The 144,179-nt window shown below is 42.0% G+C and overlaps 2 protein-coding genes across 3 annotated transcripts; one reads left to right on the forward strand and one right to left on the reverse strand.

Moving 5' to 3' along the window:
* Positions 1-2,779: 2,779 nt before the first annotated feature.
* On the reverse strand, positions 2,780-73,992 carry KIFAP3 (kinesin associated protein 3). 2 transcript variants are annotated; one of them, XM_055724884.1, is made up of 20 exons: positions 73,841-73,992; positions 68,929-69,060; positions 67,507-67,661; positions 66,320-66,375; positions 65,663-65,804; positions 64,040-64,139; positions 63,165-63,289; positions 62,694-62,792; positions 61,851-62,029; positions 59,376-59,538; positions 45,282-45,382; positions 40,758-40,866; positions 39,371-39,483; positions 38,304-38,469; positions 37,970-38,095; positions 37,465-37,563; positions 35,942-36,027; positions 26,951-27,140; positions 22,516-22,615; positions 2,780-3,228 (listed from the first exon to the last, which is right to left on the reverse strand). In XM_055724884.1, the coding sequence occupies exons 1-20, from the start codon at positions 73,870-73,872 to the stop codon at positions 3,120-3,122; spliced, it is 2,382 nt and encodes a 793-aa protein (XP_055580859.1). In that variant the 5' UTR covers positions 73,873-73,992; the 3' UTR covers positions 2,780-3,119. The 2 variants fall into 2 exon arrangements, with proteins under 2 accessions (XP_055580859.1, XP_055580860.1); XM_055724885.1 differs by lacking the exon at positions 2,780-3,228 and adding an exon at positions 16,311-18,762.
* A 16,768-nt stretch (positions 73,993-90,760) lies between these two features.
* Positions 90,761-107,427, forward strand: NTMT2 (N-terminal Xaa-Pro-Lys N-methyltransferase 2). Its single transcript, XM_005435854.3, has 4 exons — positions 90,761-91,016; positions 98,281-98,456; positions 103,934-104,183; positions 106,798-107,427. The coding sequence occupies exons 1-4, from the start codon at positions 90,773-90,775 to the stop codon at positions 107,070-107,072; spliced, it is 945 nt and encodes a 314-aa protein (XP_005435911.1). The 5' UTR covers positions 90,761-90,772; the 3' UTR covers positions 107,073-107,427.
* Positions 107,428-144,179: the final 36,752 nt, after the last annotated feature.

Genomic DNA, 144,179 nt, shown 5'->3' on the forward strand with positions numbered 1-144,179 from the left:
TAAAAAGCCTGCCAGAGGGGCTTGAAACCTCTTGTATCTAAACAGAGCTTGTCCAGCTTATTCCAGAAGAAGATACATCTTGTTCCTGTTTCATTTAATCCAGAGTGGATTGAATTAAACAGAATCATGGCAGTCTTACTTCAGAATGAAATGCACATGTTGAATTGTTACCAGACAGCTCCACGCACACACTGGTATTTGAAAGACTTCGAATTGGGTCCTTCATAAGCTCTCTAGGTCAAGGACATTTGTTTACTTTTCCATTTCCCCACCCTCTGTTGTCCTAGTAAGCTCCTAAGTACTAGCGTGGTACAAATAATAATTTAGAACACGATCTTAGGCTGCTGCATTAAGTCGATCGCTCACTGAAATTATACTGTACATCTGCAGAAAGCCCGAGTAATAGCTAACAGACGTATGAACTTCTCAGCCCATGCTTATTTCATTGTGCTATTAACTTTACAGCCTAATTATATCTAAAACACCTGCCTAACCAAACTCATTAATTAATTAGCAGCAGACTGGGAAGGAGGATTACTCCTGCGATGGATAGGGATTGCTGCTGTAGGGAAAGAAAAGAGGAGCTATACAAAGTCAGGGAGAGAAAGCAGGAAAAGGAGGAAAGGACATAAGCTGTGTAAGTTGCTAAAAGAAAGCAGATCCCTCCTCGCCCTGTTTAATGCAGGATACAGTACTCGGGGACTGAAACCATAAATGCAGATAATTAAAAAGTTACCCTATGGGTCAGACTCCTCAGTGTCCCTCCAGTAATGTGATATAGATTGAAAAGTGTCCAGTGACACCCACCAGTAATGTGATATAGATTGAAAAGTCTATGTGCTCCTATCTTTTTTCCCTCTTTCTGGCTCAGGAACTGTAATTAAAGGGAAAATCAGCCTCTCTCCTGCCTCAGAGAGTATAGTGGCACAGCTGGTTTTCATCTTGGCTAGCAGGCTCTGTCCTCAGGCTACTAAGTGCTGAGTAATTTTTACCAAGCTCTGCTTGCAGATAAATGATGTTCTTCTCTTAGCTGCTGCCAGGCAAAGCTACAAATACTTGATCTTTTATTCTTTTCTCATAAACTCCTAACATTGAATACTAAAAATGCAGCCAGAGATTTTTCCACTGCCATTTATTCTCAGCATGGTCACAACTGTATTACAATTACAGACACCCACCCATTTGCTGAAGCTCAACTGTAGTTCCTTGTTAACCTGAAGCTTCCAATTAAAGGCTCCTTCAGTTTCATTGATAGTTTGCATATACTCCAAGGACCCACTTCATTTTTTTCTTTCCCCCAAAACACATTCCATGAGAAGGGCAACTGCTTTAAATAACTTCACACTAATTTTTCTGGAAAAGCCTGACGAGCGAGTGCCAGTCTCAAAAGAAAAGCCTGTGTCTGAATATGCAGTTTGGGTAATTTCTCTCGCAGCTATAACTATAAAAATATCTGGAAGCTTTTGACTAAATGTGGCACAACTGCTGGGCTGATAAAGTGTGGGCTCGGACCAACGGAAAGAATCTAGAAAGGTACGACACTGGAAACCCAGCAGTTTAATTCACGTTTTCTGCAGCATTTCTAAGAAACGGCATTAAAAATTGTATAGAAAATTATTTTTAAAAATACTAGTTAATCTCGGCAATGCTGTTCTTCCACCTACCTCCAGTGAGCAAAGCCATGAACACAAAGCCAGCACAGGGAGGAGGCTGAAATCTGGTAAGAAACACCATGCCCTCATTTTAGAATCGCTTCCAGTTATGCAGTATGAAACACAGTGAGTAACAGTGCACATAAAAGTACCTGTGTACTTTTAAAAGACAAAGCAAGGCTTCAAAACAATCCTGATTTCAAAGATATTTTTGAAGTGTAAGAGTAACGGTCTGTCAACCCTCTAAACAACGCCATGCCTTTGAAGATCACTTTCCTAGCATGTGCATCAGTCTTAACGGGATTACTGGCTACTGCTCTGGCAGCATCAGCCCCTGGTGCAAGTCTGCTTTCTGCTTAAGCCAGAAATGAGGGGTGGTGAGGGGAGAGGAACAATTCTGCAAATCAATAGCCGTTAAAAACCAAAACGAGGTGGAGGCAGCTTTTCTTTTAAAAAGTTCAAATTTGAACTGCTCTCTTGATGGCTGTGGCAGCCACGGGATTTCTGTACGCTTTGGCTGTTACGGGTGGGGTAACAACTTCAGAACAGCTTTAGCCTAAACTCCACTGGCGTGCAGCGTGTTCCAAAACATGGCTTAATGCAGTCACTGTCCAGCGTGAAGGTGGCTCGGCCTGTCTCTGCTGCTCAGTCAATGATCCAGCTTAAACCCTGTGAACAAGCAGGACAGGATGCATTTGTGTTTTAGGATGGGGAAGCTGGGGGAAAGGCTCTGCATCCGCACTCTGACCTGAGTTACAGTGCTTTTTTCTCTTGCTAGTCCTCAGGATGTGGCTGTCTTCTCTCAGCCCTCAGAACTCTATTTATGGCAAAGGTATTCTGTCGTAGTGCAGTTTCTAATTTTAAGTGTTTTCAAGCATATAAACTAGACTGTAAACGTCTGAAGCTCCAGGGGAGTGAATCTGTGCCATCTTTCCATTATTAAAGTCTTCATACCCAGGACCGGACTTTGGTAACTACGTGTCAGGGCAGTGCCAGGAGATGCTGGGGCTTAACTGTGTTCCCGTTACTTAGGTGTTAGAGGGAAGCAGTCCATGTTAAACACGCTTCACATGAAGCATTCTTCTTAAATGTCTTGTAAAACAAACGAAACATTGGTTAGAAACACGTTCACCACTGCTGACCACACAGGTTTTTATATTTAATAGAAATTAAATTAGTAGCTTAATATACATAATGTGACACTTTCCAGTCCAGTCACTTTCCAATTCTCGCTTTCAAGTCACAGAGCAAACACTGTACAAAAATGATAACAAAGAACAACCAAAGAGTAAACACTGTCACTGAAACACTGGACCCAGAAAGGCTAAGTTTATCGGGAGCTACACACGCCAAAGGATACATAATAATGGACCCATTGTGGTACGATCATGCATTACCGAGGGAGAGATCTATGGCCAGGTTCCTCCAGGGCAGGTGACAGCGTCCTGGACTGCGCAGTGGGCTGCTTTATCGCGCTCCGTAGCTGTAGTAGTAAGGTTCATCCGGGCGGTACCCATATGCAGTTGTGGGGCGGCCAGGAACCCCTGGGGACTGACCAAATCCATCGACTCCGATGCTACAAAAAAAATAAAAGGAGGAGAAAGAAACTGTAGGTTTTTGTACAGTAGGGACGGCGCGCTGGTGCTGGTGTCTGCAGCTCCTCCTGCCACAGAGACAATTTTGCGAGGCAACACTGCAAGCCATCTTGCCCCTTCAGAGCAGCCAGCACTGCTCGGTCTCCTCTTCCCTTGGTGGGAAAAGAAACACTGCAGAGAAATCAACACAACTCCTATCAGGAAAGGCTTTCAGGTCAAACAGAAATCCCAGGGGAGACAGAAGTCTTCTCGTCTATCCTTCTATGGCTTTACTGGCAAAGCACTTCTGTGAGTCAACTCCTCTCTCTGCGTTAGAGGTAACGAGTCTTTCTGGAAAGGCTTCAAGCATGCTTCTTGCAAAGCCTGCTGGTGACCCTGCCCTACACAGCCCATCTGAACAGCCTGAGTTCCTTCCTTCAGTACATTTCTCAAGCCCCTGGTAAAATACCAGCCAGAAACGAGAAGTGCAAATATCTGGCACAGCAACACCGTTCAGTAAAGGACGCTGTTTCCGGTGGGATACAAGATTGACAGCCAAATGGCAAAAAGAATCATTATATACTGAAATGAGACAGAATAATTAATTTTTCACCTAGAACAGCATCTTTTACACCTGAAAAGTCCTACAGCAATGGATTAGATACTAAAGCACGAGGACTGCGTAGGGAAAAGTGGCACATACCTTGTGCTCAACAATAACTCTCATGCAGGAGGTAGAGGAAAAATGAACATTGCCTAAGATACTGGATGACTGCCTATTCATAGTTATGTCACTTCTTAACTTCCACTTCAGTAGAAGGACAAATGGAAAAGGATTCTGATTTATTGCCTGACTAAAGATGCATTGAAAGGAGTTGAACTTCCTCTCTGAAGACTGTCAAAACACAAAGAACCAAAGTGCTTTTTGAGTGGGGAAAAGCTGAACCTCATTACTGCCAATTATACATATGGAACATGGGTTATGCAACAGTCAAGGCTGGGAAAGAATGACCCATCCAGAAGATGTACAATGGGTGGGCCCCAGGCCCTGGCTCAGCAAAAAACTGGCACTGCTGAATCGCTTGGACTGAAAGGGCTCAGCTGAAGTGGTGGGGGACCATGTCCATCACTCTGTCCTTATAAAGACACTTTCCTCAGATTGTGCCTCTGTGAGGTCCTAGCAAAGGATCCTTGGCGCCGGGTTTCTCTGGAAAATAGTTCACTCATGGGATATTCTGGTCATCGGGTGAAGGTGGAAGGTCTGAGGCCGAGATTTGTCTTTGGAGCGGGAGGACACAGTCAATAGGCCAAACTGCAGAGAAAATCATTCTGTTTCACCTGAACACGTATTGCGAAACTCGGCACCCTGAAAGCACTGTGCTATTTCCACGTCTGCCCATCTGTATTTGACCTGGCAATGGCCCTGTCTTGTAACTCGTGTGCAGGGCTATCGGGCTGAGCCTAGAGGCTGACCAGTCCCTTCCGCACAGAGAAGAGAAGCAGAGTAGCTGTGGTGTGCCCTGTAGCGGTGCAAAGCTACGTGAACACATGCCTCTGGCTCCACACCTTCCTCTGGCCATCCATTCCATCCTGCATCCACTCCAAAGTCCTATTACTCTTTTCCAAGCCCATTATAAAATGAACTGGTGACCTCCGAGGCACCTTCTCCCGGTCCCTCCTTTGTACCTGGCAGACAACAGCTTTCTCATTAGCAGGCTTGAAGCTTTAAAAGATTCCTGAAAAGAGGGTTTAAGAGAAATCCTGTCACTTTGAATCTAACTCTTGCCTCCAGAAACATCAGACCCTGCACTCGCCTTAGTCAAAGGATGGTCCCTGCTCCTACTGCCGTTACTGGCACGCAGCATGCAGAGGGGCTGGACAGACGGACCCGGCCGGGGCTGCTGTTAGATATGGGTTTCTGAATACAGGCCACAAAGCTCTTCCAAACGTGCCAACAAGGACCTAGCATGAAGCTGACCATTTTGTTTGGCAGTTCAGAAAACAAGCTGAATAACTACCGTAAAACAGTTACAATTCTTTTAAAGAGATCTTTCAGTACTGTTAGTACTCGGAGTTAGTAATGTACTAAAAGAACGCGTAGTGCGATCTGGAAGGGAGTTCAGTTGTGTTGTGCTACTGCAGGTTCCCAGGTGCCACTGATACCACACACATGTAACACCGCAGAGAAGCGGGACACTTTAAGGCTTCCTTTACACTCAGGAATTCCATTGTTTTCTTCCAAAGATCCTTAAAGTATCTACAGTTGATTTAAAATAAAAAGATATTTTAGCAAAAAATGCTTTTCTGGGTTTATCTTTCAAAGTTATTTTTTTCTATGACTATAACATTTAGTAGTAAAAACAACTTATCTACAACTAATTACAAAAGGGGCTCTTGGCATTTCTGCTAACTACTGAAAACTTCATTCTGGAAAGACGTCGTAGGTGAACGAGGAGGCTGCGGGCGCCGCAGGCTGCCAGCCCTGCACGCAGGCCGGCTGCTGACTGCAAGTCAGGCTAGTAGGGGGCGCGGCTTGGCTTACAGGGGACACACCAGTAGCCACCCTCAGGTTCACCGTGGCAGAGGTACAGCAGACACAGCAGCCCGGGCTTTCCTTCTTCAGCCTAAGCGGGGCTTCCCTTGATGGAGCACTCGTTAGATACTACCGAACGGCACTGGGGCTGGGGGCTGGGGGGGGGAAGCGAGGTGCAATGACGGCACCGACCCACCAGGGGGCAATAGGTCTCTATCACTGCAGGCCGCGCTGTTCGGCTACTGCCAGTTCAGTAATCTTTATTCATAGAACTTTTAAATGTATTTAAATTGATAACGAGAGCAGGGAAAAATATGGTTTCAATCACATTCTCAGCAAATCATTTTTTTCATATTTTTTTTATAAATGTGTAAGTAATTAGGTAAAGATCCCTAGAGTTTAAACTTTGAGGAGTATCAGTTATTTCCAAATGGTTCAGACATATGTTAGTGTCCTGAAGAAAACTGGAAGAGATGGATCAGCTGATAACTGCTTTGGACAGTTAAAAAAAAAAAATAAAAGAGGAAAAGAAAATCATATTAAAACACCTTGATCAAATCACCACTCTCCTATCTAAATATTTCTCTTAAGTAAATGAAGGCTTGTCCATGCTTCAAAAAAAGCCAACAACTTGGCTTCATTTTTATGTGTTAGTGCTCTTGAAACATACCAGCTTTGCCTTATTTGATTGTTTGCACTGGCGCAGCCTGTAGCAAAAAGCCTGTCCTCTTAGCTGAAGGAAAGGCTATTGAAGCCAGGAGGTAACTGAGGGGTAGGGCAACAAAACAGCAAACACACATCTGGAGACTGAAGTCTGGCTTACTCATGAGGCTGGCAGGCCAAGGGCAATGACTCTGCAAGCATAACCGACAGAGGTGGAGACAGGGGTTTAAAAACCAAGTCCTGATGAATCCTTGCCACTTCTGCCAAGAACAGCAGAAGGGTAGAGCCAGGAAAGATGGTAGCTTTTCGGCTGTAAGCATTTGTTCGGTAACTATTGGCCCGAGATCACGATTTGTGCCATGTGTTCTTAGATTTATACCAGCAACCAACTTCAAAACTTGCTCCTAGGAAAAACGCGTTGTTGGTCTTATTTATACAGCATCTACAGGGAAACTCTGTACTCAGCAGAGCCAGCATCAGCCTGTCTTCCCAAAAAGTCAGGGACACATAATTATGCTACTGAGGCAACAATACTCATCTACAAATTGATGTTTTTTCTTCCTGTTGGTCAGCCCTGTTCAGCTAGGTACCCAGCAGAAGGGCGTGCAATCCCTGTAGTTGCGTGACTGATACGGATCACGCAACACCACAAAACAAACCCCTCAGATAAATGACTTACGCTCTTGCCTTAATCTGCAAGTTATTTAGGGCAGCTCTGTCTCACAAAACTGCACGTGTGCGCACAGGGAGAGCGGTGCCTGCTAACCACGCCGTCAAAGCACAACTGTTTTCTTGTGGAGTTTACCACACGCCTGGAGCTGATGGAGTTAAACAGTGAACAGCACAGCTAATTACTATGTACTGCTAACCTCAGTTGCTGGTTCATTTTGAGACCCTTTAAAATATGAACTGTGTATTTTACCCCTATGCACTCTCTTAATGATTTGTTTTTTTTAGACTGAAATCACTTCCAGCCATCAGTTATACTCGCGGGCTCTACACATGCACTTCTCCAAGCACAAATATTTCTTTTTCCTATTGGTCTGCCAGCCCCTGTCAGAGCAAATTTCACTTTAAACTAAATGCTATGATACTTAAAACCTCTTGGATTACTCAGGCTGCTAGTGTGATCTATGACCTTCACCGAATGACAGCTGAACTTTCCAATTTGCTTGTACTGCTGGGGAACTGAAGAACACATGCCGAAGAGGAAAATGTTCCTGATGTGCATGAGTGAGGAGAGATTTCTTAACAGCTCTGCTTATTGATACTTACTCTGATTCATAACATCCAAATTAATGTGCCCATCTAGGATCCGAGGTGCCCTGACATAATTTAAGATGTAAAGACCGATCCTGTCCCCCCTTTCAGCAGGAAATACCAGCCAGCATCCCGCTGTGACCACAAAGTACTTGACTCTCCTTAACTCCCTCCTGCACCCAGAGCCTCAGAGACGAGGCAGGCTTTGCGGTACGTCTGCAAGACTTGGCAGGCTCCGACAGGCAGCACACTGCCAGCAACCCTCTGCTGGGGTTCCCGTCCGGGTACCTTTGCTGCTCGCGAGCGCGTGGTACAGGAAGAGAGGCTCTTGAGCTTCGTCTGAACTAGGGTGATTAGCGCCTGAGTGCAGACGGACCACGGAGCAAGGCTGCTTTCGGTAAGTTTTTCTGATGCGATAGACACCTGAGCCTGTCCACGCTAGCGTTCACACTGTTACTAGTGCTGGTGCTGACAAGTCGCTCTAAAACAGTACTTACTAATTCCTCCAGCATAAGCCGGGCCCCAGAAAGGCAAATCCCAGGTCACTGGGGAAAATTCTTGGTCAAAACCTGAAGTCTAACTGGAAACCCCTTGATAGGGTGCATGGATCTTGGAGCCATCCCAGCAAGAAACAGTGTTTGGGAAACAGGTCTGCACCCTCACAGGAGAGGCATGAAGCAGCACAGCAAGAATCACACCAGACTGTACCGTAAGAGACTGTGACTGTCTGCAGGCAGCAGCGGCCCAGGAAAAACCTTCACCTTAGAGCGTGAAGTAGCAGTTTAGCAGCTTACACTTCAGGGTCAAAATTCCATCCTTTTCCACCTATCAGTTTCATGGTTCGTAACCCAAAATTAAAGCACCCTGAAAATCACTGCCCACTGAAAATGAAATCCAAGCTAAACACATGTGGTGCTTCCACCAAAGCCACGATTTCAGCTACGTTTCTTTTCATCCTCAACCTGTTCTTAAACCCCGTCAATCTTGCATCCTTACTCTGCATCAACAAGGTTTTTACCAGCCTCATGTCCAAGAAGCTCTCAGCTGCTCACTGGGGATACAATTTTATTAAAAATAAAATCTATTAAAAAACCCTATAAATTTATAATTCACTAGGTCCTCTGACCTTGGTAAGACCAAGCAAACACTACTTACAGCTCTCACCAACCTTACACCAAGTCCCAGTGAAGGAATCAACCCAAGGCTCTCCATGTGCTCGACTGAGCTACTGAGGGAGGTTTATTTGCCGGCATAAATACGCAGCCTCTGTTTACACACGTGGCACCTCTTCTTGCTGCCACTGATCACACCCGCAGCTTTACAAAACTCCCCGTGAGCGTGAGAATGACTAGAAGGTTTCTGAGCATCCTTCAGAAGCCTGACATAGTACAGCTTGTAGTCCTCTGTACTGTCTCCCTTTATATACTTTATATTATCGTTTCTAAAAACCACCATCTTCACTCTCAAAACATCCCCCCCCCTCACCCCTGGCAGGCATTCAGAATTTCATGCAGTGCATCCTTGAAGTCCTAATGTTTCCCTTCTGTGAATCCACTTGTGTGTGACAGCACCGCTGATAACATATGGTACAGCTACCTTCCTATATTGCCTTATAAAGTCTCATGCCATAAACCCCTGTATTCTATAGTGCTGTATCAGGTTCCTGTGTATAACAGACAAAACAAGTTCTGTTCAAATGAACACTGACGGCTGTATTTTTCCCTCAGGAGGTACCTAAGCCATCGAAGTGGCACACCAGTCTGATCTCGAGACAAGCACAGCATTATAACCTGTACAACCGAGATGCAGTTATTGTTTATAATATTTGCCAACAAGAGACACAGGAGTTTGCCAGCGGCGAAGTATGTATTTTTTTTCTCTCCCATCTTTTTCGTTTGGGGTTTTGTTTGTTTTTAAGCATTGACGAAAGATGCTAGACTGTAGGTCTGAGACAATGATTGCAGGGCACTATACTCATATACGGGATGTGGCAGAGGCTGCAGTCCTGCTAGCCCAGCTACGTGGCCGGTGAGTGAACGCTGTGGCTCCCTCCCTTCCTCCCTCCCTCCACAGGTTTCCTCTGCACAGAGACCAGGGTACAGAAAGGCTGAGGCAGCTGGGGGCATCCAGGCCTTGGCCCATCAAATAGTGAGGATTCAGGCAGGGTGTGCATCCAAGCCCAGGAGGTGGGAAATGTTTTTGAATTCCACAGAACAGAGACCTCCAGCTTCTAAAGTTAGCTTCAGGCAAGAAATATTTAGCTAATCCTTTGCAGGTACCAGCTAACTGCCACACTTTAACCGAAGCTCAAAGCCTGTGAAACTCATGGCCTTTCTCCTGACACCCACTGCCAGCTAAGCACTGGATGGGATACCATCTTCATAAACCAGTCACGAAAGAGTGGAGGGCATCAGAAAGGGGCGTAGGGCTGGTCACTTTTTCCTTTGCTTCGGAGTCTAGCAATCGAGAAGATGATCCTGTTCACTTCTACGTGCCAGCTACCTCTGGTTTTGCTTCACTGACCATAAATTTTCCGTCCTTCAGAGTAAGAGCACAAACCATGGGTTATGGGGAAACAGCATACAACTGAGAAGCCATAGAAAAAAAACAATGTTTCTTTATATAATGTCCTGTAACTGTAGATTCTCCCACTACTGGTAATGACGTTAAACTATAAACCACAAGTCTCTTAAATTCTGCCTCTCATGGTCCCAACTTTTTCTCCCCTATCTGTGAAGCTTTTTTCCCCATGCTTTCTATGCCTCAAACTCAAGTAGGAAGGCAGTTTTGTGGCAGGGACTGCAACTGTGCGCACTGCATCAAATACCAAGTCCATCTCTACATTAGCACTGAATATTAATGTTCCTTAAAAAGTCAAACTGTATCTGCTCAAAATACAGAAAATATCGGCATGAACCTGTGCAGTAATACTTCAGCTCCCTTGTGCATCATGATACAGCTTTTATGGATGTGATCATGTCTCTCCTTCCATGTGATCTAGCTTTCTTCAGTGCACTTAATGACTTAAAGTTTCCAGTTGCTGCTGGACTTGGTGCCCAGTTCCATCTCAGCACAATACTCCTGTTTCTGCCATTTAATTATAAACAAATGCAAATCTGACAATTGTGGAGAAATGAGCACTGAGCCCTCTGTGTCAGGCTCCAGCTATGCACCAAGCAATACACATGCCAAGATTCACTGGTGGGGAGGCAACATTAAAAAAAAAAAGTTTCCCAGCTGAATAGTAAGAAAGCACTGAACTAAAAGCAAATGCCCTTGCTTAGCCAAATTCAGTAAAAGCCTTGCTTGAAAGCTGTAGAGTTTGCCATCCCAGCTCTGTGAAAGCAGCCTGGGACTTGGGCTCAGTTTCCTGCTCTGTCAGTTACCTGCTGTGTGATCCCGGACAAGTTGCTCCTTTTCTCCATGACCTCAGTCTCCCATTGGAGTTTTGAAAGAAAAAACCACCCCAGACATTAAAGACAGCCAAGTGACAAGCTACAGTAATGAGAAGACTCAAATTAGACTGACATAGATAGAAAAGATTTTCGCTTATTCTGTAACATCCCTCAAAGACGGGGAAAAAACCACAGTATTTCTAATCTGCTAGAAAAGCAACCAGTCCAGAATACAGCCTGGGGCAAAACAGCAACCCATGCTGTTTCACACAGGGATATTGTTTTTTGAAGGGCACTGGGATAACTTCACTCGCATTCCCTCACCCAGGCTCACAGCTCCGCCAAACGGACGGGGAGTTTCGCAGCTATTCTGCACAGGATCTGTTAAAAGGTCAAGTGCACAGTCAGAGCTGGAACAGAAACCACGGGTTCCGATTTTCCATTATAAGCCTGACAGAAACATCTCCTGTGCTGTTGGCTCAACAACTAGCCAAGTCTACTGATTAGATACATCCATTTCTTAAAAATTAATTAAGAAATAAAGCAAATAAAAAAGCCCTGAGGAGCAGGCAGTAAAAAGTAAGACGTCCTTTCCTCCTCCTCTCTCCTTGCACAGCCCGAAGTATTTCTGTCAACTCCATAAACTGAAGAGTACATTAGTAAGCCTTAATCTTTAACTAGCAATACGTCTGGCTTGGGGAGGTTTCAAGCATCTCTCTCACTGAGCTCCAGCAATGTCAGTGCTATGTTGCATACAGAAGGTTCAGGCAACAGCCTGAGCAGAATAAGATCCTGAAGTGGTAACTTCAGAGAGGTGATGAGTGTCACTGACTAGATCAGCTCAGGATCTGGTCCACATCTTCCGCTACCCTTCCTGTTTCCAGCCAGGAAGTGTTTCTTGCTTCCTGTTAGGAAGCTTGCCAGGCTACAGAGCAGGGTTACTGTGCAAGTGTACCCTAAGATAAGCAGCTGAAGCAGAAATGCAAGTTTTCAGTGTCATGCATGGAAAGGCTCTTAGCTGGAGAATCGTGCCTTTAAATATTTATACAAGGCTCCTCGAGCCCAAGCACTGCCACTCAGCTCTATTCTTCAATACAACCAGGGAACAGAGTTCCCTCTCGTGCACAAATACCCAGAAAGAGCCATGCTAAAAGATTACTGGCCGATAGTCGTGCTGTCTCCAGGGCTCAGCACCAAGAACCAGGCAATCCAATGTGGATGATAATCCAGATGCTGGAGGGAAGGAAGGAGGGAGAGTCAAAACCCAAAAATCTGTTCTGCTTTGACTTACAGCTGCAGCCAATAAAAGCTTTCAAAGTCTTTTCTGAAAGTTAACATTACTAGGGGATTTGCAGTGCTCACTAGAGCGCACATAGCAAATGCAGTTTGAGCATTACTACTGATGAATAAACTTCAAATATTTTTTACCACCACAGATGATTGTTCAGATTTCAGCCACTTTTACATATCAGCACAGGGCCCTAGTGAAATCTTGTCAAAAACTATCCCAATCAGTGATGATTTTAGTGTAAACCAAGAAGGAAATAAATTTCTTCCTACTTGCGTTCTTAGCGCTAGCACTGGTAAGGAACAAGCCAGATACAAACACAGACGTGGAACATTTCCTTGGAGATCCATACCTTGGAGTGGCATTATTACACAAAAATTTCAACTTTTAATTTAATTAAAGAAAAATGAAATGCTTCAGGCCAAAGGTTGGGCAGGGACTCTTGGAAAAAATAAAACTTAAAAAGCTTAAAACCCAGCAGGCAAATAAACTCTCTAAACTTATTATTTTTAAAAATCTCATGGTTCAAGAAAAAAAAAAAAGTCTTCTGATTTTCCAGAGGGAAAAGGGTAGTTCAGTCATCATAGCTCAATGGCTGAAGCTGACAAACACAGATTCAAAGAGTCAAATTTTAGAACCAAAACAATTTTAACTGTTTGGCAGAGAAATTAATTTTATATGTTACACTAATTTTTATGCTAGAGACTTGTTCACTGTACATGTTCACTTCAGATAATAACCGTAAGAAATATCCCACTGATATACGGGACTTGTTTTAAAACTCCTCATTGTAGGTTTAATTTTGAATCCTGTGAGCATGCTTATACGTAGCATACAAAACACCCTTCATTTTATTACGGTTTTAAATCTTTCTTCCAGGTCTGGCCTTGCAACCACTTGTCTTGATAAAATAGGTCACTTGAAAAAGGAAAGCTCAATAAAATGAATTACAAAACCAACAAGATTAAACTGATTGTGCTGTTTTTGTACAGTGCAGCTGAATTCTGCAAATATGCTGCTGGCTGTGGTTTGGCATTTAACAGCATGTGATCAGTGAGAAGGAGGAAATTTTATTCTCATTAACTGTTGCAGATTTACTGCAGTGAAAAAGGGCTATGTAACCTGAGAAGTGACAGAATGGAAAGATCAAAGCAGCAGTCTGGAAACTAAATAAACCTTCTGGCTACTTCCTGCAAGGAAAATTCACTCTGGCAATGTAAAACAGAGTCCAGTTAAAAACTACTCTCAGTTTTATGAGCTGTCACAGCAGCTTGAGTGGTTTGGACCAGTCAAGTTTAGAACATTATATTTCCTTGTTTTTGTCTCAGATACTTCTGTAAGCAGTTTTATAGTTTCTTTTTCTTTTTTTTTTTTTAAAGAGAAAAATAAAATTCTTTTCTTTTGGTTGAAATCGAGAAGGTCACAGCTAAACTCATTAAAAACAAGCAGGTCTTCATTTGCACATTCCATTCCCGTTTACTACATTTTAATATTTTGCTTTGAGATTTATAAGCAATGTACATTTGCTTTAATAACTCTTCCGCATTCTGTTCACTTATTGTTTAATATAAGTGCAAATCAGTTTACAGAGCCCAGATGGCTTGTAACCAGGGAGCCAGCCTATTCCTAGTAGCACATCTGGAGGGACCAAGAGCAGCAGACAGAATGTGGGAATTAATTAATGTTACATTTCAGAAGAGACAGACCCAGGTTTGGGGGCTTTTTTGGTAAGACATTCCAAAGGACTTGAGCTAAATACTACGGCATTTTGGTATTCTTTTAAAATTCTTAATAGCCACCTAAACCATGCCGGTTAAACGAGGCCAACTGCAGGTGGAATACAGTAAAATAAAAAGCAACTAAAAAATGTAAAAGAAGTGACGGCAAGTGAAAGAGGCCCAAGTATCCTATATTCCAAAAGAGCTGAAGTGCATTAAAACCTCAATGCTGACTCTCTTCCCAAGCAGCATCTGCAACTTGCTGAAAAAATGGCACCTTTAAAATATTCCCAAGCAAGCTATTTCATCTCCTAGCATACTAGTGTAATTGTTCAGAGCAATTAAACAGCTCTTACAGTAAACGAAACAAGTGCAACATGATCCTTCACCATCACGGACCACACACCTTGGAGAGGTGGTGTGGTCCGGTCACTGGGGCATGGCTGAGCAGTACCGCTCTACTCCAGGCTCCGGCACCTGACTTTGGATGAGTAACTTCTCCTTGCCTTTGGTTCCCTGCCCGTCTTGCCTATCAGCTCCCTGGTGCAAGGGATGTGCACTGCACTGTGGGCATGGCCTGCTTGGTGGGCGACACAACGAGAGTTGCTTGGAATTGTCTCCTGATACGGTCAAGAGTGCAGAATAATTAAGAAGAGAGTAATAATAAGCCAGCACCCAAGCACACACAAAAAAGTTGCTGTATGTAGAATACTGGATACGGAGAATGTTGTTCTCATCTGGATATTCCCAAATTACAGGCATCCTTTAAAGGTGCGGTACGCACGGCTCTCCAAACCCTGGGGAAGTCTCATTGATGAATAAGGGTCAGAGAAAAATCTTGCCCTTGAATAATCAGGCTCTTGGTCTTCAAAAACACTACAGTAACTGCCCACATCATAGCAGCATAATTTGGTCAAAAATCGTATTAGTGACACCCAGACTGGGTTATAACATGATCGGGTTGCAGTATTTAATTTCTATACACATGGCTTTGAGAAAACAGCATGAAAAAACTACTGAAGTGACAACTAACGGGGAATATAACCACTACCGAAAACAAATGGAAAAAGGAAAGAGGTAACTGATTTAGTATTGGTGCAGAAACAAATTATTATGAAGTAGACGTGAAGAAATTCAAGCTTGCATTCAAAAGCTTTTGGTGATGAAGCACTCAGGTTCTGGAAGCATCACTCCCACATTTAAGTACCGAAGGAAAACAACTACACAGTGAATTCCGATTCAGGCCATGACCCAGGATCTACAGAAATCAAGTGAAGTCTTTCAATAAGCTTGTCCCAGACTGTGATGAAAACCCTCCAGAAGACAGCAGTTCCTACTTCCTTATCACTATGTTTTAGATATAAGATCTTAATTCCAAGCATATGTACCACCTGAACAGGCACTGATGAACAAAACCAAACTTACCTGCCTCTGGCACGTGACTAGTCAGTAAATGCTGCAGTGTCCAAATGAGAAGTGTGCTTTATCTCTGTTATGTCAAGCCATATAGAGCATTATCAGAAGTTTAGCGAAATCCTCCTGATCATTTCCAGTTCAACTTCTTTAAAACTAAACGTCTAGACAGTTAGGACAACAGAATATGATTTTTTTTTAAAAAAAAGATTCTAAAACTAACAACATTTTTGTGGGATAAAAAAACCAACCACCCAAACAAACACCAAAATAAACCCCCTTATTTGTCTCCAGAAACTTCATTGGTTCTGAGCTTTGCTTTAAGGCCTTTTCAAATTCCTTTCAGTGGGATTTACAATTTGCTAATACTGATGTGTGATAAACTAATAAAACCTGCCTACAAGGTTATAGGCCCGATTTACTAATAAAACCTAATTTGATTCTCTTGGGAAATGCAAATTAAATAGTGTCCAAATGGTAGAAGCTGCATACAGCTCTGCTGAACATACTGCAAAGGCAAAAGAGGGTTTTTTTGTTTTTAAAATAAAATGTTAAGTATGGAAAACAAAAAGTAACGCACAGAACTGCAAGAGATACCACTATGGTAAAATGTTTGAAAGTAGAATCACATTGTGATAATTATTTACACTCTATTAGCTTTTATTTCCATTAAGAGACGTTACACTCACCATATGTCCACCTCTAAGACAGGAAAGCATTACTGCGTCTATTCAAATGATGAGGAAAGAGACGGATACTGTAGCACAGACCCCACATGATAACATGTTTTTACATGATAACATGTTTTTATCTACAGTAATCTTTCCAAGAACCATGAAACAAAGTTTCTTCTGCCACTGATGGCTGTAAGGGGTTGCCTGAGGCAGCTCGCTTTTACTGTCTGCTAACGGAGCAGTTCGTCACCTTCAGAGACAGCCTGCAAGATCGCACTTAGCTGCTGAAAGGCTGGGAGGGGAACCTTCAAACTTGTAAATATACTGTGCGAATTAATGAAAATACAACGTGGATGAGAAATACTCCATAGCAAGGTCACCAGCTCCTTCAGCCCTTCCCTTTGGAAGCAGGTTCCTTATATCAGCAATATATCCTGTAGGCTTTAGAGACTAAAGCAAGGAAGAGACGAAACCCTAACTTCAATGCTTGAGAAGTACAACACGTCACTGCTTCTAATTGAAGATGAGGATCTACATGGAAGACAGCTATAAAAGTCGACGTAGGCTATAAGTTACAGGTACAACCATTTGAAAACGTTTTGACAAACATTCACAACGTAGGCATTTGCCAGCACCTAAAGCAGCTCCTGTACCAGCCCTGAACAGGAGCTATTCAGCTGTGACTCAGCTGGGAGTTCACACCACACTCAGGAGTCAGAAGGAATGGAAGGCTACGGACCCAGGTCTTTCCCCTCCACCATGAAATTCACATCTGATCTCCATCAGGGTACCCAAGCAAAAAAGGCCTGTGGTTATGACTATTCTTGCCTTTCAATGTGGGCTTTTAGCACAAGCAGACATGGCATGTGGGTAGCGTAGCTAGAGATAAGCTAAGTCACAGCAACAATCTTCCCCATGCTCCCACCAGGACCTATGGCCACGTATTAAGTTACTGAAGCCCACACCAGCGCAGTTCCCGTCAGCTCGAGACAACAGCTAATGGTTACTTGCCAACACCAGACACAGCCTAACTGAAGGCAATGCAGAGCAGCCTGCAAGGTCCTGGCTCCATAAACTCAGCTCACAAAATATCACAATGACCTGCCATGGCAAAAAGAAGAAACGCAGCTACAGTGTGAGGCTGTAAATCCAGGCAAGAGGCAAGATGTCCCACCAAGGACAGAGACAGACAGTCACCCCATAAAACTGGGTTGGTTTGACATGCCAAACCGCACTGCTTCCTGGGAAGACGCTTCAACCGCTCTGTTGAGTGGAGATGTGAGTGCACACGCTGGGAACAGCGCACACACAGAAACGCCTTGTCTCACTGAAAACGAAGATTGTGCAATGGCAGCTCTGCTACGTTTTATAATGAGGTTAAAGGATTCTGTACTGAAGAAAACTTCCTCAGGAAGAAAAAAAAAAGTTCTGGCTAGCTCCAGCATTCCTGACTATTCATCTTTCCAAAGCTACAGAGAGGATTTGCGAACTCTGATGAAGATATTAACAGAGAATTGACTTTCGCACTTAGCTTTTACCGTTATCTAGTTATAGCTGGGAAAGGTTAAAACGTGGTTGCTTCTCCAAAGGGTAAGGAAAATACTGTGGATCTCTCCATTATAAAATATTTAGCCATCATCATTATGATTGTGTCTTAAGAAAGTAATTAGTCTCTAGAAGATGATTAAAATTTTATAAATGACCCTATATTCTTGAAGATGTCTTTCAGCTGGTCTTTATCCCTTGCAGCTCAGACACTAAACTGTCATCACATCAGCCAAAAGGTGAGGGATTTTTTGTTTGCTAGAATCATAAAACTTTCACTCTATATTAACAGTTATCAGAACCAGGAGCCTTGAATACAGATTTTAATAACAGATGAAAATTTCAAATCTTTGCCTAATGCCCATCTGCTTCTGAAAGACAGTAAGATGATTCAAAGCTGGTAATCTAATCACAAAAGTCTTTTCCTAGCCAATGAAAAAAACCTGGATACAAGCTGTCAAAACAACCTCCTCAGCCATGTCTTTTCTGCTGAATAGAAAACATACCTTACAATCTGTTTGCATTCAGCTCCAAACCTTTGAGGAAAACAAGAGATGCTGTTTATGTATTTTATCACCACTTCTGTGTACATTGTATTCTGAAATAATTCTATTTATAGACTTCATACACACAACAGTTCAACTCCACTAAGAATATAGTTCAGAAATAAGAGTTGTAAACTAAAGCTGCACAGACACACAAGCTAGATTACCAGACACAAAGCATTTCCATTTCTAACAATGCCTTGGGTCCCTATAGTGAGGGTGGCAGTATTAGAAAAATGGCAGCTTTCCAGGTCGTCACTTACATGCTGCTTTTTCTTTATGCTGACATGTACCAGAAACAATTATCCCTCCTTGCTTCAGGAGATGTCCAGAATAGCAAGCACGCAAGCAAATCTACAGGCTGAATTTAGGACTAGATACTTCTACAATTCCCCTCAAAGTTGTTCTGTACTTCATGATGCAGGACTTGATCATGCAACGTAGCATCCTCAACTCTTGACAGTAGTCAGTCTCTGGGTTTCAAAGGAAAGTCCAAGAAACTCTGTGAAGGGAAGGCAACGTCTTTGAAGAACACAGCGCCTAAGATATTCCACCTAATTCACCAGATCTATAGCTGTTCTTACTGCTAACGCTATTACTTCATGCTTCCCTCTTAAAAAATTATAGGGGAAAAAAACCTGCTATGCACTAACTCTGTGAGTGCAGGTGCCTATAAATACCTTAGCTTTTTTAAACTCCCGTTTTACTCTTGACTTCAAAAAAAAAAAAAAAAAAAAGACTTCCCTAACCATCCAAGACTGTGCAGTAGGTCCAGGTATGTAGGTCCAGTGTCTCCTGGGACAGGGACTCCACAGGAGGCGGCTGTGTTATCCCTGCTGGGCTACAGGAACATCAGCCACCACACTGATTGCACATCTGGATATAGCTGCTGTTCCAATTCCCCTAAATCTTCCTGGATGTAACGTGGTGGAACTGCAACAGCAGAGGCTGCCCTGAACCTCTGCTGGAATTAGCATCCTACAACCAAGGAAGCACCTGGTTTCCACTATCTGCTCAATGCAGTATAACTGGAGTAACAATCTGATATATGCCAGCTGGTGTAGGCTGAGCTCCCTTGCACAGGTATTATCTAATATTTGTTTAGAGTGAAAATCTTCAAGGCAACTTTGAGTTCAGTTGCAGTCCTTGAAAACCTCTCACAGATCCATTTCTTTGACTCCAAAAAATGAAGTTGGTGACCAGAACACACTTAAGCCCTGGTAACGCACTGGGGGCGCCAACACTAGATCAGCTTCTCAGTGACAGGCAGGCACTAAAAATATAAGTCTTTCTGGCTGACTTGTCAGGCTTTCCTGGAGGCAAGGGGAAGTCCTGATCCAGCCCGAGCAAGTTGCAAGGATAGGAAATAACCTCAGAGAAATTAAAGAGGTAATACATCCTACGTCTTCATCTCATAGGAAAGCAGAAAGGTGAAGAAAGGATTAAATTATTCAAAGCTGAGTAGCAAGAAGTCAGCTCATGGTTGTCACCTACCTCAAATTTCACAGGGTGGTCTTAAATGACAGAAGAGACTCCTTCAGAATTTACCCTGTTACTTAGCAAACAACTGTTTCCATTACAGAATAAAAAAGCCTAATACAAGAGGCCATGGCCAGACAACACAAGCACAACAAATAAATGTATAACAAATAAAAAAAAGCATAAATAAACCCCACAAAAATATGCATCTACTCATTGTTAGGTCATCTCTCTTTGACCTGACAAAAAAATGTTCCAATGGACTGACTTGCTAGTTGTCTAAGCAAATCGTAACTCAGCTTTCCTTAAAAACAGTTTCTGAAAACATATTCAAATATTAATAATAGAAAAATGAACCATTTTTATAACAAAAATCTTGATTTATTAAAAGCTGGATCTGGTTAAAAATAAATCCTTGACATAAGGTTCTTGTTAGCTTTAAACTGTAAGCATAAAAATACCCTAGAATTATGTTTTGGTATGGATGAAATGTACACTATATAACACATAAAAAGTGCCCTGACTTGCTGCTATTATTTTTAATTAGGCTCTCTAGCACGTATGGCTTTACCTTCCAACACCAATTCAAATTTGGGAAAAGGGAGGGTCTGACTTCTCCAAACTCATGGGACTGGCAATTCTACAGCTCATGCCTTGGAGCACTAATGCATTTTACATTAGCTCTAAGCATCAGGAAATCCTGGCTGCTGGCGCCAAGAAGTTCAAAACGATAATGACACCCATCTGAAAATGAGGATTCGCCATTCGACTGCCAGTATCTATTCTATCAAACAATTCAGTCCTGTTCTGTTACAAATAGGACAGAACATTTGCAGCAGTCCACACTGTTTCCAATTAGACTGTGTGTCTGGACTGCAGATAAATCCGTGGAGCAATCATATCGAAAAAAGTCTTCCTAGAAAACAGAATTCTAATGAGAAATTGGAATATTTACAGAAGCTATCGTCAACAGGTAATTACCAAGTTTGTCATTAGCCAAACTGCAGTTTTTCTGTTTTCTTTCTTGAGGTGAGCCTCCAAAAAGCCTTAAGACATTACAAGAAAATTCTACAAATACTTATTTTAACTAGGTATACACCAGATGTATTTTGCTACTCATTTTAGTTAGAATACAATCAGATTAAAAAGCAGTTTACCAATGTAGCCCTCTGATACGGGACTGAAATTTGAGGTCGAGTGATCTACTTTACCTTTAACCCAAAGACACTCAAGACTATTTTTTTTTTCCCCCCAGCCAAAAGCTTCCTGGCAAAATAAGAGCATCCTGACTGAAACAATATCTACATTTATTGGAAACAAAGAAGTCTGCAAGCTTCACCCTATACCCTTCACCCCACCTCCCAAGGACTGTTGCAACCATATACCCACACACTATTCTGGTTAATACAGAAATCTGCCATCTCCTGGGCTGTGCGTCTATTTTAAAGTTGCAAATGGTCAAGTCACATAGAGAAACTGAGGGAAGTCTGAGCTGTGTGCTACTCTTGGAGTCTTACTATCACCTGCACGCTCTGAAATGAAAATTGTGCATTTGGAAACAATCAGCACCAGTATTCCCTTCCCAAACACAGGCTCCATGCAAAGGGTTAATACGCTAGTCTGAACTTGATCCTTATGGAGTATAAACACTTCCTTTTTTCAAGGGAATCCATCCCGTAAGTCCTACTTTTTTTTTTTCTCCCCCTGATCTAAGCATTTGAATTTGTTCTTAAAAATGTTACCAACATTCCACTCCTGCTGAATGTTCAGCTTTATGGTGCATCACAGGTAGATTAAACAGACAAGTGTAACCATCTACTGCCCTTTAACAACTACATGAAGTCAAAGTAAGGGAGAAAAAATCTTTTTTTACTTCAGCCATACATGCTGTGAATTACTCATACTTTACAAATGGTGACTAAAGTCAGTGCAGTGGTGAAAACAACATCCTTCCTTTGGAAAGAAGCAACTTCAACCACAGGGCTGGGCATGTCCAGCTAGCATCCTGTTAAAGTGAATTCTGTACCTTGACTGTAAAGTGTTTGAAGTATTTCCTCTAATGAGCGTACATAATTCATGCTTTCTAAAAGGCATTTCCTAAATGCTACAGGATCTACAAAGATTTCATTCTTTGAAAAGCGTCTTTCTATTCTGACTCATGGGAGAAGTCTGCTCAGAAATTCAAACTGGAAGAGCTTGCTGACTTTCAGAGAAGGAGCGGTCACTGACCAGAGGGTGAATTCAGAGAAACATCTCCCAAAAGTCAAGCTGACATATTTTGCTTGTCTAGCAAATTTTCAAAGTGCCCTCAGTAATCTAACTGAGAATACCTTCGCAAGGCTAAGGTTAAGGGGAAAAAACACACCAAACAAAAACCCCCAAGCACACAGAAATAGTTTTGGCAGCTGATTTTTAACAATTTTAAACCACTGGAGACAAAAGGCTTCCAGGTAATCAGCATCTCAAGCCTCTCTTCTCTTAGGTATTTCCCAACAAAATCTAAATAGCATTCGAGTCATAACATGTAGTTAGTTGTGTGTTCTAGTTTTACTTTTCTATCCTCCAGCTTTTGGAAAGCTATAATGTATTATAACAGATATGTTAATATATTAAAAGAAACATGTAATTCAGCAGACAGACTAGACCTACTTCTTCGACGTAAACCATTCCCGCTGCTATGAGGGTGACAATTCTTGAACTCCACAAACATAGCCCTATAAAGAAACCTGAATAGCTATCGCTGGATAATATGCATTCCTCACAAAGAGGAACCTACCTGCTAGAGAAGGGATGCTGCCCAACGAGGTCTCCATTCTGAAGATGGTAATCGCTGAAGAAATCCGGACTCACTGCTCCATCAGGGGCTATTAGGCCATCTATGACAGATACAGTGACTGTTATGAAGGAACATGACTTCAGGGTAAGCAGGCAATGCAACCTGTCCTGGTTTGCCTAAGGATTTCATTAGCAACTTGCAGTATTTCTGGGAGAAATGTCAAGCAACAGTAATAATGAAAACCAGCAACTTCTATTACAAGGAAAAAACCTTACTGGGACACCAAGTAGCTCAGCCTAATACCCTGAAAAAAGCCATAGCTAGGAAATATTATCTTACCCCTTATTCCTCAGACCTGTAAAGGTTTTATCAAGACTCATCTTGTCTGCCCCATCATGAAAGCGAGCCCAGAGGAAAGGTAATGAGAGGGGCCAAACATCAATCTGGGCCAGCAGCACAGAAGTAGAAAAGCAGCAAAGGTCTAAATTGACCAGACTCCACCCTTCACCACTGTATCTCTTAAAACTGGTTGAGAAAAACAGGAAAGCAACTTCAAACCTACTTCTTTCATCTCCCCCATATTTTCATGTCTTCTAGCTATTTCCTGAAAGGTGGTCTTTCCACATGATATCCTCTGAAGAACATGGGCTACAGTTTTCTTTTGCTTCCTTTGTATTAAAACATTAGCATATGGAGACATCTGTAAAGCCAGTAGTATTCCTTAAAGGCTTCACAGTCTCCACTTGCTTTGCAAGGAAGAGAAGAAAACTGGGGGCTAACATTTCCCTCTGTTACATCAGTTTTAAGTCCAGAGTGTCTTTGAAGTGAAATCACTGAACCGACCCCAGCTGAATGAGAGCACAGCTTAACTCTTTCCTGTTCCCATTCACAAAACACATTTCTTGTGAATACTAAAAGGGCACGGTTCTTACTTGGTAATTAGTATTAGGTCTAGTCAGATAAAATGAGTTATTTCATTAAAACAGACCCTACATTGGTTTGTCTCCATTACTGTATGAAAATGATCCCAGGCTTGTAGCGCAGAAAGCATCCCAATAAAAACAGGGCAGCAACAGGTACATTCAGACTGATACTTTAATAGTTTAGCAGAAAGGAGAGAGAGATTCCCAATGACCAGGAAGTTACAAATGCCATCCCACTTTAAAGAAATAGAGATAAGATCCAGGGAGTCACAGGCCACATAGCTTAACCTCTGTGGTTTCAAAACTACTAAAGCTGCCTGTGCAGGAAGCAGTGGAAAGTTACTTACAGACACAAGGGCTTAGAGATGACTACTCAGGCATTTAAACAAATCTCCCTGTGCTTTATGAATTTACCTGACGTTTTTTGAAGATAATATAGTGACAAATGATAAAAGGAACAGAATTGACACATCTACATTTCTAACAGACATTTGATGAGGTGCCACAGATTCATTTAGAAGGTAGAACCTCACAGAAAAGTGACTGAATACAACGCAAGACTGTAAATGAAAAATGCTAGCCATGATCAGACTACATTTTAGCAGCATATGATAGCTGTACATGCCTACATTCTAATTGTATACATGTGTATACAGTATGTGAAAAAGTACTCCTTGACAAGCAAGTAATCTGGTGCAGATCTGTATTACTGTCTTTCAGCATGTTCAGCGAGACGCAAGGGCCCTGTGATACCATACGGATGTAAAACGACCAAAGAAGAGGAAGGCAAGTTGAAATGGCTATTAACAACACTTGTGCCTGGTTTTCTTATCTCACCACCTATTCCGTATTTTTCACAGAAAAGTAGTGAGGGAAAACATTAGCACTTTCATACCTGCAAGCACTTCAGATCAATCAATTTAGGGGCCTGTATTTTAAACAGTCAGGTTTGGTTAAAACTTATTTGAAAGCAGAGGGACTTAAACCCAACATCTATCTTTACACTAATAAAGGAAGCACTACCTTTTAACTCTGAGGCTAGAGCTACCACTACTTAAAGTGTCTTCAATCAAGAGTGTTAACATTCAAGCCATAACACTCAGAGTTATGGCTCACATGAATTATGGGAAAATGAATAATGCACATGGATAGCATCAGCTGCATATAATATCATTACACAGTTGAAGGACATCTGTTGTTATGTACATTTCAACATAAATTAGGGTTATGTACTTCCAGAACAAGAGAGACACCGAGCTCACAAAGGTAACTTCAGAGATTCTACCCAGTTTCTCATGTAGGTTTAAATTAATATGCAAGAGAGATGCTGGTGTATCATTGCAATAACGAATTCATCTTGCCATCGGTGAACTTAAGAACTATTACTGCTGAGGAGGCACTTGTACTGAGCAGCTGCCATCAGTGCAGGTCAGTTCTAAAATGATCAAATTGAAATATAGGATAATTTCGACTGCACAAAGACTTGTATTTTTGTTATTTCTTTGACTAAGTAATTCTTTGTCTTTCAGAAACCCAAACGCCTACTCCGATTGGTACAATAATCCATAGCCTTTTCAAAGGAATATTATGTCCCCTCTGGCCACATCTCAAAAGTATAAATCCAGCACACCTTACTGGCACTTGTCAGAAGGAACCCGAGAAGTGAACCTGTATTTTGAATATAATCACCTACTCTTATGCCTTTGAAAACAAAAGCACTTTTCAAACATCTGCAGAACATATCATTGGAAATCTGCCTCTCCTTCCTGGTCAAATATCAATTCCAACACAAAAATCTTTGTTCAAATAACATTAAGCCTGTAACATAAATGATTAAAAGCCAGGAAATTCAGCATTACTGGTGCCACTCCATCTCTAGCTCACACAATTGGGGAAAAAAAAAAAAGTGGCCCTATGAAATAAGCAAAGGTTTATAATTAAGGCCTGTAATGGGGAGACTACAACAGGCACGCTGGCACATCTTTAATTTAGGTAGCCTAAAGGAGACTTGATGTAATAAAGGACCCTGGTACCATACCACACATGGCTCATACTGCTAACCTTGTAGGTCTAGAAGAGCAAGATAAAGCTACAGGAATCAAAAGTGAAAAAACATACCACTAAAAAAGCAAGTTGCTATGGCTGACATATGCAATTAAAAGTAGAAGAAAAAGAATGCCTAAGTTCTTATATCCTTTGAGAATAATTTCTGAAATGCTACCGAGATCTCGCACAACTATTTTCTCACTGCAACTACAAGTAAAGCTTATGGGTTTCAGTGGGTTTGTTTTTCTTATTACTATTCCTGCAAATGCATCCAGAGTCGCAGAGTTTTGTGACTCATGCTTCATAGCAAAGGACTGGACACTTCTGTGGAAAATAAAAAACACATACTCAAACCCAGCAATTAGAAAAAATATATCCATGCACACACAGTCATCCAGGAGTTTGAAAAGCATATAAAACCACAAGTTTGAGAGCATAAGCCAACTCCTAGTTATGAAAAGTTATGAAGACATTTATCCGGTGGGCAAATTATTTCATGATTGTCTCCTGCAGAGATTTTTAACCTTCCTCTGAAACAGCTGGGAATACTGGACTAGATACATCAGTGTCTTAATCCAGTATGGTAACTTCTATTTTCTTAGGAACTACAAAATCTTTATGAAAGGAGACAGACAGCAGATGCCACCCGAGATCCCCCAGAACTGTGCCATTATGCACTACTAATAGGACTAAGCAAAATGATGAGAAGCCTTTTTTATTTAGAAAATTTCTTAGCACTAATCTCAAACAAGAACATTACTACTCTTAAGAATAATTCTGGGGTGGTTTTTTTTGTTTTTGTTTTTAAGCTAACTTCAAATTGTCAAGTAATCAAGCTCTGTCATATGAGGAACTGAAAAAAAAATTATTTACAAAGGAGATTCACACACCTCCCTAGATAGATGATAGCAAAACCCATACAAACAGATTAGATTAAAACCATGGAATGATTGCCTTTGCTAAGAAACCTACAAGTTTGATGTGGCTCAACTAAAGTCCTTCATCAAGATCTGCAATAAAAATTCATTACAGAACTAACACATGAGACAGAACGAAATTCAACATCAAATCACATATCTGTGAATTTAACAGGGATGAGAAAGGGCTTGTGTTTGCAAAGCAAAGAAGCTTTGACACAAGAAATAAGTGTGAAGAACAAGGCTGGGCCATCTTTATTCAAATCTGTTGTCACGGTCCATTAGCTCTCTGATAGGTCTACTCATCTTTCTGAAGACGTGCGACACTTTTTAAGATCACTGACAAACAGTACTCAACCCATCATTAATATCCTGACAAGGACAAGCCCATCCTGGCTGGCACATGTCAGTGCTGCTCCCAGTGACACAAAAGGGTAGCTGTCCCACTGCTCCGAGTCAGGGGATTCTCCCTACAGCCCCAGGTCAAGCTCCCGTTCCAAACACAGAGGTAACAATCCCAGTCCTGAACACTAATACATGCTGCCTTACCTGCGTTGTAGAAGAGGTCAGGTCTTTCCAGAATATCCCCTTCATGGATGTAGGGCTCAATACGATCATCGCCATACAGATACTGCTCACTGTCATCCATCTGCCGACTCTCTACCATCTCCAGCCACTGAGAGTTGTGCCATCGAAACTTCTCGCTCTGGATTTTTTTAGCCCATTCCTCATCATATTCCTGTTAAAAATCACCCCACAGAATTTTAGAATGAGGTATAGACAAAGCTGCTTGGTTGAACAGGAAATGGCAGACGATCTGCATGTCAGCAAAATAGGCAAGTTTCAGGGCTCAGTGACTTAAATCCTCTATTCAGTTTGCAGAGTACTTGGAGCAAACCAGGGAATTATTTTGCAAGCACTAGGCATTATTCTGGTTTTGTACATGCAGCAGTACAATCGTTCTCTCATGGTTTGTAACCTTATGTCATCCAGAAAAAACTCCTGCTTTGAGCAGGGAAGTTCTGTCATCATAGTCTCCTCATTTGGTTTAACAGGAAGAGCCAATTACTGCCAATTTTCAGGGTGATTTCAGTAATTAATTACTAACACTGGCCAAGTACCTTCTACACCCTCATTAGATGAGCATTCAATAGGACAACTAGTTACTAGAAAATACAACAAAAGAAGGTTGTGATAAAACAAAAAGTCTTGATTTTGTTTCACGAGTTCCAATAAGACAGGATTTAATTTTCAACTTGTCAAATTTTATAATGGCTTTTTATGTTTAATATCAAGTACCCACAAAAATGGTACACAACATTTGTAATAAAGAGGATATGGGAATCCAAGATACAAAACTAAAAATCTCAGAGGAACTTCTCCAGAAAGCTGAGGAAAACAGGATATAGGTTCCAGCCACTACGGAAATAAAATGTAGGCATGAAATTTCAGTTGGATTACAGCCTAATTGCACTCAAGTGATCTGATATTCAATATAAAGGAGCATCAAAAGGAAGCAACAGCCTACGATCGCTGCAATCAGCTATTTAGAAGGCTCTTCTAAACACAGCAGCCTATGTGGGCTGTTGATTACCACTGAGGGAGCACAGACCTGCGGATAATAGTCAGTTTCTCAATATTACTGGAAAGATAGGGCACAGCTAACTACAGCAAACTCCTCAACATCAGAAATCTCCAGATGTTATCAATTTGGGAAGATTCACAAATAATGCACCATGGTTAGTACTTTTTTAATCAGAGGATTATGAACAAGAGTAACATTCATAACCAAAGTGTTTCTACTTCTGGGAAGAAATACCCTCGCAGAACAGGTCCCACTTTGTTGTCTTCTAAGCTAACCGCAAAGGTGAGGAAAATTGAACTTCAACTCTCACATTGGTTAACACATGATCTGGACAGACTTCCCTTGGAGATCTAGCTGGAGTAGTTTAAGGTTTTAAAAATCTGTTTAACTTGGCCCTGAAGGGGATGAAGAGTGTTCACACAATTAGTGACAATGCCTTGGCTGCAGAAGTGGTAATTTCTCAAACTGCTCCAGCAAGACGTGCAAGAGTAGATCTGCCCATAATCAGAGGTCAAGAAAGATCAGTGAAGACAGAGTAAGTGGGCTGAGTAGTTCAGGTTAAGCTTCAGAAACCCCTACAGACGGAACTGCAGCATTTAAACTGACTTTAATATTCAACCTGCCTTGTCTTCACTGCTATTAACCTGACACAGGTAACACACTCTCTGCCCTGTGCATTTTCCACCCTTCTGACTGGTCGGTAACACAAAAACCAGCTGGCCCCGTCATTCTGGCAGAGGCTTCTCTGACATGGCTAATGAGCATCTAGAGCATCCAAGACTTCATGGGGGAATCATCTCGTATTGTGCAACCACAAACCCTTATCCTGTGGCAGTGGGGTTTTAAACTTTGTTTTACTTGGAGAAATGGCAAGTTTGTTTCTCTTAGCTTAAAACAGAATGTAAACTCCCTTTTGATGTGACACTCATGCAAGTACCTGCAAGTCCAGGGTTCTGATCAGTCTGTGTCATTATTCTACATTTCTCCAATTCCACCTCTGTTCAACTAGACCTTTCTAATTCACCACCATACCATCCTGGCACACAAGCAATCCTGCTCAAAACCTGGTCTCCTGCATAACTTCCATACACAGAGCAGGTATCATCTGTGGGACCTATAGATATTCTCAGTGCCTAGTGGCCTCAAGCAAAATTCCAGGTTTTTGTCAGCCACATAGTAATGCAGCAACCTTAGGGAGGGAGGAAGAAAAAACAAGACACCCCAAACCAACGAACACATACCTATGCCACACACTGTTTGGAAATGTTTGGGAAAAGAACATCTCATGCTATTTCTTAGCCTCTTGATCTTTTCCCTCGCTTCCACTCAATTAAAAGGAAAGGCTAGAAATAACAGTGCAAAACAAGAGCTTCCCTGGAAAAAGCAAGCTCATCACTAAGATTTACAAAATGACTAATAAAAAAAAGGCATGACCTTCAATGATGACATTTGACCAGCATCTTGGAAACATCTTCTTTACTGCATCTGCCAGCGCTAAACGGTGGGCTATCTATTATGTCAGCCTCCAGCAGTTGCGACCAACTTACAAGATTTACAGAAACACCTTGTAACTGCCAAAAATTGTACTACAGTCTCAAGAAAACTACTCCAGAAATCACGATTGCAAAGAAGTGGGGGAAAATAAACAGTTTTAACACAGAGCAAACTAAACTAATCTGTGGGAAAGCTGAATCCCTTTCACATTACCTTGTTTATCTTTAAAAGTTCTCAAAAGCAGAAAGGCCAGCAGCTAAATTACCTAATTCACGTTTACCATAAACACAGATTGAAAACAATCTTCCCAAAGTTACAACCCTAAACGAACCCCACTTGCCCGACATGGCTGTTTCATTCCACACCACTGTCTGAACATGCTGAATGTCTGTCACAAGTAGACATGAACTTTTTCTATCCTTCTACAAAAACAAATAATCAGTTAACATTCTCTGAGCCCAATGGACTTTTTCTTCAGAGTATGACAACAGGGCAGAATATTCCTGTGTATTCTACTTTTCCCATCCCATTAAGAGGCTTAATACCCCCAGGTATTTCACCTCGATCATTCAATTTTGGAAAACAGGATTAGCAACAGAATGGCAAATTAACAGCTGCTAAGACTGAACATAACTGCACGTTCCTTAAAGAAAAAATAACCACAAGTTACCTCTTCAGGAGGTTTGGCTATTTTGTTATATTTGTACCTTGCATTTCACTGTGAATGACCAACAAGGACAAAGAAGTGACTGCACCAGAGTTAAATAGATGATCAGTTTTGTCAAGAGTTTCATTCTGGCAGCAATCCTAGAAAAGGATGATTTGCACTAATCTAGAATAATTTATATAACCTCAGCACAAAAAAGTTCATTTAAGTACTCCTAGATCAGAAATATCTCTCTAGATTTTCCACAGAAATGTGCAGAAACACCACTGGGTAAGTGATTAATGGAATAACACCAGAATGGAAGAAGAGCTGTAAATGTAGGACTAGAGCCAAAAGGCACAAAGAAACCAAATTAAAGAAGTTTAGAGCAAAACAATTCCCTAAAACACAGCATGTCTTCCAGCAATTATATTTTGAGCTATTAAAAACTTTTTTTTATTATTTTGTGTGGGTCTGTTAGTTTTGGTTGGGTTATTTTATTTTTTGAACGCAATGAAAAACACCTTCCTTACTAAGGAATTCCTGCAAAAATGAAACCAGAAAACTAAACATCATGGAGATGCAAATATAGTTTTGTGCCCTCCAGTCCTTTTACATGTCAGGCTACTAGAAAAGTGGTAGGTGGGAGAACAAGAAGGTGGACAGAATGTGCCTATTCTCCAACCCCCTGCCTGCCCCCCCCCCCCAATACTGCATGTTCAGAAACATAAAAGGAGGAATCCTGAAGGTTGACTTTATTCTCTCCGGAGCTCCCTGACATCACTGTTTTTAACATTCGGTTTCCATAAATCCAAAAGTGTCATAGAAGATGTATGGTTCGACTCTGCAAGGAATGTGCCATCCTTTTTGAAGTTCTACTTCCAACTTTGTTTACTACTGAACCATTGAAATATTATGAAGCGTTAACTGGCCTATTATCAGAGCATGTCTGTTCCCTATCAGGGGTCCCCTTTGTCACTGGCTTCCGTCACACCTTGTATCTGATTAACACACTATAGGATAACATAGAGCTACACAGATCTGCTTTGTGTTCTCTCACAGCTGATGAAAAACAGATTTTCCTTTTCACTTTAATGTGGTTGCCCTTTAATTGGGTCTGTAATAGGGTTCATTTGATGTGATTCCTCATACTAAACTAGAACTGCTATACAGTAAGTAGAATGCTCATTATGTTCAAGGCTGTACTTGGTAATATGTTACATTCTTCGTTATTTAACCATCCCTAAAACATACAGTTTATAGGAAAGGTTAAATTAACCATTTTTTAAGAAAGAAAAGATTTATCTTGTCTAGCTATCCAAAAGTTAGGCTTGTCATTTGAACTATGTGCCTCTATAAACCAAGAGGAGAAACAGATGTTATGGATCACCTTTTGCAGGTGTCTACGACACCTACCTTAGACCTTAGAGTAAGTACCACCCAAGGGCTCATTCACAGACAAAAAAAAAAAAAAAAATCCCCTCTACCACTTACACCTGTGCAACCCACAGCCACTTCTTCACAATCAGGTTCATCACTAAATATATTCTGATGGGAAGCCAACAGGAACCTGTGATATGGAACTAATGACAAGGCAGAGCAAAGAGTAAACACTCACGCCCCCTAAATTCAGGTGCTAAAATGCATACCATCCACAGAATTCCTATATTGTCCGTAGCTGAAGAAAGAAACTTCCCCCCCTCCCTTTGGAGAACTGGCAAGCTGTTATCAAAGTAACACGGATCAGTGGTTTGGCTCACCTTCCTAGTCTTACAACTGCAAAGAGCAAGCACCAATGCTAGAAGGAAATCTGTCCAAGATGGGTTTATGTGAAGACAAAAAACAATCAGGACATGCCTGCTCTATCTAATGCTGCCTGCAGCAAGGTTACTCTTCTAGTCCTGGTGAAGCCTTTCCTGCTGGGCACATGCTGTAAGCTACCAGCACCAAAGCTGACTGATTGCTAATTTAACAATGCAGAAGTTGATCAGTGAAAACATATGTCAGCAGTTGAGCCTGCAGCCCCACATTTCTTCTCTGCCCACTTCGCTGTATTCATGATTGTTAAGAGGATAACAGGGGAACAAGAGACACCACAGAAAGGGGAAGTCTTGACAAGTGAAGGGAGAACCTTATTTCCTGGAGTGACTACAGCACTCCTTCACGGAAAGAGGACACCAAGCTGGAGTCAAAGGTTATCTATTTTCAGAGTACACTGCCTATTCAAATAAAGCCCACACCAAATCCCTATGGTCTGCTCTTCCTTGATTCTAACAGAGCTGGCCAACATCTTGCACAGCTGGCCCCAAACCCCAGAGCACTGAGGGTTCACAGCACATTCCTGCTTCTTACGTGAAATTCCAGCATTCCCAACACTGAGGATGTGTGTCACGGCACTTAGCTAACATGCAAAGATGCAAGCCCGTTCATTACCACAGCCTTCCACACAAGGCAAGTATTTGGCATTCATTACAAATACTTGGGGCAAAGAAGGAGAGCTGAAAAAACACCTTAGGCATGAGGCCCTTCCTAAAACAAGTGGACAACGCCGTAGCTATCTAGATGATGTTTTACTTCTGCAGGAAACAATCTGTTCTTGAACATAAGAGAAACAAGATGGTACAGCAAGCCTGAATTCAGAACTGTAAAAATATTGAATAGGAAAATGGGGGGAAATGGGGGAGGGGGAAGACTCAGACTACACAGCCCAAGGATCTGGTTATGGTTAATTATATATCCTTTGAATAAATAAGGAAGATCATTTAACTGCAATAAGACTGACCTAGGAGCAGAAAAAGAATGAGAAACCCAAGAAATTAAAACCCCATCAGCTCTTGATAATATTGTCTGTGGTGAACGGAGTAAAGCCATTTTGATCAAGCTGACATTTCTTTCCACAAGTTGAGTGGCAGGTGTCCAGGCTTCTGAGGCAGAAGAAAAGGGAACTTTATTTGCTTGAGATTCCTACACCAGCTGCTGATTCCAGGCGGGACCTGTCCCGCTTTAGGTGTACATGTACACTAAATGAGCTGCTTGGTGTCAAGACTCTGCACATGACAGGAGACTGAAGCATTCCTGAATTATCAACGCAGACTTTCTTTTTGACAAAAGGGATATGTTGCTTCTAGCAGTGCAAAGCTGAGACTCCCCAGTACATACTATGCTAAAGCAGCACATCTGTTTCAGTTCATCAATGGCAGAGTACAGCCAAGCTATATTAAACAAATCATCACTAGTGTAACATTTCCATAATTTCTGTGACAATTACTTTACTACAGAAAGCATATCTCCCCTAAGGCTTATAAGGCATCTGATTTTCTTCAGTGTTATTTCAATCACACTATATAGAGCTTATTGATGAGTGAAAGAAGCATTTGTTTCCCTGAGAAGAAATTACTTTCAAATCTCTATTCTCCAACATTTAGTTTCTGATTTCCATCATCAGAGGAACTAATCCTGTCAGCATGTACGGAACAATAAGACTGAAAACTTAAGTTTTTCTTTGTGTGGATTTAGCACAGATAAGAAGTTTCAACCTTAGACACTATGTCTGTTCAGACACCTCAGAAGGCACCAGTTGGGTAGAATTGCCACACGACCAAACACCTCGGTGTTTGCAGGCTGCTTTACCATATCCTCTGAGCTGAATGGCAAAACACCTACCGAGATCTGAGGTCCTAATAACTTACTGTTCCATATTTTCTGCCACCACCGTCCAGAATTTGTTGCCTTTTTTGCCTGTGATTTTTTGGTACTGGGAGACAAAGCATAACCAGCTCACAACATTGCCAAGAAAGGAATCAGTTAGTGATTAGCCTTCCAGAAAAGAGGGCATATAGTGCTCCCCCACAGGGTCATGGTGTTGGTCATGGTTTATGCAATTTATAATTCAGCAGCAAGATAATGGGTTTTCTCAGAAAGGGAACTCTCCTAATTTACCAGTGAACACCATTCTAAGTATGGCGCTGCTCCACAACCAAAGAAAAAAGTAATTTACCACCACACAAACTACTCTCAGTATGTGCTTGATATCTTCTCCCCCACCACCAGTAAGAACAGTACCACATCATTTTCTCCCTTCATTCTTCCTCAAGGTCATAGAAGTCCTGCTCGGTGCTTTTTGCAAGACATCAAGAAGCCCTTCTCATCCATTATCATAGCACTCCTCATTTACTCACAGCTAGCATAAAGAATACCTCTTCTTAGGAGGGAAAAAAAAAAAAGCCAAATGCGTTTTACTTCAGATGTTAATATTGAATATAAAGGTATGACTTAATGTGTTTATTCTTCTTGATTCTTAAAATATATGTTGCTTAATATCACTAACAAAATTTTTCAGTACCTAGATGCTATTGCGTATCATGCTGCAAAGCTCCCCCATATGAAGAAATCAACACCTGAGACACTTGGAAACTGTACTGGCCCCAAGGTAAAAGAACACTTGGATTGCCTGGCCTCACCCAGAAGACAAGAATCTACTGTTTTCACTGGAGATGTCCCTGGAAATAGCTGATCTTGGTAAGCTGAACATGACGTCCATCATAAATAGTAAGTACAAACTCATCTTGGTTGAAATCTTGCCCTTAACGGACGTCAACACCAACTCTGCCACTAACTAGTGGAGCGTAATTGTCATTCCATACCTTCATGAAGCAAAACCAGAGCCAGATAAAATTAATTCCAACACAGAAAGTGTTACGTCATTTTACTTTTTCTTAGATGAATTTCAAGTTAGAAGACATTACTAATGAGTATAACAGAAAAAGCCAAAACAGACTATAGTATTGTGCAGCATAGATTAGGTCAACTGTATCAAATCTTTCAGAGTGCAAGCTGCAATATGCTTAATTCAACTACAGAAGAAACTAAGCAGATGATACAAAAAGCATTAAGGGAGTCAACTATGAGTCTAGAGCAGTGCCTTTAAGTTCTCTTTGGCTGTAAGACTGGATTTCATTATAGCTACTCTACATCCAAAAGGACGCACAGTCTGTACATTCCCAAGACACTACAAAATGGTGACATTTCTTTTTGTCAACAGAAGGCCAGAAGCAACTTTTAGGTGGAATTAGTTTCACAATGTCTTTACTTCAATGAAGAACATGCTAGAAAATACTAATGCTGCTGCAGTCAAGGATCCCCAGAAGCAGATTATACATGTTATAAGAACCGATAACACAACAGCACTTCATAATTTAGTATTCTTTCTTTTTTCCAAGTTAGTAGTTTAATACAAAACAACTGTCCCAAGAAGTTTATTGTGATCAATGTATAGTTGGACAAACTAAGCCATGTAGCTAAAGGAAACCTATCCAAGAGCTGAAGACAATATTAAAAAGTTCAGTGCTACACTGAATGTTCCCCCAGCAGAAAACAACCAGCTTCAGGATCACTGCCCACATTTTCGTTTTGAAACAAATATTGGCATCAGGCAATGTACAAAAGCTGAATAAAAAGCTGCTGGGTAACAAGAGCCATTTGTTTGGAGAACTAAGAAATAATGAAAGCTTGACATACTTATGTAATATGATTAATTTATTTAAGTATAAAAGCACTCTTTAAAAGTGTCTGTAGCGTAAAACTAACGGGTATGAATTTGCCAAGCATATATGCATTTTCTGGAAGTTTGCTACATAGCCTAGATTAATGATTGTCATTGTCCCATGAAAACTTACCTTTTACCTATGTGATTAGGAAGTTGCACACGAACAATATTCTTGATTTCCAAGTTATTGCTTACTTAGTTATTTTAGAATCATCTCATGTAAAGATGTTCTTTAAGGACAGATGAACAAACAAAAAACATCAGACCTACCGCTATAATATCCAGAGTGTTATCACAAACTTTGCGAATCTCTGCATTTTTATCATGCATCAGGTCTATAAGATATGCTGGAGCCTCTGGAAAGAAACTGTTAAGGACAAAAACTGTTGGGGTTTTTTTTGGTTTGTTTTTTTTTTTTTTTTTCACATCCCTGTGTTCTTCCAACTACAAATTTCATTACGAACCATAGTCAGGAATTTTTCATCACATACTAAGTTCAGCAGCCTTCCTTCAAATATTTTTCAAAATTGCTGAAATATTACATGTCCCTTACAAAGAGAAAAACATTCTGATCTGTTACAGGAAATCCATGCACCCAACGTGTTAGCCCAAAAGGCACATATTTTGTGAAATGGTTTAATCTTTTGAGACTGTTAAAAAAAAAGTTTCCAATGCATCTGCCTCAAAAATATTGAGGATAATCTATTCCGAAAATGATAGCATTAATACTACTATTGTTCATTTTGAGTCAGAAAAGCATTATTCACATGTTGGTGCTTTATCATTACATATATAAAATGACATGCAAATTATTTTTGGTTTTCAAAGCTAGCCACCTAGGAGTCTCAATGGGAGGCAGAGAACAACATCCCAAATGGCTTCTCAGATATTCCACAGAGGTTAAATGAAAGAGGACATTAAGAAGTAATCTTTGTATTATTAGCAAAGCAATCATTAATCTGCTATCTCTACAAGGGCTCCATTCAACCTATTCTTTATGTTTCAATAAAATTTAACATTCAGTTAAGGCCTATAAAGACAGCTAGTGACACTATCTGTAGTTTTTGTATCACCTGAATGACCTCGACATCAGCAGTGACTGAAAAAATAAGTAGTAAAGACTGAATAGGAGTTACAAGTACCCTTAAAAATATTCGAATTTAACAAATCCATGACATGGGGAAAGCAAAGAACAGATTCAGGCATCAACAGACAGGCAGAAAAAGGAGAAAGAGGAAAGGCAGGAACAGAAATCGAAGTGTCCACAGTGGGAAGAAGATGGGATACTTATGCAAAACATAAAATTCAAAGAACAAATTTGCAAATTTGTGTGTGCAAAAAATACAGAGCAGGCATTATTTATGTTGTCCAGACTGAAAGAAGAAAAACGCTATTAAAGTATTTTAATGCATATAACTTCAGACTACGCAATACATATATAAAGGTGCAGCGCAATGGCTATGCTCTATGTAAGTTTTACTTATGGACTATGATTTGCAAAACAAATTCATGCAGTAAATCAGACTGGATAGGAACTAATGGGTCATCTGGTCCAGTGATCCCCCTCCTATGCCCCTCCCTGTTTCAAAGCAAACCTAACTCTTAACCTTAACTACTAATCTTGCAGTCCATCTACAAGCCTAGGCTGCTTGGATTTTTTTCTTCAGGTGAAATAAACCATTTACAAAGAAACCTCTGAGATCAGAAGGTTTATGCAAGAGAAATATAGGCCAAACATAAGTGATGGCAAATTAAGTGCTGCAATTCTAGATATTTAATCTTTCAAAAGATACGGGTTTCCTTGATAATGACATCTCTGGTGGCTTGATGGAAGACCATCTGATAAAATACATAGATGATCTGGCAGACAAACTCATCATCCTCCTGCTGAGCTGCAAGGAAAAAAAAAAGAAGAAACCACACACCACAATTTCAGATCTCACAACTAGAAGCTCTTGATGCTTAGAGCAAGTGCAGCTTTTACATGTCAGCTAGACGGTTCAGTGTTACGCATGAGATTTCACCTGATAACACAAAACTAGTGTTTTCTTCCCTGCTCCAGTCAAGTAGAAAGACTACAGATTGCAGCAAGAGCTGTTGATATGTGGGAAAAATTGAATTTATTAAGACCACTAGTCAGTATCTCTCTATCAATAACCGAGTAATTGCTCCTCCTTTCATATACAAAACATCTACCCCTGGCTTGCAAGAGAAAATGAATGCTGCATTCACTTACAGCACAGATGTCAACTAAATTCCTCTGAAAAATAAGACCTAGAGCCAAACATGGCAGTATACCATTTAGAAGCTCAATGAGTGCAGGGATGATTCCAGATTTAGCCAGCAGAGCTGCGCATGAGTCATCCATAGAAACTGTTCCAATCATTATCACCACTTCCAAAACAAGGTCGTCTTCTGCAGAACCTGGTAAGTCAGAAGGCAGAAAGTATTACCTCTTAGAAATTCCTAATCTCGTTCTGTATTTATCCATAGATATGATTCTGTTCTTCAGTGTTCTGTTTCCCCAAACAATCACAAATTACAAAGGTAAACAGACTCTCCTCTAAAAGAGCACTCTTAATTGTTTTTCAAGAGACTCTACTTTGAAAGACTAACCAAACTTTGGACAGACCTGGTTTAAGTTTATCTTTGAGGTATGGAACCAGTTTGTACTCTTTCAGCACAAGTTCCCAGTCCAGATCTGGTAAGGTCAAATTTGCAAGTGTTCCCAGGCATTCAATCACAAATTCTTCCTCTTCATCATTTGATATTTGAGCTGCTAAATCACCAACGTAATCCTAAAGAAAATACAGCAACACACACTACAGGTGAATAATCTGCGATTCTGAAGAACTCACAACTCTCAGATCAAAACTAGTTCTCAGAAGGACATCTAATAACAGTTTCAATTTCAGTTGAAGAACAACCCAAGAAAACATTTCAGCATTCTTCCTCTCCTTCCTTTCACTTTCAAGAGGTGTGGATCATTTGTTCAGATGTTCCAAAAGTACCTACTGAACATACAGTTTGAGAAAGCTGTTAGAAAATAAGGGAAAGAAGATAGAGAACACCATACTGTGTTAGTAAGAGTAATGGAGTCCTCTTCCTAAAAATTTTAAGAAATAACTATAAGATTTTCTAGCAACATGAACAGGGAAATCATGGATTCTACTTACTAATTCCATACTGCTTTAAGACAATTTTGATATTCAATCCTCATTTTAACAGCATGTTTAAAATTTCCACAATTAGGACATTGTATTGCTCCCCCTTCTTTGGAAAAGGCAGCTAACTGAATATTGAGTATTCAAAATTTTTAAATATCCACTTATATAAAACATTTGGCACAGTGGAAAAAAAGCCCCACTTTATTTTGCCCTCTAGCTCTAAAAGCAGACATTTAGGATAACTGTTAATTGTTATGATGTTCACCCCAGCAGCTGGGGGTTTTTTTTGTGTGTTTATTTTAGAACAGGGACTTACTGGATGCAGCTTAAGATCTGTTTTCCCTGTACTGAGGGATCCAAACCCTGATCTACCAGCCAAGATAGCCTTATACAACCAAACATAAATCAAACCATGACAGCCAAGAAAACCTAAACTGGACACCTTGTAAAGACAAAACACAGCAGCTCTCCAAAGCCAGTCTTCTCCAGTAGGAAGAATCAGAGGTCACATTAGATAATAGATAGTACTTACAATAAACAGGCTTTTAGTTGGCCCATCATGTTGTGAAATATTCCTGATCATCTTCATTAACAATGGGTCCTTAAATTTCAAAGCCCGCTTCATTAGCATTTTCAAACCGTTTCCTGAAAAGAAACAAACACTTAGGAAATCCTCCAAATAAACAAAACTCGGAAGAGAACAGGCACACACAGAAAGACAGCTTTAACTTTAAAGGTTTAAAAGGAAAAGTGAGGAATATAGACAGGAACTATTTCTTCTTCCAAGTTTAAGTTGAAAAGAAAAGACCTGCTCTGTATAAATTCCACGGCTTATCTAAAAAAACCACTTTGTCCATATGTACCAGTGGGACACTTAAAAAGTCAAATAAATAACTAAATGCTAAAGGTGTACTTAGTTGTTTATTCTTAGACAAAAAAAAAGTTCTAGATCCAAACCACTATCCTATCATCAAGTGCAGTTAGCAGAGATGCAGCACAGCCGCTGGTATTAACTCTGAGATTTCTCTCCCCAGTCCATGGAATAAATATATTGTTATGGTTTTAAAACATTATTTACCAGCCATATAGATCATTACATGGGAATACACATAACAGACATACACAGAGCTGAAGTACTTGATGGTAAAAGGCAAGTCCCACTGTTACATTTCTAAAAGGTCACCTTGCCGACCTAGTAAGTGCTACTAGCTTGAATTTCATTTGTACATTTAATATAAAACTGGATCTCCCTGCTCTCCCTTCTACAGAGCTATGCAGAATTTTAAAGTGGAATTGCTGGTCACAGAATCCATTGATTGCAGTTGTCCTTTTTAAAGTCCAGTAATATACCACAACAGTTCATAATGAAAATTTTTAGCACAAGTGAAAATTAGAGCTACTGAATAATCACATTCTGCTTAAAACTTAGTATGAAAATCATGAAACTTTAAAAGCAACCTAGAGAGCTACTGAATGAAGTAAAGAACCCATCTATGCCACGTAACAAAACACTAGAACCCAACATGCTCATTTAAAAAAAAGAATTGGAAAGATGCAACTAAACACCACCACTGTGTTTCTAATTTGGTACTGAGAGGTTAAACACCGATAAGCTGAAGATGGATTTTAGGCATCAGATAGAACAAAACCTTGATCTCTCTGTACAGCCATAGTTTCCCACAATAATGTCATCAGTGCACTTTACAGAACTACAAGCACATGTGAAAGATGTGGGCATGTGAGGCTACTCAATGTCACTCCTGCCACCAAGACAAGTTTTGGTGAGGATACGGCCATTTGTTTGTATTCGTTACCCAAACACGGTGCATTTTATTTTTTAAAAATACATACGCATTGATAATAAGTGTGTATAAAGCGTTGTCATCTCCAAGAAAACAGTAAAATCTCAGTACACTTACCTTCACAGATAAGTTGTACATTTCTTTTGTTAGCAGCAAGGTTAATACAGAAAGAAATAAGTTCCAGGTCAACTCGCTCATCAGGACATTCAAAAAGCATCTTCATTAACTGCCGAGAAACACAAGCACACTTAAGTCACCAATCTTTCCAAAGCGTTAGAAAAGCAATGTTATGATGTCAACTACAGTAGTTTGTTGGTTTTTTTAATTAATATTCAGCATTTCCACAGTAAAGTTATAAAGGTCAAGGGCACAAGATATACAGTTCCATTATTTGGGGATAACAATGCTTATAAAGTGCCAAAAATGGCAGTAACTCATCACCTTAAATTAACTTGGGTTAGTCACATTTTATTGCTACCACTGTATTTTTTATTTTTATTGGGTTTTTTTAAAGTTACAAATAGATAAATTTGCTGCAAAAGCTTTGGTAGACTCAACATAGGAAAAAAACTCCACAACTTAGTTCCACAGAAAGTCAGATTAATACCTGGTCATTTAATAAAATTAGACTCTAAACAGATACTTAATTGCAGAATAATTCTGCTACTATTTTGCTTCGCAATTACTCCATTCATAGGTAAACTAGCTGTATCTGCAGCAATGTGCTTTATCTTTGCAGCTTCCCCTGCTAGATCTGAACACTGCCATATACCAAGATTTTTCAATAGTAGCCCGATTCTTTGGTAATTGGACAGAACCACCTGGGTTAACATAAGTAGACAATTGCCTATAATCCTGTTCCAACTGTTCAGTAAGTGTCAGTGAGTTGCCAGATGATTCCTTATGCAGACAGTCTATGGACTGACATCATTTTATACACCTGGCACCTATATGGTCCATTACATCACAGGCTATCTATCTAGCCTCTTTTTGCTCAGTATGAACATGTTTTGAAATGGCATATTGAATATAGGAAGATGACAAATACATGTGTTTCTTTTTCTGTTTCCAACCATGGCAGACAAGTTGCATGACTACCTCATTGAGGGGCTGCAGGACATCGCCCTATTTGCTCCTAAAACCTGCTCAGTTCACAAGACACGTCAAGATTATAATGCAAAGCAGCATGATGACAAGACTCAGATTACTGGAAGCAGAAACAACTGAACTTAAAGATAAGCAGGACATAAGGTACAAAAAAAAAAAAAAAAAAGTGTAGCTCAGTTTGTGTCAAAGGCATGGGGGGAAAAGCAAGCAACAACTGATAGTTAAATATTTGTGTGCTTGCCCCCTGGTGGAAAGACAGTTTTTAATGCACTAAAAACTAGAGCAAGTAGTGAACAACCCTAGAGAGGGGGAAAAAAAGGAACAATAAGATTGCAGGAATTTCACTCCAAGGCCTTTTACTATAGCAACTTTATGAGTTTATCTATTATAAGATAGCAGTTGTTTCAAATGGACTGAAATAAAATAATAATAAAAAAGTAACAACACAGTTATCTCTTTCTGGGACTTTAATGTACTCATTTAAAAGCTATCATTGATTTCTTCCTCCCTTTTTTAAAAAGGCAGAATCAGATTTCTGTAGGTTGTTTTAAGAACTTATAAAATCCCTAGTTTATTAAATCCGTAAGCCTGACAGTCACGTAAGAGTGAATTAACCAGAGAAGAAAGTTGCCACTTAACAAGTAAACCCAAGCATTCAAAAATCACCCCCTGCAACTCTTCTGTTACAAAAGCTTTAAAAACAGATTTTTAAAACCCTTCGAATAATTTGAAGGGAAACATTCTCATTACTTACACAATACAAAATCTGTGGAAATTAGATGTTTAACAAGATGGGATTACACTGTTAATTACTGAACTACTTCTCTATAAAAAGAAAAAATATATCCAGTTTCAATTAAAGCCGTTCAAATTTTAAAGTAATAGTTTCGTACGAGCTCCATGTTTCCCATTATGTCTTCATTTAATTTGATTGCTTCTTGTGCCACTTCAAAAGGAAGAGTAATTGCTGCCAAATAGGAAATATTAAAATTAAATTTGTTCTGCTTTTACTATGTCCATTGTCATCTTTTACTGATTTAACAGGAAGGCAGTAAAAAGACTGCAGCATGTGCAATGAAGAGGCAGTAGTGTTCAATCAGACAAGTCCCATATTGAGTATCAGATACCACAGACCAGGACTGAAATCACTGTGTCTAGACTCTCTGGCACCTGCCTTCACTTATTTACCAGTGACCAGAGGCCAACCCCCACAGCTCTCTGTTCACATACACCTCTGTCCAACCCCCTCCCCAAGCCCAGCTCAAACATCTTTGAATGATTATGCCAGAACTGCATGCCTCAGGAATCTCTCCTGACCGGCTACTCCCTAACTCTGCTGTTTGAAGTGATGCTCTGGTTTCTGAACTTCAGCAGATAATGGCGGACAGGAGCAAAGGGTGCTGTCAAGAGAGGACGTTTACCAGCATTAAGCTGAAAAGAAGCTTATAGATCAAAGAGGGGCCAAACAGGACAACTGTGGTGGAAAACATGTGGGTAGCTGCAGAGAACCTTGCACACTGCTCTGCGGTAAAATATTAAATATCACCATGACATCACTGCCTAACCATGCCCTTTGATTGGCCAGGTTATTACCAATAAAGGCTTTTATAAGCATCTGGATGGCATTTGCACCTATTTAAACAAAACACGCATTGCTGAGGTCTAAACAAGAATGAACTGTTAATACTCACTTTTAACTGTTACTAGAATAGCACCCACTAACTCCTGCAATCCACAAGGATGTTTACCTGGGACAGCACGCGCAAGCCCTTGTCACTTTGTACAGGCAAAGTGTTTGAAAACAGGGGACTGATTTTTCCAATCACTTTCTACGACAGCTAGACATTCATTATTGAGTATTTGCCAGTTTGGATGCGGACCACAGAAGGGCGCCTACTGCCATTGCAAAGAGAATTTGGCTATCCAAGGTAAAATCAGATGGCAGCGAGTGCTTTTAAAAAAGGTCATTTTCTTCTCCTGCAGCCTCATCAATTTCCCCATGTTTTCTGCCGTCTCTGTCTTCCTTGATTGTCCTGATTTTGAACGCTCATTAATAAAATTTAAGCTCCGGTCATCCAGCTTGTCCTTTTTGACCAGTCAGCAGATGTGATCTGTGAGTAATTCCATTGACTACTGAAGCATCAATAGCCATAGGTATCCTTCAAAATTTGTAGTTTTGGCCAAAGTCCAATCAAGGCAGTGGACTTATTTCCTGCTCCACTAGTTTTTGGATACAGCTCTGTAAGCACTGGGAAGAGCAGTCACTGCCTATCAGAACAGTGACATTTACCAAAGCTCAGATTATATCACTGAAGTTTCCACAGCTCTTTACATTTGGCACTGGGGATCTAAAAAAAACCAAACATGCCAAGATTCTCCGAAAGCACGTTATACGCAAGCCCTGAAACACAGTGCATGAATTCTGGTCTGGCTGGTAACTTCTCAGAACAAAGCAGGTCCCTTATATCATGCAAATGCCTTAACATATAGTTGCTTCTTGCAGAAAAAGCAGTAAGCAGGGTGTTTATAAGACCATTTTGTAACATATACTAGTTATTCCCACCAGTTCTCCCATCTCCTTTCTCCAAAATCTTCCTGTATTTGGAAAAACATCACCATTTCTGTCATGAGATAATGACATTCTGAAAACTTTCCATGGCAACTTCCCATTCTGGATGCATTTGATGCTAAAAACATTTTTGGCAGGAAAGAAAATACCATGGTGCAATTCTGAAAAAGCTACCGGCGAGCTTTTACACTTATGCAACACAGGCTTTCTCAACTCCAGCCTCATCAGGACTGAGAAAGAGATCAGCAAGAGAGGATTTGGTACTAGTTAAAAAAAGAAAACCCAACCAAAAACAAAACAAAAAAAAACCCAAACCACCTCCAACAAAACACACAAACAACATACACACAAAACCTAAAACTGCATGATAATTGTCTCTGTGCTTGGATCAAAGACCATGATTGGAGACACACTGGTATGCAACAAACTGTAGCCTGAAAGATCGGTGAAGAGCCTTCCCCAGTCTCCCCTGTTGTACATGCCTGCAGTTGGAAAAAGAATTGTCATGTAGCAACAGAACACTGCTTGGCTGGTTTCCAGTTCATATCCTGTAATACTGGAGACGTTGAAATTTTGATACCCAATGGGATCAGCAAAGAATGCCTTCTAAAACTGTAAAGGAAATACTTTCCACAAGGTTCCCCAAGGACTTGCTGTGCACAAGCTTTAGTCTCTTTCAAGCATTCCCGATCTTCTGCAGAAATTCATCAGGTCACCTGTATTTTTACCAATTCACTGATGCAGCTCCAGTGTTAGTAGCACTGACAGAGAATAAGTCACTTATCCTCTTTCTGGGGACAGCAAGAACAGTCCGACTGCGGCAGCGGTTCGCCACCGACTCAGCAGCATCGTGGCTGTTCCCATTGTCACCTGTGGGTGTCAGTGCGAGCTCTGCTATGCGTGAGGATAAGCCCTGCACAGGGAAACACGCATCTTGCCACCTCATCATATACAAAAGCACATACCTGTGGGATGCAGTCTGTGTATGCAAACATTGATTTAAAGCGATCGTCCATGCTTATGTGATACAGAATACACATCGCTACTTGTTTGTAGTTTTCATTTGCTACGAGAAAAAAACCCCACAATCCATATTAGTAGAAGCCTGGTTTTTTTAGGTGTTGCGAACACTTAAAAGGGGAAAACAAAAAGCACAAAAATTCTGGCTAAGCAGAGGAAAAATTTAAATCAGAAATACAACGTTAACAAAAGGGTTATGCCTCGTGTATCCAAATGAACCATGTATTTGTGCAAAGAGGGAGCAAAGGCAATGCTAACTACTGTCCCTCTGCCCAGCACCTCAAAACACTTCCTTAACCTCACATCGCAAGGAATGTATTTTGTGAAAGGAACACTTAATAACGACAGACCATCCAGAAAAAGCCCTCATCAGTTTCCAGCTAGGAAATTAAACATCAAATGTAATGCTGATTTAGCTGTGGATATTCCTGTTGAAACAACAAGTTTGTCTCAAAGTGAAATGATAAAAGAATATAACAATGCCAGAGAGAAAAATCAGAATTACCACTAAAAGTGTTACAGAAGGAATCCAGTGCTTTTCAAGTCAGTCACATACTGACTGTTTTATTATCCTAAACGATAAGATTATCTTGTGGGTGCCTTTTGCATTTCACACATTTCAAAGACAACATTAGTATATTTTCACATTAATACTTACCAAAGAGAAAAAGATTTTCAAGAAAAATTGAAACAGTTAATGCAAGTAGGTTGTGAAGTATTTAACGCAAAGATTCTATAAAACCAACTTAGATAAATGTACGAATGTTTAAGAACAGACAAATCTGACCCTGACTCACTGCCGAAATCTGGACTGAACTTTCTCCTGAGCTCTCCTCTAGCCCTCCATTAGCAGGATACTGGTTATAAAACATTCATCTGAACATTTATATTACTTAGATCAGGATTTAATAAGGTCACTAACTCAAAATTTAGCCACAGTTCTTATACAAATGATCAGAAATACCCTACCTCCCATTTCTATTTAAGCTAAGTTAGAAAATACCTGTTTAACACTTTGGCAAGGCATCAAGACCTCAAACAGCAATCAACACAGTTAGGATTTTTCTTCTGCATACATCATTGGGCACAGGAATTTCCTTTAAGCAGCAAGGACATGATGCCTTTATCCTGACAATGAACATTTGTGCCTTTTTTCAAAGCTGAATTACTAAAGACCCATGAAACCCTTCTGGCAGTTGCCATACAACAGTGAAGTACTCTTTCCCGTGCCAATCTCAAACACATAGTTGATCTTTCAGATCCTTCTGGATTCTTACCTGTTTGAAAAAATCAGGACTTGTATCACAATGTTCCATGCACTTAACAGCGGGAGAAAGGATAATGCCCAAATCTGAAGGCTACTCTGGCTATTCTTTTAATTAAAGTACAGACAGTACTATAGTTGCTAGCACATATACACTCTGTTTTAAGCGAACACAAATGAAGCGTTTGTTATCTTTTCCGCTTCTCTTGTGACTGGTCATTTTACCTACCTATTCACCTGCAGTGACATTGTAAATCCAATGACTGCATGAGAAAACCTTCCCATAAATGTACCCGAAGGCTTCTCCCAAGTAAATATAAAAATGTAAAGAGAAAATTATGCCTTCAAATTTCATGGGGTTAGGAAAAAAAGCACTGTTTACACTGCTCTTAACACTTCTTTCCATGCCTCTATTTAAAACTCAAAACATCAAGACTCAAATTACAGTCACACTTTGCTGGATGATGCAGGAAACACTGTAAGGTAAAAGAGAAACAAGTATAAAATGGAGGAAAGTTGGCTTCCCAAAACAGCAATAGGTAGGGTGAAGTTGGACCAGACTTTCAGCAGGTATGCACTGGCAGGCAGTCAACAAGAACGATGCTCCTTTGTATCTGTTTAACCTCTGTCCTTCATGGAGTTTTTTCCTCTGCATTTTTGCAAGCTACATTTGCGCTAAGATAAAGCGCCAGCTAAGATACAGTCTTAACACTTGGTAGCAACAGCAGTTTCCTGGTATTTGGCAATACTGGTAGCTTATTTTCAAGTAAAATAGCCTATTATAGCAGCACAGGCCTTCTGGTTTTTTTGAAAACAAACTCCTTGCATAATATTCTCATCCTTTTTCTCAAAGGTCCAGACTGTCACAATAACCTTTCTGATGCCTGAACACCACATTGGGTTATCAATGCTGAATGACAGCACTGGCTTGGTTTCTAAACTACCAAAATTAATCAAGAATACCCAGATACTTAAGCTAAAGTGTGAAGAAAATACATAGAAATCAAAACAATTTATTTTATCCGAATTAACTCTTAATTTAAGAGTTGAGTTTTAATGACTGGCAAATCATTCTCCTGAGGTATGTTCCATAAGGCAGGTTTCATGACACACAAAACAAGAAGATAGTTATAGTTTCAAAAAGAAGAGTTGAATTTAAATTCCTTCTGTGCAGTCAACTGGCCCATCTTCCCTGAATTCCCCTGTCCTACTGCCAACAGAGAGAAGGAACAGAGAAGGGTTTAGAGCATGGAGGTCACAGGCACCTCTTGCACAGGCTTAGCAAGGAAGCATTTTTCAACTGTGAGTAAACAGAAAAAACCTCCGAATTCTAACTTGAAGATGAAAATAACTAAAGAATTAAAGCCAATAGAAAACAGTGTGCAAATAAACCCGCTTTTTAGTATTTAATGGTGTATGCATTTTAAGTTTAATTTCATTTTAATTTCCCAGAAAGGAACAAATTTCAGGCTGATGTCTGGAAGTTTCACTGTCCCACTTTCCCTGGGGAAGCAAGCACTTTGGCAGAGAAAAAGCAGAACCTCCTGATTTGTTTGTTCTTATACAAACCAGTGGCAACCATGATCCAGAAAATCAAAAACTTCAGGAAAATGAAGAGGACGTGATTGTTTCTAAGCACAACTAACATGATTTAATGTGATTGTTAATCTCGTGCTCAATTAGGAAGCATACAGCCTATTGAAAGCGCACTGGAAACCATGCATAACTAGTTTATTGAGGATTAGGAAGAGAACAGATTCAACATCTACAGCATTTTAAACACTAAGCATCATCTTGCAGGATGAAGATTGTATAAAAGGGCAAGAAGCAACAGACTTTTTGAAAAACCCACCAAGCCAAGTGCCATCCTTTTACATAGAGCCTTCACTTCCAAAAATATGAACTGCCAGCTAACGACTATTACTTCAATATGCCAGTACCAAGCTTACTGCCTACTTTTAAAAAAAAAATTATTTTATATTCATCTGAATGCTAATGAATAAAGCCCTAAGTCTATCACAGTTTAAAGACTTGGCTGTACAAATTCAAAACCCTGCCTAGTATCTGGCTTGAGAACAGCTTTCCAAAGCATGGAAGTGATACCTTTTCTGCTATTTTTGACCACTACTGAAGGCCACACACAAAAAAGCAGACACTGCAAGGAAGACTTCCTTTTGACTTGGTACAGTAGGCATCAATTCATTCCCCTAACTAGAAAAGCAAGAGAAAGAAGAAAAACCCAAACCCCCAGATCTCTGGCAAACGTGTTCATAAAAATCACCAAAGTTTTGGTGGTGTGCCAGAAAGTTGTGGCCTACAAATGCTGGTAGTTTTGAGCATCAAGCTTTTTATGACTGAAGGTGGAATAGCCAAATGGCCTAAAGCAGTAAGGGCAGCCCTGGAAAATAATGGCCTAGTCATTATGGATTCTTCTGGTATTTATGGCACTAAAACATGAATCATAATGAACTCATTGGATATTAAATGTGGGGGTCATGAGTACTTTGATAGGATTTCCACAAGAATTTACCATTAATTAACCAAATAATTATTTGAAAGTGTTACTGAATTATTCTTAGTTCTTATACAGCCATTCCAGAGAAATTGGTCATTCCCAGCTGAGTGCAGTTAATGCCTTAACAAACCAGTCATTAACTGCAGTTACTGATTTTGTGGGAATTATTGTGTTATAAAATACACTCAACAGTTTATAGAAACAATACTTAGATTTTTTTTGCAGCTGTAGTTCAGCTGGAGCAGCTGGGATGGAAAAATATCAGGTCCCTCGGGCTGTTTTCACAACTAGTTTTCTGCAAATTAGAGAGGGAAATAAATACATGATGGGTTCTGAGTTCAAAATGGCTTCAGATTTTTAGCCTTTGAACATTAATAAGAAACCATGTGCCAGTTCTGTGGACCAAAACCTGAATTCCACATTTAGTTCTTACTAAGGTTAAAGATCTAAATGATACTAGTAGCAGAAGCTAAAGAAAAAAAAATACAATTTCTTGATCACAAGATCAGGTCTTACATTTTGGTTGAGTGTGTGAGCTTAAAATGAAAAAAAAAAAAAAACAAAACAAAAACAAAACCCCCACTAACCCCATTAGCTCCATGATAACAAAAGACAAACCCTAAAGCTGTAAAACTAAAATGCCAGTCTGCATTGCAGCATCATCATTCAGCTTTCAAATGCTAAAGTAAAAATGAAAATATAAATTATGGACTAAATTATTCAAATGTAGCCTTACGAGTAATTCAAGTAGCCATCATTTCTAATGGAATCATCAATGTCTTCATATATATGAAATATATCCATTCCAACTCACGTGCAAAACAGTAACTACACTAAATCAAAACCAGAACACAAAGGTAAATACTCATTAAAATGGCAGAGTGAATCTTTATTTCAGTTTCAAACTCTGATACTCTCAAGTCAAATCTCCTGCAGAATTAGGGAAGTAAGAAAACTAGATGAATAAGAAGGTCACACACTCACTATCAGATCTATACACACTCACACTGCTGTCAGAAAATACCTGAAATCAAGAATGTATTCACATGTATCATCAGCAGTCTTAGGAAAAAAACTAATACAAAAGTATCTCTGCTTACCTCTATCCCATATTATTCCTTGCAATCAGCTCTGAAACAGTTGGACTAAATTACTCCATGTGCAGTTCAGACACATATTGGTTTGATTTACATTTGTAAATATAAATCATATTGGATATATCAGATTGTTTTATCAAGAGAACCTGAAAGAATTTTCAGATCTGCTCATACTCAAGGAGACTAGGTATTGTAAATAATACATTATGATATTAATTACATGCTAATAATCCCTCTTGTGCCACCTTTATGCTATTTGAAACTGGCTTCATACCATAAGCCTAACTTAAACCCCTGATTTTGCCATGGCTGGAGTGGTGGGGGTTTTTTTGGGTTGTTTAGTACATGCCGTATCTGAAACATGGATACAATTATATTTTTTTTAGGAAACAAAGAAGGAATTAGTGATGAATCGAAAGGATTAATAAATCACTAATTTAGGTTATTTAATGTTACAGCTATAGACAAAAATGAAGTTGCACATCTGGAGCCCCAGGCTCAACTTCTTTGCCTGGAACTCTATGCAATACTGACTGAAAAATATACAGTAAACACCTCACTGCAGTACTGCTACTCATAAAAGACAACAAAGCATAGCCACTGGGTAGAAACATACTACTAAATTTAGGTATGTCCTTCTTTTGAGGTTTGATCTTCCTACAGAAAAAAAAAAGCCACCCACCATTTTTGTTATTTAGGATGTCCTACAACCAATCACACTTGAACTCATGTGAATTCACACAGAAATTGGCAGCAGATTGGTTGTAATAACCCATATACTGCACAAACCAGAGATAAATCAATTAGAAGTTCAGAGAGAAAACAGGAGCCAACAGGATTAACTCTGAAGGAAGAAGATAAAACTACTTCTATTTTCTCCACAAAAGAAACACATTTTGGGTCAAGCTATGACCAAGGAAGAAAGCAAGAAACAGAAAAAGAATTAACTACCGTTATTAAAAGAAACTGGAAATTAAGAGGTGGTTCTTAGTTTGAATCAAACTAAGAAAACACACACTTCCAAAGTAGGTGGAAAAAATTCCATGCAAAGCTGTTCCTTTAGAAGTCTCCACCAAGCTACATAGATTAAATGCTGTACAGTTAAATGGAAATTTATAGGGCATCCATAATTTTTGCCACATCTGCACTATATTTCATTAAACTACATGAACTGCTCCGATTACAATTACTAGAAAATACTCAGACTTCTCTGCTCTAAAAAAACTCTCCCAATTTTCTTGTTTGGAATTCAGTGGGAATGGAAATAGGTGGAGGTCTTCCATGCTCCTGGCTCTGCAGATGCACAACTCCACAGCAGAGCAGCCTCAGTTCTGAATAGATGGTGCAGCTGTATTTCAAAATGCTCCTCCTCAAAGGTGTTAAAAAAACCCCAAACCAACAAACAAGCAGGGTTCTATCTTTCACTCTGAGAAAGGCATGATCCACCACATTGAAATGGAAACTGGTTTTACTCGTGTTTCAAAGTTGCTGAAGTATAAAGCTGAGGTTCAAATCTACCAAGTCCAAAAAGTGGAGTTAAATACTGGTTGAGCTTTTGAGTCTTCCAGATAACAGGAGTTAAGCTCCACATTATTCAGCAGATACTGTTCCTGCGCAAGCACCAGCATACTCTTACAGGCAAAGTCTTGAAAAAAAGGTAATCAACTCAATTGTTTTGTTCTCATCGTGAAAACACTACAATTTTGTCATTTCAAAGGCCATTTGCTGATGATCTACAAGTTTCTCACAGATCTGACAGCTTTTCCAAAAAGAATAAAAATAACATTTAAGGCCCCTGCCTCACAATGGAAGTCGTGCTTTACACAATGAGACCACTCAAATATGTAAAATTAAAATTCATCCTGCAAAGCATTTGTATGTCAGAGACCAAAGAAACTGAAATGGATTGTATAGAGAATTACCAACACTATAGTCACTATGGCACTTTAAGTTAGCACATCTCTTCCCCCGTCAGCTCTAAGAGTCTGAAGATAAAACTATCAGCTGACAAAGGATTCTCACCTCAGCAACCGCAGACATGGGGAATGTGCAGTCGGTCTCCTACACTGGAGAAGATCATCTGAGAAACTCTTAGATAAACAGCAGAAACTTTTGAGTTCAGAAGTTTCCACATTTCCAAAAGAGAAAGCGGACTGTAACCTCCTCCCTTACATCCAAACTTGTAAAAGCCTCAGGATCTATGGGACTACCACATCTGCGAAATTGTTCCACATGATTCTTTGAGACCATCCCTCTGCCTGCAGGCTTCACAAAGGCTCTGGAAAAGGTGCTCCTCTCTCTTCTACCTCGGCCCTCACGCAGGCTTCCTGAAGATTTTACCATAGATTAGGAAGACTAGCAGAAGTGCCCCACCCCTTCTTTATGGAGGTTTTCCAAGGAACTAGAGCTGGTTGTTTCTGTTCTGTCATGCTTTAGGCATTCAAATTATGCCCAGTAAAGCTTTCAGATGTCAACAGTTCATGCGGAAGACTAGATTTACTTTTTACTGTTAAGTATTAATTTGCTCTTGCAATATGCAAAGAAACAATTAGAATAATTCAATTAATTATGCAGTCACATATTGTAAGCTTCACAGTAGAAATACTGGCTCAGGGTATCATTCCCATTCATTGTTTCAGTGAATTTCCAACAACTCCACTCCCTTGTCTTTAGATTACTACCATCTCTCCACGCCCGTCCTTGCTGCTGCCGTAAGCATTACTATTTTCAGTCAACACTCATGAAGTTAGTTTCTTGTGTTACACCAGAGTTATGCTCTTCATTAAAAAAAGCGCTACTAACACAGCTAAATACACATGTGCACTTGTGAGCAGCACACCACAGCAATGAGCTTTCACTCACCTGAACAGTCAAAGGCTGAGTGTTCAGATTAGCAAGGATCCACCTGTAACAGCTACAAAATGGGAAAACACCATTTCCAACCCTGGACAGTGTTAGAGGAGTCAGAAAAATCTTAGAAGACAGACTTCAAAAACTTGCAAGCTTATACAGAAATGACGTTACGAATTTCAGTTATACTTTCCTGATAATTCAATACAATTCGCCAACAGCACAAAGCAGGAATATGGTGAAGGCTTTTAACTTAAAGTTAGGTGGGATTCCGTTTCTGCTTCAAACACAGTATTAGCGACACTGACCTCTCTATACTTAGGAGTTCTGTATTTCTCAACTTCAAAAATCCATTTTACTCTAAAGTCTGCTGTCTAATCCATAATTAAGGTATCTAAATAAGGTGCTGGGTTCTAAGACATTGTGCACCCAACACTCTCCTCAGGTGAGTTAGACATGCTAGGTTTATTTGCACTTCTAACAAGGATTTAGACATTCAATGTTAAGAGATGGTTTTGTTTTGCATTTCTTTTGGTAGGGGTTTTTCATTTGTTTGTTTGTTGTGGGTTGTTGGGGTTTTTTAAGCCTTGGCCATACTCACCACAAATGATAAAAAAACTACCATTAAAATAAATCCCTTAATAATTACTGCTTTCCAACAGACTGGTCCCTGTAGTTGAACTGTTACTTAATGTGCTTCAGCCAGCCTCTACTATAAAGGAATGGAGACACCCCAGGCAATATTCACACAACAAGTATTGGAACCAGCTGCTGCAGAGCCACCTTAGGAAAAAAAGGTTTCTCAATTTAATTGGGAAAACAGGAGGAAGCATAAATTTTACTGCCATTAATAACTTCAAGCAATCCCGATATGACTTTACCTCACCCTGATGGCTGGACATGTGCTTTTTGTTAGGGTCTCTGCCACATCTGACCCCTATTGTTTGCTCACTTGATCAGGTAAGAAAATGTATGTTGCTTTATAGGATAAACGAGGCCTATTAAAGTCAGAAAAAACACTGCAGTAGCCTATAAGAAGCTCCATTTTTCAACAGATGTGTGAAGCTCCATAATAAGTTCATTACAAAAAGGCCAAGCGAACTCATAAAGAGAACACATCTACTTTAAGCCTTCTTAAAAGAAACTTTCATAAAAGGAATAGAACATTAAAAACCCACAGCACTCCGTTAATTAGAGAGCAAAGTACTTCTTGGGTTTTTAAACAGCAGTCAACACATAATCCAGCTTGGCTGCATACCGTATCAAGACTCGATTGTTAAAGAAACCCAGCATACAACTGTTTGGCAATTCTTTGATTGCTCATTAAACCTAGCTTGTAAAGAACGGAAAAATTTCAGAGGAATTTCAGCAGTTTCCAGAAAAGATTTTACATAATAAAACTCTCTAAAATTCTATCAATGAACCTAGTGAAGATGGACTCTCCAGCGAGGACCAAATCAGACTGTCAAAGTCGCCCTCTGCTCTATCTCCAGCTTAAATAAAGAACTCGGAGTTTGGAATTTGCAAACTATGGCACAGCCCTTAGACTTTTGCATAAGATCAGGTGCCTACTACTTCTCAGTGTACTGACATTTAGTCTTGGAACACTGAGAAATTGAGAACATCAGGCCAGGATACTCATATCAATAAGGCATATAGGCTCAATAAGTACTGTGACTGCCAAAACTGTACCACTGCAACTTGGGACTGATCGCATTGTATCTCAGCATGCGGTATAACACACACTCATTTACTTGCCTGAATACAAATCCACAAAGCCAATTCTCTTTCAGTCACTAATATGTATTGGAAAACGTAACCCAAGATATTTACCACCACCCAAAATCTTTTTGAGGTTGAACACCTTGGCACTGTGCAACACTTTCACAGCCACATGCACAATCCTTCTGCACTCCATGTCCCATTTGGGCCCAATTTGCAATTGGTACTGGTTTGTGACCTGCCCACTTTTCAGCTCACCAATACCCGTGTTCAGTCAGCCCTCGATTTTCAAGAGCAGCTAGCAACTTCAAGCAACCAAGGAGACACACTTCAGTCTGACTTGCGAGCGTAACAGGTTTACATTCTTTAAGCATGGCTTGCTCTGGGAAGTGCATGAAAAGAAAATGGCATTTCAAGACAATATGCATTCAGTACACCTAAGAACAATCCAGCAGCTCAAAGGGATGAATGCACACATCATAGAAAAAAAAAGTTTGCTCCCTGCATGCAGCCAGACAGACTCCTTTTACCCTTTGAGCTGCAACACAGTTCCCACTGCAACAGCTTTTGCACCATTCCCTATCATTCATAACCTTGTGAGAGGAATAACTAACTCAAAGGTGGACCCAGGAACTGAAGTACTGCCTGCCACACCTGCATACTGCCAGGAGCTCCTTCTGAAAAAAGGTCCACCAAGAAGTCTGCAGCCTGCCATAACACACACAGCAGCACTCAGCTGGTTCTGCTGTACAAACTTCCTGCTGTTCTCATGGAGAATGGAGAACTATTTGTCTCGCTTCACAAAGGCTAAGAAACCACTCAGAACCAGCACAAAATAGCACCCTTATTAGAATAATATGAATCACAAGCTGTGCGTGTATTTAAGAGAGCTGTACTAAAAATTTTGTATTTGGTTTGGCCAGTTAACTGAAAAACAAAGTGGATTTGGTCCAAACAAGGAGTGAGTTTTTTTCATTCTTCCTTATAGACAATGTTTTCTTCCGTTTGTTGCCAGGGCATTTACTTTAGGAACCAATCACACATCCAGGGGAAGAATTATGAAAAAGGGTAACGTTTCCCTTCTGTCCAGTGGATAAGCATTCCTAGGGATAAAGGATGTGAATGTGTTTATTCTTGAAGTTAAGCTCTACTTTTCTCCCTTTCAGTGAGAATACTTTTCCACGAGCTAATATGCTAACCACCACAGTACTGTCTGTATTCAGAGCAAAACATTCCTCCACTCCACTTCACTTAAATATATGATGTAAAGCAAATGAGAGCACTGCAAGAGTGAAGCAAGCCTCCACAGAAGAGTCTATAGCGTGCTGCTTTGGTCTCTACTTCTGAGGTGATGATTAGAAGGCACTGAATCTGTGTTTTCCACATTTCAGGCAAATGTCTAGCTTAAACCACTTGGTGAATTCACATGAATTCTCACCTTAGTCCACTGAAGCCATACTTCACTGACACATAAAGCATTCACAGAGAGAATGTATAAAAAAGAAAGATCAGTCCAAATACAATTTCTAAGTATTAAAGCAAAGCCACCAGCACCAAAAAAAAAGTTCTCCACAAAGCCCTGGTGACTCAACAATTACAAGGGTTTTCTTAAAGAACTGAAGGCGCACAAAACAAAATCTCTTCTCATACCCTCTAAGCAGCATGCGTATGGAGAAACATAAATACAGCAGGCCACAGCTCATAGGCCTCCACAGCTTTGTTCCAGCTTCTGATCTCAAGTCTGAAGCCAAATTTCCCTCAACTGCACCCAGTTCTTTGAGATCCAGAACACAACAAAGGCCAGCTGTAGTTGATTAACTTGGGTGCCCAGAGAGCGCAAGAGGAGTCTTATATACAATACTTCAGACTTGTGAAGAGAAGCCGCAAAAACTAGCAAGTGGTGTTGACTGGCAAAGCTACATGGGGAAGCAGGCACTGGCACTATTAAAAAGGAAACCAAGACTAAGCAGAATTTCTCATGCCCATGCTTTCAACAACAGCCTCAACACTCTGGAGTAAAAGAAAGAAGATGGTCCTTCTCCAACATATCCATGCCATACTGAGTCCGTTCCCAATAGCTCAGTTGAAGCTGGTCCAACTCCTCTGCTTCCAGCCTCCACCTACATTTAGAGCCTTCCTGCACCCAAGCCACTAAATGTCCCTTGGAAAAACAGCATATCTTCCAGAACTGCAGACTGCAACCACCTCACTGCTCAGCCCTAAACCGCTGTCTGACAAATCCTGTCCTTTAATTCTTTGCAATCTCAACTCTCCCTTTAAACACCTACTACACTCATCTCAAACCCAATGCTAAAGACTCAAACACACAGCATGCACAAATGTTAAATTTCAGTAGGCTGAGTCAACAAACTTGACCTCTTGGCATTAGGAGCTGTATGGTAACTTGTCAACAGCTGTTGAGGTGTGTTAGCACTTTAAGGTGACCTGCAAATGTAAGCCGAAGGGTACTGACTTGAATAATGTGTGTTTAATACCCAAGTAACCCATATAAAAGGGGCATCTGGCACACGATTATTTTATTATCAAGGTTGCAGGCTTCCCTGAGACAGGATACACAAAGTGATGTATTTGAGAATTATCTGAATAACCATATGAAGAAAAAAAGTTTCACAAATCACAGAGCTGGCTTAAGAAACAAGTAATACACAGTATTTCTACGTACATTTTCTAACCAGCACACTGTAAAACAAGTATCAAGAATTTCTACAGGGAGGAGCTAGGGCAAACAGCACATGCCTCCATGCCAAAAAAAAAAAAAAAAGGATCTGACTTCCAAGTCAAGCAAGGAAAGAAGAATCATCCATGGACCCACATGGACAGTGAAGCTTCTGGAAGTACTAGCAGAAGTACTAGCAGAACTTGCCGTAGATTACCCTAACAGCCACTTCAGGAACAGACTGCAATTTTAGCAGCCGGTTCTTCTGAGCTAAACAGCCTTCTGCACAAGCCTACTTACAAGTCCAAGAGAATGGTGTTTGAAGAGAAATTGTCCTCTCCACGTTAGAATTGGACACTGGAAAGCAGATTTTTAACTGGTGAGTTTAGTCTGACTAATATTAAATGGAGAACAACTGGAAGCAGGGACTTCTCTCAGTAATTTGTATTGTGCCATTGCTTGGCGTGACAAGCACCCAGAGGCCCTAGCCTTCAACCACAGTGCTAGAACGAAAGAAACAAGTTCCTGCTTCAAAAAGCTTACAATGCAAGCTGAACCAGACTACCTAGCTCCTCTCTCAAACAAGAAGAAAATATTATTTCCTGACCAGCTCCACTTCTCAGTTTACTGCCAAATAACATTGTCGTGAGGGGAAGAAAAAAAAAAAAAAGTATAATGAAGAGAGAGATTCCAAATGCCATTTTTCTTCTCCCTCCTAGCTCAGCCCAGAGGAGGACATCAAGTGCAAACATGGATGTGGGGCAGAAAGCATAAAAAAAAAAAAAAAGTCTGAGGCATTTCAGGATATATCAGGTAGCTGTTATATTAATCAGCAACAGGATTAAGGCTTCCAAACCAGTGTAAGTTTTCATGGTATTAACTTGTATAGTAAACAGCAATAAGGTCATGTTGAGGCTGAATATAAAACTGAGAAGGCGAACAACCCTATGAGACTATACAAAGCTAGAGGAGAAAGCTCACAGACTCACCATTGCATTTCACTTGTTCCAACCACATCTGCATACACTGGCTGCACTGGACTTAGGCACATCCCAAACCCAACATATCTCAGAAAGCTTTAATGACATCTTGCACCAGTGTTTCACACAAGATCCTCAAACTCCCACTTCAAAATGAGCGCTCAACAATTCTGATGGCCAAATCCTGCTAAACTTTTAGTGTATCTACTGGAGTGGCCTCTAGATAGCATCAGCCAAAAAGCACACAAGGAGCAATAAAATATCCCTCCTGAGAACTCTAGCTTATAACAATGATCAAATTAGACAATCCTCTGCTTTTCCCAAACTCATTATGTTCTCCATGGCTGTCCCTCACAGCCAACAAGAAGTTTCACTTGTATCTGAAGTACTCGCATGATTTTACGCGACTTACAGACTGTCAAGCTGAATGTCTAAAAAGTAGTACTGCCTAGAGTTGAAGCTGACAAAGCTGGGAAATTTTTAATCTATCTGGACCATTAAGGTAACAAGAGACAGCAAATATATCAAGCTTCACAATATTTTTTTAATTTTTTAAAAAGGTAGTTGGTATCCCATCAGCAAAGCTCTGTGAAGTTGCTGGCTGTTTTTCCTGGGTGCTCCCCCAGTACTACCAGCATCACCCACGTGTCAGTTCACATGGTTTTCAGGTAGCTATCAGAGTTATTTTTAAAGACCAGAAGACTCATTCAACAGTTTAACAGAACCCAACAATAAATCTGCTGGGAACCATGTAATTAAATTTCCACTTAAACCTGCATCTGAAAAGATGGTTTGAATGATAAAAAGTTAGTAGTGAGAAAGTTCTTTAGCAAAGAGAAAAGTGATGTAGCAACTTCTACGCACACTCTATCATGACGCACACAGTTTCACTATCCCTGCTGAAACATCTATATTAGAACAAAAGAAAACATACCTAGAAGTGCAGTGAGTTTGGGAAGCAGACCGACTTGTACCATTTTATTTCTTAGGCCTGTGTCAAAGGAGAGATTTAATAAGAGTCGAAGAGTGATGTTCAGCAGGTCTTCATGTTCACAGGGTACCATTTTCACAAGTTTTTCAACAATATCCATTTCAACCTGCATATCAATAAAAACAAAAATCTGTAAGCCATCCAAACGTAGGTTTCTCTTCAATGTAAAAGCCCTCTCTGTGTTATATGTTCACACCCATGTGTATGCAAATACATATCCAATTTGTACCCACAATAGTGACTGTCAACACGTTTTCATCTGAAGCAACTTTGGTTATGTCTTTGTGGTTGAAGTCTTCTAGATCGGTTCAAAACCTTTTTTGAATCCAAAGAGTTCAGATATCTTAGAAATATTCCTCACAGTTGGAATACTGCAAGAATCTGGTCGAGACATCACTTGCAAGACAAAATTTTGGGAGGGCTGAGAACTCATTTAAACTCAAACACAAGCAGCCCTGGAGCAACTAACATTACAGCCGAAGAGATACCCAACCAAGAAAGGCAGAAAATTGGCATCCAGAAAGAATTTGAGACCTCTCATTATGAATTTCAAATGAACCCCTAGACAGAACTTTGCATGTGCTCTCAGAAGAGGCATACCATCCTGTACATTAATTTAATAAAAGCATGAAAATAATCCTGAAACATGTATCACTTTCAAATTAAGAAGTGGAATCCAGGAACTGAGAAGTGGTATCAGTTCCTGAGATCGTGTTCCCTTTACCAGCCAGAAAAGACATTTGAGCATTGACTGGCAAGACTTCAGAAAGTTTTTTATCATCTTTTAAGCATTAAGCAACATTTTTCTGCTTTTATTTGACATAACCTTTTAAATGCATTCATTTTCTGTTTCCCAGAACCTTCTTTGGCCAGAAGGAGCACATAAAATTACTTTGCATTCATCAAACTTTTGCATGTATGTAACTAGCCTTCCAGTTATACACACAACAGAATGAATACTAAGAAAAGAAACTACAGCTCTCCCCACACGGCATCAAACAACTGACTGGATACCTTTGATCAAAAATAATCAGATAGCACGAATTCCTACTTCACTGTTTTGAATTTAATACGGCACTTGAATACCAAAGGAAAGAATGTGCTATAAATATACATAGATTATTCAGTTTTACTTGAAATCGGATGTTGCACAACTAATCTTGCTTCATTTTGCCTTTGACATTTTTGTGTTATTGCTTAATATAAATATTAGAACACCTTCTCCATTGGTAGGTTCTGTGGAGAAAAACGTATTGTGTCTATTGTCAGTAAGAAATGCTCAAACAGACAGCTGACCTGAAGCATACAAACCTTTTCAAAAGTCTTTTCAAAACTGTTAAAACACTGCAATAAAATAAATCTAACAATTTTGTTTCATTTGTCTTTCTACTAAATCAAGTGGAATGCAAAAGTGTGCCAGCAAATCAGTGGGCTGGAGAGCTAATTCTTGTTTTCCTAAAGTCCTTCAGGGCATTACACAAGTATAAACTAAACCAATGCCCAATCATCTAATAAACAGTCTACATTCCCCCCCAAAAATGCATGCTTGGTGTCTGACTTTTGTTAAGAAATCGGATACCCATATATAAATAAGGGAAGATACCTCTTGCCTGCAGTGTTTAGTGCATAGACATTCAAATGACAGTTCCAGTAACAAAGATACAATTAATTTCCTATTGCATTTACACAGATATTTTCATCTCACAATCTAAGTGTAACATTAATCTCCGATTACCTCTTTGATAAAAAAAAAATTATTTTCATTTATCAAACTGGCATAAAGGCACAGAAATGAAAACATGTATCTACTAAAAGCCATCAAGAAATCAGTAAAGAAGATACTGGGCTAGAGGCTAAAGAGAAAAAATAGCTACAATTTCAGAAGTTTGAGACTTCATCTAAAAAAGTTTATGATGAGCAACACTGCCTCCAGTTCTTACGAGCCACTGGCAGCACGAAGGAACAGTTGTGAGGTGCCTTTGAAGACCAAGCTGACCTATGAAATATGAAAAATAATCTAGCAAACTGCAAAAGGATAACTGCCTCTCCCTCCCAGACAATACAGGGCAGAGGCAGTATGTTGTCAAAAGAGTCTAGTTTGAGGGCAGGGTCATGGGCATCTCCAGCAGTGGGGCTATGACAAGACTTTGGGGCGCTGGCTTCAAAATTTGGAATTTCCTATATCGTATTTTGAGGTAGCTTCACTGTATGGCATGACAGTTCTTCAAAAATTATTGCAGTATGTTACACTGGATGTTGTACTTCTTTTCTTTTACTCATTTTACTAGTAACAAAGTAGGATAATCTGTGCTACAGATATTTAGCATGGGGACAGAGATGTCTCCCGCTTCCCTCCAACCGCACAGTTTTCAGAGTCCATACCTTTCTGATATTGCAGTAGAGTGCTATGAGCCTTACCATATCATTTTTGTTCTCCATAAAAATGCTGAGTTTCTTCAAGAAAGATACAACCAGGATAAGCAGCTCAAAATTATCACGGTCCAGTGCTTTCACTAACATATGGACAATGTTCTTGTTTCTCATCTTCAGCTCAGTGCGAGTATCCTCAGCAAGATTTAGGAGCAGGTAAAGTGCAACTAACAAAGTCAAAGACAAATTACAACAACAGATCAAAGACAACAGAACTAACAAGCCTCTATATACACATTAAGTGCTTAAGACTTTCAAAAGTATTCAGCTCCCTGCCCAGTGCCTTTCGAAGGAAACTGACCATGAATGCTTTTTATTCTCATTTAGAAAGCATTTAAATGATTAATTCTAATAGTGGCTTTGAAAGTAATATAAAATCATGTTCACTAGAATCTGTTTATATTCCAATGGGAACTATTGAAAAGCTATGCCACTCGGATAATTTCAACCTAACATTAAGCTTATTTTAGTACAAAAACTTAAATAAGCAGAAGCTATTCAATGTGAGTCAGATACAGGCCAAGTTAAAAAAAAAAAAAATCAAATGTACACAAATACTCAGCGCCGCCCAAACCAACATATCATGAGCAAAGAAAAGTGGATCACTTTTGCTATTTTTCCCCTACGACTGTCTGACAGTATGCTAATGATTTTTAAAGTGATCTATCAATCTGATTAAATACTCATCTTTTCCCTATTCTTTGGCAATGCTCTTCCATATTCATCCACGCATTTAGTATGTTTAAGACATCCTGGTTATGAAAAGCGTCTGATAGAACCCTCTATACACATTCACTAACAAGGAAATAATTTCCTGTTTGGATTTGGTACCTCTGAGCAGCTGTTCCTGCTTGACAACCAGTCCTTGATATTTCTTGTACGTTTTCTCATAGTCCTTTTTCAAGGTTTGATTTTCAGGATCTTCATCAAGTAAATCACAAAAGTTAAGGAGTTCAGATAAATGTTACAGAGCCTAGATGACTGTGTATTGTCCTCAAAGGTGTTATTCATTCACTAGTAAAAAGCAAGAGATCTATGGAACAGCAACTATAAAGACACTACCTTAGCAACAACTTGCTACATCTGTAATATACAGCATTATTTTTTTTCTTCGCCTAGTCCTGGATGTATTACATCCTAATAGGCAGCACAAACATTCTTAAGACATACTGCTGATAAAACTTTTTTTTCTTGTGTTGTTTTAGTAACTACAGCTTAGTTGCTGTACGCTCATCTCATATAAGCCAACAACAGCTATCAAGTCAGAAGCCATCAAGCTGCCCCAGCATATCAAAAGGATATCAGCTTTCTTCTTTTTAGCAAGTTCTTCCTGCCAAAGCTCATGTCTCTTCAGTTCATGGTCTATGATATTCATACACAAGGCTCCAATTTTGTAGTGTGTTATTATTCCATGAAATTGAGAAAAACTACATTGAAGAAAACACATCTGTGAGAAAAAAAATAAATACAAACCACCCCAAATCTGTTTTGACATCTATGGTAGCAGTGCCCCAACTCTGCATCACTTGTATTAAAAAAAGGTATTTACTCTGTGCCCCATTATAACACTTCTTTATTGGAAAATTATTACAAAACAAGAACAATTCCTGAAAACATGAATATTTTTTCCAAACTTGTGGAAAAACAAGCAACAGTTTTCTGTTCCAAGTCAAAATAAAAGCACATTCCAATTTTCATGCATAAAGGAAAATCCAATCAGCCCCACTTTTCATAATATAAGTGTTTCAGAGGACCGTCCACTCACCGTTAATATCATAGAGGTCTAAAATCAAGTTGCAATGCAAATTCTGTTTGAATTTTTTCTAGGCAGGGTATGCTGAAACACTGGTATATCTAAATAAGAGCAAGCACCCATTTCAGTTTTTAATACTGTTTCTTCCTTGTAGGAATGCTGAAGAAATTAAAAGCTGGCAGCTCAGCCTGTAAGCTATGGGTCAGAATCCTTACTGGTTTCTTTCTGGCTCTGCTACACACTGCCTCACCACGGGGTTCTTTTTTGTGCCTCCATTTTGTCACTTGTAACAAGCATGTTTCTCTCTCAACAAATTTTTTGCCCGTTTCAGCGAGGTTTTACACTGCCATGCAGAAAGCAAATGAAAAGCCACTAAGCAGAGAGAAGTTTCTTATGTTCCTATACGCAGAGGCTCTGCACTCACCTTGAAAAGCAGAAGAAAATATAAATTATATTGGTAGCAAGTTCCACGCTTTGTTTCCAGTCCTCCCTCAACACTCTAGCCAATGCACCCAAGGCAGTTTCTGAAGTGAAACAACATTTAGATAAGCATCAGCATTTCACTTCCCTGTTTTTGTATTGTGAGACTTAGAATTTGAATACACCTTATTCCACATATATCAAGTTTTCCAATGGAAGATTTTCAGAGGTACCTCATTTTAACAGGTAACACTGCTCACAAGTTCTGTTTGGAGATGTTACTAAAATAGAGTACCCTGGGTGGTCATCCACTTGCAAACCATAAGAGGTGACATGCAAGGGAACTGCAACCTAACACCAAGGTCAACTTAAAACTACTACTAAACTGAAGATCTTGTGGTCTCTGCCAGCTGCATGTTGCATACTACACTGTGGCTGCCTACTACACTACTACCCCTACCTAAAACCATTACTTTTACTTCCAAATCCCCTTAAAATTCTACCTTGACAACTATCGTTTTTCATGCACTTCTATTTATTTCCCTCCCCATAGCAACTGTATTATTTAATGATTTTATTTATATTTCCTCTTGTCATGCTTCAGGTTACTTTTCCTCTCTGAATCACTTATCTTTTCTGTTCACTTTCCCCTATCTAGTCCCTCTTCATGTACACCATGTTACACGATCAGAATGAGAAAAGCAGCAGCTGGCAATTTCAAGCACTGGAATATTCACAACAACTCATGGGGACACGCCATTATTTGATGGCTTACTATTCCCCTTCATTTCCAATTCTTACAATAATCTTGCTTACTGACATCACAGGATGGGTTGAGTACATACTGGAGTAACCATTTACTTGAGGAATGTGGGAGTACAAGAGCTCAGTAAAGGAGACAAAGGGAACAAGTTAAAAAATTAACTGAATTAAGGCACTAACCTACCATCATTTCAGAAGTCTGGTTTAGATTGCCCTTATCTTTTGTTTGTCTGACACCTTTACAGAGTGTAAGGTCCTTTTTTGCCTCAGAAGAAAGGGACAATGGGAAATAATAATGCATATACATGTACACATATGTATTTACCAACACACACTATTCCACACTGATGTAGCTCTCAAAATGCACATGGGACAGCACATACGTATGCAGACACAAAATGACAGCAATGTGAATGTGCTATCATGCATTCCAGTAAGATTTTAAAATGGATCCATAAGCAAAAAGAGTATGGTGTGCTAGTGAAATACTTGGGTGATACACCCATATACAATTTATTAATTCTCTTGGAAACTAGACACCTAAACTTATGTCAGCCTGCAAACCCCAGTTTCAAAGCAAGCTTCCTGATCTTCAGGATATAACACTACATTCTCTTGTTCCAGCAGCAATGCCAAATGAAGTTAATTTAGCATCAAAGTAACTAGGTTCAGAAAAAACAGATGAAGCCTGTTGAGGGCAGGACAATTTCTCTTAGGCCCACCTAAGAACAATCTAAATGGCATCCATTTGTAGACAGATCCAACTGGGCTTTGACAGCCAGCTTATTACATACTGAGAAGCACAGCCTAGCAAGTTAGAGAAAATCCCAAATTAAGAGAAGTTACCATTTGTTTTTAAAATTACCATTGATAAGCAGTTCTTCCAAATTATCAGGATTCCTAGCCAGCTGCAGGATGAGGGCAGAGCCACGCACCTTGTCAGGGATGTCCTCATACAGTAACTCAATGTACTCATCCATGTCATTGATGTTGGCAACTTCGTCAATCTGAGAGTAGTCGTAAACAAGGGTTTCACAGAGAAGGACAGATGTCAATTCAACGCAATCAATCACAACATTATTCAATCACAAGACAAAAGAGTGCACACCTTTGAGTTAAGATCTTAGGAAAAAATAAAATACAAGGAAAAAAATTCAACATATCCAGAATCACTGCCAATGAACACCAGGAAATCTGAGAAGATTTAATTACAAAAAACAAAGGATGCTCAGACACAACTCCCTGTGTCCTGTCCGATGTTCCAGACCTCACTTGCTGTCCTGCTGCGTGTTATAGCTGGAGGGGGGGGGGGGGGGGGGGGGGCGGAAGTATGCAAGTCAAATATTTTACCCTTTATGGAGATAATTTTTATTCCATTGTGCAGTATTTCCAAACCAAGTTCTTTGTTTAAAAAACAAGCAGCAAAAAAACCTGAGAATTCAGCATTTCCTCTCCCCCCCCTCCCTTATATAACCACTTAAGTAAATGGGGTTTACATTTCTTTTCTAACACCAATATTTACCTCCATTCCTTCAAATGGGGGTGGATCTTTTGGCTTACTAGATTTCTCTTTTTTTTCTGTAAAGAAAAAGACATGGTTGCAGTTAAGTCACACATATTCACAGATGAAAAAAATACCCAGTATTCTCATAGTAAACATACTGGTTAAATCAAGGTCAAAGTCCTTTTGTGTTCAGCTGACCAGCCAAACTAACACAGCTAAGGTATGTCAGGTTCCTGAAGCGGAACAGCCCACAGGGAGCAAAATAAACCCTCAGATCCCTTTCAGCTATTCAGTATAAACAATCAGCTACAGCCCAGTCAGCTGGGGAGACAGAGGGTAACACACCTTAGTGCAAGCCAAGTGACAAAACTCACTTCCACAGTGACATACCTTAGCAGCTTTGATTCTGCCTGTACACTGTGGCAAAGCAGCCCTGTGATACACCAAGACATATATACAGAATAAAAGAGGGTAAACATCCAAAGCAGTTACAATTAGGGCATGTAAATAACATTAATCTTAGTTTTAAACTCATCCCATTAAGGTAAGAATCCAATTGAGAACAAAATTTACCGTTTTATGATTGCAAGGAGCCTTGCTAACCACAAAGTAATGCAGGGTCAGGTGTTAAATATGAAACTGTCCCCTGAGCAGAAAGTTTAAGACAAACTTAAGACATAAATAGGACCACCAGGATGCCAGGAACTTAAGAAGATGAGAGAACTACCCCAGGCAGTCTGCTACACTGTACCCAAGTCTGTTACACTCCGAAACTCCTCACTCCAGTTTTACAGACAGCGCAAATTCAGCCTAGCAACACTACCCTTGCAACAGGTGATGACAGATCTTTCTAGGGAGATACTAGTACAATCCCTTAATGTCACGGGCAAGTGCAGATGCAACATGAAGAGGCCGCACCAAACAGTGGAATCTCTACCTCTCAAGTCCTGCTATAGCACAGGGCAGCCAGTAAGAAGCATCCATACTAAGTTTAACTAACAAAAATATACACTTTGGTTGTTAGAAAGATAAGTCCCGCCCTCCAGTTTTCCAAGTGTGATTTAACTATACATCTTCCCCACTCTCATTACCCCTGGAGAAGTCATACATCAAGCAGGTTCGGATCTCAGCTAGAAAAACCTCACACAGTAGTTATTCGATGCTGAAGCAGCCGTCCCAAGCTACTTTGTTCCTGTATTATTTACCTTTTCCCACCGAGGCATCTCTGCGATTCTGCAGATAGTACAACAGCTGTTCTACCTCTGCAAGTTTGGAGGGGTGAATGAGCTTGCATTCTTCAACCACCTTTCGAGCCAGGGAAGCAATGTCTGTATTTGCATTAAGACTCTTCAGCCGAATGCTGCAACACAGATAGGTCTCTTCTCAGTTGTTAAATTTGTATATCTTCAGTCCTTCGATTTATGTTTACACAGTCATTAATTTCTTGAAGCAGAAATGTGATCCCGATACCCCCAAAGTCCATCCTATGGCTTACAAAGGAAATGCGAAAGCAGTGGCTCTCTACAACTCCAAATGGCAAGTAACTGTCAAACAGATTTGACAGAGCATAACCGTCCATCAGCTGACAAGCAGCAACACTAAATGCAGCTGTACAAACAGATCCCTTGTAACTGCTGTAAGACACAGCAGCCAGTAATTTATTTGCAATACACCCCCAAAAAAAGCACACAGGACTGCAAAGTAGTACTGCATACACAAAAAAACCAAAATGAGAAATGGCTATGGGTGTTGACTACACAGGAAGGTTCCGTTGTGGTGCCTGCAGATGCAGTGTCAGCAGTCTCCCATAGATCTGTCAGACCTGCAGTCAGGTCCACAAGCAATGAGCAGTAAGAAATCTCTGTGGGCACTAACAATAGGATGGATCAAAGGAATTCCACCATATTGCAGATGCAAGTTATGTTGATTCATCTGAAAAAAGATGAACATTTCTGATATCTGATATTTAAGACAATTTAAGGATTCTCTTCACCCCCCCCTCAATTATTCTTCTTACATTGCATTCAGACAGGTAGCTACTTCAGCTCAAATTTTCAAGAAGAATTCAGTATAGAGACAAAACCCAGGAAATGTCCAAACTTGCAGCTTGGAAACTAAATTTATGATAATTCTGTGGGCTTTTCCAATGGGGAATATTTTAATGCTCTTAAAAGAGAAATACTAGGCAAAACTAAAACACAGGTATTATAGTGAAATCACTAGCAGGGGTGACAGATCAAAACAACAGGAGAGCCAACAGCTAAAGCATAAGGCTGTCAGAAGGTTCAATAGTATTGCTTGCTCCAACATTAACCATCATTTGAGTAGGAACCAATCACTTCTCTCTACTTCAAGTTCTCACCACATAAAATGGGAGTAATCACTTTTCTTTACAAAACACCTTAAAGTACACAGATGAAAAAGTTTACAACATGTGTTTTAGTTGTTAACTTTCCTAGGCACACATTGTTTCCTGGCTTCTAAACCCTCTGCTAATCTAGCACTGAGTTTTATAAAGATTAGAACATATTATTTCTTACAGGCTGTTGATGCTTTGAGTTATTGAATTTATGACTCTACAAAAAACAGAAAAAAACCCCTATCAGAACATGCTAAAATGACCTTACATTTTCTGACACTCCTTGCGCTCCCCCAGCATGGGGTCTCCCAGCTCTCCCAGAATCGTTGCTTCCACTTCATAGTGGACAATGAGGGCTTTCTCAGATGGATGAACATCTATGTTGCCTCCTTTTACCTTCCTGCCACAAATAATAAAAAAATGAGTTACTGATTAAATGAAAAGCTCAGAAAACATATCAGAACATAGATCAGTAATAGCCACCTGTCTCCTGTTCTATTCAGACCCTAAACCCAAGCACTGCCCTCCTTGCACACCATATTTCATTTCACACAGCTGTAGCAAAGCTTAGTGAGAGTGGCTTATCCTTAACTATTACCTCTAGTACGTACAGAAAGACCCAAGCCATTGGTGAAGCCTTAGTCACAGATGTAAGGAAGAAACAGGATAAATCTTTGATTTCTGAGTCTCCCAGCTCTCTTAAGGAACTACAATCAGGAAGAAGATGCATTTCACAGAGGTGGTGAATTTCCCAGTTGATTCCCAATTACATTGTCAGTATTGAGAAATCTTCTGCTAATGACATTGATCTAGTACAGTCATTTACAAATGGAAATTTTTCCTCAAGGACTCACCTGGCTAAATCTTAACAGTTAAAAAACCTACCAAGAATGAATTCAAAGTAATTTGTATTTCAAATTAACTATTCTCTCCTGAAGCACTAACATCTTTGCTATGTTCTTTACCTCACTGTGTATGTTGCCAGGCTCAGGGGATTACCAGATCAACAGCTGCCATCAACAGGTATAAATTAAGCATGTTTACCTGCTTTTCTACAGCTACAGATATTTTGGAAAAGCATTCTCCAGGAAAGCACTCTGGGTACATCACTGCCAAAAGGGCCTATCCTGCTCTCTCCTCCTTTGTGCCAGCAACCCCATGTCCACATAGATACAAGGCCATAAGGAGAGGCCATGGATCAAAGGCCATAAAAGATATATTTCATTTCTGTTTTCAAGCAATGGGAGAACCACATCCAGAGATTTTAGTTACACATTTCTGACTTTGGTGGTAAAGCTGACACTTGCCCATTTTCGCCTTGGTACTGCCAACAGAGTATGTACAGCCACACCACAAATCAGGCTGCTAAAACACCACAGACGAAAAACAACTCCCTAATGTGGGTTTGGGTTTTGGTGTGTGGGTGGGGTTTTTGGTTTGTTTTGGGGTTTTGTTTGGGAGTTGGGTTTTTTCAGACAGATCATGTCAATAAACAGATTTACAGGTGGCTTCACCAGTAGTTTTATCAGCATAAATGAGACAGCAGCTAGCTATGGCATTGGGACAAATAGACCAGGGAAATCTACTTCAGCCTCACAGTGCCGGAAACATTACCAAATCCGGATGCAGCCTTCAGTGTAATCACTCTCTTCAGAGAATATTTGCAATGTGTGTCTCCATCTACCCCACTAGTATGGTGGCAGCTTTTCCTTCTGCAGAACAAAACTGCAAAAAATTTCTTTTTCTTGAGATAGAGCTGCCCAAAAAAACCCACAAACCACAGAAAGGTCTGCTGTGGGAAACAAAAAGTCTAGTTCAAGTACCAGCCTTACAAGGGCATAAAGCTACCGGGCAAACAAATACAGCTCACTGCTAAAGAGCAGCATCTTCCTTGATGAGATTGTAGCAGAACTCCATTTAACACTTAATATTTTTTTGAAGATACTGGTGGTTTTTTCCCTTTAGTGGTACTTTGAGGCGAATGCTTCACTACAGACTGTTCTCACAGAGTCCAGCCTTGCAGGGCTGAAAGCTTACAGCATATCTATTTCAGAAAAAACTGGCTCTTGCTCCTTACCCCCAAAAATATTTCCCCCATATTTAGACCTACCAGGAGATCCCAACCACAAATGCTCCTCCTGACAGTCAATCCTCCATTAAGTGACAGCTTGGTAATATTTAGGGATAAAAAGAACAAGATTGGTAGAGAAGTGGCCCGAAGGAGTTCAGCATAGTTCTACAAGAACTAAGGTGAACTAACAGCTCATAATTGCCAAAAGGATTAGATCTTCCCATGTCTTCCCTGCTCCTGGCAGTCACCTTGGTTCAGCGTGAGGGCTTGTCAAACCCTTTCACGGCCAATTCCAGCAATCCAACAGAGAACGCTTCATGTTTTGGGTAGACAGAGTTTTTCAGTGCGTTACTTAATTCAAATGCTCTATAGAAAGGGAATAACGCTTCTGTAAAGGGCTAAAGAGGGGTAAAGAGGAAGGAGTGAGACCTCCTTCTTCTGGCAGCAGTAAACCACTGATGAGCTTAGCAAACCAGCAGAACCTCAGCTTAAGACTGCTTAAAAGGTTTTAGCATTTCCCCTGTTTAATTCTGTCCTTAAGAGGAACAGATGGGTAAGCTGAAGAATTTAGAGCCACAGAGATTTTCTGCCCTCTCACATTGACAACCACCATCATTACTTGAGGTATTTCCTAGCTAAGAGTCACAAATCTGTTCACATCCAAGTTCCCCCTCTGATAAAAATATTACCCTGTGAACTGCTTGAAGACCTATACTAAAATGCACTACCCAGCTACTGAAGTTGTTTTCCGTTTGGAAAACATTGCATTCAAACTGCCAGCATCACTCAAAAAAATTATTTAAAAAAAAATATTTAGAGAAACAATCCCCCCTCGAATCAACAAACATGTTTTACCGATTTTCTGTCCATCTTGAGTTTGTAAGTCACTTCCTAAAACATTTAAAAATACAGACATTCTTGTAACTGGTAGAAGCAGCAATGCACTGGGGAGCTCTCACACATCAGCCTATCCTTTCACTTCAATTCACTGCCTGCTTCATCAACAAGAATCCTGCTGTATGAACGGTTTAAAAGAGGAAGGCCTTTTCTACAGACAAAAGCCGTGCTAGCTGAGCTGACATAACCGAAGCTGGTGTGTGAATAACCCTTTATTAATTCCTTCAGGGGGCAAAAGCAAAACCAAACTATCCTAATTACAAGTGGCACAAACTGCATACATGGATAAGGCTGAAAATCTAATAACAAATCCCAGCAAGTCAGACTTGGTGGGAGGATGACTGACTGCTCGTGGAAGATGACAAAGGGAAATAGGGATCAGAGGAGCATTAGACTTGCACGCAATCCTAGTCACGTTACACAGCACAACAGATGTTTTTTGGTTTGTGCTCCCTAAAAAGACAGAAAACTCAACTTTTTGCAGGGATGACTACAAAATAAAGAAGATTTCTCAAAAATCACATAAAATGGCACAAACAGAACACGCAAGGCTAAAAATAGGTGCTGCTTTAAAGTTACAGCTATTTATTTAATTACAAGTAGCCATTTGATTTTTATCTGTCATCACATTTATATGACAGAACTAATGTTCAAAGATTATCAAGAAGTTTTTTTCTCCATTGTTTCTATTTATGGGTCTTAATATGTGGTATATGAGCAAAGGGGGGAAAAAACCCAACAAACCCTAGCCAGCCTAAACAGCAAGTTTATATACTTGTAGCAGCAGTTAATAACTGGAAAGAAATAAAAAAAAAAATAATCAAAAACCAAAGAAAGAGCAGGAACTCCACAGGACTCAAGATGTCATGGATAAAATCACCCACATGGCAAAAAAAAGAGTGACAGTGCTCACACATCACATCTTAACACAGGCCTAGATGGCCTGACATCTTCCAGGATTGCTAGCACTTTTGCTCTGAAACAACTGATGGAGATTCAGTAGTTGTCTACACATACCCTATTCTTTAGGCTGACTGGTCTCACAGAGAAGACAGACGGATAAAGGCACCATTCATTCATCATATCTTCAACATCACACTGAGATCAGCCAGCTTTACACACCACAGTTCCTCCCAGGTCCATCCCAACTCCCAAACCATTCAATTCATCCCAACTCATTGCCTGCCCCGCCCCCCCCCATCCCCTCCCCAATCTGCCATGCCATGCTCTAACATCTCCCCCAAATCAGTTCATCTTTCCCAGCTGCACCCTGAACCTGCCCTTATTGCCTCACATTCCCTCCCCTGGTCCCTAAAGCAACTACCTGCCCTATCCCAACACCCACACAACCCTCCTCACTCATCACCTAACAGCATCTATTACACTCCTCCCAACTTGCTGCCACCTCAGTACATCACCCCAAACACAGACCATCAAGGGCCACCACAGCCACCCCCACACCAGTGCATCCCTCCAAACTACCACATTCCGTTACCACCAGCACGCCATCTCTCAAGCTACCCTACACCCACTTTATCACCTTCACTCATTCCCTAACCCAGCCTCCTGAGCCCCCTGCCCACCAGCCGCCCCTCAGCCTGCCCCAAACACGACTCCCATTCAACAACCACTCACCCCAGCACCTCCCACCCACACCATAACCCCCAGCCATACCATCCCAATCCCTCCACCCACCTCAGGATCTCCCTCTCAAAACACTCCCCATTCCCACCTCCCCACCCACAACCTCCCACCCATCCCCAAGCCAGCCCCCCCACCTGCAACACCTCAGCCCTAGGGCCCATCACCTCCCCGCTAACCCTTCCTACCCTCCCTGCCCCACAACTTCCCCCTCAGCCCCCACCACAGCCTCGGCTCCCTCATACCCCCCCACCCATAACCTCCCACCCAGCCCCCCCCATCTTCAACCCCTCAGCCCCACGCCCCATCACCTCCCCACCCCATAACTTCCCCCCCAGCCCCCACCAGAGCCTAAAACCCCTCAGCTCCCTCATAACCTCCCACCCAGCCCGGCAACACCTGTCTCCCACCCCGCAACCTCGCCCGCCCCACAGCGTCCCACCCGACACCGCGCCGCCCCTCAGGACAACCTGCCGCGCCTCAGCCCCACGCCCGGCCGCTACCACAACCTGCCGCGCCCCGGCCCCACAACAGCCACCCCCCCTCCTCCCCAGCCAGCCTCCCCGATTACCTCTTGAGGTACCGGGCGTCCTCGCCCTGCATGGCGGCGGGGAGGGGAAGGGGGGGGGGGGGGGGGAGGCCCCAGCAGGGCGCGGCCCCGCAGCGCTGCTGTTACCAGGGTGAGCGCAAGCCCCGCCCGCGGGCTCCGAGCGCGCATGCGCCACCTCCACTGCCCGCGGCGGCCACCGCGCACGCGCACTGCGCGGCCCCGCCACCCACCCGCGCCGGGGACGAAGGGGGGGGGCGCTGTCCCGCCGGCCTGAGGCGTGAGGCGCGAAGTGGCCTCCACACCCCGTGTCCGCCTCACTCGGAGGCCGCTGCACGAATCCTGCTGGCACCCCTGGATGTGCCGTGACATGATGGCTGGGGTCCCCCGTGCCCCTCAGGGTGCAATGGCAGGGCAACAGCCTTCACCTGCTGCGCCAGGTAAGACCCTGGGTCTGAAGCACTTATAGCACGGGGGGTGTAGCAGACCCCTCTGAGGGCCAGGGCTGTGCCACAGGCCTCTCAGCACCCCGCAGGGTCATTATCAAACCCCTATGGTGCCTCAGGTTTTGCCTGCGCCTTCACAGGAGGGCCAGTGGGACGTGGTGGCCTGCAGGCCCATTCAGGGCAGACCTAGTGAGGCTGGTCCCCCAGCAAAGTTAACGGCACTGAGGAAAGTGGGTGGGGGCCCAGGTGAGGCATGGCCACAGGTCCATGAGCCCTGAGGAACTCAAGAAACAGTTGTGTCCTTAGAGAAAGATCGCACCTATTTAGTACCTGGTACTCCAGCAATTGCGAACAGCAGGACTAAGGGGACTTTATGTTCAGGGCTGTTGTGGTGCCCTGCCCCTGAACATCATTACAGTCATCTGAGCTGTCAGTTTTCTTCAGCACCACCTCTCAGCTAAGCCCAGCCCTAAGGCAGGCTTGATCAGCAAGATGTTTTGAAACATAATCATTGTCTTGGGTCAGCAGCAGTGTTGCTTAGCCACCGACATGCAAGAGGCACGAGAGCCCTGCTAACATAGCTCCAGTCTCAGGCAAGTGGCTGAAAATCCAAAAGCATGTTGCAAAAGTTACACTGTACAGCCAGCACCTGAATCCTCTCTCTCTTTACCTTGTTTCCCAGCCACTCTAATGAACAACCAAGCAGCATCATATCCAAGAGGTATCAGAAATTATCTTAATGGGCTGTAGTTTAACTAAAGTTTGTATCAGAGCAGCATCCACTCTCAGAGATTCTCCTAAGCTATTTATTCTAATATCCATACTAGCAGTAAAGCAGGCTCATCCCCAGCTGCCTAATGGTCCTGCTGTCCCTCTGGGTAGAAACTAACACATAGAACTAGAGGCAGCAGTGTCTTGGCTTTTTGAACTGTACTTTCTTGGAACAGGGTTTCATTTCTGCTTATATATGTAAAACTCAATAGAACTGCATGGGATTAGAAGAGATTGTTTATTTCAAGAGTGCTTTGAGAAGCAGAGATAGGTATTTGGCTTTCAGAATAAAAGGACAATATCACTCTGTAGGACTAACAGCAGCTGAAATAAGATGCAGGGCAGATCCACGTATGTGTTGTTTTCTGGAGTGCTCTTTGCTGTACTACAGGCCCATTACATACAACTGAAACGGCTGTCTACCCAGTCATAGGGGTAATACAGAAATAAGTAATAGGTAACTAAGCTTTTGTTTTTATTTTGGCAAAATATTAAGAATGAATACTTAATACCTACTGCTCCTATTGAACACTGAAAATTTTTATATTTTCCTAATGTGTAACAGAGCAGCAAAAAATACTTTGTGATATCCATGCCATGCCTGCCTTGGTTTTAACAGGAAATGGAAGAAGATAGTACTCTGTGAAATATAAAGTGCTACCTTAGAGCAATTAATTTCCACAACATTGCTAGAACATAACGCTTTTGTTACTATCCTTATTCTACTTTTTATCACAGTAATATTTTCTATTAATGGCTGTTATAACAAAAAATGTGTGTATGACTACCTGATCAGAGCAACAGTTCTTCAGTGATTTCAGCAGGTCTTCAGATAAGCATGAGCCAAACATTAAACTCTGAAGTCATATAAATAAATAGTCTGATATTTCCTCAGTACTAACAACCTGGCAATCATCTATTTCACTGAGAATTTTTTTTAATCTCATCACCTTGCCTACAAAGGGACAATAGTTTTAGACACCTATGAAAAAGCAGGTCACAGATTACGAGATCAGAATGGTACAAAAGAATATGAAACCTAAAAAATATGAGAAAAGGAACATTTATGGCAGTTCAGTGTGCCATGATATTTGGGCTAAAATTGGCTGTTTGTCAGGGCTTGAAAGGACAGCGGCCTGTTTCAGCCTGGCAGCCTAAATGAAAATATCTCAGCTTTGTAGTGATTGAGCCACAAGCAGGGCCAAGATCGGATAATTTTGTCTGTCAGTGACAACCAGTTGATTCTGGGTTTTGAAATGCACATGGCACAAACAACACCTTGTGTTGGATGGTAGATTTTTAAAAAGTAAATTGTAAAACAATTGCTGTCTGAGGTTTGGCTCTACAGCTTTTCCCTGACCTATTGAAGTTGCTTTGCACAATTTCTTATCTCTCTTTTGTTATAGTGTGATAAGTTTTATGGTATTACCAGCAGACACTGGAGATTCCAGTCACCTGCGTGTTAGAAGCATACACAAGGAGAAAGAAAGAGGGGTAGTTGAGGGAGGAGAGTGATCAAGTTGCAAAGAGAAGCTGGAATGTGCAGTATTTCTGTGTTTCTCCTTTTTTCTTTTGTTTGAGTGGGTTTGGAGTTTGTTTGGTTTTTCTTAGAGCAGTTGTAAGAAATACTGTTCTAGAGTGAGGTAGAAGAAGAGATTTTTAGTGAGGGAATATAAAGACAGGTGGAAGAGAGCAGGGGAGTTGCACAGAGAAGTGGGATAGGGAGCGAATGGTAGTTTCAAGAAGAGAAGTTGGGTATGAGGAGTGAAGCAGGTGGGTACACAGAAAAAGAGGAAAGACAGAACTGTGGAGCATTCTCAAATATACAGTAGGATACATGTAGAAGAAATGGACAACATTGTTGTAGAATAAATGTGGATGAACAACATTTTTGTCCTTTGCATTAAAAAAATGAAAACCCTTTATATTGTCAGTGAGAAAGCACACTTTTATGCAAAAAATTAAGACTTTTTTTTTTTTTTTCCCTCAAGATGTGGCCAGATGTTTTTAACCAGATAGACAGAATACACTCTGACAGCAGAGCAACACCCACCATACTGTCTCATGGTAACTTAGTTTTATTTCTTCCTTTTTGTTCTCTTAGTATAGAATAAATTCATTATGACTGAAAAGTACTGATTCTAAGCCTGATTTTAAAATCACAAAAGATGTTTCCATTGTCTTCAATGAATTTTTTATATGGGCCGTTGATATATAGCCATGAGACTACATTTTGAAAATGCCTTGGGTCTGATTTCTTCAGAGTTTCATTGAATCCTACACAGGTATTTTTTTCACATCATTGTGAAAAAAAGTCAAACGAAATAACCAACATCACTTTTCTATAGCAAATGGAATTGTTAAAATGTAATATATTAATTTCTGACTTGCGGAATTAAGAAACCAAAGCAACCCTGAGATTTGTAATCTTTCGATGCAATCGAAGATTGCATCTCGCTGTCAGGAAGAAAGAATATAGGTGGATTTCAAGGGGAAAATAGGGAATACGGGATATTTTCCTAGACCTTGTGATAGTGAACTATGTATAAAAATCCTTAAGGCCTTTTATTAGCTAAAATAAAGTACAGCAATCTGAAAGAATGAATTTCAGAGAAACATTTTAAGTGGTTAGCCTGTGCTGCTCCATGGGGGATGGAGATGATGTTCTGATGTGCTGTCACATAGCAAGTGATTGAGGTATGGAGGTAATAAACCCTGGGCTGAAAAGTTTATATTGGAAGGAAGAAGTGAGACGAGGCAAAGCAAAATCTGATATGCAAAGGGAAAGTCTGGCTTAACTCTTCTGGATGAAATTAACTTGGGACACAGTTCAAGGTGATTCTTGAATGTCTTTTTGATCAGCAGTGACAGCAACATCTGCACAAGAGAAGGGCGTTTTCAATATGACACATGATTGTGCTGGTAAATACTGGGTGCTCTTGTTATCCTTGAACACAAGACTTCACAAAAATGAAAACAGGAGTCTCTATGGAGAGCCTGATTTGTATTTTAGAATATATCTAGTTCAACACTGAGCTAAGTAAATGCATCAATTTGTGGCTCATTTAAACCAGTGAAGAAAATCAGCTGTAGGTTTTTGTGGTTTCAGATGTAAAAAGAAAAATTTAAAGATGTGAAAAGAAGCAGTTCTCTTCATAGAGAAGCAGAGCTTTCTTTTAACTAGATGTTATAGACTAAAGGGTGTACTGTTTTCTCCCTTGGCTTATTCAAATGAGAATTGCGCACTTGCATGAAACTGATCCTGTTTGATGGCTTTGTACACTAATTCACGGCTGAGTGAGTATATCCAGCTGGCAGTAAACTGACCTCTGCCATCTTGTGCCTCAGTGCTCCAGCTGGAGTGTTGTAAACTGTGTATGCAGACCTGCGCCAGCCTGCAAGGCAGGAATACAGAACCCAAGCTCAGCTGCAGCTGCTGATGTGGCAAAGCAACCGTCTACACAGACTTTCAGTGCCTGACTTAAGATTTGAGGGTTGTTACTTATGGAAAAAATAGCCGTTTACTTATGTCCTAAGCAAGGCTGATCTAAGAAGTGTTAGAAGATATAAAATGTACCTTAACAGTGCTACATTACCTTTTCTTTTCCTTAAGGGATCAACCCTTTAAAGGGAATTTTCCTGTAACACGGAACAGCATGTTGTGTATTTTCACAGAATCATACAATCATTTAGGTTGGAAAAGACCTTTAAGATCATTTGGTCCAACTGTAAACCTAACACTGCCAAGTCCACCACTAAAACATGTCCCTAAGTGCCACGTCTAAGCATCAGTATGTTCTGTATGCATATGTTCAGTATGTATGGTGCGCTAGAATTTGTGTATTTCATTTCTGCTTATTTCCTAACAAACAACCTGAAATGCAGTATCCCTATCTAAAAAGCCAATGGTGTGCTTTCAGTTTGGGTTAATTTAATTGGAGTAAGGAAAACATAGAAAGATTACATATAAAAGTGTCCATGAAAGAGTGAGCAGATGGCCTCTCTTTGCTGGTATCATCTTGTGGGCCACCGTGGCAATGATGGAGATTTCTTGTTCAAAATCCTGGTTCTGCTGAAATCAATGAGAGTTTTATCATTGACCCCGATGGGGACAGAATTTCACCTCTTAACATTTATTAGATGCAGCAGGCAGAAAGCAGACTCATAGCTATAAAGGCTATGACATTTTATGGTTCTGACTCTGCAACCACTCAAGCACATGCTTAATTTTGCCACAGTAATAAAGTTAAGCGCCAGCTTAAGTGTTTTCAAAAAGGGGTCTCCTTTACACTTGAACAAGTCTATATTTGATCATAAATCAGGAATTCACCCTCTTCCTTGTCCCTTCCCTCCAAAAGAAAAGTCTTTTGCATGTGATCATCAAATTATTTATATTTTGCTCAAAAATAATTGCCATTTTTTTCAGGTTTTGTCAAAAAAAAGCTAAGGGAGAGCAAGGAATGGGTACGTCAGCTGAAGTGGTGTTGCTCAGGTGACATTTGACTTAAAGTTACTCATTTCAGACAGATTCAAAAGGGAAATTTCTGTTTCCAACAATTTGTTATCAATATCTCAGACAATGGGTATTTCCTTAAAAAAAGTGAAGATTTTGCACAACACTTTGTAGCCAAAATCTTTTTCATTAAGTTTTTGAACTATCCTGGACAACACTAGCCTTGTTCTTCATATCAGGGCAAATCCTGCTCCTTTTGCAGATAGCAGCATTTCTGTATTTGTTTCCACTTAATTTTAGCCAAAGCACATGAGATGTGAATCAGAGTGGAAGCACAAGGAGAGGCATTTAAGCTAGATGAATTCAGACCTGAAATCAAGCACAAAATTTTAGAGAGAGAGCTCTTAACCAGTGGAATAACTTAGCTTAGGATTTCTGACTGGATGCTTCCCCCATTATTAGCAATCCTTATGTCAGGAGTAGATGCCTTTGTGAAACGAATGCTTCAGCTTAAACAGACTGACAGGTGTGCAGCAAATTGTGCTGAAGCAACCTCTTTCAGTCTATTCCCCTGCCCCAAGCCAAACAATTTGTACCCACATTATTCTTATCACTAATATAATCTTCAGTGATGTGCATTATAGTCTTCCTGGGGAATCTATTCCAGGACTGAATTGCTGTTACTGCAAGAAAACGATTCATTTTTTTCTATCAAAGCTACCCTCAGTCAGCCCATGTTTTTCTTGAAGGGCCATGCCCAAAGCTGGGTACAGTACTTCAGCTGAAGTCTTTCCAGTGCTGAATAGGTAAGAAGGGTGACTCTGTATTGCTTATGGGCATGATGTAATCCTTCTGCTTGGTAGTGATAAGGCTGATCTTGATGCAAGGATCAATGGACGGGGCTTTTTGGTGTGTATTATACTGAAGGACCAGCTGGTCATGGATGTCCCTCCTGGTTTTAAACCTAAGAGAATATGGATGATGATGCTGGCTGTGAAGCACAGTGAAGGAACGGTGGGAGAGTGTATGGGGCACCTCAGAAGAAAAGGATAATGGTGTTCAAAATAAGGTGTATGGGGGGAAATGGAAGACCTGAGAGGTGGAAGGGAACATGAGGTGATGAATTATTTCTTCATCCCCTCAGCTGTACTTTTCAGGAATCTGGAAAACACTAGGGGAAGGAAGGATCAGGGGGCTGGTCTGGGCAGCCCATGGGTAAGAAAATACGAGAGCCCAGGAGTTCAGCTCTGGTAATTACTATTTCTCATGAGCTTCTGGGTTACAATAATGGAAGTTTTACAATGCTGTTGAGCTGTGTGTTGAAAAAACAATCCTTAAGCTTTCAACTAATTTAGTCACCATCTGTAAGCTGTTTAAGTAATTCCCCTCATTTCACTTTCCCTTTTAATTTTGCTACGTATGCCTTTTCTTCATTACATCTCCAACATATGCATCTGTACAGGCACAGAGCAGACATAGGTGTGTAACTCAAGATTTTCCATAGAACTGGAAAACTCAATTGTCACTGATGTGCTTTGTGGGAATAATAGGATAATGCCAGGTTACAGTGGCCCATCCACAGACCATAGGCATTTTGCTGTGGGGATCTGTGGTCTGTTTCTCACACCAGTGTGTTTCAGACAGAGAAAGTGCAAAATACGTAAATAAAAAGTGCTTTATCCTCAAAACTCCAACACTGGCATTTGTGTAGATGTTCAAGTGTTATTTTGTACCTTCTGTACAAAACTCATTTCGTTATTGGATTTCAGATTTCAAAGTTAACATGCTAAAGTTGTCCTTAGTTCACCCAGCTCCAGCTATGTATTGCATCTCATATGATTCATAAGGTTTGCCTGGAACCCAGGGGCATATCAGTTATCGTGGCAAGGCACAGTAAGGTGAGTTAATTAATAGCATTCCAACATATCCTGGGCTTTATTGGCTAGTAGTGAAGAATCCCAGAAGAAGGAAAGCACTGTAATTGTGCCAGATCCATCCTGTGTTTCCTATAGTTTCGTTCTTGATTTTTTTTCATATATATTATATTGTCTCAACGCCAGTGCTCATGGTCTCTGAAATTAAAAGCATTCCTCATAAAGGGGATTATGAGATTAAAAATATTGTTCATAAAGAACACGTTGATCCTCACTGGGAGGATGATAGACGTAAAAACATCATATTACTGATGTCACCAAATAAAACTAATTTAGGAGATAACAGTGCATTTTAAAAGAAATAGTGGGGATGTGTTAGATTTACAAACTGCAAGAACTTTCCTTCCCAATATGCTTATTCTTCATTTATCATTTTATAACAAGAAAACCCCTTAAACTTAAAGTTACTCTCGTACAAATGTCACTTGCTAGCTTTCTTGCTAATCCAGAGGAAATATTATCCTAGTGGTCCCTGAGGTCCAATGTCTAGGTGTTGGATACATGATAAACTTACTTGAAGCTTTCTTAGTGAGATATAGTCCTCTGGAGACAGCTGTGGATTTAATTTTTCAAGCTTTAGTACAACCTAACCCCTTAAGATTTAAGTTTCCCTTGTCAGGTCACTTAAGAGTTTCTTCTTTTATTTTACTCTTTCTTTTTTTTTTTTCTTTTTTTTTTTTTTTTTCCCTCCTCCTCTGCTACTTGCCCAGACTTCTAATCCCCAGCCTCTGGAGGAAACATTTAACCATCTCAGACTTTTCATGTCTTGATTATTTTTTTGGTTCCAAAGGACAACACACATATATTTGGCTTTTGAATGGTTCCAGTCTGGGAGCTCAGACAGGGTGTCCATGCAAAGCAAATTGTTTCCAGTCTTGATCATTTAGGTTTCTAGTGCAGTTCTGAACAAAGGTGGTTTTTGCAAATTTTGAGCCACTCCTCTGTGTAAGAGCAGTATTTCACAAGAAGAGGTGTGTTTATAGTCTCTGCAATCTATGTTCCTGTATGTTTATGCTGTCCAGGAGTTGGGCTTAATCTAGTTTTCTTGCCCCTTGATACTTATCACTCAGTTTTCCAGAAACTGAGCTTAATGTTCCAAGGCATGCACAGGATTTAACTGCATAGTTCCTGGTATTGTGAAACTGCACACAACTCAGAGACAGGTTAGGGATGAAGGCTGTCCAGCAGACAATGTCACAGCTACACTGTATCTGGAATGTACAGGGACGTATACTCGTGCTACTTTTACTGATCCACTAAAAACACTGCTTACAGCTCCTGACCCCCTATAATTTCCCTGGTGCGCGCGCACACACACACACCAGCTCCTGCCAGACTGTTCCTTCTCAGGAGTTAAAAGGTGGAAGAGGCCTTTCAAGGTTACTTGTCAGATTTGTTCCCTACAGTCAATTTTTCTTTTTTCTTTTCAGCTTATTTTCCTTTGGCTTCCTCAGGAAATTAATTTTATCTTGCCTTACCTATCCATGCATTCATCAGGTCTCCTCTTCCTCCCTCTAATAACTTCATGACATGTTGACCAATTGCAGTCACCGTTGAAAGATGTGCACAGTTTAAAAGTTAAGTTTCTGGAGGTTTGTGTGCTCTGGCTGCCAGGTAGATGAGAGAGACCATGACAGGGACTGCACAGAGGGAGAGTTAAGCAGAGTTCAGCTCTTCGGCAGCAGCGAGGGGTCAGTCACTCTGTGCATGCTAGCCAGCCAGCACAGACGAACAGGCTGGCCAAGCTGTCCTAGAACAGCTCCAGACTGGCTGTGGCACAAGCAGTTTCTTGTCCAGGGTGGATCTTTCATAAGAGATAGCAAGGAGAAAAAGTATGGGGCTTATTTCAGGTAGAAGCAGTAAGAAAAATGTAAAAGAAACTAAGTGTCATATTGCTCTGTGGCGCACAGAACATATTTTCCAGTCCAGTTCTAACAGCCCTAACAAAAAGGATGTTCTCGTCCACTGCTGTGAAACGTGCTGCTGTACTGGATCAGGGAAATGCCAATCTGATGTTTGCCATCCTAGCCAACAGGAGGGAAGCGTGCACAGAGCTCTAGATCTGAAAGCCTGGATCTTTACATCTCAGCCTCTTATTAAAGAGAGGCATATTGCAGAAGGTTAAATGATTTCTCTAATCCATGGTCTGCTCACATCACTTCTTTCTACAGATGTTGTTATCCATTGCACTCTCTACTTCCTCAGGTTGGAGTTTCTGTTTTGTCATGATGTTCACCCTACAGAGAAATGGCTGTCATCTCCTGGCATCACCACTCTCCTGTCCATCACTAGCGCATACCCTGGTATGCCTACGGTGGGGGCCTTCATGCATGGGCCTTCTGAGAGTTTGAGAAAATACCTGGGTCTGGCTCTGTGCAGGAGGAGCATGTAAGTGCCAAGAACACCCAAAGCACACTTCCTAGCTAGTGGGTTTAGACTGTTTCCTAAGCATTGCAGCCGTTTGCCATCAGAGACAAAATAACTGGGCAGGATCCTTTTGGTCTGAGCAGATGTGTCAGTCATATGCCTTAGCTAGGAAGGATCCAGCTGAGAGGAAGTGGAAGGGCATGTGTTGTGTGCAGAAGGAGCTTTGACAGTGTGGGTTGCCATCTTTCTTTTGCTTTGGAATTGAAAATAAAGCCTTGAGAGACTTTTTACCAAAGCATTGCTGGCAGTTGCATACCAGACCTGAAAGACTAACTTATCTCCCACTCACCCAGTTCTCCCACAGGCTTTTCTGCATTGCTTTTTGTGCTGTTTCCTGAGCGTGCAACATCCTCTTTATTCTGTCTCACCAAACCACTATCCCCTCTGGTCACGCCTTAAAACTCTCTTCGTATGTGTAGTCCACAATGGCTGAGACAGCCACTCTCCAGACCCCCTTCCTTCCTAGTTTAAGAGCTGTGCCTGCATTCCTAAATGCAGAGCTATGGGGGGATATGAACTGTGCACGCATGCACACACAAGGCTACAGCTAACTTGATCCTGCATTTTCCAAAACCCGCAAACCCTGCCAGTCAGCCAAAAGGAGATTTTTGTTAGCTTTCACCTAGAAAAGGAGCTTTATCATGCACTTGGGCCAACAGAGGGCAATATACACAAAATTCAATATTGAGAAGAAATGCTTTTAAAAGATGACTCTAAGCAGCCCAGCCCTTACTGTATCTGGAATCACATATCACAGTGAAAGGCGGCATTCCACGCTGGACCTAAAACCTTCTCAGGCTCCATCAATTAAACCACCACATATGGGGTGGAAGAGGCTCAGCAAGGAACTCTCACTAGGGTTCAATGAAAACCAGATGTTGTGGGCACAGCTGTCATGCTTCTTATCAAGAACAACAGAGCAGCCCCTGCTGCAGTTTCATCAGGAACCCTGCCCTTCCTTCCCTTTAGCCCCAGCACTACTGAGAGTCCCTAACCAGAACCAAATAAAATCCTCACGGCCAGAGCATGCAGGAGTCCTGCACAAATATCGCTATTTACGTTAGCGTACTGTTTATGGATCTCCAGATCAGGGTCCCGCTGTGACTGTCGCCGTGCTTGAAACATGATGAGACAGGCTCCCACTCCTACCTAAGAGTGGCTTCACTCATTCCCTTAAAAATGTAATTTAGTGTTGGCTCCAGAGCTAGAAGGATTAGAGGGAAAGAACTGTGTATTCACTCCGTAGGGATAAAGCTCTGGCCAATTTCATTTACATGAATTATAATATATTTACCCATAGGGCTCACATGCAGTGTTTTGTTGCTTTAGATGGAATTCCAGATTGCTAAATTCCAATTGTATAAATGATAACAGATTGCTGCTGTGACTGCACCCGTGAAAGCGCACAGGAATTGTGCAGGATATGCCCTGAAGGGCGTGAGTCATCAGACCTACAGACAGTGAGCTCTGCTTTGGAAATGTGGTTCAAAGCAAGGGTTTCTCATGAGAAATGACAAGTTCTATCCCAAGCTTGGGTCTTTGCCCAAGGACCTGTTTTCCTCTGCACTTCCTTGGGTCCTTTTGCCACAGTGATTTTGCAAGACTGACTAGTCTACTGGTGACAACAACATTATTCTTGTTTGCACTTATAAATGATATGCTGAAATGAAATTTACCTAAATTTAATTATAAATAAACAAATAAAGAAGTGGAAGAAGGGAAATAGCCCTGCAAACAAAACAAAACATTTTGTTTTGCCTGACACAGAATTTTTTTTTCTGGTGAGAAAACAGAAATATTTCAGTTTGTTGTCAACCCAAAACACTATTTTTTTCTCAGTTCCACACTCAACTCAAAGTCAAATTATTTTCACAGTAATACTTCTGAAGACTGCTGAGTTTAATTGGACCCATGAGCGGAGTTTAGGTGGGTGAGGATCGTGACTAAGAGTTCTGGACTTCAACAAGTCAGACAATTAGTGCATCCATTGTCATATTACTATTTCCCAGCTTGACACCCAGATGCTGGCATACACTGTTGCTCTGAATAAGCCACCAAAACTGCAGTCAGAACAATACAGGCCATTGCTTTTCTGACTGCAGCAAAGTCAGTTGTAAAGGTTACCACCTGCCATCCAACCTGCAGCTGTTCTTCACTGCCCTCATAACTGCACGTGTGCTCTCTGCCTGCACCTCTTCTATCAATGCGATCCTGTGGTTTTCAGGATCTTTTAAAAACTTGTTGTCAAAGATAAAACCAAAAATTACTCGCTTTAACCATATCTAGTCCTGACAGCATATGCCAGGCATGAGCATGAGGGAGAAGAATTAATATAGAGGCCTTTTTAAGATAAAGAGACATCTTACAGCAATCCTGATGGCTTGTCTGTGTGGAAATTAGATTGCATACCAGGTGTTTTGTAAGCAGAACATAGTAATTTAAAGGCAAAATTGACCCTTTGCGACCTGTGTGATATGTAGAGCTAGTGCACGTGTTTTCCTTTTTCTCTTCTGTGCAGCTGATGTGTTTCAGAAGTAGTGTGTACAGCTCAGATTTGCAGAGACAGCTAGTTACCTACTAATATGAAAGTAATTCCAACTTCTCTTTAAATACCCTGATGCTCCAACAAACAGATCTACCTTGAATCTTGCAGTGGCTCATCATAGGCCATCTGATACTTTATTTTAAACCTGCTACCCTCAGGCAGAGATCAGCTGCAGGTATTTTAACAAGAAGCTGCTCTAGCTGATCTTATGTTTTAATCTGTGCTAAACTTGATGTCCTAGAACTTTCTGATCTCAGGGGGAGGAAGAAGACGACACATGGAGGAACTATTTGTTTACCCACATAAATACAAACATTCTTATTTTAGACCAGAAGCTGTTCAAGGTAACGACTGTCATGCATTATGGCTTTGTCTACTCTTACTTTAGTGTAGGGCTTCATTTTATCCAGAGGTCCAGATTCTCCAGTGTCCCTACTACCAACAAAAAAGCTGGCTAGCTACCTTCAGCTTTGGAAAGAATCATATGGCCATTTGTGCAAGGAAACTAAAGTTGAGAAGGGGGTTTATGTACATTTCAGCAGCAATCCAACAAGTAGTATGGGTGCCATAGTGCCCGTACTCAAGCGCCACACTTCTTGTTAATGGGGATGTAGGGCATATAATAGTGCTTGAATTGTTTGCAGCTTCTGGGTAGACCACTACTACTCCTGTTCAAAATATGGGATTAGGAGAAAGGTTGAAGCAGTGTGAGTTGTTTTTAGCAAAGACATTAACATGCTCATGTTGACATAGGCTAGGCAGAGAATATAGCATCCACTTTTTGTAAAAAACTGCTATTTCTGTGGCTTTTTCCGGCACTTCTGGGCACAAATCTATGTTTCTGCCTAACCTTTGACAGCAATAGGAAGTGCTTTGGAAGTGCTTTAAAAGGCTTGATGCTGTTGTGATTCACCTGCTTAGCTACTCTAGTATCTGAAGACTGAGTGTGTGTTCACAGTAACTCTTAGATTATAGAGCTGTTTGGAACAGGGACTTAGTCCTGATCACATGCAAATAGAATAAATAGAATTAGTGTTTATGCAATCTTCTGTAATCTTCACTCTTTTTGTGTGGGGTGGGACTACTGTGAGTCAGACCTACCACTGATTTATCAAAAAGAGTTATAACCAACATTCAGCCTGAAAAACTAAGCCTGTGAACTGTTGTTTCTGACACATTTGTGTTGGATGGTTGAGAATGGTACCTTGGAAAGAGAGATGCAGATGTACCCATGCCTGTCCCTCCTTATGGGTTGTCCAGAAAAGCAAAACTCACTTTGCTGAGTGACACCAGGCTGAGACCTGTCTCTCTACCCCACCTACTGTTTTGATGCAAGTTTTGAAATAGTTCTGTGATTTGTTTGAGAGGGATGGGTTTAAATGATGTTTGATGATGGGGTAATAAAAGTCACAGAGAGAGACATACACAACATGATGGCACCTATCTTTTCCTAAGGAAAATGGGGCAGGAGTATGTTATGAGTAAATCACTAGCAGGGCATTAAAATGATAGGGAGTGACTCTGAAATATGCCCTGTTTTCCATGTGTATGCGTTCACTGTCATAGTTGGCCAGATTCTCAGAGGATGTAAATTGAGGGAGCTTCACTGGAGTCACAGTTGCTGAGGCACATTGTAGGCACTGGGGAACCCAAATGTGCTGCTCCAAAGAGAGCATTAAACCCCAATTGTGTACAGAAGGCCAGAGAAACAACGCCCTTTTCTGCCTTTGCACTTCACATTCTTCTAGTGAATGTAAAAGCCCAGGCCCTGTGGACCTCATGAATGTGAAAGCTATGGGGAACCCTGCAGCCATGGTTCCAGCACCCTCCACAGTGCTGTCCTAGTGTCTGACTCCACTAGGACACGTCAGGGCTTAGGTTTCATGCTTAGAGTCACTGCTGTCTCTAAGCAGAGGGGTCACTTTGCTACACAATGGGCACTGCCAAAACCACAGCCATGACAAATGGGAAACATGGTGTCAAATGCATAACAGGTGAGCTCTGAGTTCCTAGGGGTGTCTTTGTCAGTGACAAAGTGAGCTTGTGCAACATCTTTCCAAAGCATTAACATGCTGTCTTGTCCGTTCCTGGCGCACTAACTGGCAAGTGGCTGAAAATAGATAAACAAAGAGAAAGGGCCAGATTTGCAGGAGAACCAAGACATACACCGGGATTGTGTCTGGGCCCAGATATTTCAGAATGAGTTGGAGGCAGCCTGTTGTTTCTCTGATAGATCCATAACCAGGAAGAAATTTGAGACTGAGTTGTTTCAAGGGATATTTGAAAATTTCTAAGGCTGCATATGAAGAACATTGCCCTCTGCTCAAGGAAGGGCTCAGACTTTGGTGCAGTCTAGAGCTGATCTAACCACTGCCATGATCCCAATCTCCTCACCCCATCCTCATCTGCACATTTCTGCCTCCCTTCTTGCACTTCTCTGGCAATTTTAAGTTCTGCACTCAGTCAGAAAAAGCCAACTGATGTAGCAAGGTGAAATGGTTCAGCAGAGACCCCATCAATGAGGATGCATGAGCTGGGAGGGGTGGGAGCATAGAAACATATTTTTCAGTACTTAGGTTACCTTTGGCTGTTGTGGAATCCCCTCCAGCACACCTCCCTGACAGGACACAGGGAGGAGGTCTGTATTATTGGTAAGGCCACTGTGTACTGTGGCGGTATGGCTACCTCCCCCACACCACCGTCCCAGGTGGCTGTTCCAGCCCCCATATTGTAGCACATGACACATTCCCTTGTGTCAGCTATGGGCTGGATTGGGGAACTGATCCCAACTGAAAGAAAAATAAGTGTATTTTTCTGAATAAGATTTATTTACTGATCTGTTCACCAACACGTTCACACAATTATGTAGACTAGGGCAGCTGGGGGAGCAGTGTACCAGCGCCGTTAGGCTGAGAACGGGTAGCTCAGGATGGTAGTTGGAAAACCAAGAAGGGCAGTAATACCCAGGGATAGTTTTGCCCCTAAATACTTTTAGTAAATAATATCACAGCAGAGATACAGAGGCTGACTGTTCCAAGGAAGCGAGTCGTGTTGGAAAATATACTTTAAGTGATGCATTGCTAAATGCTGCTTAGCATAATCTGTACCTGAATTACTAGTGATTTTCCTTGGTGGAGGCTAGGTCGTCTTTGTTCTTTTCTCAGAAGCTTGATCAGATGTTTGTCAGGAGTTGCAATACTGCTCAGGACATATGGTAGCCCTTTTGTGGCAACATCCAACTTTCAAATCACGTGTTGCTGCGTTATAGTGTGCTTACACTGCAGACAGCTGCAATGAACAGCTTGAAAAGGGGAAACCCTCATGGGCGCAATGTGTGGAGGTCAGTGCAGTCAGTACAAAGCCCCCATTCCCTTGCCAGGTACCTCTGCTACTCAGGAGGCTTGAAGCTGTGTCACACCAAGTGCCTGAACTACCAAGGGACAAACAAGGTTTTGAAGCAGTACTTGTCTCTCCTTGTCCCCTGAGGGCTTGATCCTCCTCTGGAGGGGGACATACTTAATGGTATGCAGCCCCCTTCATCAGCTCAACATTCCCCATACTAGAAGCACTTCAGTTTCTCACCCTACTCCCCCCTTTTTCAGAATTTTGCCTGCTGTAGTGGCCTGAACATCTTTCTCTTTTCCAGCCAATATATTTGTCTAATTTTGTTAATACGCAGTTTATCTCCTTTTGTTCTTCTGTGTATTTGATTAGCTAAAGCGAATAGCTTTACCCTTCCCTGGCTTTACCATTCCCGTGTTCCCAGACAACAATTTCTTCCAGCTAGTCTCTGCTGATGAGATAGTCTGTAGCATGTAAACAGATTAAATGAACCTGGGCACATTGTAGCACATAGAGAGTGGCTTGCCCTGCCATACACATTGGCAAAGTATGAAGTTCACTCTGTTGCTTTCTCTTTGCTTGTTACAATAGGTTTATTAGGACACACAGTTTGTGTAGAGGCATGGCCGTGTTCTGTCTTTTGGCCCCCTTCTTGGGTGCCCTGGACTGAAAAACAAATAATGAGGAAGAGACGGAGAAATAAAATCACCCTGTGAGATATAAAAGAGGGAAATGGGAGATCCTGGATAATATCTGAGTTCCTTTGAAGTGAAGGCTGAATAGAATAGGAAAAAAGTAATTGAATTAAAGCCACTCTTTTTTGGAGTAGATATACTTTTACTGTGGCTAAGCAATTTCCCGGTTGAGTTTTTTATCACTTTCCAGCACCTGCTCATTTCAGAGGGCGACGCTCCAGAGATTACTTTGAGCCAGTGCCAACAGCCAGCATTTCTCACTCCCCTCTCACCCGCCTCCACCCCTTGCACTGCTCTAGACACACACCCCAATATAGAATGACAGCACATTGCCACAGTTTAAATGACACTGCCTCTGCCTCTTCGGACGAACAGGTCCTCCGGAGAGCACCAGCCACAGCAACTGTCCACCCTTGCAAAAGACATTTTCATCATGGCATATAAAGCAGCACATTTGGCCTTTAAGTCGCGTTGGCACAAGACAGATGAAGAACTCTGTCGGCACAGTATGTCCTTCATCTTGCATAAGGCAATCCGAAATGACTTCTTTCAGAGTTACCTTTATCTGCTGGAAAAGCTTCCCCTGGGTGAGTAGCTGGTGGGCAGGAGCGTCTGTGTGCATGAATGACTGTGCTCCAAAAAGACATACCATGTTAGATGGTAGAGTGCAGACACATTAATGACAATCAGTAGTAGTTTTGAGAAGCCCAGCTAGAAAGACTACAGTACTAGCTAGCTAAACCATTCCGTACTCTCTCAGCTCCCTCTAATTCAGCACCCTGTTTTTATACCTAAATATTCCACAGATTGTTAAAGGAGGGCAAGGGAAAGACCTCAATAGTGAGATAAAGTTTGGTTTCTGGCTGATGGTTCCTTTTTTTTGTCACCATTTAAGTGAAATATGTGTTGACCTGTTTGAAACTTGGAAGGACAAATGCAAAACTAGCAGAGCTGACAGACCATACTTTCTGTTGCCTGATACCTGTTTTGTTGTCATTCAGTGTGTCCTTAGCCTTGTCATTGGTATTGTTTTGGACAAATGCTTGAAAGATAATGATTTAAAAACATTTTCAAGAGGCTTTGTAATCTTGATCTCTGCAGCAGACTGGCTAACATAGTGTTTTTTATCTGGGAGGAAAATACTTCCCAATATTTGGTTATAGCCAAATTTCAGTGAAAGCCTCTGGTACAGGGTGCCAAGACATTATTTTTTTCATGCAGAAAATGAATATTCATTTCTTATGAAAATTTGACCTTGAATAAAAAAAAAAATTCCCCAGGTCAATATGTCTAAAAAGTAAATTTGACTTGTGTCTGTATTATGTTAGCATGCCACTTTTTAAGCAGAATTATTCAGCCTACACTCAATGTTAGAACTGTAGGAATTTAAGATGGAATGGATGTGTCTGTGCAACCTGTTAAAGTACTCACGATGAATTCCTGAGGGCTCCCTCCTAATTGAATTATCCATTTAGGCAAGTGTATTATCTTACCTGATTGTGTGAAACTATACAGACCCCAGGGAGAACTCTGCTCAGGGTGGTAGAATCCATGAGTCCTGTAAAAAGAAAAAGCATTTCTGTGTTATCTTAGTATTTTGATGTGGCTTTTCGAATGCAGCAATATCTGCAGCTATTTAAAATGAAACATGGAAGACAGATACTCCTATCCCTAGTGGTAGGTAGCTGTGAACGATGGAAAGGAAGGAGAGTCAATTATAGGTCAATGGAATCTCAAGAAGTCTAGGAAAATGTTATTCTTTCATTTGTTTTGAAAATAAACACAACATATTAGAAACTGAGCAAGATTTCCTACAGTGTTAACTGTTAGTGTAAGTACTAATAGTTCATTTTAAGACTAGAAGGTGCCATTATGAATATCTAGCTTAGAACTTAATGTAGAAGTTCCTGCATCATGTTGTAACTTATGGCTGGGTCACATTATACATTTATGAAGACAAAAATACCTTGGTTTAAGGGCTCCAAATGTTTGAGAATCCATCCGTCCATCATTAAGCTGTTTTCAGGCGTAATTGCCTCACCCTAGTAAAACTATATTTTATTCCTTGTCTGAATTTTATTTGAACTTCCATTCTCAGCCAACAAGTTTTGTGAAATGTTCCTATCAGACTAAAGAGCCCCTCTGCCAGACTTTTCATGACCTGAATCATTAAAACTTCACTAAAGAGCTTACAAGGTTTTTGCCAGCCCATCCAAATTAGTTTGACTCCATAGAAAAGGCACTGGGAGTCCAGTCTTCATGTGAACAGTATGTCTGTTACTCCATGGTTACTGTCATGAAGCAAAAGTGTGCATAAGGATAGGTACTGTGGGGTAGCTCGTGTGCTCTGGCATGGAGACACAGCCAAGAACCTTCACAGCATGCTAGGATGTTGTGGTCTGGATGGGTGGACAATCAGACAGGTGAAAAGTGATTGGGTGCTTGGGCTCAGAAAGTTGTGGTCGAATCTCGAGGTCAGCGGAGTACTGCAAGGGTCTGTCCTGGGACCTATCTTGTTTAACATCTTTATCAGTAACCTGGAGGAGGTAAAGGACTGCTTGCTCATCACCTTTGCAGACTGCAGCCAACAGCAGGACTTGTCTGCAAGCTCTGGGTCAGGACTGCCATCCAGAGGCACCTAAGTAGGCTGGAGGAAAGAGACAGTGGGAACCTAGTGAAATTCAAATTCACTGAAATTCAAAGGCAAATGCCAAGTCCTATACCTGGAAAGGAAGAACCTTCAGCAACAACAACATGGGATGGGCAGTGGCTGGCCAGGGAGCAGCCCTGCTGATAGGGTTTTGGTAGACAGCAACTGAACATGAACCACAAGTGTGTCCTGGCAGCAAAGGCCAACAGTATCCTGGGCTGTATTCACAAAAGCATAGCTAGCTGATTGGGGGAAGCCAATTATCCCCTTTTATGCAGCAGTCACAAGACCATATGTGTGGAGTCCTGAACTCCCAATGCAGGAAATCAGATGGAGTGAGTTGGATGACCTCCAGGGTGGTGAGGGAACTGGAGCACATGCCCTGTGAAGAGAGACAAAGGGAATGGGGCATGTTCAGCCACAAGAGACATCAGGGAGACCAAATATCAGCCTGCCAGTACCTACAGGAAGATAATAAAGAAGACGGAGCTGAGCTGTGCAGTGGTGTGAGGCAGAGGCCAAGAGGCAGTGGTCATAAATGAAAAGAAGTTTGGACTGGCACTAAGGAAAAACTTTCCCTGTGAGGACAGTCATTGGAACAGGTTGCCCAGGGAGGTCGTACAATTCTCCACGACTGAGGCTTTCAAAACCTACCTGAGTAAAGTTCTGATGAACATCATCTGACATCATGTCTGTCCCTGCTTTGAGCTGAAGTTTGGACTAGGGACCTCCTTAGTTCCCTTCCAACCTGGATTATCCTGTCATCCAGTGCTCTCTAGTGATGGAGAGGCCAGGACGTGGCAGGTCTGAACATGTCTGCAGGATGACATTTTCCAGTTTCATTCAGAGTGGAACTGAGCAAAAGTGAACTAAACTTCTCAAGCTTCAACACTAGATCCAGATTATCTCTCTGTAAACAGTGTTAAATGACTAAAGCGACATTAAGACTGTGATCTAGCAGGGTAGTTAAGCATGTGCTTAATCCTAAACATGAGTAATAACACTGAAATAAAGCCTCCCATTGAAACTTGCAGTGCTGCCCAGGAGGGTCAGCAAGGTAGAAAGCTTGCTTCAAGCTATGCTAACTCCACGCTCCTCCCACTCCATTGCTAGATTCAGTGGTGGAGCACTTTTAGGCATGTTTACTTATGAGCTGAGCATATCTGGTATCACAGCCCGTTAAGAGAAACATGTCACTTCTACAGACCAGGGTAACATTTATAAATAAAAGACACGAGTAACTTTAGGCCCAGATCCAACAATGTACTTAAATGTGTGTGAATGCCCTTAAGCCCAGTGGACTTTAATGGAGCTACTCGGATACTGGAAATTATGCATGTGTTTATATGGGCTGTGGGACTTGGTGCCAGTGGGGTGAGATCTGCAGTGGAAAACTTAGATGATCAGTCCATAGAGACAAATATTCCCGTGTGTGAGGCATGTGCCTGTAAGTAAAATCTGCTTTGGGGGTGGGCTAATGTTCATCTTCTATAAAACAGAATTTAAATGGTTTTGGGACCACAGTAGAGAGGTGAATTCTACCCTGCACCCAGATAACTATTTTTCAACTGATGCACAAAGCAGATGTTGCATTTGAAAGGGAATACTCAGCCAAACTGGAATTAGTTCAATATCTTGCAGAATGCAGTTGGAGCCACAAAGTAATGTTCACAAATAAAAACTTCAGAAAAATTACTTGCAACATTTACTGCTGCCAGGGAAATTTAGCTGAGTAAACCCTACAACCAAGAACTGTAAGAGTCTACTGCAGGATGGGATTGCACCTGGTCTTAGTATTAAGTGGTCCATTTCTATAGAGGTTTAGATCAGATGCACTGGGAAACAAAATTTTGAACTGATCCCTAAGAAAATATTAGAGACATGTTTTGTAGGGCAAAAGGGCTTAGATACTTTCTGTCTAGTCCAGGATCACCACTCCGCATCCAAATTGTATTTGCAGCAACTCAAAATTATTGTCTCATGACTGCAGAGTGACCTTTAGGGAGCCAGTTCCAGTTCTCAACCTGGTTTTGCAGTGGGTTTGTTGTAACCATCTCTAACTTTAAACCTTATAAGTCACCTGCCTTAACACTGAAAACCTTGTCTGTGAAAGACAGCTGCCCCCGTCCCAATGTCAGAGACTTACAGCCTTCATCATCCTATCCTGCCTATGCCCTACTTTACAAAGTTCACTGAAATCAGGCCGTGTATCCATAACAGATCTCACAAGTATTTCATTTCCTGATGCATGAGATAGTCCCACATTGGTCATGGAAAGGGAGATGCCTCTGGCTAGACAGGTCCTGTGATGAGTGGGAGGCACACTGGAGCAGAGCTGCAACACTAACTGCCACCAAGGACATGTGTGCCTCCTTGCACTTCTTTTTTGGGGTAGATTCCTGAAAGCTGGCAAACCTCCCTCTCCCTCTGGTCCTTCTGCTGGAGCTTGCATGCCAGGCACAGCTGCAAAGCAGATCAGAGATGAGGTTGATTGGCTGTGTCTGGAAAATTGGGTTGTGCATTGGGAGAGTTGGCAGTGTTGCAAATTCATGAGGGGGAGGAGTAATGCTGAGGGAGCAAGAGGTGGAAATCATCTGTATGGAATGCACGCTGCATGAGTGAGACTGTGAGTCCGAAGGAGAAGACCTTGGGTACAGTGCCACCCTTTACATTAGCCTGTGTCCTTGCATGCCCTCAGGTAGGAGACTTGCATAAAAAGATCTTTGCAAAGTCTGATGCATTGCAAAGACCCAGTGAATTCTGAACCGAGAGTTGGTTTCGGATGCCAGCACGTAAGGCAGGGCTCTGGGGCCCCAGCTGGCCTGGAGGAGCTGCAGTCAGCTGGTGTATGCATGCAACTCCCGGCAGGCATTCTGCAAGCCTGATACTGGTTCTGAGTGAGAAATGCGAGAGCACACACTACAGATTTGATATCCTGACAACATATCGTCCCCATGTGTTGCCTCGGGTCAGGCTCATGCTTGGGTAGAAGGACTCTGAATATTTGTCGTTCATGCTACCAGCTGCCTGCAGAATCCTGTCCTAGTATGCAGCCTGCCTGTAAATGCCTTTCCCTTCAACCTAGCAAACCAGGATAAATCACTGTCCATTGATGGGTCCATTAAAGAAGCCCTAGAAATCATCACTGGACTCTTAATTGGAAGATCTTGCAAAGCCAACATGCAGGGATTCAGTTCTGTTCACCGGACAGGCTGGCTTCTGAAATGGAGAAAAAAGAGATGCAGAGAAAACAAGATGGTGCCAGTCCTGGGGGAAGATGGAGATTGTTTACTGGAAGAATCACAGCCACCGATGTAGTCTTTTTCCCAGGCTCTGGGAGCCGCCCTGGCCAAGTTGTGCTGGGGATTGGCTGCTGCCTCCTTCATATTAATTTTTTCGGCTAAATGGTTTCTTCTGAGTATGTGAATATAATCAGTGGAGTGTGTAAAACTCCCAGGTTTGACCCTTGCTGGGCTCAGTGCTTCTTGTGGTATAAATTTCTCAGGCATAACATAAATGTGTAATGGATTAAAGCTTTAATAGTATCCGTTCAGCAGTTGACTTAAGCAGGTGATGACAAGAGGGGCTGGTAATGCTGCTTTTGTTGGATGAAGGATATGCCGGGCATGCTGCTTATGTGTAACCCAATAGCACTATTCTGTTCTGAGTGGTCCTTGCTAGTAATTATTCCCCATCCTACTTCCTTTACCCACCCCTCATTTGCCTCCAAAATGTCATTCTCCTGCTGAGGATGGGCAGGCACACACTTATCATTCCCTGCTGAGCTTTCTTGCCCTCAATAAATACATTCCAGGCTTATGTTCAGGGCCTCTGGCCTAGCTCTCTGTGTGGAGGGCATAATTCCTGTTCCCCAGCCGGCATAAGCAAGGCATGGCCTGTTCAGACCCTTCCCAGCAGCGATCAGCAGTGCTGCCATGGAAGTTTAAAGATGCAATGACAAAGCACTGCTCCCTGGTCCTTCTGTGTACACAGCTGGCAGAGAGCTCTTCCTTTCTGTTCTTACTAACCCCAAAGGTGTTTGCTGCTGGATCATTTCTGGTTCCTTGGGCATGCTGGGAATCTGCACCAGAGCAGGTCTCACACTGCAAGGTGGTACTCGCAGAGATTTGTTCCCGGTGTGACTCCATCCCTCCTTATTGCCTAGCTTTCACAGCCAGGCTTGTAGCTGTGTTTTGTTGGAAAGTCTTGTCATACACACAGGGAAGTGCCTGGGCACTTGTATGCATACATGAGACAGTCAGAGATGCTGGTTTCCAAGAAAACTGTTTATGGACTGCACCAATCCAAACTTTGGAGCTGCAAAATATAATTGGTTTTGATATGCCAGTGCACACTGAGTACAGAAAAACGAAGCATGGGGAGGATAGGGGAATGTAAGAATAAGGGAAAATAGCCCTTTACCCAGCAAAACTCACAGGTTTTATTAAAACAACTTCAAACTTACAAGTGCTATATATTACCAGCAAGGTAGCTAAGCAATGAAAAGAAACCTCCAAGCCTCTGGCACACAGGATCTTTCCTGTGTATCACCCACTGTTTATCTCACTCCTTGACCTGTGACAGATGAAAATTTAGGACTGTCTCTTCTAAATCATCTCCCTCCTGTATGCTTATTTAGGCCTGAGACTGCCATCTGCTCTTTGGTTCAGCTTACTTGCAGTGCCATGGACTGTAGAGTATCACTAAAAATAAACCAGAGCAAGTGTCTCATTCATCCATTCTCTTCTTGGTGCACTGTCCATGCAGCTGTCAATGGCTAGAAAGCATATATGGAAATCTGCAGAACAGTTATGTTTGTGATAGAAGAAATGATTACCCTGCATAGCGATAAATACTGCCCACAGCTTTTCTGGGAGCAAATCAAACCCCTTGTCCTCTTTGGCATGGATGTTTGCTTCAAACTTAAAATGATTTTCACTGATGTGAAAACATAGTGTGATGACAAAAACTGTGTCTGAGCCTGGGAGACACTGAATCTGCTCAAAGGGGTCTGTATCCCTTCAAGGTCTTGCAGGATTAAATCCAACACCTTTCCTTCCACCTTTGCTTTAGAAAGAGAGGTTTGACAATTTGAAGGCTCAACTTAAGTTTATAGAGCTTTGCCATCATGCCTCCAGAGCAATAAACGAAACCAGAAATATCTGTCATTAACAATAAAATAGTGATTTATCTGCTTGCAGTGAAACTTTACGCTTTGACAAGTCAAGTTATCAATGGGGAGATGCAGTTCTACGCCAGGGCCAAACACTTCTACCGGGAGGTGCCAGCCACAGAAGAGGGCATGATGGGAGACTACATTGAGCTCTCCAATACAGACATTGAATCCTCCAGGGAGTTTCTCAGGAAGTTTGTTGGGGTGAGTCATTTAATCCCATCTTCTGCAAGAAACAGTGATGATGTGTCATAAATGACATGCACTGTGCCCAGTCACATATATTTTAAATGGCACCATATGTTGTATGTGATATGCAGTCACAGGTCATAACTGATGGGCATTGGGTCTAGTAATGTATTCTGCCAGCTCATGCATCATCATAAATACACATTTTGCCTGGCCTTAGGTCATTATTTACCTGGTTTGCATCCTTTTCTTATTCTCCAAAGCTGTGAAAAGGATTGTGCAAGGAGTTCTTATAGTTGTGTTTGGGTAGAAGATTAATTCTCAGTGCAGGACTGGGACCTTTCGTGATAAAATCATTGCTGGCTTCAGTGGGAGATTTGTCTGTGCAAATTCCTGCAGTCCATTTGGGAAAGTAGCTGAGACTAAATGCCAAGTTTCTGTTTTGCCTATTTATAGATATTACTGAGAATGCTGCAGCGAAACCCAGCCCCCCCCCCCCCCCCCCCCCCCCCAACATTAGGAGTATATAGAATAAGCTTCCTGCATTAGGAAAAATATTTTGTTTCTTGAACATTCCAGTGTCACGTTGCAGGCAGATTTCTAAAGGTCTGCTTTGACCTGAGATGCAAAGTAGGATTTTAAAAGCACCTGCAATAGCAATGTCACTTTGGCACTTAGTTTTCTGAAAATCTTGTTGGTGCCTAAATGTGTCTTTAGGAATCTGAAAATCTTTGAAAGTGTGGCCTGATGGTTTTCTGACTGTCCTCTCTTCCCAGGGGAAAAGCCCACTAAATTAACTCAACAACAGTATTAGATGCTGAAGAATCCACAAAGCTACAGAAAAACAAATTTCTTAATTTCTCCTGCTCACAAGATGACTAGTTCTATATAAAACTACCACAGGTCTTTCATTTTCTGCTCAAATGTACAAATTTGGGATACCCAGATGACCATTTTTTAGTTTTAATGATCCACTGTGGAAAAAAAGCTCAAAAGTTAATTAGATGTTGTGTATAAAAAAAGGGCACCGTTTAATTGGATTGGGATGGAAAATAAGTGTGGCTTAACAGACAGAAATCCTGTATAGCAGTGAAGGGCAACTGGCGGCAAAGTTTGCTGTACCTGATACAGGGAGGCTTTTGGGGCAGTGAGCCAGCAAACCACGAGTGAGCAGCTACATTTTCTTTTTTAACAATCATTTGTATTAATGCTAATGCACAACTGCTTCACATTTCAAAGCCTCGCTATATCAGGCTTTCTACAAACACAAAGTGAGAACCTGATGGTAAAATGGCATTTTTAGAAAAAATTAAATGCAACTTATAAGCCAGAGCCAGTTCAAGGCATATTCCTTAGGTTTTACTTAAGTCTTGTTTTAAGGACATGTGTGGAATTCAAGTGGTGCATAAGTGTGTACTCAGGGAAAGTTTTTACGCTTCCTAGACATCATACAGATTCAGTTTACTGAATGGCAGGTTTTTATCACACTGTTACACTTTCTCATTTCCAAGACCTGAAAAGGAAAGAAGTACAGTCTGTAGCAGAGTTTCACATGCCAAAGAGAAATCATACCCAATGCATCAGGTGTGATGAGAGATACAAAATACTCCAGAGCAGAGTTCCTACTATTATTAGCCAGGGATAGAAAGGATACTCTGAATGGCCAAGATCAAACAAGGTGGGGGAGGGGAAAGGAACAGAAAGGAATCTGCACATTTTGCTAATTCTGATTTAGTTTGTTAAAGCCTGTCCTCTGTTGAGATACAGGCAATTGGTTATGTTTTATTATGGTTTATTTTCCTTTCTTACTACTGCAATTTGAATCCTACTTAACTAGATACAGATATTTACTGGCTTTCTGTAGTAGTAACTTTATTGTAAAGCTAATTTGAGTTATGTCTTCCCAAGTTTATGGCTCTATGAAATTTTTTTTTCCCAATAAGGTGATTAAGATAGAAAAAAAAGCAATTTGCTTCACCCTAATATAAACTCTACTTTCTTTTTTGAAGAGAATTTTAACAAAAACAGAAAATAGGAAAATAAGTTTCAGATCAACTGAACATATTTCACTTTTTTTAAATTGTTTTACCCTCTGAAAAACTTCTCCTTTTGTTTTCAACAGTTCAAGACAGTTCCAAAATGAAAAATGCTGTTTTAAAAATGAGAAGTTGACAAGTTTTTTTGTTTTTTTTCCTTGAAAGTCATGAAAAAGAAGTATCTTGACATTTTCAACATTCTTCCCCGTGTTTTTTGGCTATAACTATTCTCTAAATTTGAAATACCAATTTCACAGAGACTTTTATTCTTCCAAAGCTTCATTTTCTGGCAAAACTAGCACTCCTTAAAAAACAGTTGCCCAGTTCCACTCAAATTACCCCTCTTGAGTTAGTTTGGCTGGTGTGGAAATGCCACACAGTGACATTTCCCTTACATGACTGATGTTGCATACTTTCAGGTATGGCATTTCTTGGCATGATTCTTAGCACTACTGTAAACTGAGCTACAGATTTCTTTACCATGGGAGAATTTATCTTGCCTGGGCACATGGAGGGGATTACAGAAAGAACTAAGGATTTCACTTATGTTTTAGCCTGTCTCTTTCCCAGGTGAGTCAAACTGAGTTAAAAGTGCCACTGTGCTCAAGTTAAGAGGTTTTATGTGTGTGTGGGAAGAACTCAAACCAAGAGCAACATTACTTGAGCCAACAGTGCTGTACAGACAAGGTATAGGCTGTCTTAGGTACCGTCAAACTTGATGGGGTTATCAGCAGAGCTATAGCACTGTGTATTTATGGCACTGTTTAATGCCAGTTAAAGCCTTGATGTCCACATAGACGCTGTGTTTTCAAGTGCCTGATCCAGAGTAGTGTGTGAAAAAGGAAATAAAGAAAACAAAGAAACTATTAATTCAGGAACAGTTGTGATCTATAGAAGTGGGAAATAATACAGATGGAGATTATATTAACTTTATAGTTCCCTTTCTGCCCTACACCCTTTCTCCCTTCCTTGTCCTTAGTTCACCTGCCTGATTAGTTATTTGCTGAATTGAAAAGGTTCTTGAAAGTGATTTTTCTCCTGTTTCATCAGGAAGGTGGAAGAGATGTTGTTGAAAACCTGATTTATTATTTTTTTAGTTTATAAGGAAACCCACTGTGATTTTTATCTGTTTCTTGAACTCTTGATTTCTTTTTTATCCTACATATCTACACTGCCTTCCTACCCTTCCAAGACCTGAAGTGGCTTCAGGAACATAATCCACAGCTCTTTTATCCCTAAGGAAACTTGTGAGTGCCCTATCTAGCCTTACAGAAGAAGTTTTGGGTGTGTATGTGTCCTAAATGATAGTGATTCTGGGTAATGGGAAGCAGGTAATCAGAGGAGCAGTCAATCTTAAATTGTGAAGCCTGTTCTGGCTTAAAATTTTCACTTATACTATTTTTTTAAATAAGGAGTCTGATTTTCAACTCAATTACGCTTTTGGGAAAATGATTGCCTTCCAAAGAAAATGTTAATACCCTGTCAAAGCTCTGAGCATTTCCAAACTGAAAATATATTAGCTGAACATGGAATTATGTCAACGTTTTCATTACAAACGGAGCCGTGGTGCTTCACAGGGCTTCTCAGATGATTGCCTGAAGCTGTGGCTCCCTTTCAGTGAAGTGTGGAATCAAGCTTCATCTCCCATGATTGTTCCCTTTCCTTCTCAATGGCAAATGGAGATGTGTCATCAGAGGTCCTTGTCATGACACATCATGGGAGATGAATTTCCTGTTTCGAGTGAGGTGCTGTAACTATAGGTTCTCTGAAACACAAATGTCAAGGAAGTTATACAGCTTTTTGTTGAATTCTGTTAGTTGTTTTGGTAAATCATCCTGGTTTTCTCACCAGCTTTCTCAAAGACTTTTACTTAATCACATCAGTGTAGGCCTGTATGTATCTGCCAGCAAACAATATGGAAATCCACCTTGTAAAGATCCAAGACACAGTTCCTTCTCCTTTCATGAACTCCTTGTTACAGCTTAGCCTGGTCCTCCGTAAAAGCCACATGCTCCTAAGTGCAGCCTGTGAATGAAGAATGGCTCACATTTTCTGGCTAACTACAAACAGGTAGTCTCCAGAGTCCAATAGGGTTGAAGGCTTGTGGACTCTTGCACACATCAAGAGATTAATCTTCCCAGGTATACAAATTGGAGCCCTGGAGACTGGTGAGAGCCTTTGAGGTCCTTGTGCTCTTTCTACAGTTACTGTATGTAACCAGATGCTCAGCCGGGCTATTCATAGTCATGTCGCTGACGGTACTGTCCTTTGACCTTAATAATCTACTGAATTACCCACTGAAACAAGGCCAAAAAAGCAGCCAGTTACATGATTTATGCTTGGTCATTACAGAGGGGGTCGCCCAATAAGCAGGAAGAGTAAAACCCTTCCTGGGCTTATTTCCTTTAAGAATGGTAAAGTTGCAATAGGGGCTTTGGCCCATAGCTTTCACTTCAACACTAGGTTTCAGAGGACAGGGAAAAGGTGTTTACATTTGCTTTTAATATATTTGTTTAACAGATAACTTTGGCTAGGGGAGCTCCAATCCCACAGTCAGTGCATGTACGGACTTAAAATTTCTGTTTTACAGAACAGCAGCAGGCTCTTAAGAGCCGTTTTATAGCTAGAATGGAAGCTTTAAGGGTGAAATACAGCTTTCATTATAAAGCTTCTTTTACAGTGACTCATTATTTTCTCATAGACATAGCCTTTGTGCCACATTTTTTCATGTCTGATCTCTTTCCAGAGGTGATATTTATGAAGAAAAAAGAACAGTAAAGCAAAATCTACTCAATCATCTTTCTTGTCTCTGTGCCTGAAAAAGAATTTATGTATATGCTCCAGGCCAGACTTTTTGAGTTGTCATAAGTTACCTGCAACTCCAAGATTTTTGTTCAAACACAGCTTGTTTTGAAAACTGCGCTCTGATCCTAAGGATGCTGTGCATCTGCAGAGATGTCCATGGGCATCTGGGAAGTTCTGTGCTGCAGAAGTTACTTCTTGCACGCAGTATTTGGTGTTTACTTTTTTGTTAGGCCTTAACAGGGCTCAGAATGAGGCTTATCTAGCCACATAGTTGGCTGTGAGGTGTGAATATTTGACAGGTGAAGTTGCAAGGACTTTACAAAGACCAGTGGATCTTCTGAGAAAGCTAGGAGCTTGTGACAGATTATGTTTCTTCTTATACCAAGCAAAAATTTATTATAGAGCAGTAAATGCAGGGCTGCAATGAAGAAATCTGATCAACAGCAGCCTGGGAATACAGCAGCCCAGCTTGGCTCACATGTAGGTGCCCAAAGATAGTGTCCCAGGTTCTTTACCAATCTTGCAACAGCTGTGCACAAAGGAAACAAGACACTAGGTTTGGTGGGCTAGAGGCCATAGTGGGTAGCATAGCTGCTGTGATCTTTCAGGTGGTATTTTTTGGACTTCAAATTATTTTCTTGTATCCCACAGGGTGTGGGGAAAGCTGGCACCAACCGTGCCCTGGACTGCGGCTCTGGCATAGGTCGTATCAGCAAACATGTCCTGTTACCGGTTTTCAAGAGCGTGGAGCTAGTGGATATGATGGAGAATTTTCTGGCTGAGGTCCCGAACTACCTGCAGGACAAGGAGGACAGAGTAGAGATGTATTATTGCAAAAGCCTGCAGGAATTCACTCCAGCCCCGCAAAGATATGATGTCATCTGGATTCAGTGGGTTTCAGGTTAGTTCAACATGATTCATTCAGCCCAGCATCTCAGAGAGCTGTATAGCCTGTGCTAAAGTCTATTTAAAAGAACGGTGCAGCTGTAAAAGAAGGTTCTCAAATCTTTGGAACTGCTTCCTAAAATCTCACAAGAGACTTTCGAGAGTTCTCCCCAGCCACACACACAGTGGGTATACACCAAGTTGTTTTTTTCCAGGTCACATACTGGAGAAAGGTCATGTTCTTGGAGAGTAGCCTGCATGCTAAGGTGCAGCTGAGGAGTAGGCCTCCTGTTGCCAGTGCTGCAGACAGATACACAGGCTTGGCCTCACCTCTGAGCAGGGATTTCTGAATCTGATGATTATCCGCACTTGGGGGTATTTCAGGAAACAATCTGAAAAAAGCCATAGTGAAATCATGAATACCTGTATACCAGATTGTCTTAAACATGCACTGATGCTTATCAAACTGGTTCATTTAGCTATGTCCCACAGTACACCTTCATATAAGAAATATCTACTTCTTCTCCTGCAGCCACCCCAGTGTATGCCCTGCAGCATCAAGAGCAGCAGACTGGCTATGAGATAATGTGGGCAATGTTCCTTACCAAAAAAAAAAAAAAAAAAAATTCTTAATTTTTCCTAGAAAACCTGCTGCAGTGCCTAACTGTCCTTCCAGTAAGGTTTTCTCCTCGTCTGTGAACCTCAGTGTCCATGGTGCAGTTCTAGCTGGCAGAACTCATTATTCTAAAGTACAAGAGGAGGCCTGAACAACTCTTCAAAACCCTGGAGATAACAGTTTCTTGCTAGGCAAAAAGAAAGATAAATGTGGAGAGATTAGCACAGAAGATGGTTTTATTCAGGAACACTTATTTTGTCCCCTAGTCTTAAAAAATAATGAAACTGAGCTTCTTTGTACAGTCTTTGTAGCTGTACAAGCAAATTGCTTCAGAACAGTATAATATTCCTTTCTATTTTTGCTTTTCTTGGATAACCATTCATTGCAGTAAATGTAGCTCCTGCCTCATCTTTTGACCAAATCCAAGTCAACATGAGACTGAATGAGCTACGGCTTGTCTGAGGCTGTGCTGATCAGCTATGTGGCTGCTGCTGAAGGGCGCATGTACCTTTTCTTTAGCACAGACACAGGTCTGAATCTCCTTCCTCCATCAATTTAAATGAAATATGTAGTGATCTTAAGCATTAATCAAACTTCTACCCTGATCTTGAAATGGGCGGAAATCCACCAGCAAGCTCAATGCTTTTTGGTGAAGCAAGGGCAGGTCTGATAGAGAGCAACACCATGAAGAACTCATTTTCTTCAGGAACTAGGCTAAAAGCTAAGTTAAGAGAACATTAAGTTCCAAATTAGGTGTTGAAAAGCTTCAATGAATCTTGTCAATGCAATCTTGATTTGTCTTATGTATGTATAAGTATATGAGCCCAAGCTGTTATTTTGTGGAAAAACTGAAATTAAAAAAAATTGCAAGTTTACACTTCCTATAGCAATTAAATTTTCCTCCAACTTGAAAGGTATTCAGCATTTTTGGGTCTTTTTTCTTTTTCTTTTTTTTTGGGGTGTGGTTAAAGAAACCTGACATGCTATGTCAAAATGTGGTTTTGAAATTACAACTTCTATTTATAAAAGTTTAAATCTTTCATCAAGAAAACTAAATATTTTGACTAGAAAATACAAATGATTATTTTTTTCAAGTTTTTTATTCAGTTTCTGTCCACCTGTCCCTGATAATTCATTTTAGATGTTTCATGTGTGAGAGTTCTCATTTTGCTATTCTCTGAGCCCTGCACTACTGTCCTTAATGTAACAGAAGTATTGATCTTTGAGAAGGAAGGGTAAAAATCACAATCTCAATAACATATTGAAAAAAAAAGTGCAGTTTTTAAGCGTATATGGTATACACAGAAATCACAACAGTTTGGGGTATTATAAAAGAGTTTGGTAGTTTGGAAGATCTTGTATTCCTCACTGGATCTTTGATCCAGAACCCCTTTGATGGGTTCATAATGTTACACAAAGTTATGGAGATTTGTAATATTAAAAGACAGAAGTGACTGTTAGATTTTCTAGTTTGACCTACTCTATATCACAAGCTGTTCTATTCATTCCTTTACCCTTGTACTGAGCCAGTAGTTTGTGTTCAATTAAAATGTATCTTGAGAAATTCAGCCATGCTTGATTTGAGGACTTCAAGAGGTGGTAAACACCACTTGTGTTGGTAGCTTCCAATGGGTAATTACTTACACTGTTAAACAGTTGTCACTTATTTCCAGTATGAATTTGTTTGGCTCGAGCTTCCTGCCACTGATTCTTATTATGACTTTAACCACCAGATTAAAGAACCCTTCAGCACCCAGTATTTTCTCCACTATTCCCATTGACTTCTGTCCGCATCTGTTGCTACTACTAATATGGATCCTAAATATTGATTTGAGTTTGTAATTGTTAATCTCATTGATTTGCTCAAGATTTCATAATTAAATCTGACAAGACTAGTACTTCTCCTGCAATAAATAGGGTATAGAGACTCAGATCAAGGCACTGTTCTGATGTGTACAGGGGGAGTCTGTCTGAATGGTTAATAGTGATCTATTTTCCATCTCTTCATCTGTAGGATATCTGACAGATAAAGATCTCCTGGAGTTTCTCATCCGGTGCCAGAATGGCTTGAAGGCTAATGGTGTTATCATTCTCAAGGACAATGTAGCCAGGGAGGGCTGTATCCTGGATTGTCTGGATAGTAGTGTGATCCGAGACCTGAACATCCTCCACAGCCTCATTGAAATGAGCGGACTCACCATCCTACGAGAGGAGAGGCAGGAGGGATTCCCTGAGCAGTGTGTCCCTGTCTGGATGTTGGCCATGCAGAAAGGCCCTGGCCATTCCTGATTGCATAGTGAGACTGGCAGAGACTGGACTATGGATGAACTGCAGGACTGGGCAGGAGAGAAGCATCTATTAGAATCCTCCTAACCATGCACTACTACTACTACAGCTCTAGGGCAGGCATTCCTAAAGGGCTGGGAGAGAATCACAATTGAGCCAGCTTCTCCAGGGAATAAATAGTCTGCTTGTAAATCCTGCCTGCTTCATCATTCTCTCCATTTTTAAAAGCTTTTCTAACAGCTCCTTGTCAGATCAACTCCTTTGGTTAAGGAGTCAATACTGGACAAAACTCAACTAATAGAAAAATAATTAGGTCCAAGGTTTCTGTAGTGGCTAATACATTTTGGAGTGTTCTGTATGAGGTATTAACAAATAAGTCTGGTTTTTACTATGGCACTTAAATCATCCTGGAATTTAAGAAGGATCTGTCAGATCCCTGAAGCAGGAAATTCAAATAACTTCTGGAAAACCTAACCCAAATTTTGACTGTCATGACTATCTGTACTTTAAAATATTTAAAACAAAAAAGGAAGGAAAGTTTTATCCATTTGTTGGCATCAGCTATGCAGTTTATTTTTTTTATTTTTTTTTTGCATTTCTGTCAGTTTGGACAGTAAGACAACCTGGTTAATTTTCCATTTTTAGGAACTACTTTATCTTCCTGATGTATCTGCCATAGAACAACAGTGGTGTGTAAGTGTTTTTGCATTCCAGGGGAAAACTTGGACGACAAATATGTGCATGTTTGCATTGAAATTTTGTGAAAAGATTACCCCGCAAATTACATTCTGGAAAATATTTTTTCAAAATGTTCACAGTGGAAACCACTTGAAAGCTTCCCTTTATTATTCATACCACTGTAAACGTCTTTCTTTCCCACATTCAGAACAAGTCTGGCACCATATGCAGAGCTAATGGGATTTCATGGGGCGTTAATAGTAAGACTGTAAGAAAAACTAATACAGTATTGTATTAATTAACAACTGTACTAAACTGCAGAGGGTGTTAGTGTAACCCAAAAGCATTTATGATTTATATTCAAACAGCAGCTGTATAAGCCTGGATTTGAAAATACTAACCCACATACCATCTCCTTAAGGCTCAGAGAAATTACACGTTAAGCTTCTTTTCTTCATATAGGCAGTGAAAGTGCTGTGGGAGGACAGAAGTTCATTTTGCAAAAATACTCAGAATTTGAAATTCTGCTTCATTCTGAATGAGGACAAGAAGGGAGAATTTTGAAATTCTTTATGAAGAATTTATCATGTTTTATTCCCCTGAAATGCAATTCTGGCAAAACTTACCAGACTTTTTGAAGAGTTGTATTATGACAAACCTCAATGTTCTGATGGAAAGGGCTCCTATAAAACATCCTCCACGTGACTGTAGGAGCAATTGTCTGTGTCAAATATTGTCATCTGTGTTAGATTAACTCACATAGAAGCCTGAAGATAACAAGATCAGGGAAGCTCTCAGCTGGATTTTAGTACACTTTGCCATCCTTTGATAGCAAATAACCAGTTTTGGGTTTAATTGCATAACTCATCTTCTCTAGCAACATGGTTGCATATGTTGAGAATTTCCAATTTATGGCAGAGGGCTTCCTGCAGTCAAATCTTATCCAGTAATTGTTCTTTTAATGTGCCATCGCTAATTGTAGCATTAAGGAAAACAACCCTGGTGATTTGGTGAATCTCTGGCGTGTCATGTAACCTAGAATTCTATGATTCCCATGACACAGATGCTTCTGGAATGTTTTGGCTAATTCTTCCATTCTAATCAACTGGAAATGGACATAAATTTAGTATATAATATTGTTAAAAACCCTAGGTGGACACTTAGATTCTGGAATTGTCCCAGAACTAAGTGCTTCAGATTCCCATTAAGCCACTACAATGCTTTCATTCTGCCGAGGCTGCTAAAAGATGTGGTTTTTGCATGCATGTGAGTATGTGTAAATATCTGAAGGAAACCCAGTCATCCATTTTACAAGAAAGAGCCATCAGTCCTATAGTTAGTAACACTGATTAGCAATAACAGGAGAATATTTAAAAGGCCTTTACATAGATTGCAAGTTAATTTGTCCTTCACCATTTTTTCTTCCAGCCAGAGACATCTGCCACGATGCAGAATACTTGGAGGCTGCTGGAGATCCTAGTACAATCATGTCTGTGCCAGGCATATCTGAATGGCGTTGGTCACACAATGGTGAGAGAATGGCATTGTGCAAATAGGGAAGTAAACAATTTTATATAAATCTAAACAGCTGCCGCATCTCACAGGGCAGGATATATCAGCTGTTCACTTACACACCAGAGTGGGTGCAGTTTAGTAATGAGAGACATTGTTCCAAGATGGATGTAGAATGTGAAGTGGTTTAGGATGAAAGGTAGAATATAAATGACTGGTATTTTTATCAGTGAAATACATTTTTCAAGGTAAAAGTGATTTTCCCATATTTTGTTCATCTTTCTATATGAACTTCCAGAATACATATACATAAACATATAATGAAAATTGGTTCCCTTAACTATGTGAGAATAGACGCAAGTAAAATATTAATTTAATAGAAAACCCCATATTTCATGGTTCCCACATTCCTGGAAATTAATGTTTCATGGCTATGTTGCTTCCACAGTAAAATGTTAAAGCTCTTCTGGTGACATAATGAACCTCAAGAGTAAAGAAACACAAGCCCTCCAGGGACTTAAATGCATGAGATTGCTGCAGACTGAATAATATTTTTGTTTCCTCCTTTTCCAAGGTATATTTTAATTGAAGAATTCCCAGTCAACCAGTGTAGGCCACCCTGAAATGTTGGTGAATTTGGGTAAGGGCCATTTGTGGCTTAAACGTTCAGGGTGCTCTGGACTTTACCATAGTAAATAATAATAATAACAATAATAATAACAATAACTATAATAATAATAATGAAGAATCATAAATTTCAAACAGATCTTGCTTAGAAATCATCGATGTATCAGTTGCTCTTTGGTGTTCAAAGACTGGATAATCAACTCGGTTGCTCTGCCTCAACTTTCAAGTTATTTAAACCATACATTTAAAGAAGCCTTTAGCTCATCAGATTGCAGTAGGAGTTTGAATCCCATTTGTTTGGTGCTCATTTAAGACTTATTGCTGATCTCAATGTTAGCAGAAATTGAATCCAGGATCCATACCCTGGCTAAGGTGAGGCTCACAGAACATTCAGGGTCCTTCAAGCTCAAGCCCTCATTCACCATCAATAGCTAATTAGGGAAATACCCAATTTGTCCTTCAATCAGATGTTTCTCCCAGGCAACCATTACTCAAGTAAATGCTTAGCCAAAGTGCAGTAAAGCCCACTTGCACCATGTCACCACAAAAGTTCTTCATAATGCTTGGTTTTCCCATATTGGGTCCAGTGCTTCTATTCTGTGTGACTGAAGGCCAAGTGTTATCTTTATTATATACGTATGAGGTTCCTTGCAAAAGACATCCTCAAACCCTGACAGTAGCCCCCAAATGGTACTGCAACCTAAACAAAATGTAAGAAAACAATTATTACAGCAGCCTGAACAGCGATCCCAACTGTGCAGCTCCAGTGTCCATCAAAGCTCAAGCTGTTCGTATTCCGAAGGCAAGTCAGACATTACAAATGTTCTTTCATTCCTAATTGGAATAGAGCACCATCAGTTTTAAACATATCGCTGAATGGATGTTCTAAAGTATTTTGTTTCAGAAATACTGAAATAATCATACAGGATATTTTTAGTTTGACTTTCTTGTTTGGATGTTTATCTAATCTAGTCTAAACCGACATGTTAGGTGAAATTATAATATATTATATAATATTGTAATAGTTGAAGTGAAACATCAGTTTTCTACAGAATATGCTAATAAACCCAGTACATTCCCTGCCCCCAAATTTAGTGAAACAAGTCATCAATTTCCAGAGAAAACAGGCATTTCAAGAGGAACAGTCCTGTCAAGAAGTCTCTGCCCAAGCTCTTTTTTTCTCCAGACCTATCCCATCTATTCAGGCAGCTTGCAGTGTGTCTGGTCTAGGGAGCTGCCACCTTAGGCTCTTTGACAGGCCAGAAGAAGAAACTGGCACCTCCAGAGCAATTCAGACCACCTCAGAGCTGAACTGGCTTGAAATGAGAGAGTTTCCCCTCATCCTGGTGGTTGTGCAGTGGGAATGAAAGTGCATCCTTGTTATAACCAATTCAGCATCTTCATCGTTAATGTCAAACAGAAGTGCAGTGTGATCTGAGGAGCTATGACTATCAAAACCAGAAAAAGGCATGGACTTGGATAACCGAACACCCGTTAAAAATCAAAGTTACGGTACCAGGGTGCTACATTAATGGGGGTGATGTATCACTGCATGATGCCAACTGACAAAAGCTTTGCCAGTTACTCCACTAAGAGTCCTGAGTACCTTTATGCCATTCACTTGTTTTTTTCATTCTCTTAATCCAGGCTCCCCAGAGCATTTACAATGACATATCAGACAGTAGGCCTGTCTAGAGGAACTTGACTGTTATGTGTAATTAAAACCAGTTGTGTTGCATCCCATCCCTCTTCTCTTCCTTTGATGCTTCTTCCAACTTGCCAAGAAAATCCCTCCTCCACTTGCCAAAAATGATTTGTTCTCTGTGGACATCACCACATCTCACTGAAGTAAAACAGATTACCTTTGATTTTAAGAGGAGGTAATTCTGTTTATCTGAGAACAATAACAACACGCTATATTTCAAATGTACAGGTTAATACCTGTCTCATTCAATTGATGTCAAGTAGGCACTCCCAGACCTTTGTACCAAACAAAGCTCATGTTCTCATCATCACCATAAATAACAATATTTGTATGACACTATACATCCGTAGACCATAAGCTGCATTATCATTGTGTTCAGGATAAGGAAACTGAGGCACAGAAGGGTGATCTGGGCCACATTACAGCTTTACCTAAGTAGTAGCTGTGAGTGATTAACACCTCCACAAATCAGGCCACTACAGGAACTACAGAGTGTTTTGCAGGTGGACGTAAACTTATTCTGGTTCTGCTTGGAGCAGATTGAAACAGCATGGTTATGGTTAGCCTGCTTATTAGACCAACCTGATACGTCCTGCAAAGAAAGGGCTCAGGCTGAACATTGTGCTGATGAACATAAACAGCTTCTGTTCCTTTCAAAGCATTGGAAGAACAACCTGGTGTATGCCTGCAGCAAAAATAAAGACAGAAAATTCGTGGAAAGTCTCTCTTCCCTGTATCTCTCTTCCAAAAATGTTGAATTTGAAGGCATTTCAACCTTGTGGTATTTTCAGGTGCCTGAGGCTAAGGTTTCAAGAAGCATTTGAAGATCCAGAAGTCCTATAAGTGCACTGTGGCTTAGTAGATAACCTATTGGTGTCTTTGAATGCCTGTAATTCTGAAGATTTGGCTTGTAGGAAACTCAGCTTCACACAAGACTACATTTTCAGAATTAGCTAGAGACCAGATTTGAAAGGATTTAGGTACTTGTCAGTGGAGGTAGACATCTAAAGGGATTTCTAAAGCATGTGGCCAATTCAATCAAAGTTTAGCATCAGCATGTCTTTGCAAACCCGTTAGGGAGATGTAGGTATCTTAGGTAAAAATAATCTGACTTGATCTGAGACACCTAAATATAAAATGTCTCATCTAAGATAACTAGGCTCTCTTTGCAGTCAGTGGGGAAAAACTGGCCCATGCAGGAGACATTCATGGCAGGCCCATGCATTCATCCCATTCTAAGCAGATGTATTAAAGATCCAAGCAATAGCAAAGTCCTTCTGAACACTCCATTCAACTGTACCACCTTACAGTGACCTGAACTCAATTGTAGGTACATTATGCCTGATTGTTCCCCTCTCCCTAACCTCTGACAATGCCCTGTGAATGTAAAATCCTGATTCAGAGATTGTCTTTTCCCGATCTGTAGCAAAGATTCCCGAACAGTGGCACACATGCCACAAGTGCTGCTGAGCCTCCACAAAGTGGTACGCAGCACTTTCTGAGCAGCCTTCTGTGTGCTCATGCAGCCTGATGCTGCTGGGAGCAGCTTCAGTTCCTGCGGCCACTGCTGCTGGGGCAATACTCCAGCATGGAAATCCTCCCACACTCCTCCATTAACAGAGTAACAAACACACAGCATCAAAAATCACAGGTCTAGCTTCAAAATCTTTGTTTGGAAGATTTCCCTCTCTGTGTACACACACAGTTAACAGTTTTACAGATGCCTATGCATCCATGTGGGTTATATGCAGTTTGTGTTGGCCAAGGTGACCTGTGGTGCTTGGAATATGTGTGGCTTGCCAGCTTTTCACAAGGCATCTACTGCAGTGGAACAGGGACTGCTATGTAATCTGGATCCCCAGCCACACAAAGAAATGGTCCAGCACCATTTGCCAAGGGAACTGTTGCTGCATGAGCATTCAGTGTCATGTGCTCAACCTGGCTCCATTCCAGGGCTCCGTGGCAGGATCCCTTGGGTGACACCTGGCACATCTTACTCATAAAACCCACTCAGATCTGCCTAGCCTCTTTGAATTAATGTTGCTTATATCTTAAGCCTCTCAGTCATGTGAGGATTTTGTAATGCGGTACATAGGATCAACTAAGATGACCTAATGACCTTGTGGCTCCCTTCAGCATGGCTGCATGTAATCACAGACATAAGATGCCTCTCACATAATTTGGATATCTAGAAGACACTTGTCTGGGTCTAAGGTAATTGTCAAGACTTCCCATGATAGTCACTGGGGAGAGACCAGCTCCTCCCAAAAAACTTCTTCCCACCTGCGATGGTTATCCGTATACTCAACTGTATAGAAGAAGCCTACAGGACTGTCTTAGGTTCAGACAAGTCATTTTTAGGGGTTTAAGTGAGGCAAGATGAATTCCAGCTCGGGTATATGGGAATTTATGGACCTCACTGTGAGACTTCAGTGCATTCAAGTCTGTTTCTCCCACAGATGCAGAATTTGGATCTGCAGCCCCAGCTGTAAAAATCTTGCAACTCTGAGAGCCTCTACTGGAGACCAAAGCGAAGGCTGTCAGAGATTACTCCATCTTGGACCTTTTAGCATTTTTCTTTCAGAAGGTATGGGCACAGATACTCCTGAAAACTCAGTGGAGTACAAAATTACACTGATGTTTGGCTTGCACCTCCCGCAGATAGACGTGATGAGTTTGCTGAGAGGTTCTTTTTGCACTATTTTTACATGGTTTACTGATGAGCCAGGGCTGACCCTCTTTTGGGTCTTACTAAAGAACACACTAGTGTTATTTATGGATCAATACATGAGTGCATTGCTAAGTAAGAAAGTGCCTTCTCCTAAAATCAGGGTACCATTGGCAAACTCTTAAAAATCCAACCCATAAAATAAACAGACTCCAGGAGTTACCTGTGACTCCTGCTACTGCAGTAACTTCAAGGTAACAAGCAGTCAATAAACCCCCATCAACAAAATCCCTACTGGGATCCAGCAACTGAGACTCTGAAGCAGCAGTCATCAAGAGAAACTAAGTGATTCAGTAAAACATTAAAGTTCCCAGAGGAACCATATTTGGGCTGCCTTGATTTGGTGAGAGAGGCAGCCCTGACCACTTCCAAAGGCAAAACGTAGGCCATTGAAGAGGCTCCTGTTTGGGTAGTGTCTGTAGAGCCACTCTGCTGTCTGACTTGCTCCCTGCCTGTGATTAAGCTGTGTGTCATCTCTAGCCGTCTAGATGCCAAGGCAGAGGGGCCCTGAGCAAGTGAGTACTTGCTCACCCTACACTAAGTCATTTCACTGCTCAGGTAGGATTCAGTCCCTGTTCTGTTCTTCTCAGTCTTATAGATCCCCAGGCTGATGTTTGATAGCACCTTCAGTTTGCAGCATGCAGTAATTCCGATTTCAGTGGGCAGAGCAAACCCTGCCTTTGCCCTAACGTAGCCGAGATCAGTGACTAATTTTCTCTTTTTCTGGGCTCTTTCAGCACAGGCAGCTTTGCCATGACTCCCCCAATGGACTGCATTCTCTACAGCAAGGAGAGAAATGCCACCTCACAAAAGGTGGCTGAGCATATCATTGCAGAGATCCAAACCAGCCACGCAACATCCAGGACAGGTGCACATACCGAACAGAAAGGATTTAGGAACCAATGGACTACTTGCTGTCGCTGCGTTCTCAGGTAGACAGACCTACTTACAGTCAGGCTTTTATGGCCTCCAGCATCTCAGCATCAGAGCATGTTGTAATAACTAGTACATTGATCCTTTCCACCCTACTGTCAGGTGGGGAAGGACTAGTTAGCTTCATTACATGTATGGGAACCCCAGAAAGCAGAGTACGTTCATCTCATCTTACTTTAACTGTTTGGTCCAAGTGGTTATTGTGATTGCCTAATAATCAGGGAAGCAAAGCCAGTGTCTCTGCCAGACTTTTCAGTATATCCGATGCTGTTGGACAAATCCGACATTAGGAATATCCTGTCTCTCTCTGCTGATCAGTGATTTGGTCTTCAGCTGGGACCATATACCTTATGTTAAATGAATTGAATCCTACCTTGAGGGAAGAGAGGCCTTAGAGAATTGTATTCGTTAGAGGAGGGAACAAACCCAGCTCCCCTTAGTCACAGCCATGTGCTCATACCACTAAGCCATTTTCTCTCTTATTTGCATAAACTGAGGGGATTTGGGTTTCCAGCATGGTAAACAAGGATTTGACTACTTCCTCCCTCCTCCCAAATAACTTTCCCTGAAATTAACGTGGTAAACAGAGCCCTTCTCTCAAAAAAGCCTTTCTGCTTGGTGTTGTTTTTGTAACTGATCCTCTGCTGCAAAACAAGCAACTCAAATTTCTGCTAAAAACAACCCAATGGAACCTCTTTAACAATAACATTACAAGCAGTCTCCACTGCTGCTCCACGCTGCTCCACTGGGTCCTGTGACAGAAGAGTGGACACCCACCCATGGATGGGTTTGTAATCCTGTGTGATAAAGAAGTGCTAGAGCAGCTGGCAGCGCACACAGAGTGGCATGGTGTGCCTTGCTCCCCTCCAGCTTTGGGCCCTGCTTGTCAGACAAGAGCAGACGGAGCAGCATCTAGATACCTGGGATCAGGAGCCAGAAAGAAGCTGTGGGCTCGTGTTGGGCATGTGTGAGTTGCAAAGGTGGTGGTGGGAAACGAGAGAGATGTTTGACATAGAAAGCAGGAGGCTTGACAGGCTGGAGTGTTTTCATCCTCAAACACCCCATTGTGAGAATGGCTTTCAAATAATGACATTTTAGGAAATAATAATCTTGTATTTGTACTAACACCCTTTAAGGCTTAACTGCACCATGAAGGTTTCAAAATGAAAATTCTCACATTGCTAGAGAATGTAGAAGTGGATCTAACCTGCCTTTGCAGATGTCCTCCCTTTCTGTCCCATAACAAAGAGTGCACACAAACAGCTTGATGTATCCATAGAAGCACAGTGGCAGAAATCAAAGATCAAGACAAACGTGATGAGTAAGGAGGAGGCAGAGTCATAGACAGGAGAAAACCAGGGATTGTGCTACTCCTTTTGACTGGGGAATAGTGAGAAACTTGCTGCCTATCACATAGTCTAGAAATATGTGTTGGAACTGTGCTTTCTAAATGCCTTTACTTAAGGTTAGGCCTAAAAGCACAAAGCTGCTTACAGCACTTTCATTCATAGGTCTCAAAGGATGCAGTGCAGAGAGAAGCATATCATAATCCCTACTGTAGAGGGGAAAACAATGGCCTGGAGCACTGTATCATTGAGTAGCCAAGTTGGGAATCCCATCTGAATCTGTCCTGTCTCTGGACAAAGCTGCCACTTACCTATGAGTACAACAGGTAAGTTTTTCACACGCTGGGGCTAGGTTTTCTTTGGCATGCTGTGTACCTTTCTGTCACCACCGAGCTGAGAATGACAGATAGCAACCAGCCCTCAGCCAGGGCCTCACTGCTGCTAGAGGCAGAGCAAAGCCTGCAAGGAAAGTGTCTTGGTATGGTAGGATGGGAGTTCCAGCCAGGACAGCTGAGGTGAAAATCCTGCACAAATCCGTATGAGACACCCTCGCAGCTCAAGACATCCATCAGCTAATCCTCCCTTTGGCAATCTCCCCACTTACCCCTTCCATCAAAGGAGCTTGGATTACAACGGCTGCTGTCTTAATGAGTGAAACTCTGAAGGAGGCTGGTTTCTCCAGGACAAAAAATAAATTACTTCGCACTGTCTGGATCACCTTGCCTGTTAAGAGAACCATTTAACAAACTTGTTACTGAGCCTCAGGAGGGAAGCAAGTACTAACACAGGGAGCTGTGCACACAAACAGCTTGGGGCTGAGAGAAGCTAAGGGCCTTGTCTCATGCCATGAAGTAATCAAGACCTGAAACGGGCACAGAATTTGCATGTCCCACCTTGCATGTTTTTGAGCAGATTGTGAGGCCAAGGCACTGGCCATGCACTGTCACTACAGACCTACTGGTGTTCTTTGGCAGAGGAAAAGTGTTAACTCGCGGTTCCTGGCCACACTGCAGTTTGGCTGACTATGCTCTTGCTTTCTTAGCACCACTCACCCACCCAGTTTTGACTGTTTGCTGATTGGTTGTGGAATGGCCCCTCTTTCACCCTGGGGCTCACTGTATTGTGTTGCTTAAATGATCTCAGGTTGTAAAGTTATCTACCATGACATTCCCTATTCTGGAGAATCACATTTGCAAGTTGGGTTCCCCCCATTCCTCTCCAACCCTTGGAAGGGTGGCTTTCAGGAAGGATGGTGGAGTAGGATGGTCTCGTGCTGTTGCAGAGCTGATGTGCTTAGAGAGGGCTTTCCAAGTTTCTCAGTTCCTCTCGTCACTGTTTTCCTTGTAACTATCAGAACAAACTGCCCATGCCCCTCTAATCAAATAAATGTGAAGTTAGCAAGAGGCCCCAAATACATTTCCTGGCAACAAGACAAAAGTAAGTCTACTGAAAAGTTTATGCAAAGAGAGTATTTCTAGTATATACAGTTCTGTCTTGTTCTCAGATGCCCATACCAAAGCAATTACTGTATGGGAGATGCCGCCTGGCTGGAGGAACCTGTTCATTCTGGGTCTGTAATGGAGTCTGTGAGGAGCTCAGCTTCCTGATGTGGAAGGAGGTAAGTGTGTGTGAGGAAGGGAGGCTGGGACATGTTTATTTGGGAGGGTAACCTTTCTGGGCTGGGAGCCTGTTTTGTAATTTATTTGGTGGTCCGGGAAAATTCGTCACATCACATTCCTCAGCTCCTATTTCCACTGAGGCGATTACATCACCCTGGAGTTTTAGCTAGCTACAGGGATGCAGCTGTATGAAGTGCAGGCTGGCCGTTTCATGATGGCAGCGATGCGGTTTGTCCCTAAGAGAAACAAAGTTGCACAGGAGAGGTAGAAGTCTGGGTCCAGCCAGGGAAATGCAGATCCAAGGCCAACTCTGAACTTTGAGCCAGCTCACGGATGTTTTTTTCCATGTCTGCTTTTACCCCACCCTTGAGCTCCTCACATCAGATCCAGAGACACATGTGGCCTCTCTGTTCCTGTAAGTGCAACAGCTGCTGTTTCTGGGTTCTCAGGAGAAATGCCCAGGATGAGTACCAGCGTATTCCAACTGGTAACTGCAATGGTCTGCGAAGTGTTTTGATGGTCTGGAGTTGCAGGGCACCTTGGCTTCTTGACAGTAGTGTATTTTGCAAAACAGGGATGAGGGATCAAGGCCTGCAGGAGTTGGGGCAAAGTCTGAGACAGGGTTGTAGCAAAGTACTGAATGCTGAGGGAAGTGGAAAGGAAGAGCCCTGGAGTGTGGGTTTTCCATGGTAGAAAATCAGTGGCTCTCCCACTCACATACTCGCTTTTTGGTGTCATCCCACATGCTAGCGTGTCACAACCCCTTGCTATGGTGTGCCTGAGTTCAGATTCAGCATTCAAAGGGATGTTGGGGTATGCACAGAGTGTCACAGCACCTCTGAGAGGTGTCTGAGTCCTTTACCACCATTTTGCTCACAGCAGTGGTAAAGCTGTGCTGGGAATTGCCTTCCACAGCCAAAGAGTGTGGCAGTGTCAAAGCCAGAAGGAGAAAACTTGAGGCTGCCGAGTGCTCAGCTCAGTGACCCTGCTGCTTCCTCTGCGGAATGCTGAATCTGTTTCTGAACACCATGTCTCATGTTTCTAGTCTATCTTTACACCAGAATCTTAACAGCAGTCTAAAAGTGGCATAATTAGTTTTGATAAAACACATTTCTTAGCTTTTGCAGGCAGGAATTCTGTTTTCAAAAGCTGAACTGTTCCTGCTGCAATGCAATACAGCCATACTCTCAGAGAGTTAATAAATCCATGCGTGCCCTTTAAAAGAAGAAATCAGGAGGATATTTTAGGCAAAGGTTTTTTGTTGGGTTTTTTTTTTCTTCTCCATGCAGCCTCCTTGGTAACCAGTTAAAACAAATTCCTCCAGACTGTAAACTAGAGATAATGGAGTCCGCCTTTAATCTCGGTCCGCTATGGATCAAGTTACCTCTTAGAAATTACTTATCCTGGCCAAGCAAATGAATTGGAATTGATGTTCTTAATTGTTTTCTAAATTGCTGTTCCCCACTCCCTTCCTCCCCTTCTCTCCACACAGCTGTTTTGCATCAGAGTCTAGTCTAATGGGTACTGTCACTCACACGAGGGGGTGAAGTCATGTGGTCATAAAAGAGAAAGATTGGGGGAAGAGAGGGAAATACCACCCAGTGCATTATCTGGCTGTGACACACACAAATTGAATAGAAATAATTCTTCCTAGGGGGCTAGTCCCAACAATGGACGCAGTTCTGTCTTGGGCTAGAAAAATGTGGAGATTCGCTCCATTCTCTGATACTTGTTTCTCTCTCACGGAGAAGGATGATGATTAAAGTGCTAGTTTGGGACACAGGAAACCTGAGTTGAAACTGCTGACTCTGCGGCAACCTCCTTTGTCTGGTTTTGTGCAAGTTGCTTTGTTTATGCCTTAGTGGCTGCATTTGTAATACTTAAATAATACAATTCCCTTCCTTTCTCCTCAGGGCAGTAATGGTCTTTCATTAGCTGTATCTTACAAAACAGTATAACCTGCTCTCCATCTCCAAAAAGTGCTTCAGTACTTCTGTGTTTACTTATATTAGTCTCCAGTTTACTTGGAACTTGAGTTGTGATGCACAACTTGCTCTGGGATCTGGGAGCATCAGGCCAGGACCTAACACCAGGATCCTATCCTTCCACATCCTCTAAAGTGGGAACAAATCTCAAGTCTTAAGCAGCAAACATCTCCTGAGGATATTTTGCTCATATAAAAATCATTCCTGCATGTGAAATGTATGCAAACAATTTCACCAACTTCCGTCTCCTGCCACTATGTTCCCTGCCAACCTATAAATGACCAATAATCCCAGTTTTGCTGCCAGTAGTTTTCCAGAACTCATCTGTTCCCTTTCAGACCTTGTACTTCCATGGACTGGCAACGTTTTTCTGCTCATCTGTCCATTCAGAGTAGAACCTAAAAGAGCAGAGGTTATCCTCTTCTTAACCTCTCTCAGAAGGTCTGTCTTGACAAAAAACAGTCTATCACTTACTCTTGTTACACTGTCAAGTTAGTTTTCTGAGGGAGACCAGGAAAATGGAGAATTTGCTGCCTACATAAAATCCTGAAGTGTCTGCTGGAAAAGCAGCACTCTTGGATACCCGTTTGTAATATGTGAGAACACTGTGTAGAATAAGTCCAAGAAAAAATGGTAGGAAAGAAGAGTTTTATACAAAATTAGTTAAAAAAACAACTTAACTGCTGGAAGTGGCAAGGAAAGCCGACTGTCGTAAGTGTGGAGACTATTTCCCTCATTTTCAGTAAGGAGAACATGGATCGCTTGGGCTCAGTGTAGCACTGCACACAACTATCAGGTACCAGATCATTGCTGAAACTAGCAGAATCACATGCATTTATTCTGCAAGTGCTAGCCTGCAGGAGCTGCACATTTAGCGTTCTTCATAACTGGGAAGAGACTAACACTGGCTGGCCTGGCCTTACAGACACAGCCACTCTGTTTTAGCAGCCTTGTTTCTTAGGAAAGGTAATGCAAATACTTATGATGATTCATATTAACATCACAGTGCAAATACCCTTACCTCCCTGGAGAAAGGAGAAAGAAAAGAAAATCCATGTGTGACAAACCTTAGTTACGTGATTAGGAGGTGACCTGATGTAGTTACAGAGAAAATGGTGTGAGAATCCCGAGGGGATGAGTTTTGGCTTTGCTCTTCTGCAGTTAGTCATCTCTGAAACAGGTACGGCCAAGAGCTGGTCACTGTCCTGGAAGAAAGAAAATCAAATGTGCAGGTGTTGGGTGTTGTGAATGGCGCTTGCAAAAGCATGTGAGCTAGGAGCACAACTCCTAAGTCGTGTGAATCAGGTACACCTAATTGTCTAATCTGGGATTCATCAGATGTAAGTGCTCAGTTCAAAGCTAGTTTTCGGAGATCTCTCAAACTCAGGGTAGCAAGACATGCAGTTCATGAGGCTGGTACATCCTGCATATCACAGGCACTATGCTAGAAGGCTAGTTGCCTCTATTATCAATCACAGGAGTTATTCCTTACCTGGTTCTATCAAGGTGACTCAAAACAGCAGACTTGGTGTTTAGAGTGAGTATGGCTGTGGCTTGTGCAAGAATGGCCTCTAGGAAGGGATGGCTACAAAAAGATAAGGTGTAGGTAGGCAGTAGCGTCCTTCTTCTGCCTTCACATGCAGTCACTATTTTTCAGTCTGGGGGGGGAAAGCAGCCAAAAGGTGATCAGCGCAATGCTCAGGAAGGACCACTGACCAGCTTCCTTTTAAGCTCCTGCACTTTTTGCTTCTTACCCCATTACCAATAAGGAGGAATCTGCCATGAGCATTTTGTTGAAGAGGTGCCAGGAAGAAGGGAACCCAGCATGCTTTTTCTGAAGCAGTGCGGGCTAATAGCAGCAAGTAGAAAAAAATCATTTATGTCAATGAAGCAAACAATCTGACCCTTAGATGGTGCTACCCTTGCTGACATTAGGTACTTGCTGACTCCTTGAATAGCCCCATTCAAATCAATGTAACTGCTCTCAGAGTGAGGTTCTGCTCAGTATTAATGAAGATGTCAGAATGTGGCCCATGGAGAATAAATGTGTTGAGCAAGAAGGAGCTCTTTTATAACCTCTTTCCTAGAACATGTTTGGAGGCCTACATTTGCAGCTGGTTCCTATCTCAAAGCCAGGCCAAACCAAGCCCCCCTCACCAGAAGATGCAAGCATGCCCAGACTTTTGGAAGTTCAGCTCCAGATCCAAGTATTAGGCCTGATCCCAAGTTGATAGACTCCCACTGACCTAAACAGGCATTTGGCCTGAGCCTCCGTGACTTGGGCCCATCCTGACACAAAGCAATACACCATACACCAATACTACTGGCATGTCTGGGCCCATGTCTGTAAGTATATGATCCTTTTTTTTTCCCTCTTGCTTTTAAATTTTTTTTAGGGAAGGGATTGGTCTCAGGGAGGCATAAACTCCCTTCTTTTCCATCCCTGATTGAGTATCAAACTCCTCCGCTGAGATTTCTCCATGGAGACATTGGGTTTTCCTGGCAGGCAGGGTTGCAAACTACTCAGCGGAATGTCTACAGCTCTGCAGCTCCAGAGGAGCCAGGAGGCTGGGCATCCCAGCCAAGGGAAATACTGCTGTCGTCCCAAGAACACTTTCATGGAGACTGAGGTGCATACTGGATTAGAGGCGGCTAAGCTGGGTTCTTGGGGTTTTTTGTTGGTTTCCTTTTTCCCCTTGAAAATCTAAAGCACAGGGAAGAGAAATCCACAGACGAGAAATCTGGGGATCCTTGTGGATGTTGCAAAATGTGGTTTGGTAATGGATCTTTTTACTTCTGGTACTTCTGGCTTGTTCGACACATACACATACATACACACATACAGAGAATAACTTGGCAAGCTTGTGTTTTCGTGGCACAGCACCAGGAAATGGGAGTTCCCCTCCCAACAGAGAAGATCAGGGCAATGAGGCAAAGGTGGGGAATCAGACCCAGCCTGAGTCTCAGTGGAGCGCTGGCCCGGACAACTCTTACACAAATAATCTCCAGGAGCTCTGAACCCGTGCTTCACTGTGGACACAGACAGTGCTGTAGAAAAAACAGACTGAAATTGCTTCTCTTTCATGGCATCTGTAGTGTAAAAACGGTTTTTGTCCAAGACATTTGTGGTCGGAAAATCCTGACACCTCATAAATTATCTTAGAGGCGCAACAAAGCTTCAAAAAGATGAAACTCAATGCTGAGGTCAGCAGGAATTTTTTTGCATCTTCTGCAGTGGAGAAGCATTTTCAGACTCAGGAAAACCACCACAAAAAGAGGCAGCAAGAAGCAAGAATATTTCTTGGCATGAAAGCCTCAGTGCTCAGGGGAGTAAGGCGTCTTCTATTATTTATTTTTGGCCACCTCTGTGTTCACACATCATCAGAACATGATCCAAGCAACCAAGAGCAGCCTGATAGTGAGGTGGCTGCTGCAGTTAGGCGATGCTTCTAGGTCCACCCAAACACTCAGGCTAATAACCCTTGCTTAGTGCTGGGAGCTACATGGGCTGAGCACCTCCCAGGACTGGTCTGACAGCACTTCATAGGTGAGGTGGGTGTGGGATAGGGGTGAAGTACTGCAAAACCACAGTAGGCTTCAGTGTCAGTTTGCAGAGAGTATGGAACACTGTTGTGAGGAATGGTTTATGGCCTCTATCAGCTCATACCCACAAGCAGTCGGCTGGCATTTTTTAAAGCTGTTTTCCTATTCCTCTTGACTACAAATGCAAACCCACTGCTGGAGCTCTGGCTGCCCTGCTGCTTGAGACTAAGCAGGCTGCTTAATCCCTCACACCTTCCCATAACTATAGCTAGTCTGAACAAGGACAACTGCCTGGCAGTTCTCCTTGCTCTCCTCTTGGATATTTCTCCTTTGCTATATAAAGAAAGTTTGCCTTCTTCCAGACAAGAACAAGGTGAAGAGGACCCTGAGGGTGATATCACACACAGGCCTTTTTAAGACAAGAATCTCTTCAGGTTCTTAGTTACCCTGTGTGGGTATTGGGGTGGCAACCAACTGTCCTCTGCAGTGGATTTTAAACCCCACAATGCTCAAAACAGAGGGAAACTGAGGTGGTGTTTGAAAAGTGAACAGACACCTGATGTCCCAGATGGCTTGTGGTTCCCGTGTTGCAGTGTGTGGCAGGAAGGACCTAGTCAAAGCCAGTTAGTTCAGGAAAGAAGGGCTCTTTTTGCGATGTGAAAAGTAGAAGAGATGTTTCTAAGAAGGCAGAGACGCTTGTCTCTGTCAAGAAGAAATCATCTGTCTCATAGCAGGCCCTGTTGCTGTTCCTACCGGCCTGCTGCCTCATGCAACTTATGCTGCCATCCTGATCCATGCCTGGCCTTGCCCCGCAGTGCTCATGGCAGGAGGTCTGGTGTGCTGTGCGGTGCCGGAGCGGTGCCTGAAGCCTGGCAAGGGCCGCTTGGCAAAGGTGATGCCCAGGATGTGACAGCCAGCCCTTCTTGCAGGCTCCCAGCGCAAGGGGGATGCTGCCAATGTAAAGCTAGTTTTGCAAGTGGGGACAATCTCCCGTGAGACAGACAGTGGGTTTTAGGGTCATTACTTATCCCCTTAACTGAGTGATCATCAAAATGGCTCCATTTTAATCTATAGCATTGCCTCTTGCTTTTATGCATCTTATTTTGGAGAATGAAGTTACAGGGTAAAATACGAACGGCTTTCCACTTCTGTGGGTGAACAAAACTTCAAGCTCCTTACATTCAGCCCTCTGAGTCCTTAGCAGGATCTGACCTCCCTGCCCACTTAGTAAATCAATGGTTTCTAAGGCATGTAGAACTGATTTTATAGCAGCAAGATGCATTTCACTAGATTTATGTTATTAAACTGGAGGGGCAGGGGGGGAAGCCTCCTTTTATTTGGGCAGTCCTTGAATTTTACAGGCTTGTTTGAGTAAGTAATTATTTTGGTAATGCTGGGGCCTCCTTTATTGAATCGTAAATGCATCCTGAACAGCTCTCAGAATAACAAGCAGACCTTTCCCTGCAAGTCTATGGATTGCCCTGATTAGCAAGTCTGAACATTAGTAGTTTACTCTGCGATTAGCTTTGCTGCTGAGGGCTGGCTTGGTTCACTTATCTGGGGCTACTCACAAGATTGAGCGTGTATGTAAATGTTTGCAGGATCAGTGCCACAAAGGAAAAAAAAAACCAACCCAAAAGCCGTTTCTTTGGAAACATCCTCTCTGACCATGTTAGGAAAAAGGATCAGATAATTGGGATCTTTATGATGCTTATTATAAAAAATGTTCTGGAACTAGTTCAAGCACCAATCAGAAACCACATTGTTCCACTAAATCACTTTCAGATGCCATTTCAGATACAGAATACAATTACTCCTAGTTTAAAAATATAAATGTTCCTTTCATAAAACACACACACACACACACAACTATTTTAATTTCTTTTATTTTTATCTGTCTTGGCTGGAGTTCAAGCCTTCCACAGATGATCTATCAACAGATTTTGTACCATTTCTTTCTGCCAAGCGTTGTGCAGAGCCCACCATACGGTGCAGAAGAGCTCTGCGACATGGGCATTAGGACTTTACACACAAAGGAGCTCTTGCACAAGCTGGGGGGCTGGAGACCCAGGCTTGGATGTGTACGTGCTTAAGAAATCAGCGCAAAGTAAAATCCTGGAACAAAGATTCTGCACGAATGTTGCATGAAAAACCCACCCGAGATTCCTGGAGGGGTTCCTGGCCTGTCATTTTTTGTTATTGGCTTAGCTATGGGTTTTGTGAAGCAAACTCCCTTCCCTATGCAGTGGCTGCCGCCCACATGCTCTCGTTGTTGTTAGGAGAGCGTGGAGGCCATCTGCGATGAGCTCAAACTGCGAGTCTGGCCCTGTTTGTAATCGGGGGACCCACCCACCGTCCGTGCTGTTTATGTGCGAGCACATGCTGAGGTGCAGGCAAATGGGGAGGTGTGAAAAAGCTGGAGGGGGAAAAAGCTGTTACACTGTGGGCTGGATGGGCTGGGCACCCTGTGCTCGCCTGGGGTCGGCACAGCCCCTGGTTAAGCCGTTTTGTGTCGGTAGACACATGCAATCTCCTTCCTTCTGAGTCAAGGCACAGACAGGCACCTCAGGAGGGTTTCTCAGCCTCTCTGTAATCTGTGACTCATTTCCCAGGAGGGAGCATCATCTCTGCGGAGGGGTATGGAAAGAGACAGAATAACTCGACAGCTGACCCCAGAGCTTTGGTAGGCAGTAACCTGGTTAGAAAGTTCCCAGTCTGCCCGGCAGCAGCCCTGGGGCAGGCTCCTGAGCCTTGTGCTTTCATGGTGTAGCTGCTGGGCTTCTGCAGAGGACTCTTCCACCTTGCCAGAGCACCACGCTGCCTCCGGGTTGGGACTGTCTGGGACATTTCCTTGCTGTCAGGAAATCATCCTTTGTCATTGCTGAAATCCTCGAGAGTGGTTCTGTTTTGGTGAGCCCAGCCCCAGCCACGAGCCTGCAGGAGTGCAGCCTTCTCTCCTGCCAGCCGGCTGCGTTGTTTTCCAGGGCTTGGGGCCCCTGTGTTGCATTCAGTCCTGCTGTGAGATGGGAAGCCCACAGACACCCGGAGTGTTGCCCCAGAATCCAGACAAACCCCCCAGAGATGCCAGACCCCCAACAACCTGGCAAGAAGCCCTGGGAACCTGGGATCAAAAAACGGATAACAAGGCTTAGCTTTCTACCCCAGGGCTAGGGATGCTTGAGGATGCTGCCATCTTTCAGACGCTCCATGGGCCGTCTTTTTTTTTTCTTTTTCTGGGTCGAGCAGAGGGATTTCTCAGCATCAGGGCAATGTGAGAATCCTGAGGGCTGCATTTTGGACAAATTTATATGGAAACATTTTCATACTTTCCAAAACAAAAGATGCTAAGGGTTTTGTTACTAAGGGGAAATTCCTTTGCTAGTTTTGTAAAGGCTGAGATTTCTGAGTTTCCTTACCACCTCTCATGGCTTCTTTCGAAGGGCTTTAGTCCTGACATTGAGAGGAATGAAGCTTAAATACAGTGTGTGAAATCCTGGCCCCAAGGAGAGCAGTGGACTCCCAATGACTTGCACCAGCAAGTGAGATCAGAAACTCAGACATGGTGTGTTAGTTGGCATTGCTTGGGCCTCATGGTGGAGTAAGGGATCTGCTCTGAGCCAAACTCTTGGCTGGGGTGACCAAAGACCACTTTTCTTCTATGTCTCTGATGGCTGTGAAGCAAAGTTTGAATAGAAAACAAAGCCATTTCTGAAGAATGGATGTTTAGGCTGATGTACAAGTTGAAGAAGCATTTCATAGCAGTCTGAAATAAATCCGAGAGAGGGGATTTTCAGAAGCACAGGCTGTTCTTCCTACCACCAGTGGCTGATTTTGCAGTGGGAGCAGAGTCAGGCTGATGCAAGGTGACTGTGGAAATCTGACCCTCAGTACTCAGGATTTTTAGTGTTTCTGGCCAGAAGACTAGAGCTTTTGCTGAGATGTGATTACTTCCGTGATGTTTCGTTGTTACAGTCGGGTCATAGAGCCTCATTCAAAGGCCAGGACCCCCTGTACCTTGCTGCATCCCTAAAGAACATCCCAGAGATTTTTGATCCAAATGGGCAATACCCTACCCAAGTCAAGAACAGCTCACAATCCCCTTCAATGAGTATTTTTAAATTATTACATATTAGTGTCATTAATCACTTTGTTTTTCAGCAAGATGTTTGTGGCCTTCACTGCAACATGCTGATTTCTGTTTAAAAGAGAGGTTGCTGACAAATGTGTCACAACCCTTGCATTATGATGTGCTTCTTACCTCAGGGATGCAAGTTTGCTTTGCAGACAGGAAACATTTTTCACTGACGTGATGGGGAAACATTACATATACTGATGTTACTAACTAGAGATGCATTATCAGGTTTGGGGCTATTCACAGGCACTAGTCATTGGTAGTGTGTGATTATTCAAACCTCTCAGGTTTTCTGCTTTTCAAGATTATATTCTAGCCCTCCTGATTGCAGAAAAATTTCTAGCACAATGAGACAACCTGAAAACCTAGAAAAACAGTTAAAATGTGTCATGTTTCTTGTTCTTTTCTCTCTTCTTCTTCTCTTCCTTTTTGTGCCTGCCTCCTTATTCAATACTGAGGCTTGGCAGCGTAGAAAACTGCAGTGGGAAGAGAGCCAAGATTGTTTGTGCAGACGGGTTTAAGCTGCAGTATCAAAGGTGCAGCTCCAGCCTTGGATCCAAATATCACCAGAATTTGGTTTCCGTTCACTCTGATGGTTGGGCTTGAGCTCCTGTGCACAACAAAGAGAGCTTAATTTACCTATGTGGAGGTGTGGAAAACCAAGTGTCAGTAGTTATTAGCAGCAGCAGGACAAGTGCCGTGTTTCTAAGTATGTGCCTCTTCTGGGGCTCACTCCTCATTCCACGGTAACATTGAAAATGCCAGAGGAAGCAGAAGCAGCAGGAGGAGAGGTAATGGGCTCAGAATGGTGCCAGAATGCCACGGGTGAGTTTCCTCGCAAGCTGCCCATGGAGAAGGCCCGTCAGCATGCACCAACAGAGCCATATTTCATTTGCACATAAGAACCCAAGATTGTCCAGGGAGGCTGCGTAAGAAATGAGGCTCCGTGGTCGGTGTGAAACCAATAACAAATACCGTGTTCCCTCCTACCAAAAGATCAGAGCGCAGGGGGGTGCCTGCAGTGGAGGAAAGCTGGGACAAGCACAGAACAGCAAGGATGTTTGTTAGTTCTTCATTGTATCTCTTACCAAGCGTAACTAACCTCACCACCATCAATAGAGATTGTGACCATGGAATGAACCCAGCTCCGGGACCTACTGGACATTTTTCATTAGAAGATTTTTAAACAAGACCTGTTATTTTTTGTGAAAACATTTAAAAGTACCTGTTTTGAGTATTTTTTCTGGAGAAAAGAAAAGCAAAGAAAACCCAGTCTTTCGCAAAATTAAACATTTTTATAATGCAAGAAAGTTCTGTTTCCACAGCTTTTGAATGTTCTGAAATTTCATATTTTCCAATACGAAATGTATTTGGTTCTATTTTTTGACTGTTTCAGAATATCAAAGTGGAACACGTGTGCTTATATATCTATCAATATAGTTTGACTAAGAGTTTATTTTCAAAATATTACTTTATCACCAATATAAACCTGCTCTGGAAGAGCAAAGGAATTCAAAATCATGGGAAAAGTTCATGAGATGGAGGACCAGAAAGAAGGGGAAGGCAGGCAGCAATGAAGAGAAACAGAGGAGAAGGCTTTAGGAAGGGAACAGAGGGCATTAAGTGAAGAACCATCAAGGTTAAAAATGGAGAAAAGCAGGATGCAGCTGCTTGCAGGGTAGATTCCCTGGTGTGGAGAAGTCCTGCGCAGAGGACGATTCTGGGTAGTCCACAGACCTTGAACCGAGTTGAAGAGGTTGTGCAAGAATGGTGATGGCAAGGAAGATGGAGATGTGCTGAACACTGTATTGCTTTGTTTAGATCTATCTATAAGTGTTAAGCAACCTACTGTAAAAAGTAATAGTACTAAAAAATTTTGCAAAGCCTGCATGTCATGGCCTTTGACTGTCATGTGTCACTGAAGAGATGATCCCGACCTTAGAGCTCCTACAAAGCTTCAGGGGTTGGGGTAGGTGTGCTTTCATTAGCAGCATGAGCAAGACACAGGGGCCCGGAGGTCTGGTTTCCGTGGGATGGTATCAGAGCTCCTGGGCTGAGGATGTGGAGGGAGGGCCCCCGAAGGAGGCAGCACTGTAGGCTCGGGAAACCTAAGGAGCACCGTTCCTGTGTGCTGCTGGGAGCCTGGAGATCATCCAGCATAGGGGCAGAGCCTAGCTGGCAGCACAGTGACTTCTCCACAGCCAGAGCGGGGCCAACAAAGGAGGAGAATGAAGGTGACGCACTTTACTCCCAGCACCTCTCCATCACTGCCAGGCAAACCTGTCCCCAAGGGCAAATTCTGCAGAGCCAGTTGCAGCCATCCCCGTCTGCAAAACGTGCATGCAGAGTGGGGTTTCAGAGGCTTGCAGGGGCCTTGAAAACCACCTCTTGGGTGTGCTCCAATCTTGAGTAAAAACTTCAAAGACACCACCGAGGTCCCCTGCCTCTGAGGCAGCACAAGCCAAAGTGATAAAAATTTAAATAAAACCCCCAAAACAAAGACAGAGGAAAGAGGGGGGAAATGCTGTGAGGCCCAAAGGGCTAAGGATGTGGGTACTGCTGGGCTTAATTGTCTTCTTCCTTGCTCTGCGAGGAGGAATGTTGTTGGGACAGCGTTCCTGTCTTTTGGATTGTTACTGGTTGGGGGTTTTTTTAATTTTTTTTTTTTCTTCCCCCAAAGCAAACAGGCAAATGACATAAAGCAAATGGAATTGCAGTTCTGAAGCCGGAAAGTCGGAGATGATCCCAGGCTGCAAAATCCAGATTTGGGGTTTGAACTCCCTGTGTAGCACGAGGCCATTGAGGCCTTCAGCTGGGCTACGTCTGCTGCATGGAAGAAGGGGCGAGAAGCCAACTTCAGAGTCAGGTTCAGGTTCGGATTCTGAAACAAACCTCCCTCACTGAAAGTTCAGGGTCATTCCCGGAGGCTCAGGAGGGAAGAGCCCATTCCAGCCCTTCTCTTCTAACAGGTCTTGGACTTACTGTAACAATTCATCTGGTTGCCTAATGAGGAAAGCCATCTTCTTTGTGATGACAGTTAAATATATGCTTAGGCTTATTCCTCAATCAAAGGTTTACATTATATTAGGTTTAAATTATTTCTGTACTGTGGGTGCACCCTGATTTCACAAACCTTGAAGCCTGTTCTGGTTTGGAACATGTGGAGAACTTCTAAAGACTGTTGAATTAAAGCAGGTAGATGTCTTCTCACAACCTGTGACCTTGTTTCCATTATCGGCCTTGAATCCACACCGTTTACTTGTTCTACAGGGACATGAGGGTCTGGAAACATCTGGGAATAACACATAAAACAAAAGCCTCAAGCTCAAATAATCACTGCAAATCTGAGAGTGCTCCTTGCTTTGAAAGCTGGAATTCTCCCTGAACTCACAGGCTGACCGGGCTGTCCATCGGATGGTTGGAAAGGAAGCAGCTATGATTTGATCAGTATTTCAAGCAAATCAGTGAGGTCGATTAAAAGTGAACTCTGAGAGCATGTTCTCACTGTGCGTTAGCTGCAAAAGAGATCGCTTCGAGCTCTTAAGCCAGGAGAAAGCGTTAAGAGTCAATCACGCCTCCTCATTCTTGTGGCCCCCACAGGCACAAAGTTGAAGGGCAGTTCAAGGAGATGGAGCTGGTACACAAAGTAACCCCAGAGGCTGTGATTGACTGGGGTCAGTGAAAGAGGAGTAAAGGGAGTGCAGTTACTGGGTAGGAAATAGGGTCCATGAAGCTGCAGGGATTTCAGACACTGGGATTTTTTGCAACATTTATTGGAACAGACAGGCTAAGAGCGCTGAGGGATAAAGGATCCCAAATCAAACAGCCTAATTGGTCTCAAATGGAGTGACTAAGGAACTCTCTCCATTCCAGAATGGGTCAAATTGCATTTTAGAAGGAGATCTCTGAAATTTGAGTGGGAGGCCTGGATAGAAAAACGAATGGATGAACTCATAATTGACATGGATTCCATTATGGCTAATACCTGTGTCAGAGCTGCCACTGAATATGGCCTGCAAATCCAGTCTGGGGGAATTCCCTTTAGAGATGTGACCCAGGTGAAGTAGACTGTTTGCCATGAGCCTGTGAGGAACGGAGACTTTAATTGCAAACATACGGCTGGGTAACTTTCCAGCAAGTGAAAACTGGGGGATAGATAGAGACCTGCTCTGAAACAGATGATCCAGAAGGGCTTTCGCTATCTACGATCCGCATAGTGGGTTTCTGTGCTCTCCTATCACTTTATGCTGAACAGAAAATTATAAAGAAAGAAAACATGATGTCAAAATATAATGTTGACACAGACAGCCCAGGGATTTTAGGAAGAATGAGGGTGAATAAGACATATCCTGTTTTTCCATGCTTCACAGAATACCTTTCATACTAGGAAGTCCGTGTGTGTTTGTGCTTTCTTCTGGGATCGGGAATCATGTTCTTATGCATACCAAGGGATGTAGAACTATTGTCCTGGGTGACTGGGAAAGGGTGAATGGGGGCATGGGCTGGTGTTTATAACAAGAATAGAAGGTATGAGCTCAAGAGAGTTTTCTGAAAGTGTTTTTGTTTGTCAGGTGACCTTGACAGGGCAAGAACTTAACAAGATAAGAGCTACCTTGTGGTAGCTGGACAGGAATGTAGCTGGGTCGGTCAAGTTTTGGTAGGTTGCACAGCATCGTCTGAGTCCTGGCTTGGGAGAGGCAGCTCCTTGGTGTTGCAGTTGGCCAGTCCGCAGGGAACTTGGGCCTTTTCAGCACTGGAGTCATGTCACTCTTGAGTGTTGGAGGCTCAAGTTCTGGAGTGAATTGAGCAATGCATGTACTTGCTGTGGAGTAGGAATTTCTACCTCCTTGAGCAGGCATTTAGATAAGGTGAGCAGCATGTTGAATGTCAGCTGGGAGGCTGGCTTTTGGAAGGGAACCAAAGATGAGTTTGAACAAATATGGCAACCTGTGAGTGCTGGGTTTGTGTCCATAACTACACTCTTCCATGTGACCTAAATATTAAGTTTTGAAGAGGCAAAGACTGTAAGTAACTTACAGCCTAATTGCTGCTTTGTGATGATGTTTAGCAGTTCACACAGGCCAAAGCACTAATTTTGGTCAGGATAAATTTTTAAGAGCAGTGTCTGGGACATCTGTGGCAAAGGCTTTGGTTACACTGAGTAGTCCTGAGAATGAAACCAAGAAAAGTTGGGTCTGTAAGAACTGAGGCATTTAACAGTAACCAGTGACCACATGTCTGAAAAGGAAGATTTATGCAAAATGGGAAGGGAAGTTTCATAACAGCACTCTGTAATAAAATAACAACAGTGACGTATGCACACTTGTACACACACACTCATTCCAGATAAGATCAAATATCCAACGCTCCAAAGATGAAACACTTTTCTATTTATTTTTCTCCTTCTGACTATGAAATACAATTTTTCTTGAACTGACAGTTCCAGGCAGCGATGCTGTAGAGAATTCTTTCAGCCACTGCTGGGGGTGAGCTCTTTCCTTTGCCTGTACCAGTGTATGTACCGCAGGCCTTTCCTGCCTGTAACTCTTGCATATCCCAGTCCTGCTCCTCAAGTCCTGCTCTCTTTGCTCTATGCATCCCTTGTCAGGACACTGGAATGCATCTCCACTTAGATATTCTGTTGTCAGTCATTTTAGCAGATAACATAGAGGTAGGGATTGGAGTGGAGCCATCGGAGCGATAATGAAATCTGTTGGAAGGCAGGAAATGCAGAAAGGAAAGGGAAAAGGAGGTAAAAAAATACAGAGTTGAAAGGAAGAAGTGAAAATAGGAAGGTGGAGAAGGAAGAGAAAGAAAGGATAGAAAAAGCAAGGATCCCAGAGAATGACAAATTGAATTACTCCTCTGAGCCATGTTATATACAGCCTAATTTATAGTAAATTGAAATATTGTTAATCTATAAAGGCTGTATTGTTCTCTTTTTCTCTCGGCCAACTACTGCTGACGTAAGCAGGAACTCTGCTCTGGGCTGAAGAAGTCAGAGCCTAGCAAGCAAGCTTGGCGCCCAGACTGGAGCTGGAAGTGGGATCTGGCCTCTGCTACAGAAAGACTTTGAGGACTCAGGCTTAAAGAAACCCAGGGAATGTGAGGCTGCTGGGCAAGCTTCAGATAAGAGCTTTTAGTCAATGTTTCTTCTATAAAAGCTAATAAAAAAACATCTTTAAATCTCTTCCAGAAAGATGTCAGAGCTCTCCTGCAGAGTTAACGCCCAGCACAGAGACCAGCTTAGTCATTATAGGGGAAGGCACTGGGGTTTCAGTCCTACTAGGAGTTCATATATCCTGCAGACTTACTACAGGAGGTGCTGCCTATGCCATTATGTGTCCAAATTCATGAGTGTGGTTACATATATATATGTATCTGTATGTGTATATCACTGTGTATAAGCTTACGCAGCTATCTGTTTTCTCCCAATAATTCAGTAATTCTGCCTTCAGCTTTGCAGACTCCAGGATCCTGGCCAGCTGGAGCAGGAGAGACTGCCAAGTCCGTCAGGTTGATGGAGCCAGAGACTGCTCCACCTGACTGCCTGGAAGCATTCTTTTGCTCTCCTGGGAGATTCCAAGAGCATCTCCATTTCCTCTGAAAGAAGGTTCACCCATGACTGCCAGCATCTGTGTCAGGCCTTCTTTCCATGGGTGCTGCGGCTGCAAAACCCAGAGACCATGGCCCTTCTTAGCACTGTTTTAGCTATCTCCCAGCTGCACAAGCCCTGAAAATTTCCAAAATATAGCTAATGAAGCAAATGAAAAGACACAGGCTCTTGGCAAGTGTTATAGCTGTTTATAGGGATAGAGGGGGTGATCATCTCAAGAATTCTTTGTATCTCACAACCTGGTGAAGACAGGAACAAACCATTTTTTTTCTGCTTGTTTAAAGGAAAAGAACTTCTTTGTCAACAACTGAGAAGATCCTGAAGAATACCGAGGTGCGTGAGGAGGTAACAAGGGGATAGATGAAATTTATGTTATTTTTAAGTTTCTATGCTAGTCTCAAGAATGATCGTGCTGAGAAAGCAAATCCTTTTCAAATGCTCATGAATTTCTGGTATTCAGGTGCCCTGCAGGAGCATGCAGAGACACAGAAAAGATTTTCACCACTTGATCTCAGCATGTGGTTCTCATCTGGTGCTGTGTTCTGCCTGAGACAGTGTTCAGAACAAGTGGGATTTTCAAAAGCGATCTGTGTATGAGAGAGCAAGAATAGTCCTGTTTTCCCCCTGCCCAGGCTAAACAGATTGCTCCACCTGCACTTCTCCTTCTGGGTCCTCCTTCCAAGTACAGGTGAAGAATGGTTATTCACAAGACTCAGCAGCAGAGGCTTGCACATCGCTTGCATTGACAGTTCTGTTATCCACCTGTAGTCGTGCCCTGCTGTTGCACTGCCTAAGGGATAGTGTCTTCCAGTGTTTCGGGCTCGGTTTACACTGAAAGTGCTATCCTAAGTGCACACCCAGCAGTGACGTGGAGCCCCGAAAGGGGAGAGGGGGACAGCAGGGAGAAAGGAGAGATCGGAAAAAGCACCAGCCACAAGCCCAGGTTCAGTGAATGCATAAGCAGTTCCATCAGTGTGCGCTTGTGAAATGTGTAATGTGTAGCAGAGAGCAGCCTTACTGGTTCTGGCTGACTCAAACAGTAGGTCTCTTTTACCGGTCATTAACATGTGAGATGTTCACCCTGGTGAGGAAATCTGTCACTTTTTATTCAACTCACTATAGATTGTCATACATAGAAAAGACAGGCAACTCCATGCTCTTTCTCTCTTCCTTAATGCAGAGGTTCCCAAACCATGGCAAAGATCCCTGTCAACCTTCTTTATGTCTTTTGGAGCGCTTACACTTTTATTGTTCAACTTTGAATAGAGAGTTCTTAAAAATAGTTGGTTTTCCAGACCAACTACAAACTTTTATAACCTCGCCAGCCATACACGGACCAAGGGTGAGAAGTGCTGTTTTGGCCAAAAAGGTGCCAATTTTGATTATTTTCTCTTTGTTTTTTTTAAATATAACAACAATTCTGGTGAAGGAGAACTGCATGTAAGAAGGGACTGAGGATTAGTGAAGAAGCAGACAGATCTTTCTTTGCTTACGTGGAAAGGGAGAAAAAATGAAACAGCTGCTCGTGGAAACATGGAAGATCTCCAGTATAATGAATAATAAGAAAAATTTCAAATCTATTTTCTGAAATCTGAACAGTATTTATATGCAAATACTATCTCAGAAGGTAGTGGAAAAAAAGTCAGTTTTCCTAACATTGGCGGGGAGACAGAATTTGCAGTTCTGGAAGACTTGCAATTTCCATAGGAACCAGATGAGATCAAGTAGTAAGACTTAACAGAGGTGATTAAAAAGTATTTTGTACTGAAAATAAACTTTCTAGCTGAATGACATAAATTACATTTAAGGGAGCAAATGGCTTTCTAGCAAGTTTAAAAAAACATGCCAGCATCTGCCTTTGGTAACTGTGTTAGAAAGCCTTAAAGGGCAGAGAACCCAACTGCAAGAGCACAACCTTAGAGGAACCATGGGCATGTCTTTGAGGTGGCACACTGAATTGGTGTAAATCTAGTTAATGCTACCAGAATTTTGGGATCCAGTTTAATATTCAAATACATGCAAACCCCCTCCCACACTTCTTAAATCAAGAAAGGACCTGAGCTATTTTCCCTTGTTCTGAACAGAGGTTGGAGGTGAGTGATATGGGCAGAATGATTCATCTCCACTGTCTGGTGTTTTGGGATTTTAATGAGACAAACAATTACGGATGATATCTTGCATTAAAGATTTGCCTAATTTTGTGGCTTGTTTTGGTTATTTTAGCAGTAATAGTTTTGTGGTTTCTGCACTCACCTTCCCAAAGAAAGGAGCCGTCACAAACAAGCAAGCTGCTTCCTCTGCAGTACTATTGCTGCTTTGGTTTATTAGTGAGCTAAAAAAAAAGCTTTGATCTACCCTCCAGCTTGATATGTAAGGAGATATTTTCATCAAACTCTGCTCTTGATTGAACTCATATTACTCTCAGTAAGATCAATGCAGATACATGTTCTTATGGGTTTCTGGGCAGTCAGATGGGGTCTTGCAGTAAGACTTTGCTGGTGCGAGTTCAATGGACACCATTGCAGGAACAGAGATCTTTCTATAGCAAATGCATTGCAGGATTGCGGCATAAGAGCAAATGCCTTTGGCCTGAAGCACAATTAATTAATGCATGGCTAAAGCTTGCTGATATGTGTCGGTCCTTCTCCCACTGAAGTTGATGGCAAAACTCCCATGGAGTGCAGCAAAGTGGGATGGAATCTATACAGAAGTTATTTTTCCCAGAACAACTTTGCAATAACCAGTGGATTTGAAAACTCCTCACTCTGACACATTGAAATAATTTGGGACTTTCATTCCATTTTGCTTTAATTGGACTTACACTGCATCTGAGTCTTCCTAAGTGGGTTGCTGTGCCTAAAATATGTGCAGGCATGTTTGCACTCTCTAAGGGAACATGGAGGTTAAACTAGAAGGCGAGGTTATGTTAGCAAGGATATTTTCTTTTTATACTGCTTCCAAAGGCAACCCTGTTTTGGGCTCACCACTCTGCCTTGACCGCTCTGTGCCTCTCCATACCAAATCATGCTGGGATTTGATGATAAAGCACATCCTCTTTCCAGGAGCCAAGCCAACCTCTACATCCTAACTCTCTGGTGTTCTGGTACCTTAGGCACTTTGTGGTCAGAAGGCAGACTGCAAATGCGGGTATTAGCCGTGGTGACGCTGGAATGTCCAAACCCTCTGTAGGAAGCGAAGAAATTTCTTACAAAGCTGCTGCTGCCTATTTAATTCCCAGTTCCTTTTTTTTTTCTGTTTCTCAGACTGTGCCAGCTGAGATAGCTCTTAGCTGGATACCAGCACTTGCAGGGCCTTATTTGGTTCACATCTTCTATAAAAGTTTTCCATCTCTGACCAAGGTATTTCAGATCAGGGTAAAAATGTGAGTAGATCAGAGCTGGCATTTATCCCAGACATATCAATTCCCTTAATTCCCTTTTTCCTGTGGCTTTGGGACAATCAAAATAGGGAATGTTTCCATTGCTATACCTTTATGAAAGTACAATATGTGAACGCCATATCCTGAGTGCATCTAGTTGTTTCCTTACCTTGGTCGTTACCAACTGCACGGCTTTCTGTGGCAATTATGTGAAATGGAGCACTGCACTAGAGTAAATCTTTTGGCAGGGCTTGGTTCCAGGGAAGATCAAAACCCCCAACGTGACAGTTAATGAAACAAGGAGAAAGAAGATGGAAGCTATCAGTCCCAGCCAGCCAACACTAACAGAGTCCGAAGGCAACTGGAGGTGCCAAGGTGTCTGCTTGCAAAATTTGGAGAAAGCTGTGGGGGTCGTAGAGAGGGCTGCACGGAGGCCAGTTTTCCTGGCAGGAAAAGCCACTTACAATAACAGAGGAGCAGTGGAGACAACTCATCCTCTCTAAGAGGACAGGTACTGCCTTTTTTAAGATACAGGAAAAGCTGGCATTATTCTGCATCCCTTGGGCAATGGTACTTCGCTATGGAGGTGACCTGGGTGGAGTACATGGAGCATGGCATGGATCCAAGGGTATAAACTCATGAACAGTCAATGCAAGAACAGGATGACATGGTCCTTGAATGCTCCCCAGGGTCCCCAGGGTCGACAATCAGTGCCCTTCGGTGGGCAGCGTAAAGGAGTTAAAGACAAAATACAGTCTGCTGCTTCAGCGCTAGCCGTAAAGCAGAGCAGAGAGCAAGGGCCTCCTGTAATGAGTCTATTTATCTCTAAAGCAGTGTTCTTAGACTGTGATCCATGAGCCTTTGGTGGTCTATAAAACATCCAGTGGTGGCTCATGAAACAATAGTAAACGCTGTCTCCTCCCTGCCAACAGCCACAGAAGCAAGCACGCAAACAAAATGGGAGAAAATAAAAGCTACTATAGATTAACTTTCAAATTTTAGTCTTTTGTTTATTTGATTTGATATATGAAAATATACAAGTTGGTCTTTGGATTATTATTTTTTTTCTGAAAAAAGGTTAATCCTCGGACTTGAGAAGTTTAAGAAATGTGGCTCTGAGGCTGCTATTTTTGGAGCCAATTACAACAGCATTGAAATGTTGAAAGATCCCTTTTGTTTGTTGAAAGATTAGGCTGAAGCCCTTCAGTTTATAAAAGAATAATAAACCCTAGTGGGATAAAATACTTCATTGCAGTGAGGATACAAAAGCCACCTCAGAGTGGTATGTGGCCTAGACAGAGGCACAGGGCTGGCAGAGCTGGCACTGATAATTACTAGAGCTATCAGTGCCCAGAAAGAAAGACTACGAGCTCTTGCTTTGTTGAAGTTATAAAATCTCATCCTCTACCTCCTGCCATCATCTAGAGCTGATTTGGTAGCATTTGCAAAATGATACACATTTACACAGCGTGCCCAGTCCCTGGTAGTATCCTTCCTTGTACAATCTTCTCTGAAATGAGTTGTTAGAATGGAAGCACTGGCAAATTCATGTCTCGTGAAATCTTGGAGTGAAAACTAGCTCTAACTGACCTTTTCTTCCTTGCCAGTATTGTCATCTGGGATGTTTCTGTTTCAGGGACCAGGCAGTGTACATCTTGCAACTGTGTTCAAATAATCCCTCTTTGACGATTATAGTTTCTGCGTTATTTGTAAACTGCCTTGAGTTTCCACAGCAGTAAGGATTATGTAGCTGTGCCTGCCTCTGATTTTGTGCGAATTACCTGCAAGTGCAGCTTACTGGAGGGTCTGGCTGAGCTGAGGACCTTTGTAAAGGAATGGTAGGTTTGAAGAGAGGTAGGCAGTCCAAGGTGCAGAGATTACCTGAGAAAATAAAGAAGTAAAGACCAGGCATGCCTTTGTCCTGTCTGCCTGAAACAACACAAATTCAGCAGTGGGAATGGCAAAAAGCACCTCAGTGCGAGGGGTAGGGGTGGTGTGACACACACAACAGGTGACACTGGTGTCATGGGTTATGGGCTGAGCGCCATGTGTCCCTGCAGTCACAAGGACCAAGAATTTCACATCCATTGAATCAGCAGAGGTGCTGACCTCGGGCGTCTGAGGCCTGATGGGCAGCAGTGGGTCACATCCAACGACCCCAATCACACTGTTGCTCTTGGAAGGTTTGCCCAGCCTGTTCCCTTGCAAGCCGAGTGCTGATCCTGCCACCCCAGCCCGTTCTCCTGGGATGCTGAGTTACCTGTCATGCTGGCGTATGAACAGAGCACAAACAGAGCCTGATAAAAATCACATGGCACCTTCCGCTGTTGTCTTAGCCAAGTTTCAGTGTGATTAATCACAGTATTCCTGCCTAAATTTTCCTTTATTCACTACAATTTTAATCCCTTTCATTTCATTTCTGGCTGGTGGGTTATGTTGAGCAGCACTGTTCTCATCTGTTAAATGCCTCCGTTTCACCCCAGAAAGTACCCCTTCTCCAGAGCAAATGAGGTGGTTCCCCTGTGTCTCTTTATTTCTTCCCAGAACCGTGGCCAGGATTAATAAGCAAGCATTCGCAAAGCGCTTTGTGATCCTCTGAGTAAAGGGTTTATACAAGGGTGAAGTGTTGCTCTTACTAGACCTTGTGCTGGCGACCAGGTCAGACCGCAGCTGTATGCACCTTTCGGGCTGTAAGCAGGTACGATGTGTCATGAGCACAGGAAGGGGAAGCTGTCTTCATTCCCCAAACATGACCTGAACTGGAATTATCTCACACATCCTTGGCATCGAAGCTTGGCTTGGCGTGCCAACAGGGATCTCAGGGTAGGAGGCAGACAGCTCGGGCCCATGGCATGTTCAGTTCTTACAAAATCAGTCTAAGGTGGAAGGGGATCCATCTGCCCCTGGTGTCCTGAGTTTGACGGCAGAGTGGAGGCACCTTTGGACAATGGGGGAGGAAAAAGAACCCCTCTAAAGAAACAGATTTCTACCCCAGATATCAGTTCCAGCAGAAATGGGAAATAAGCCTTATCAGAAAGATCCCTCAAACCAAAAAATGTCATGTACTGCAGGCATGACTGGCTCCTGCTCACGTGGCATCTCTGCCTTTTACTGGGTTTAGTTCATCAGGCTTGCACTGAGCCGATGACATCCACTTGGAAAGCAATGTAGACCCCTGAGCAGGAGCTGATCGGAGAGTTGCTCCTTGGGCTTGTGGATCTGCTCCCAGACTGCTGTGGGGTTGCTGTCAAGAGGGCAGCCCAGAAGGGGATTCATCCCTGTGGCTGTGTGACTCTTGGCAGATGCATAGGAAGCTCTGACTCTGGCCCTGAAGAGCTTAGGGTTGGAATACAAATGATACAACATGCCTAATCTGCACCTACTAATTTGGTTAAGTTTTGAAACTCAGCCTCCTCTTTGCGCTGAAGCAGAGCCATAAAAGCAAGTGGGTCTGTGAAACCAACGAGGCCAGCTTTCCTACATCTACCTGCTGGTGTCTAATAAAAGTGAGGTTATTCATCTTCCCTTCACTTGGGCCCCCAGTTGGATCTCTCTCCCCTGTAAGGGTGTTATATTGTCATTAATTTACTGCTGCTGCGATGTCTGCCCCGTTGACTGAATGGGTTTCAAAACTTACCAACCTGTTCAAAACTGATTAGGAAACCAAGGTAGAGGGTTAGCGCCTCAGGGGTGTTTCTTTAGGAAACTGGCTTGAAAACCCGTCCAGCGCCCTTCCACCTGCCCCTTTCAGCTTTGCTTTGGCTTGGCATTGAAGTCCCTTGGTGAGCAGCAGCTCCCAGGAGCAGCAGTGACCAGCTCCAGCATGCACAGCCATCCCGAGCTGCCAGGCAGCCCTGCGTGGGTCTGCCAGCTCCAGCCAGCTCAGCGTTTGCTCTACCTGTCTAGCGTTTGCAAGGCTGGTTTGGGCAGCCATTTCCACCTGATGTAGCCATCCTGTGTTCCCCTTCTCACCACCGTGCCAACGGTGAACTTGGGCTAAGCAGGTGATGTTTGGATAGCTGGAGTTTTGTGGACAGGTCCTACTTTTATCAGGTTGTACGGGTGGTGCCCCAGGGGCAGTCACTTGTCTCATTCTGACCCTTCAGTTTTAGAGGATTTGCATGTTCAAAGTGGGCTGATGAATCAGAGCAGACTGTAACTTCAAGCCACCTCTCCTCCTGGTGCCAGATCAGCACAAAAGCACACGAAAACAGATACACACATAGACACAGAGATGCAAGGACGGGGCCATCCGATTGACCCTCTTGACAACAGCAAAGCACAGTCCTCCCTGGGTGATGGAGTCAATCATCTCGGTAAGGAAGAACCGTGGTGAGAGAGATGTGGGATGCGTCAGATGCTTTGCCGCAGGCTGGGAACTCAGGGCGGAAGGCAGGGGTTTCCAGGACTCAAATTAATTGCAAGGAGGGGGCTTTCATGGAAGGAGGAGAGGTCACTTACTCTGGATAATGCCTTGGCTTCAACTTTTCTAGGAAGCTGTGGCCCAGAAGATGCCTTTTCCCTGCCAAGCAAGGGCCAGTACAATGACACCCTTCCCCCAGGCCTCCACCCTCTGTAATGCAATAATTGAAAAGGGAGATTATTTTTTGCTGTGCCACACATTAACGCTGCAGCTGCTGGAGCAGCGTTGCCATGCTGGATCCGTGCTGCCATGGCAGACTGGCAGCACTGGGGGGAACATGCCTGCAGCCCCAGCTCTGCTCCCTGCTCTGGGGATGCAGGGTTGAGTGAATAGGGCAGCACTGTACTGCCCCCCAAAAAACACTGCTGTGCTGGAAGCAGGAGCCTCTGGGTGGGTGACTCCAGAGGGTGGGAGCTGCCTCTCTGAAACTCACGTCCCTGTCCCCTTAGCTCAGAGCTGTTGAGCTCTGAGCTTTCACAGAAAGGCCTCTGCCTTTTCTGCTGCGCTCTCTTCTCCCCTGTTGCCTTCCATGTCCTTTTTATCACTGCAGTGGGTCCAGGCTGCATGGATCAGACTGGGAATCTGCTCAGAATTAAAACCACCCCATGGAGGTTGCAGCTCATCCCCCGGCAGAGACAGGCTTGTGGGGTGGTGAAGTTTGAGTTTCTATCTTCCAGGACTTCCAAAGCTGTGAGCCAAGCCCAGGTCCCCATAACCAGCCCGGGGCTACCAACGGGAGATGGGAGATCCACCCACAAGCACTGAAGCCTGGCAGGGGGCTCTCTGGAGAAGTCCACGCTCTTCCTGCCTGGGGGGGCTGTGGAGAGCTGGGGGAGAAGGTAGCTCTCAGGCACCAGGGAAGCATCACTTGGTGACACCATGTGTCTTGAATTTCTCCACTCCATCCTGGCACTTTTTTTAGGGAGCTGGGTGAAGGCGTTTGGCTGGGAGGCTGCTACTCTCCTTCCTCAAGGAGCAGCTGAGCTTGCTGATCCCCATGTTTCATTTCAAAGCAAGCTCCTCTCCAGGGTGCTCTCTGGCCATGTGAAAATAACCTAAAGCCTGTAACTGTGGCAAAGCGCTACACAGCAACTGAGCAAGCCCTACACAAAGAAACTCAATTCATCCCTGACTGCCGCCCCTGCAGAGAGCTCCTCGAAACATCGCCGGGCTTGCACCAGTGCCTCCGAGGCAAAGCAGCTGCAATCGTTCACCCCACACCCGGAGGTCCCTGGGCAGCAGCCGCACAGCCCGAGTGCTGCCCATTTCATCGTGTGCCATCCGTCATGCCAGAGGGACAGGCAGTAATGTCATTGCGGACATCCCTGGTGTGTCACAGCCACTGGGACTCTTTCCATGCAGCTTCTCAGGTCTTGCTGCAGGACAGGCAAGGGTGGGAGCTGGCTCCACAGCTGCTTGTGGCAAGTGATGCTACTTTCATCATCAAAGTGGGACCTCTGGCAGCATGTGTGGGGATTAGCGTCAGATCCTCTGCTTGGACCAGAAGCTTCAAGGCTGCCATCCCATCACCTTCATCAGCTGCGCTTGCCCAAGCTGTGCTGCCAGTTCTCCAAAATGAAGCAGAGTGGCCGCAGGCATCCTGAGCATGGCCACCAAGATGCACAAGGGAACAAGAACCCATCTCCAAGCGGGTCGAGCCAGTGGTGTGAAAGGGTTAAGCCGTGTTGTTGATTGTCACATGGTGCTGGGAATGCAAAGGCAGCAGAGGCTGGGGAGCCCAGGCAGAGGCACATCTTGACTGCACATGTGGCCTCTACCACAAACACTTCAAAGTGCTTCCCTCAGACTGACGGAACAGCCTGACGCCGACTGTAAATGCCCTTGACACGCAGAGTGGAAAATATCAAACGCTTCGGCGTTCCC

This window comes from Falco cherrug, chromosome 12, assembly GCF_023634085.1.
Source record: "Falco cherrug isolate bFalChe1 chromosome 12, bFalChe1.pri, whole genome shotgun sequence".
NCBI lineage: Eukaryota > Metazoa > Chordata > Aves > Falconiformes > Falconidae > Falco > Falco cherrug.

Excerpts from the sequence above, each read along its gene's own strand:
- KIFAP3 (XM_055724884.1), bottom strand. The coding sequence starts at position 73,872 with ATGCAGGGCGAGGACGCCCGGTACCTCAAGAG. Across the intron at positions 64,140-65,662 it reads GGAAGAACTGCTTATCAATG|AAACTGCCTTGGGTGCATTG; the intron begins GTAATTTTAAAA and ends GTTTCACTTCAG. Across the intron at positions 38,096-38,303 it reads CAAAGATAAACTTAAACCAG|GTTCTGCAGAAGACGACCTT; the intron begins GTCTGTCCAAAG and ends CTGACTTACCAG.
- NTMT2 (XM_005435854.3), top strand. The coding sequence starts at position 90,773 with ATGACACTGCCTCTGCCTCTTCGGACGAACAGGTCCTCCGGAGAGCAC. Across the intron at positions 91,017-98,280 it reads GCTGGAAAAGCTTCCCCTGG|TGAAACTTTACGCTTTGACA; the intron begins GTGAGTAGCTGG and ends ATCTGCTTGCAG. Across the intron at positions 104,184-106,797 it reads CTGGATTCAGTGGGTTTCAG|GATATCTGACAGATAAAGAT; the intron begins GTTAGTTCAACA and ends CTTCATCTGTAG.